The sequence below is a fragment of the Spermophilus citellus genome (genome assembly GCF_964194105.1).
Source record: "Spermophilus citellus genome assembly, chromosome: 5".
In the NCBI taxonomy this organism is placed as follows: Eukaryota; Metazoa; Chordata; class Mammalia; order Rodentia; family Sciuridae; genus Spermophilus; species Spermophilus citellus.
This window is the reverse complement of record NC_138186.1, coordinates 68,099,624-68,243,802: the sequence shown is the minus strand read 5'-3', so window position 1 is coordinate 68,243,802 and position 144,179 is coordinate 68,099,624. Positions and strand designations below refer to the sequence as shown.

At 40.2% G+C, this 144,179-nt stretch overlaps 5 protein-coding genes across 7 annotated transcripts; 4 read left to right on the top strand and 1 right to left on the bottom strand.

Moving 5' to 3' along the window:
* Nucleotides 1–2,992: 2,992 nt before the first annotated feature.
* On the bottom strand, nucleotides 2,993–16,646 carry LOC308648863 (glutathione S-transferase alpha-3-like). 2 transcript variants are annotated; one of them, XM_081293945.1, is made up of 7 exons: nucleotides 16,583–16,646; nucleotides 16,105–16,212; nucleotides 12,849–12,900; nucleotides 11,951–12,083; nucleotides 9,951–10,092; nucleotides 6,939–7,070; nucleotides 2,993–3,805 (listed from the first exon to the last, which is right to left on the bottom strand). In XM_081293945.1, the coding sequence occupies exons 2-7, from the start codon at nucleotides 16,189–16,191 to the stop codon at nucleotides 3,686–3,688; spliced, it is 666 nt and encodes a 221-aa protein (XP_081150071.1). In that variant the 5' UTR covers nucleotides 16,192–16,212; nucleotides 16,583–16,646; the 3' UTR covers nucleotides 2,993–3,685. The 2 variants fall into 2 exon arrangements, with proteins under 2 accessions (XP_081150071.1, XP_081150072.1); XM_081293946.1 differs by having other exon boundaries at nucleotides 9,951–10,020.
* Nucleotides 16,647–30,636: 13,990 nt separating this feature from the next.
* Nucleotides 30,637–39,107, top strand: LOC308648864 (glutathione S-transferase A3-like; the record flags this gene model as incomplete). Its single annotated transcript, XM_081293947.1, has 6 exons — nucleotides 30,637–30,762; nucleotides 33,567–33,618; nucleotides 34,176–34,308; nucleotides 36,191–36,332; nucleotides 37,852–37,983; nucleotides 38,988–39,107. The coding sequence occupies exons 1-6, from the start codon at nucleotides 30,676–30,678 to the stop codon at nucleotides 39,105–39,107; spliced, it is 666 nt and encodes a 221-aa protein (XP_081150073.1). The 5' UTR covers nucleotides 30,637–30,675.
* Nucleotides 39,108–53,930: 14,823 nt separating this feature from the next.
* On the top strand, nucleotides 53,931–75,170 carry LOC308648866 (glutathione S-transferase alpha-3-like). Its single transcript, XM_081293950.1, has 7 exons — nucleotides 53,931–54,063; nucleotides 65,278–65,385; nucleotides 68,187–68,238; nucleotides 68,803–68,935; nucleotides 71,452–71,593; nucleotides 73,685–73,816; nucleotides 74,682–75,170. Exons 2-7 carry the CDS (start codon nucleotides 65,299–65,301, stop codon nucleotides 74,799–74,801), a joined length of 666 nt encoding a protein of 221 aa, XP_081150076.1. The 5' UTR covers nucleotides 53,931–54,063; nucleotides 65,278–65,298; the 3' UTR covers nucleotides 74,802–75,170.
* On the top strand, nucleotides 53,933–107,599 carry LOC308648861 (glutathione S-transferase alpha-3-like). The gene is made up of 7 exons (XM_081293940.1): nucleotides 53,933–54,063; nucleotides 94,099–94,205; nucleotides 100,246–100,297; nucleotides 100,865–100,997; nucleotides 104,084–104,225; nucleotides 106,337–106,468; nucleotides 107,343–107,599. The coding sequence occupies exons 2-7, from the start codon at nucleotides 94,119–94,121 to the stop codon at nucleotides 107,463–107,465; spliced, it is 669 nt and encodes a 222-aa protein (XP_081150066.1). The 5' UTR covers nucleotides 53,933–54,063; nucleotides 94,099–94,118; the 3' UTR covers nucleotides 107,466–107,599.
* On the top strand, nucleotides 53,953–143,253 carry LOC308648865 (glutathione S-transferase alpha-3-like). 2 transcript variants are annotated; one of them, XM_081293948.1, is made up of 7 exons: nucleotides 53,953–54,063; nucleotides 131,153–131,258; nucleotides 136,043–136,094; nucleotides 137,039–137,171; nucleotides 138,997–139,138; nucleotides 141,653–141,784; nucleotides 142,745–143,253. In XM_081293948.1, exons 2-7 carry the CDS (start codon nucleotides 131,175–131,177, stop codon nucleotides 142,862–142,864), a joined length of 663 nt encoding a protein of 220 aa, XP_081150074.1. In that variant the 5' UTR covers nucleotides 53,953–54,063; nucleotides 131,153–131,174; the 3' UTR covers nucleotides 142,865–143,253. The 2 variants fall into 2 exon arrangements, with proteins under 2 accessions (XP_081150074.1, XP_081150075.1); XM_081293949.1 differs by lacking the exon at nucleotides 136,043–136,094 and having other exon boundaries at nucleotides 53,959–54,063; nucleotides 142,745–143,252.
* The last annotated feature ends 926 nt before the right edge of the window (nucleotides 143,254–144,179 follow it).

Genomic DNA, 144,179 nt, shown 5'->3' with positions numbered 1-144,179 from the left:
AAAAACTAAAAAGTTAGCCTACATATTTCCTCACATCTTGAACTAATCCTCCTAGTTCAGTCAGATAAGTTGACATCCACTTTTACCTCAAATATACATACATATAGCCTCTCGTTGAAAATGGTGGATGATATAAAGATTAAAAACCAAATGTTGATTTCTTTATATTTTTATATCACAGACTACCAGGAGATACATTAAAAATATTTAACATCTGTTGTGATAAATATGATATATAAGTCTTCATATGTGCCATAAATTAAAAATATATTTCTTCTTATTTTCTAACTAATATAAATGATATGTCAGATAAAGATGGATAAAGTTGTGGAGCCAATCAGTCATAAATCATTGTCAAATATCCAGTCACTTTGTGATTTTTATAAAATGTCTCTGTTCAGTTTTTTCTTTGTGGCTTATTATGCATTCCTCAATCTTGTATTCCCAGCACAAAGAGCAATGAAGTAAATCTTAGGAAATTCACTCCAGGATAAAAATAAATTCTTAATGTATGTAATAAACTAAGGAGTGCTGAATCTGATGAGTTAAAAAAAAATCTTTGTTCTAGAGTGTGTTAGTCAGCTTCCCTTTCTGTAACAAAGGACCTGAGATAATCAACTTAAAAGAGGAAAGATTTATTTTGGCTCACAGTTTCAGGCGTTTCAGTCAGTGTTCATTAGGCCTTTTTGTTTTTGTTCCTGTGGTGGGCCAGTATATTATGGCTGGCAAGGAAACGTGTCAGAGGAAAACTGCTCACCTCAGGGTTTTCCAAGAAGGAAAGAGAGAGAGAAGGTGGGGTGAGGGGAGGGAAGTGATGAGCTTCCTACAATCCTTTTGAAAGCCACACCTCCAGGGAGGTAAAAGTCCCCCTTCTAAAGATTTCCACCAGAGATATGAAAAATTGTGGTATGTATGTGTAATAAGAATTGTAATGCAAAAAAAAATATGTGTATAAAGACATGAATTGGCGTGAACATACTTTATACAAAGATATGAAAAATTGTGCTCTATATGTATATGAATTGTAATACATTCCGCTGTCATGTATTTAAAATAAATAAATAAATAAAAAAGATCTCTACCAACTTTAGAAGTGCCAAGCTGAGGAATAGGCCTTAAAAACAATCTTTTGAGAGATGTTCCAGATTTAAAATGTAAAATTTTGTCTCAGACCCCCAAAGACTCATGTACATCACCATGCAAAATACCTTTGTTCTGTCCCCAAGGCAGATTGAGAATATACTATTGAAAAGACATTTAACAGAGGCTTTCCTTTAATTCCCTGAAAAGTTTCTAGGTGAGAGCAAGCAGGCAAATGTGCAAAGGGAACTGGGAACACTTTAGGAAGCTGTCTAGGAAGGAGCATCTGGTTTGTTCTCAGTTGACCCAATATTGAATAAATATTTTAAAGTATGAGCCAGAAAGTCCTAGGTCACCCTCTGCCCTACCACAGCCATCTGTGGGGAAGCTTACACTAAAAAAATGATTAGGTGTAACGAAGCCCCAGATTCAATTCCCTAGATCCCATGGGCTTGCCATAGGACAAATAACTATGTATCTCAACCTATATTTTGAGATTGAAGACTTGAAGGAGACCTCCTCTTCCTTCCCTTCACGTGGAGCATGGGAATGCTCCTGCTCAGGTGGAAAAGTGGTGGACAATGTTTTGACCAAGCCTCAGATCAGGAAGTCTCTGAGACGACTGGGCAGTATGTGGAGACAGAAGCAGAGGACCATTCAGATTTTCAGGTATTAGTCTCTGAGCTACTTGATTCCTGGAATGGAGTAAACCCCCAGGCTACTGGATTTAATGTGGTATTTAGAATGGTTAATTGGGAGGCCACTAGGATGAGACAGCTCCAGGTCCCTGACTCTCATGTATGTAAACCGAAACCCAACTCGTCAGGAAGGTGTACTAAACCTCATCTGATCAGAAACTGACTGCTGACATCTAATCAGCGATTTTACACTTTAACCAAACAAATGTTTTCCTTTTCTTGTTTCCATAATTACCTTATAAAGATTTCCTCTCACATCTACCTGGGTAGTGGCCTAATCATTCTGGTTTGTTAATGCCATATACATGAATTTATGTCTACTGAAATAAACCTGTTAAAATTCGAATGTGCCTAAACTTATCTTTCAACATGGGTAAGAGACTCTCAGTGGGGGAAAATGTCATTGTTCTGAGTTACTTTAAAGAACAGTTTTTTAAATGTGATTTTATGTCACGTTGGCAAGATAAGGTGTGTGGGTTTATTCTATGACTTTCTATTTTCCTCACCACACAATCTAACTTTTTTTTTATGGTCTTCAAAGTCTTTACTCCATACTCTGAGACCTGTTCCTGATGTCCCCTCAGGGTCACTCTTCCCTGTCTTAAGCTTTAATGCTCCCCTGAAAGAAGCTGTGTTCTCTTTCCTCAAACACTTGATGCTTGGCCTCTTCTTGGCCACCGATTGTGCTGATCTCTGCCTGGGTACTACCCCCGCTGCCCAGTGCTGGTGCTACCCATGTATACTGATTGTCCCTTCTGCTCATCTCACCTCAGAGTGATATACTCCTCTCCTTGAGAAACTTGTCTGGCCTGCAGATCCCAGCAGATGTCTACTGATGGTGAACTCCCAGCATTAGCTTATCTGAGCATGGTGTTTTGGGAGAAGTTATGTCCTCACAAAAGGCTGTTTAAGTCCTAACCCTTTATATGGAAAAAGGGTTTCTGCAGAAATAATTCAGTTGAGGTCATAATGATAAGGGCAGCTCCTAATCCAACTGCTGGTATCCCCATAAGAAGAGGATAATTTAGACACACAACACATACAGGGAGAATGTCCTGTGACCATGAAGGCAGGGATTAGACTATTGCGACATTTTTTAATTTTTTTCAAAAACTCTTAAGAATTGCCAGGACCTATCAGATACTAGGAAGAAGCTAAAAAGGATCTTTCCCTAAAGCCTTCAGAGACACCATAGAACAGTTGTAGCTTGACTTCAGACTTAGCTCCAGAACTCTGAGGAAATGAATTTTCATTATTTAAAATCTCCAAGTTTGTAGGAATTTCTTGTAGTCGTAGGAAGGTGATACACATAGTATGTATGATTTTAGATTAGGTTTATCTATTTTTTTTTGTTTCTTTCTCTCACTATAACCATTACCATGACATAGAGAATGTATCAGTTTTTTTCATCATCGATATCTGGCTCCAAGAACACAGGCTATTTCACGCTGGACATAAATATAGATTGCATAAACAGAGAAAAAGTAGAAACAAATGGTTCTTTATAGGTTTGTTTTTGTGTTTTGGTGGGAAAGGTAGCAAAACATAAAAAAGATATTTTTTTGCAAAAGCTAGAGTGTCAGAGGAAAATTTCTACCACCATGCCTAACCGTACTTTACTTTTTGAGACAGTACATGGCAGATAATATAAGACATTGTTAAAATTAAATCAGAGCCTAAGAAAGTTTCTCTGCTCTATTTAAATTTAAAGAGATATCCCAGGAGATGATCATGATTATCAACTTGACCAACACCAAATAGATTATATTGCAAAGAAGACTACATAGTTCATTTCTAACTAAATTAGCAGATAAACTTTGGAAAACTTTGTTAGCCTCCTAGTAATCAAGATCATCTTTTGGAAAAAGCCCAGTATTGTATGTGCTATGTCTCCATGTCTGCCTCATTTAACTGAAAATCTTCTTTATTGCTTCTACAGATTCTTCATTCTCCAAAGGCTTCCTCTGGCTGCCAGGCTGCAGAAACTTCTTCACTGTGGGCAGGTTGCTGACTCTGGTTCTTAGGGCCTGCAATGCAGAAGAACAAGCCTCAGAGTGGAGCCCAAACCAACACCCATTAACACAACCAGGAAGTCTGAATCCCTCCACCAGCACAGCATGCTGTCTGGGAAACACATCGAATGAGAAAAATAAATAAATAAATAAATAAGAGCTAGAAAATAAAGCTCAATAACAATTTCCCCAACTTCTCTTTAAAACTATATTCCGTTCCAGCATTCTTCTCATCTTGATCCAACTTGATCTTAAACACCTACCAAAACCAGTTAAGCCAAAACACAGTCATTCCTGGGAGTAATGAAGGACAAGAACAGCTAGAAAAGAGGAGACAGCAATTAGGCCAACAGGCTCCATGGGGAATGTTCAGTCAAGTATGGCCTTGGCTTCTCCCCCTCGCAGGACCCCTATTAGTCCTCTTTATGTTTCTCCTAATAGGACCATGTCTATTAAGTTGCCTAAAGAAGTTCCTGCAAGATCAGATACATAAATTCACCAACCAGTCAGTCAATCAACTACCAGTCCCTGATGCCCAAGATAGAGACCTGGGACTCATGACCAACTCCTCTACCTCCAGAGACTCTGCCCCCACATAAAACCCTCTTGAGCCCCTTTTCCAGATTTTACAATCCCTCTTTCACTTCCTAGGAATGAGAACTACTCTCCAGCAGGTCCACTCTGCTTGTTCTGTCTGCTCTACAGCATCCCCACAAAGAAGCATCAAACCTAAACTCCCCACACATCAGATGAGGAGCCACTAGCCAGGCAAAGACTAGCAGATCAACTTTACTCACATGCCTAGGCACAAAAGGCTTCCCTACCTATTTACTTTGGTTGATACTCTTCAGGTTGGATAGAAGCCTTCCCCACATCCAGGGAAACTGCTGACACCATTGCCTCCATCCTCATTGAGGGGATCATTCCCAGGTTTGAACTTCCCACCTCCATGCAGTCAGACAACGGTCCAGCCTTCACTTCTCAGGCTGTTCAACTAGTCTCCAAAGGCCTCAACATCACTTGGAGGCTCCATATCCCCCACCAACCCCAATCCTTGGGTAAGGTTGAGAGGCCTAACGGCATTCTCAAAGATCATCTCACTAAACTTGCTCTTGAACTTAGGCTCTCCTAACCCAATCTCCTGCCCTTGGCCCTCACCTGATTTCAGGCAGCCCCTTGAGCTCCCTCAGGCCTTAGCACCTTTAAGCAACTCTATGGGTGCCCTTTCTTAACCACCCAAAGCTTTACAGTCACTCCTCCTCCCCTATGCCCTACCTGCCCTATCTCACACTTCTAACAAACTCCTAAGGGAACATGCAGACCAATGCTTTCCTGCTCCATTCACTGCCAGCACAACCTCAAACTAAACTGTACTCTCTTCAACTCGGTGACTCAGTCTTACTTCAGGAACTGCATTCTCAATCATTGGAACCTCTCTGGACGGGACCCCATATGGTCATACTTACCACCCCAATGGTGACCAAGCTTTTAGACACTCTCCCTGGTACTATGTCTCCTGACTTAAAAAAGCACCTCTTCAAAATGTCCAGTCCTGGACTTCCACCACGACCACCAAACTCAAAATTTCTCGCCAGCTCTCTTCTTCTTTTACTAATCATTATTCTCTCTCAAGTTTTTATCTCAAACCACAGATGCCGCTTCTACAACCAAGCCACCAGGATGACACCACCCACTCTCAGTTTATGGGTCCACTGGCTGCAATTGGGCTGTCACCCTTAACATTACTGGATTCAACCAAGCCACCTCCAATACTTCCTAGAGTCCCTACAACAAGACCAATGACTGATACCAAAGATCTCCTCCGCTCAGAAATGGTTTGATGCCGTTGACAATCTATGGCTTCAAGGAACTTTTATGGACTTTACCCCTACCAAAGTAGTTATCTATAGCCACTGAGTGTTATTTTTGGCTGCCTTGGTGTTCTCAGACCTGTCCCCCGAACATTCCTCCACTTCCCCTTCTAGGCCCAACGCTGCCCACCATTAAGCAGGAAGTAGCCAGAGGACTTTAAGCCGTCCCCCATGTCACATAGAAAAACAAAAAGGGAAGAATGTTAGGTGCAGAACAGGCTGAGTAAGCTGTCTGCAGGGCATGCCAAACAAAGTTAGCTGCAGGATGACCTGGTCACTCAAACCCTCTGTCTGGTTCTTTATCAACTATTTGCTTCAAGTCCAAATGCCCAAGCCCCCTGCTCAAGGCCGAACATGTAACCCACCTTGTGCCAACAAGGCAGCTTGCAGACCCAGAGACCTCATTAGATTTGGGCTATAAAAACTCCCTCCTGCCGGGCCCCTCTCCTCTTGCTTTCTCTATCTCTCTTGCTATTTCTCTTGCTTTCTCTGTCTCTCTCTTGCGCGCGCTCTCTCTCTCTCTCTCTCTCTCTCTCTCTCTCTCTCTCTCTCTCTTCTCTTTCTCTCTTTTCTCCTCCGTTGCACTGTTGCAATAAAGATCTCTTGGTTGCTCTGAGTGTTGTGGTCACTTTCCTTTCACCTTACACTTTAATCCTGTAGATTCATTGCTACTATATAAGACAAAATATGTGACATGTTCCTGTCACATGTGGATAAAAGAATCACTCAAACAGAGTGAAAAGAAGATATGGGAAAACTGAGTTAGAAACGATGATAGAAATAGACCAGCAAATCCAGGTGGCAGTCACTACAAATTATCACACTGAGAGATAAAGATGGGATTGTTGGGGGATGGGGGTTTGCAGAGTGAAATATAATGTCTGAGGCTGGGAACCTGAGGGGGAGGAAGGAAAACAGATGGAAGGGGACTTGCTCAGCCTGGAAAGACAAGGGCATACATGGGACAAAGTGATTCCCAAGGAAGTCATGGTTAGAACCCAAATGGAATAGGGGCTGGGAGGAGAAAGCTGGGCCCTTGGTTTCACTTATGATACAAAGCCAAATATACTTAGAGTAGCATCCACCTCAAAAATTCCTTGTATAGCAAGATTCTTTTCTTTCCTCAGAACCAGAGCCTAGAAGACCTTTCTGGAGTCCAGGGAAGGGAGGGTGAAGCCTAGAGATGGATAGAAGTCAGAACACCACCAGCCCCAGTGTTTAGATGTTAGATCACTGATGGGAGGTGTGGGCCTCTGTGAGGACTTGAGAGAGAGCACCTTCAGTAGAGGGAAGTTGGCCAGAACAGTGGAGTCCACCTCTTCCACATTGTAGAGAAGTTCAGTGAGGAGAACGTCAGCCTTGCTCAGCCTGTTGCCAACCAGGTAGTCTTGCCCATGGCTCTTTAACACCTGCAGAATGGGAGGAGTCAGGTCATGAACACACATATCCAGACTGAGCCCCAGCTTGTCCCTGAGGCTGTCAACCCAACTCTCCCCAACTGCTGCCTCCTGGGAAGGTGTGGAGCTACCCAGAAGATCTTTATTGAGGCCCTGACTCATGAAGGAGAATCAGAAGTGGGTCACTGCTCCCTCCTCTGTGAAATCTTGCGTGATCCTTTTATTCTCATCCCCACATCCCTGTGCTGTTCACACTGCTCACCATGCCCTCCATCTTGCACACGTGCCAAGGGCGTGGCATCTGCTGGGTCATGTTTCCGTCTGCCCTACACTCTAAATTGAGCAACAGGTAATTTTAAGATGTTCCACTCTCCTTTCTCTCCAGTCTCTGTACACAGTGTCTCCACTTTTATAAGCATGTTTTCCCTATGTGTACATCATTTCAGTATCTCTGTTTTTCCTCTTGTCTGATTTCTTAATGTCCTGGTTATGTGTCTAGGATCTAAAGTGACTTTGAATCATCATATCTTTTGTGACATTGGCTTTCAGCTTGATGGTCTGAAATATATGCTGCAATATCCAGGAGTGAACTGCACTGACATCTGCATCTTAGTCTGAAATGCATGGGAAAGGTGATATGTGGTGAGACAGGAGTGGAGAGATGGACACATGATAGAGTTGACATGATATGATGTAAATTCTGCTATCTCAGAGATGCGTACTTATGGGTTCTTTAAACTCTCTGTCAATTTCTGAATGTAATACAATTTTCACAAAAGAATTTTTGGGTGATATGTGATATTTGTTTAAATATCTCAGCAATATTGAAATGAGGAAGAATAAAGAAAAGACCCCTGGCACTATCAATTAAAGAAAATATTTTGTCAACCACCCTATCAAATTAAGTATACATAGAGAAGTATGAACAATTGCTTGGTTCAAGAACAAAACACAACATCATATTTATGCTACAATTTAGAGCACTCTTTTAGCTTTACCTCCAGTGTGCTCGGAACTTCCCACCGCCCAAGGGCTAATTCTGTACTATGAATTCTGTACATAGAGAATTCTAGTTCGATTCCCAGTAATTAAAACTTTGAACTTGGTATCACTAGTGCAAATCTTCCTCCCAGTCTATCTTCACACAATGCCTGAGTGCCAGAGTACTAAATCAGTATGCAAGAAGGCCCTCTGGAAGTGAAGGTCAATGTCCAAGGAATCCCAGGCACTGTTTTTCTCCTGCTTCTATTATGGAAAGAATATCTGAGTCCCCCAAACTCATAAGTTGTGATCCCAATGCTCTTAGATGGGGCCTTTGGGACATAATTAGGTCCTGTGGGAAGAGTTCCCAGGAATAGCACTACTGCACATATAATGAGACCTTGGACCCATCTGCCATAGGAGAACACAGCCCGAAGTCATCCGTTCACGAACCAAGAAGCAAAGCTTTCAAGATACCAATCCACCATGTCCTTGATCTATCACTTCTCAGTCTCCAGAACTATGAGAAATATATATTTTTTTGCATAGACCTCCCTCTATGGCATTAGTCATATGGCAATCCTAAGTGCTAAGATAACCTGTTGTGACTAAGATGCCCTCTAAACTCCGTCGCTGTGCTGTATTCATGAACTGCATCTTGTTCTATATGACTCTTCCCTCATTTCCACTGGACTGTCCCATCAATAGCAAGCCTCACCCAGATAAAGAGAAAACCAGTGTTTGTGCTCAGGCCCAGCCTGATGCTGGTCATGATCCCCCTGCCCTGGTCCTTCTCACTCAAGTTATAACCTAAATCCTTCCCTGTTGATAATAAGAATAGAAAATAATACCATACAGGGATACGGCCACATCAATGTTTATAGCAGCACAATTCACAATAGCTATATTGTGGAACCAACCTAGATGCCCTTCAATAGATGAATAGATTAAAAAATGTGGCATTTATACACAATGGAATATTACTCAGCACTAAAATAACAAAATCATGGCATTTGCAGGGAAATGGATGGGATTAGAACAGATTATGCTAAGTGAAGTTAGCCAATCCCTAAAACACAAATGCCGAATGTCTTCTCTGATATAAGGAGGGTGACTCAAAATGGGATAGGGAGGAAGAGCATGAGAAGAAAATTATCTCTAGATAGGGAAGAGAGGTGGGAGGGAAAGGGAGGGAGAAGGGGAATTGCACGGAAGATGGAAGGAGACCTTCATCGTTATACAGAATACATGTATGATGTTGTGAGAAAAAAAAAAGAAGTGTGTCACATTAGATTGGGTAGAGAAAAGTGATGGGAGGGGAGGGGAGGGGAAGGGGGGATAGTAAGGGCACCAGAATAAAATAGACTTTATTATTGTTGTATGTATATAGGTGACTGTATGACCAATGTGATTCTGCAACGTGTACAATCAGAAAAATGAGAAATTATACCCCATTTGATTCAAATGTAAAAAAAAATGACCTTGTATAATACTGTATAATACTTCAGCTTAAACTCAAAGATGTCCTACACCTCTTTTTTGGTGTTCAATTGCCAATAAATAGCACATCATTTTATAAATAAATGATCAAATGAAAGTCTATTAAAAATCTGAATAAAACATTATATGTTAAAAAAATGAATTTGTTGTGGGGAGGGGCTGGGATTGTGGCTCAGCCATAGAGCACTTGCCTCACACGGGGAAGACCCTGGGTTTGATCCTCAGCACCACATAAAAATAAATGAATAAACAAAGAAAGAAAATAATACCGTACAGTGTTCTTTCCTTATGTCCTTCCCATAGAGGTTGTATTTGGTGGCATATAGTTGAGAAGGACACTAGGCTGACCCAGCTTCAGCCTATCAATCTTCAATTTAGAGGGTCCCTATAGGTGAAACCAATTCCACTTACCTTCTCAAAGGCAGGAAAATAACGGTTTCTCGATTTCTCTTTGATTTGAGTAAGTCTTCCACCTTTGTCACTAGATGGAAGGTATGGGTAAAGAAGGACCATTTCATTCAAATCTACCATGCCTTCTGAATACATATCAATTCTGGAAAAAACAAAACAAAACACAAACACTCTGTCAAAAGCCTTCTGTCCTACATTTTTTTCCCGCACCACATTTTGTAGTTTTGAAACACAAGAGAATAAAGCATCAGATAGGAGCAAATTAATTTGCCTCTAGTAGGGACCCTTCAAAATCCAGTTTCAATCTTCTGGGTTTTATTAATAGATTAACATTTATTTCTTGGAGCAACCTACAGGGAATACATGTCTAAATGTTTGTTATATACATGACCATATATGGTTCCAAAGAGCATACTAGGCCATCACAAGTTAAGGTCTTTAGAGAACTTGGTAATACATATAGGCTATGCTCCCTGTGCTGTGCCTTGTTCTGGATATAAAGATACTGTGATTTCAGTGGCTAAGCACTTGCCTCATAGGTACACTCAAGACAGAGTCCCTGGCCCAGCTTCTCAGACAAGTCCATCTCCTTCATTCTTTCTATTATATAGCTCAGGATCATTCCATGTTCAATATTAGAAATAAAGTGCTCCCAATTATCTCCCATAATTCATGTTCCCTAATCCGTTCCATATACTGTTGCCCAATGCTGATCATGATTGCATTTCTTGTGATCCCCACCTAAGAAAGTCCTCTACTTGCTGCAATTCTTTATATAGTTACAGTAAGTTCATGATATAGGAAAGCTTCATTTCTTTTGCTTCAAGTGAGTTTTTCAAAATTCTTTTTAAAAAGCAATTTTATTGACAAACGTTCACACCACAGTTGTCACACAATTAAAGTCTACTATTCAGTGATTGTTTAGTACATTCACAGAATTCTGCAAATATTAATATTCTCCAGTTCCAGAACATTTTAACCATGCTGGGTAGATTAAAAAACATGTATACCACCTCTCCCAACAGCTCCAGAAAATACTAATCCACTTTCCATCCAATTCATGCTAGAGAAACATACAAAATGTGATTGGGGTTTGATTTCTTTAATATGATATAATGTTGTCAAGGTCCATCCATGTTGCTACATGCATCGGTACTTCATCTCTTTGGACAGCAAATACTATTCCATTATGACCAAAGAAATTTTCTTCATCCATTCATCCATTGGATGTTTAGTTTATTTCCACTATTTGGGTATTATGACAATGCAGCTGTGAATATTCATGGACAAATACCACTCAGGATGTATTTTTATTCCTCTTGGGTATATCCCTAGTTCTGGAATTGCTGGGGTATTGCTAACTCTAAAATTTTTGAGGAACTTTCCACAGATCCATTCAAGATGTTATTTTCAATAAAGCAGTTCCAGCCCAGGAGGGAGGAGACCTAAACCCCCATGCTGAATCAGTGGACTTCTTCAAGTTTAAATGAAATGCTTTGTGTCACCCTCATGTCTTGACACCAGACTCCACCAACCCTCATCCAGTTGACCCATCTGTAGAAGAAGAGGATAGCATAGGTTCCTGCCTGTCTGTCTTCTACTTTCTGGAAATGGAAAATCAGGTGCTTCAGATATTTCCTTCCCAGGCCTTCAAGTCTAGACACTCAAATCCTTCCCCTGTCCCAAGCTATTACATAGATTGTTTAACCTCTAAAGCTAAGCAATGGAATCAGGATTCCACCGTCTTCCTAAATTCATAGTTCCTCAGGATTTGCAAGCCTCTATGAACCATGTCCTCTCTACATGACACTGCCCTGAATCCACTCCATGCTTACTCTTCCTGCATCTCCATAGCACTCTCCCACACTGATCTCAGTGTTTATGCCCAGGGTCAGCCTGGTGCTATTCAAGATCTCCCTGCCTTGGTTTTTCTCACTCAAGGAAGGACATAAATTCTTCCCGTGTTATCTGTTGATGTAGGAATAGAAAATACACCGTACAGAGCTCTCTCCTTTATGTCCTTCCCATAGAGGTTGTGTTTGGCAGCAATGTAGTTGAGAATGGCTCTGGTCTGCACCAGCTTCATTCCATCAATCTCCACCATGGGCACCTGCTGGAACATCAAACTCCCATCTTGTGGAAGGAGAAAACAAACAGAATGAAATGTGGTAACCCATGTCCACAATGTAAAACAGTAGTGGAAATGACTGATGATACAAGAGGAAAAATTATCACTTGGTAAATTTTCAAGTAAGACACCAATTTATTTTTAGTTTTTGTTTCTTCTTTTACTTGTCCAGCTGCTTTACTTTTAACCTCTTGTCTCACAGCTATTTAAATTTCCCATCCATCCATACACATTGTGTGTCCCTGAATATTTGTGTGTCTAGCTCGTCTCCAGCGACATTTTACAAGAAGTTGGGGAGCCTGTGACTAGTCAGGAGCCAATTGCATTCAGCGTATGAAGAAGGCAAGGAGAGGGCATGCAAGGGGCCCTGAGTTTGTTCCTTAGCAAGGACTCACAATGGTCTCACTCTTGAGACCCCAGAGAGTTGCCAGGTCTCACTTTTTTTTTTTTCAAGAGAGAGTGAGAAAGGGGACAGAGAGAGAGAGAGAGAGAGAGAGAGAGAGAGAGAATTTTTAATATTTATTTTTTAGTTCTCGGCGGACACAACATCTTTGTTGGTATGTGGTGCTGAGGATCGAACCCGGGCCGCACGCACGCCAGGCGAGCGCGCTACCGCTTGAGCCACATCCCCAGCCCCTGGTCTCACATTTTAACCTCTCTCTACCTCTCCTCTGTCAGCACTGCCATCCTCACAGATACAAGAGTGTTGTCTGGTGTTTCAATCTTCTACTAGGAACCCTCTTAAGACGTATTACGATATTTGTTCTTACCTTTTCTTAACTTTTCCAAGTCATCTCGAGTTTTCATGAATTTCTCTTCAAACTGGAGAGCAGAAAAGGTAAATGAGTCCTGATTAGTTCACTCAATCGCCTTGCATGCTTGTCAACTTGAATCATTTCTGTCTACGTGTGATACGAAGGGGGTAAGATTTTTGAGATTGGACATATTTATGAAGAGTCTGGTCAAGGCTATCTGGAAATTTATAGTACATCTGTCAGGAAAAATGCATGGGTCACAACCCTGAAAAATGCTTGATCCCATCCATCACAGATGTGTGGGCAGCTCAACGGCAGGGACCTCATTTGTCTAGATCACTGTGTATCTCCAGGACCTACTATAAAACCTGGTTCTTTATAGGTGCCCACACAATTTTGCTGAATGAATAGGTTCCAATGATTAATAGGCAGTTTGTTACTGTCTCCTCCTTCCTGCCCACCTCACAATTGTGGTGTGTATTTTTAGTATAATTTTTCAGTATAATTGCATTCATTTTCTTATATGGTAGAGTTTAGATCTTTTTTTAATGGGAATTTCTGACATGCATAAAAATAAACAACTGAGTATATTGTTGCTCCTTTATCCCTCACCAATTTCAACAATTATCAACTGGTAGTAACAGGCTTTCATCTAGGTGCCCACTCACTCTTCTTTTCTGGTAATAGTTTAACGGAAGTCCCGTCCTGGATTTCATGCACAGTCATGCCCCATAACAAAGTTTCAGTCAATCACTGACTTGATACACAAAGATGGTGCCATAAGACTATAAAAGAACTGAAAATTTCCCATTGACTAGTGAATACATCGGTGAACAAAATTCAGTGAAGAATTTAGTAGAAGCCTTTGAAGACCTCCATAAGATCCTTCAAAATATTGAAAACACAAGGGCTGCAGGTGTAGCTCAGTGGTAGAGCACTTGCCTATCATACACACTTTCCTGGGATCAATCCCTAGCACTGTAAAAAAATTAAAAATTGTGGGGATGGGGTTGTGGCTCATTGGTAGAGAACTCTCCTAGCATGCATGAGAAACTGGGTTCCATCCTCAGCACCAATAAAAATAAAATAAAGATATTGTGTCCACCTAAAAACTAAAAAAATAAATATTAAAAAAACTGTGCATTTCAGCTAATGTGTTTAAATAATATAGAATTATGATCACTGAGAATTGCCTGTATTAAAAACAAATTTTTTAAAGTTGAAAACATACTCCAAACGACAAATTTCTCATTAATAGAAATTTTCATGGTACATTATCTGCTTCCAAGTAAATTATATATTTATAAATAAGTTATGTATTTGTTAATGAACAAAAAGCAAAACAAGCAATCCACCATGCATATAATTCTGAACAGCGATGCCTCCTCATTGCAAGCATCAGAATGATCCTTAGTAGCTAGATCAGGAGAAGGCACTGTGATCATAGCAGGTGACAGATCCATGCATGTTTCTGCCCCCAAAATCTTCCAGTGGGACATGATGGGGAGGAAGAAGACAGTGATATTGTTGATTCTGAACTTGTGTTTGCTTCTTAACTTTTAATGGAAGAGTTTTTTAAAAAAAAAATAAAATTAAATAAAAATAAAAAATGTAAAAAGCTTAGAGAATAAGGAATAAAAATATTTTACACAGCTATACAATGTATCTGCATTTTAAGTATTACACAAGAGTCAAAAAGTTAAAAGAATAAAAGTTTGTAAAGTAAAAAATTTACAGTAAACTGAGGTTAATTTATTATTGAGAAAGGAAAACATTTTAATAAATTGATTATAGCCTTTGTGTGCAGATTCATAAAGTGTGCATTGTGCTAAATCGGCTTTTCATTATTTTAAGGAATACCTAACATAATCAACTTTAAAGAGGGAGAGGTTAATTTTGGTTATCACTGTTTCAGAGGTTTTGGTCCCTTGTCATTTGGCCCTGTTGCTTGGTGACAAGGCAGAACATCATGGCAGGCAGCACGTGGGGGAGCAAACCACTCACCTCTTGGCTCTCAGGAAACCAAGAGAGACACAGGGGCTGCATTCCCACACCCCCCTCAAAAGCAAGCCCTCAGCCACAGAACTCCTCCCACTAGGCCCCACCTCTAAACAGTTCCACTACACCCAGTGCTGCCTCAGGGTAGGGACACACCCTTCCGGAACTTTTCACATCCAAATTATATCATTGGGTAGTGACCTGGGCCTTCACTTTCACTCACCACTCACTCACTCACTTGGAGCAATTGTCAGGCCTGAGAACTCTACACTGATTCAGTGCTGCATATAGGTGTCTCATATTTCCTCTTTGTACCATGTTTTTCTGTGCTTCTTTTATGTTTAGATACACAAATGCTTATAATTGTGTTACCATCACCTACAACATTCAGTACAGTATCATGTCACACAGGTGTGTGGCTTACCATCAACAGGCCACAGAATGTAGCCAAGGAATATTGGAGGCTACCCCCACCCCGGGTTTTGTGTTGGTACACTCTATAGTGTTTGTACAATGAAATTTTCTAATGACATGTTTCTCAGACTGTGTCCTCATTGTTAATGACACATGAATCTCTTTCATTCTTAAATAGTTCAATTCGTTTCTCTAAAATAAAGAAACTGTTTAAAAATAACTATATTATCTCACCAAAAACACTAATAATAACTATTAGCAATATTCAATCAATAATCATGTTTCTAACTTTTATAAATTACATTCTAAATAATTTATAAAGATATATAAATAATTTATAAAGTTTTAAGTGTTTAAACTTAAATCCACATAAAGTCCACCAATTGTGGTATATTTCTTACATTAATGTTTATCTTCTTTGATGAGAATACTGACAATTTATTTAGTTAAGCCTGTATCTTAATTATTGGCAGTGTTGTTTAGGACACAATTCTTGACATGGTATCTAGGAAACATCACTTAGCTTATGTGAGAAAAGTATCTTGTTAGGGTCTGTAAACAAGTCAGGATGGCGCCTGGCATTTTGCCAGAGGGATTGGTTTGTGAAGTAAAGCCAGGGAGCCATTAAGTGTGGAGATTCCTTATTGGTTGACTGCTGTATCTAGTGTATGTTAATTAAGATAAGCTGTGTGTAATGTATATATACCCCTCCTATCCTACAATAAACGGCTCCCACTCCTGCTGTATCAATGTACACAAGTTGCTCGTCACCCCCCTGGTTAGTTTGCTGCAGCCAGACTGTGGCAGTATCTAATAACTTAAAATGATCCAACTTGAAATGATCTAACTCACAACTTACCTCTACACCAGCTGCAGCCAAGAGCCATCGAATGTTCTCCATTCTGCCCCGTCCATCAAAGTAGTGAAGAATGGGTTTCCCTGCCATGATAGCAGTATCTGGGTTTTCCTAAATATGAGTGAGTGAAAGAAACTGTTACTATGGCAAAACCTAAAGAAAACCTTACTTCACTTGTTCTTAGTTGGCTTTAAAAATAAATCACTAATTTTGGAATTCACATAGTCAGCCAACACTTGACTACTCTCATGTTAGCTTTGCTAGTGGAAGACAACTCTGTCTGAGGCCACCTAAGAAATCTAAAAACTGTTCTCCAGAGAATGTTATCACCCTGTGTCCTCCAGGGGAAAGATGCATTTCTCCATCTCCCCTGTTCTCTGGGGGGTGAGGGGGGTTGCCTCCTACATATGACAAAACCAGTCAGGACCACTCCAGGTGTACTGAGCTGGCACGAAATGATCACACACAGATAGGGAAATACCTTTTTCTTTGGGTTCCGCTGACGACTCCTTTGACCCTTCTCTCACAAAGGAGGCAAGGCAGGCAATAAAGAGAGCACGCTTCAAACCGAGGTTTTATTGGGGGAGGCTGGTCCATTGAATATTTTATCCCCAAAAGGGCAAAGGGGTAGAATTACAAAGGAATAGTTGAGTGTAACTCAACCCCAGTGGGTGTCGCTGACTCCTGGAGCCACGCCTTGTTATCCCAGCTGGGAGCTGGGGTAATGCCCAAGTTACTGAGACTTGGCACTGCCTTGCAAGACTGAATGCAATAATTGTTCAGACCCCGGTGCATCAGGACTTAAAGGCCTCTGTATCAGAGCTTTTCCTGAGAAAAGTAACTAAAAATATAAGAACATAAGACTTTCTAATTGGCAAATTTTCTGTAGATCTATAGAACTCAGAACATTTTGTGACTTATGCTAACAGCAACCTGTGCGTCAAAAAAGCAGCCACCCCAAACTTTTAAGCACACTGGAATGTGGAAATATACTGGCACATGTTTCTGTGATGAATTTCCCACAACTCCTAATATGAGTCTTGCACTTGTAAGTGTATTCTTGCACTTAGATGGGGCAGGATGAATCAGCACAACTTTAATCTTTGTAGACTTTGATACATTGGGTCTTTGAAGTTTCTCACACAACCTTTGTTCAACTTTCCTCTGAACTCTTTAACTCTGTCCTGGGAACCTTCAGTACAGTTGCAATATTGTAAGTCAACAAGCCAACAAAAGGTAACTACTAGAAAAATATTCAGAATTAACTGCAGAAATTGGTAGAATCTTCTCAAGGATTATGTTTCTACTAAATGATACCTACCTCATATCATTCATTATTTTACTTAATATTTACAGATCACCCATTGTGTTCCCCGAATTGCTTTAGGCATAGAGGCTATCATAAAAAAAACAAATTCTGAAAAGAGAAGAAGCTAACATGTGAAGATCCAGGCTAAGACAACCCCAGCCAGAAGGAAGATGAAGGCAGGGAACTTGGTCAGGAACAAGTTTGGTGTTTTTCAAACCAGGAAGAAGGAAGGTCGGTGCTGTAGGATCAAGAGAGGAAGCACTGAAAGATGAGGTCAGAGAGGTGGGCATGAGTGTGCTGGCCATCTATTGCTGCAGAGATTGCCACCAGTTAACTGGTTTAAAGCAACAAGCATTTATTATGCTCACAATCTGTGAATGAAAGTCAGGAATCTGGGAGCAACTTAGTGGGAGATTCAGCATCAGGATATCTCAGGAGGCTGCAGTCACTTAACCTTCAGGTACTGTCGGCATCTGAAGGATTAATTGTTGGTGGTCCACTTCAGACATGACCCCCTCACTCAGGTGTTGGCTGAGTCCTAAGTTCCTCCCTGAAAGGTGGCACCAGATCTCAGTTCCTTCATATGTCTGTTCTTCTTTAGGGCTCTTGACTGTCCTTGTGACATGGTAAAATCTGGGGACATGTGTGTGTATCTGAAACTCCTGGACCACCAGCTACAAGGCAAAGCTAAACAAATAGGGCTTATTCTCCCTGGCTGGGTTCTGCCTGCTGGCCATTATGTAAGGGGTCAGAGCCCACAGGCGTTCACAGCTGCCTGTCTTCTGTCCTAGGTTCTACACCCAGTGTATAAATCAAAGGACCCAGACCAGATGGGCCCTGTTTCATAGCTGCCCTGAGAGCCATATAGGTGCTTGGGACACCACCTAACTAGGGAGAAGGAGGGATTGGGAAGGATAATGTTGTCTGATGTCTCAGAGGCCTTGGTTAAGACAAGGTTAGCTAAAGCCAGGCATGGTGGTGCATGCCTATAATCACCTGGGGAGACTGAGGCAGGAGGATTCAAGGCCAGTGTCAGCAACTTAGGGGGCCCTAAGCAACTGAGTGAGACCCTGTCTCAAAATAAAAAGGGCTGTGGTTATGGTTCAGTGGTTAAGTACCCTTGGGTTCACTTCCCTGTACAAAAAAAAAAAAAATTAAGAAACAAGGCTGGAGCTAGGGTTGTGGCTCAGTGGTAGAGAGCTTGTTTAACACTGGGTTCTATTCTCAGCACCACATACAAAAAAATTAAATTAAATTTAAAAAGGGCCATTGACAAGTAAACAATATTTAAAAAAAAAATAAAGACAAGGCTGGCTGAGTCAAGGTTAGCTTAGTTTTTGCTTTAAAAAAATAAATAAAATAGCAACTAAGAACTGAAACAATAACTAGTCTTGTTCTTTACAAATGATTCAGACATAATTATTAAAATTAAGTAAATTAAATATGGTATCAAAGTAATGGAATAAAAATATAAAAACCAACTATTTCACAATAATAATTATATAATATATATCTACTAAAAATAATTTCAAAAATCTTTTATTAACTTAGTCTTAAAGTTATACTATTTGAAAGATATTTATAAAATGACTAAGTCATTTCAAGAAAGTTAAAATACAAAAACACTAATTACTAATTATAAAACTTGGTTCATATATTTTGACATCTTGTTTCTATATGGTATAGGAATGTTAAATATATAAGTCTATTAATAATCATAAGAAATTGAGAAAATATATCTTTCTAGAAGTTATAAAATGGTAAATGCTGATACAGGACAACTCTCGGTGCTTCTTAGTTTTCACTAAAAATTAAGGTTGCTAAAAATTTTAAAGTCTAAAAAACATACGCAATTCTCTATGCAAAGAATACAAAAAATAAGTTGTTTGATAAACAATTATGAAAAGACAAAATATTTGCTTTTATTGAAAAGACGAAGTTTCTCTAAATTCAGAGATTTTAAGTAAATTTAGTAAAAGATATAAAAACCAGACAGAAAGAAACTAGTAAGTAGTGGGGAAAGATGCAAAGAATGGTGTAAATATGAGGATATATTTTTGGTATAGAAACTTAAAAAGAGAAAAAGGATTTTGTGTTGTATGAGAAATAATTTTGTGATGGAGTAAAATTTTTATCTGACAGTTGAATGACTAGATTGCTCCAGAATTTAAAAAATATGTATAATATAAAACTAAAGATTTAAGCAAGTCATGAATGGTTTGTAAAGGACAAATCTTATTAAAGTTGTATGGGATCAAGTTGGATTAAAGGAAACATTTTTGGGGGACAGATGAGTACGGGGGATTGAACTCAGGGGCACTCAACCACTGAGCCACATCCCCAGTGTAAGGTCCTTGCTTAGCATCTGAATGGCCATCATAAGTTACAGCTCCCATCTTAAGAAAAAGTTTCGCTTTCCCACCCAAGTGTGTCTCTGAGAAAGGCTCACCACTTCCTTATACCAACCCCACTCTTAACTATCATCATTAGGACCTGTCAAGCTCTAATCCCTGAGCCTACCCCCATAAAAGTCACGGAACCCAAGCCTGTATTGTCTTTCTCCATCTATGGAGAAATGACCTTTATTTGTCAGCTCTGACAAATAAACTGTCGTGTGTATGTCTGCCTGGTCTCTGTCTTTCATTTCTTGCTCTCCTGTCTCCTGGTTCCTCGATTTCCTTTCACCCAGCCCTATTTTGTATTTTATTTAGAGACAGGTTTTCACTGAGTTGCTTAGCGCCTGCCATTGCTGAGGCTGGCTTTGAACTCGTGATCCTCTTTGCCACAGCCTCCTGAACCACTGGAATTACAAGTGCCACCAAGCCTGGCCTAAAAGAAAACTTTTAATATTTTGGTCTAAAACTTAGGCATCCATACACTATCTTGAAAACAAAATTTAGTTCGATATGTTTAAAGCAATAGGGTTTTCTTGACATAGTGATCTATTCTTAGTAAAAACTTGCTAGAGGTTTAATGTTTAATTGTAAAATCTGCTTTTTAAAAAATTTTAACCATCTCTCGAACTTTGGCTTTTCCTGTTTTACAATGTGCATTTAAGCATGACTCACTCAACTTTTTAGTTGGCTCCTGGAAGCGTATTATTTTTCCCCAGTTCTGACTTCTGCTGTTAGGGTCTGAAATTAAAAATGTTTAATTCTGACAGCCTAAAATAACTTTATTCTTTGCTTTTATTTTTTTTTTCTTGGTGCATCCAGATTGTTCTATGTGACCAGACCATTTTGTGTGCTTTTCACTGTTTCTAAGAGTCACAAGTTTCTCTGCTCCAGAGACTAATTTGACTCCCAAGTGATCTAAATTGCTTCCCCGCAGGAGAATCAATCACAATACAAACTTTTCTTTACCTTTTGATAATTAACCTAAAAGCACAGATTTTGTGTTTGTCAATATTTTTTGTGATTTTTTTGATGTGTTTATTAAGTCTTGATTACTTAAAAAAAAAACTGAGCCTTCAAAGAATTAAGATTTTTTTATCTATTTATTTGAAAGTCTTGATCACTTTATAGATGGTTAAATCTGGTTTACAAATCATAGTTACTAAATAAATAGCTATTATTTCACAGTGACCTGTGTTTTCATTTTGATCAAGTGTTTTAAACCTTTAGTATATGACAAACTTCCCCAAATCAAATTCTAAAATTAAGTCTTTTGGGTCTCAAAAGAACTTTAAACATTCCAGAAGAACCCTTGGAAGGCTGAGAAAACATAAACAATCTTTTTTGATTTGCTACATTACATGGAAAAATGGATGTTAAAAATGGTGTTTAATTTTCTTTTGTTTGGGGCTAGGTTATATGGGCAATGACCAAACAGACTCCATTTTGCCCTAAAACTCCACGTCATGTAAGAAATGCTTCTCCCAGGGAAAGTCCCACCTCTGTACCCATCACAGTTGCTTAGCATAGCATGTTTGGCAACACAAAATGGCAGTTCTTATACAATGTAAAAGTGTTCTCTCTTTGGTCCCATTTTTCTTGGACAATGTACCCTGTCAGAGATTGATTGTCTAGATGTTAGAAACCATTCTTTAATTTGTACACAAATAGGGAGATTTTGGCCCACTCTCTTTTATATGTATGATTTCATATCTCATGACATTTGTTTATGTTTTGAATCATAGCAACAGCCACTTATGTTTTAATGTGGTTTTGGACTATAAAAGGTGAACTCACACCCCAGGAGTGGGTGGAAGGGTGTAGACTTGCAGCCTACCCCTTGGCCCAGCAGCTGGTGGATCCAGACAGCCAACTGGTGAATAAAATTTCTGTCTCCTGCTTTAAGATTGACTCCGTGATTTATTGCAATCACGCCTTAATACTTTAAGACATATTTGTATAACAACATTATTAATATGTTTATTAATATTGATTTGTAGGTTTTCTTATTGGATAAAAGCCTTTCCTTATAGATGAGCTACTGCTATGGAAAGTGCATTTAAAATGATAATCATTCCAAATTGGGAGATTACGCAGTCATAAAAGTCCTTATTTTTGATGGAAAAATCAAACAAATATCTGTAGAATCTGACAAATTCTAGAGCATTTATGTTATAGAAACCCAATTGGTAAAATGTATACAATCTTACGCTACCATAGCCCAGAGCTCTTCCCATAATTGTGTCCAATTTAAGGCCTATCTCCATAGGAGAAACCATCTTTCACCATTTAAAATCATGAAAAAAAACCCTATGCACTTTGTCCTGTAGCCCTGCACTCTTAAATCACACAAGGGGGAATTCATGCATATTGTCAAGAGCTCATCAAGGTTGTAATAAAAATCCATTTGGGCTAGCAATCGAGCTCAGAGGTAAAGCATGTGCTTAGCATGCTCATGTCCCTGGGTTCAATCCTCAGTGCCAATCACTCAATCATTACTCTTCAGTAAAACAATCTTTGCACAGTGTGCTCCAGGAAGACAAAGATCCCCTTCCCCAAAGTTTATAGCTCACTGCAACCAAATGAAAAGGGACCATATCAAGATGGTTTAAACCACAAGACATGCCTCTGGGGAGCTGACTCTCCTCCTGAGCAAGAAAAATGTCTTTGTTGCTCTGACACAGCACTACTTTTCCTAAAGGACATTTTCCCTCTGATCACATTCTGAAATCACCAAATCTTTTCTCTCTTGTGAGCCAAGATTCCTGGGAATGAGCCTTCCCAGCTCAGTGGGATTTCCTCTGCACAGCAAGAAACACTAACTACAGAGATAACCTGTATGGTCTTTGGTGAAGATTTTTTTTTTTTTTTTTTTGTGACAAAGGGAAAATGATAACACAGAAATCTAAATGTCTTCAGAACAGTCAAAAAGAGAGGAAAAATCCTTTTCTAAGCCTCAGCGATTTTACTTGTATGGTACAATACTTCACAAAGTTTGAGAAATACTAAATGTGTCATTTTGTAGTGGCAAACCCTCTTTCACAGAAAATCTTAATTAAGCTTCTCCACAGACCCTCACCATAATTGTTATTAGACTCTCAGCAAATCTTCTGCGAAAGAATTTTCAGCGGGGTTGGTATGTTTGCAAAAGCAGAGTACAAGAAGAAAGACTAACACAAGGTCACAGAGGTGTTTGCATTTCAAAGGAGAGTAGTAGTTAAATCCTGGAAGCCACCTGGCAGGAAAAAGGGGAGGAAAGACTCTCCCTTTCCCAGGCACTGATTTTCCCAGAGAGTGTCCTTGGTATTATTTGGTAATTTGGCCTGAGTTGGGAGCCCAGAAGTATAGGAGGAAAAAAACAACAAAAAAACCCCCTACTGTTATGTAGACCTCTGCAGATTGTGAGCCTCTGAGCCCCTCCACCTACACACTGGATATAGAGTTCTAAAACTCTGAACTCTGGGTTTCGGGGGATTCATTGATCATGGTGAAAATGTTTTTCCCTTCTGGACCTGGGTGCAGCCATAAACCTGCTTCCTGCTAATTCCTCTGTGTCTAGCCTTGTCATTTCTACAACAATTTTGCTCTTGATATGGATACCCCAGTGGATTTACAAAATACATGACCACAGAATTTGTGCCAATCTCACCAATCTTCCCTGGATGATGCAAAGCTGGGGCACTGACATCCTTTTTATTATGACAATCTCAGTCCTGCTTAACCTTAGTGGAATATTTAAGTGGTATCTAAACTGCCACTATGTTCCCTTGTGCAAATCTATTCTGCACCAGAAAAAAAATGGTGTTTGCAATTTACAGTGGAGGTTTCAAATCTGTCTAAATCCTTGCATTCTGTTCATGAAAACTGTGCAGTCAGATTCCTCAAAAACCTAGTCCTCGAAAACCCAATCCTCTGGCTGGGGTTGTGGCTCAGCGGTAGAGGGCTTACTTTGCACATGTGAGGCACTAGGTTCGTTCCTCAGCACCAAAGAAATAAATAAAGATATTGTGTCCATATACAACTAAAAAAAAATTTAAAAAAAATCTTAGTGACAGGCAGAGAGAGTAAAACCTGTCCGAAGTGTTTTGGTTAAATTTTCTTTGCCAACCCTGAAAAGCAACATATTAACCAACAGTTTTCTGATAAGAAGATGACTCGGCACTTTCCTTCTAGTCCAGTAGAGAAACTTGTGGCCCCTAAACACTATGCAGGTGACTTTTCCTTAATTATAGACTTCACTCTTCACTGGGAAGGAGTTATTCCAATGAATAAGTAGTTCCTAAACACACTAGGGACTCTTTTCTGTTGTGGTGTTGTGGAGCTAAGAGGGAGCCAACCTTAATAGGTAAGTATTGATCTAATCAATTGTCCTACATTTCTTCACATGCTCATATTTAGATACCAAGAAAAATACATTAAAATATCTGTAGCCACAAGCAAAAGTCTGTTTTGTGTTCACATTAAGTCTTCTTTTTGTGCTTAGGTGACAGTTCAAGAATTATTGATTCAGTTTCTGTTGGATACAACTTTACAGAAATGTTGACAAGAAGAATTTAGAAAACTAAGGCAGGAGAGTTTCATGGTATGAGAAAAAAAAAATGTCAGGAGAAAAGAGAGACGACTACAGTGTAGACCAACTGAGACTGTGACCAGTGACGAGGGATGTAGGAGCTTATGCTAGAGTTGTTTTTTCTATAAAAGTCATCAACACACAACTGTGAATTGTGTTACTGTAATGCAACTTAGCCTGTGAAGATCAAAATTAAGGTTTATTATGATACAGAAAATGTAATCTGAATAACAGAGGAACTAGACTCTATTTCAGTCTTTGCTACTAATTAACCAGATGGCAAGTCAGCTCTCTGGGGTTCACCATCTCATGGAAAAACAGGAGAATGACTAAAGTAAGTTTTCTCAACCTTAACAAGACTACTCATTTGACCTTTGTGTGGGGGGCTGTCCAGCTCATTGTAGGATATTCAGAGGCGTCCTGGCCTTGCCCCACCTGATGCTGTAGCATTTCCAATGTTTCCAGTCGGTAGGCTTTGATGTAAAGAAACCTCTCCAAACATTGCCCACCATCCTCAGCGCTGGCGAAGCAGTGCCACTCTGGTTGAGGATCACTGAGAGACATGATTTGCCAGGCAATAACTCAGAAGTCAATGTGCAAAGACTCGTCAATCACTGGAGCGTGTAACTAGTTCTTAAAAGCACAGGAACACTTAACTGGAATGCACGAGTTATTAGAATTGGAATTTAAAAGCCAGCAATGCACTGCACGAATGTTAACATTGGGAAGAAGGAAAGTTTCTATAAAGGAGAGGCTGAGTTTCAGGGAGAGTGTCTGAAAATCCAGGTGTCAGAGAAGCCAGGGTCTACCAGAATCACAGGACATAGTGCAGCACCTCTGGGGGAAGATACTGAAATGACAATGAAGAAAAGCGTTCTGCAAGAGGCTGCAGAGCGGGTTTGGAGAAGGATGAGCTGTGATCCTGGTTTACAGAGTAGGAAGCAGACACCTGGGGGGCAAAATCAATTCAGTCTGGAGATAGAGAGGCTACCCTAGTAACCAAAAGCTCATTTTGGTAAAAGGGCACTGTCCTCAGTTCTCTGAGGCTGGCAGGATTCTCCCCTTGTGCTGACTTACCTGGTGAGCAGAATCATGGTTTTGATACTGGAATTGGAAATCAGAATCAGGTCCTTGTTCCTCTCTCTATATATCTCTGTGTGTGTGTGTGTGTGTGTGTGTGTGTGTGTGTGTGTGAGAGAGAGAGAGAGAGAGAGAGAGAGAGAGAGAGAAATTCCTCTGGAGAGGAGCTGGGGACCCAGAGCTGGTGCCCCTGGGAATGGGGTGTCTTGCATTTTTATAGATGTCATGTTTTCTTTCCTTCTCCACCTCCTCTTCCTATCATGCTCATGCCACCAAAAGGCAGGAACAAAGCTGCCCAGAGGGGCAATTCCTTGTGTTGGAGAGTGTGATTCTTCCCTCCCCTGGAGATGTTAGCAACTGGTTGATGGAAGTGCTCTCTACCCATTTCCTTTTCTTTGATAATCTGGCTACCTGTCCTTTGCCCTGGTCTCAGATCTTGGGTTGGAATTCCCAGAGACCCATAAAGTGAATTCACTTCCAGAGTCTTTCTTATCTGCCAGGTGTCTCTAATGCTGTGTTCTTGACTAGATTTAAACCCCTTCAGGGAAGAGGGCAATTCAAACTGATACCTTGCTCCCTGTAGCCATCATTCTTGCTTGGTACATGGAAACTGCTACAGAGTTCTACTGACAAAACAGATACAGATAGATGGATAGTACATGATGGGTGGATGGTCAGTTAGTAGGATGGTTGGAAAGAGAAAGGATTCATGGGCTACCCAATGTGTTCAGGTGCACACTCATCTCCCAGGAGCTGGAGAAACAGCGAGCATCCATGTACTGAGTGCCTATTATGAGTGTATGCACATTCTTTCAATGCAATTTCTGAAAAGTTCTCAAACTTAGCTGGAACTCTATGTATTTTCAGAAAAGAAAATTTGGAGTCAGAAATTAAACAACGGGGTTGGGGATGTGGCTCAAGCCGTATCGCGCTCGCTGGGCATGCGTGTGGCCTGGGTTCAATCCTCAGCACCACATACAAACAAAGATGTTGTGTCTGCCGAAAACTAAAAAATAAATATTAAAAAATTCTCTCTCTCTCTCTCTCTCTCTCTAAAAAAAACAAAAAAGAAAAGAAAGAAGAAATTAAACAACGTACTGAGTTCACCTACCCCAAGAGGAAAGTAGTGATTTCTCTGTAAGTCAGCCTTCTATATGGTAGGGGGTGGAAACCAGCTCAGAGACATACCTCTTTTAACCTACTACTGGAATTGTTGTAGATTATAGTCCTTTCAAAACAAGCCCATATTCTTTTTTAATATATATGTTTTTAGTTATACATAGGCACAATATCTTTATTTTGTTTATTTACTTTCATGTGGTGCTGAGGATCGAACCCAGGGTCTCACACGTGGGAGGTGGGTGCTCTACTGCGGAGCCACAACACCAGCCCCCAAGCCCAGCCCCCAAGCCCATATTCTTAATGAAGCAAATATCCTTATTCTAGTTTTCAATTCACTCATTTTGGGGGTTGTCAAGGAAAAAGCAAGAGACAATTTTATCATTTTGTTGTTGTTGTTTTTGTTTCTCATGAAGCCCCTGAAAAGCTGCTCATGAATTCTATGTCTCCTAGCTCCCTCTGCTTCTCATCTTCAGGTGGCTATAGGACTCTGGTTGGGAAAATATGGAAATTTCCTCAGAGAGAAGCATAGAAGGAGGGGAGGGTTCCAAGCTGGAGTGGAGAAGGCCTGACCTGGAACCAGAGGAGTTCAAATAACCCACACTGAATGGTGTGAGCAGGAGGTGGCCATCCCTCCTCACCTTTAGTGTGTCCTCTGCAGTAGGACACCAGGAGCTGTCCCTAGGTGGTTGTGGTAATAGGGGATAGAAGATGCCCAGATCCTACCAGAGAGAATGCACTGTGTTCTCAGCTCTTGTGTTTTTCACATCAGAGGGTTTCAAGCAAGACCTAAGACTTAGTGAAAGTATAGCTAAGTTTATTAGAAGAGAAACAAGGGGAAAGAAGCACCCTCAAGGGAGAGAGAGGAGAAAGCAAAAGCATACTTGTTTGTGTCCCAGCTTCTATTGGAGTGGGAGAGAGGTTTTAGAAGATACCACAGAGGTATTGCCTCTGGCCTCTGGATTGACACGCTACATTAGCTAACAACCTAACAGCAACTCTTGGTTATCTTGGCCTCACTGACAGGTCTTAATTAGGTCTAGCTTTACAAGATTTAAGGTCAGGGGGCTCCAGTCTTAATCATCCTGCTTTTCTCGGCCTGGAAATCTCTGGTGTGTGTTGTTTGTGTAGGGTCTTGTTGAAGATGTCTTAGCAGTTGAGCCCTCTGAGCAAACATATGCTTGCTTTTTTGTGTTTTTTGGCCCTTGAATTCATCTATCTTCTTCCATTTTAGGAGGAATAGGTTATAGAGCTGAGACCAGGCAAGGGTCCTGAAATAGCCATCCTGTCAGACATTGCCGCTCCAATGAGGCAGAACTGTGATGAACCATTTCATACTGTATTGAGTGTTTCCTAAACTCCTGACCCACTGCTCATATCCATCTCTTGCCTAACAGTCATGGAGGGGACACTCACAACTAGATATTGACTATGAGCGAGAAACTTGGGTGGGACCCCAGCAAAGCATCCAGTGGTTCCATTTTCTGTGCACCCAGCAAAGCTTCATGGGGACCTCTGTCCCAGTCTAGGCCTGGCCTTTGGAAGCCTCACATTCAGAAGCTGGAGAAAGTCACTTAGAAGAAAGAGCATCATGATAGAGCCTTATGTAAGGTAAAACTCATCACCCTGTGTAACAGGATCCAGACAACAGCTGAGGGAGCACAGTGTGAGGATGAGGATCATGTGGCCCTGAGAACTCAGCTCCTGAGCAGCTCAACACGCCTGGCACAAGTGTGAGCCTCACTCTCCCTTTCCTTGTGCTGAACACGCCTCCTCCACTTCCTTCATACACACAATGGACTTCCTAACAGACTGAGAGTTAATTAAGTGTTTCTAAAGGATTTTATACTTCATAAAGTTTAGATATTTGTGTGCCATAATTTAAAATGTGAATATTTAAAACACTTTGATACTTAAAATTCAATCACACACAATTTTTCAGAAGTACTTCTAATGGTGAAGACAAGTATATTTTTGTGTTAAATTCAATGACACAATTTTGCAATAAGACAGAATGTTTTTTAATAGAATATCAGGTTAAATGTAACCATCTTCCCTTGAAGTATTCTCATTAGGACTCTCGATTTCAGTGGGTCTACTGTGATTGTATTTACACTCATGACAGTAAAGTCACCTCAGTTTCAAGAGCCACTTATTTTCATTCTCTGATTCTTTGCTGTGCTCCACCTCCTGAGCAGCCTGAGACACACCCAGGGCCATCAAAGGTCCTTCACTGGACGCCATCAGTGTGACTAGTACCACCTACAATGGCCATCTGAGCACACACATGCACACACTCCTATGCACACTCCATATAAGTGAAACCATCTCCAAACATTAATTACCCTTTCTGCACCCTGATATTTGCTGTTCCTTTCTACTTCATTTACAAAATTAATGGATCTCACAATCCACAGAAGGATTGATTTGCATATTTTGAAAATCAATAACAGAAATTCAAGTCTAGACTTTGATTTTGAACAGAGGCGAGTTGAACTCTGGTCCATCACTGCATATGGGCAAGTTCTTCTAGAAATCACATAATCCCCAACTGTAAAATGATCACATTCTATGAAGTCCCTGAGGATTAGTTTCTTCTAGGTTAAACTTGTGATAAATTTGTGGCATTCTGAGAGTGTGGCTGGCATTGAACAAATGTTACCCTCAAGTGAATGTAGCACCATCCCTTTGCTAGATCACACAAAAAGCTGTAGAGTGTGGCATTCCAAAAAAGAAAGGAATCAGCAACCTCTGCCTCTGGGAGGAACTTGGACCTTGTGAGCTACAAGTGAACAAATCCTGAGCCCTCATTTCTACTTCTGATGCAATGCAGCCTAACAGCCAAAGGACTGAACAGTGACTTTGCTTCTCTTGGTCCTTGCTGTTGGTGGCCTCCTGATTTCAGAGCCTTCACAAATTCTCAAGGCCTTCACCTGTGTGGTTCTAGACCCTCCTTGTTCTTGTTTCATGTTGTGATTTTTCATGTCCCCTGGTGACTTTGGTGTGACTGGACATTACATTTCACTTCCATGAGGCTCAGTTTCATTAACTGAAGAGTGCAGACTAAATACAACTGGTGCCCAAAGCTGTGTGAATATCAAAAACATGATGTGTCAAATGAGGTTTATATTGGGGTGGGCTCTGGCAGTTTTCAATAAATTCTGGTTCTCTAGTTCTTTCTCTTCCCACTAACATCCTCTACCATCCATGGTGACCAATGAGCCTGCCAAGAATAGTCACATTTAACCAATGGGGACATGAGACTGGTTTGGTGCAATCTGAGAGTGGCTACTGATGGGTAACCCATTGGACCTAGGAGTATATTTCAAGAACTTCTCCTACCTGTCACAAAGAAGACAGGTCCTTCTTTTGTATAGCTGGTGGTGTTCTATCATACAACTGAAAGTATGCTTTTTGATATGATGGTCTGGAAACCTTCAATCCCTGTTCACTGCTTCTTCTGGAAAAGTCCAGTGGCTCAAGGAAAATTGCTGTGGAAAAGAAAAAAGATTTATTGAAAAATGTAGCAAATCAAAGGCTACTTCCAACAAAGACCATGTTGCATAGGGTTCTAAGTGCAGGACTTGTTCTGGGAGTTGTAGGTAGTACATCACAGAAGCAGGTGCCAGTGTACTTACTAATTTGGGTGACCTGCTTCTCTCAAGCACAGGTTGCTATTAGCATAGGTCACAGGATAATCAGGGTTCTGTTAATCTAAAGAAAATTTGCTGATTAAAAAGTCTTATCTTTTTAGTTACTTTTCTCAAGAATAACTCATTCTGCAGTTATTAAGATACACAAGGCTACTTATCCTCCAAGAACAAGGGAGATGGAGAAAAGCATCTTTCCCCTGGAGAATAGGGGTGATAACATTCTCTGGGGAACAGTTTTTAAATCCCTTAGATGGCCTCAGTTAAAGGTGTCATCTACTAGGAAAGCTAACATGAGACTACTATTGTATTGCCCAACTTTGTGAATCAAAAATCAGTGATTTTTTTTAAAGTCAACTAAGAGCAAGTGAAGCTAGAGGGTTTGTTTAGATTTTGCCATAGTGACAGTTTCATTTGCTCACACACATTTAGGAAAAGCCCGACACTGCCATCATGGCAGGGAAACCCATTCTTCACTACTTTGATGGACGGGCCAGAATGGAGTCCATCCGATGGCTCTTGGCTGCAGCTGGTGTCGAGGTAAGTTCTGAGTTAGATCATTTTAAATTGGATCTAATATTCACTGTTATTAGATACTTTTCTTACATAAGCTAGGTGATGTTTCTTACTGGATACAAAGTCAAGAATTGTACCCTAAACAACACTCTCAATTATTAAGAGATTCACAGACTTTACTAAATAAATTGTCAGTATTCTCATCAAAGAAGATAAACATTAATGTAAAAAATATACCATGATTTGTGGACCTTATTTGGATTTGATTAAACACTATAGAAATAATTCATAAAATTTATAAAAATTAGAAACATGATTATTGATTGAATATTGGTGATAATAAATTTTTATTAATGTTTTTGGTGGGATAATATATTATAGTTATTTTTAAATATAGTTCCTGTATTTTAGAGAAACTAATTGAACTATTTAAGAATAAAACACTGTCATGTGTCATATACCTGAGTGGCATGATACTGTACTGAATATTATAGGTGATTGTAACACAATTATAAGCATTTGGTATCTAAACATAAAACAGGCACAGAAAAAAACATGGTTCAAAAGAGGAAATATGAGACACCTAAATGCAGCACTCTATCAGTCCTAGAGTTTTCAGGTCTAGCAATTGCTCCAAGTGAGTCAGTGAGTGAGTGGTGAGTGAAAGTGAAGGCCCAGGTCACTACCAATGCTATAATTTGGATGTGAAAAGTTCTCAAAGGCCCATGTTTTAAAGGTGTGTCCCTAGTTGTGTCCCTACCCTGAGGCAGCACTGGGTGTAGTGGAACTGTTTAGAGGTGGGGCCTAGTGGGAGGAGTTCTGTGGCTGAGGGCTTGCTTTTGAGGGGGGTGTGGGAATGCAGCCCCTGTGTCTCTCTTGGTTTCCTGAGAGCCAAGAGGTGAGTGGTTTGCTCCCCCACGTGCTGCCTGCCATGATATTCTGCCTTGTCACCAAGCAACAGGGCCAAATGACCAGGGATGAAAACATCTGAAACAGTGATGACCAAAATAACCTGTTCCTCTTTAAAGTTGATTATTTTAGGTGTTTCTTAAGATAATGAAAAGCTGATTTAGCACAATGCACACTTTATAATATAATCTGTACACACAGGCTATACTCAATTTATTAAAATGGTTTCCTTTCTCAATAATAAATTAACCTCTGTTTACTGTGAATTTTTTACTTTACAAACTTTTAACTTTTTAACTTTTTGACTCTTGTGTAATACTTAAAATGCAAACATATTGTATAGCTGTGTAGAATATTTTTATTCCTTGTTCTCCATTTTTTATTTTTATTTAATTTTATTTTTTTCAAATTCTTCCATTAAAAGTTAAGAAGCAAACACAAATTCAGAATCAACAATATCACTGTCTTTTCTTCCCCATCGTGTACCACTGGAAGATTTTTGGGGCAGAAACATGCATAGATCTGTCACCTGCTATGATCACAGTGCCTTCTCCTGATCTAGCTACTAAGGATCATTCTGATGCTTGCAATGAGGAGGCATCGCTGTTCAGAATTATATGCATGGTGGATTGCTTGTTTTGCTTTTTGTTCATTAACAAATACATAACTTTTCTTATTTATAAATATATAAATATATCATTTACTTGGAAGCAGATAATGTACCATGAAAAATTCTCACTATTAATGAGAAAATTGTCATTTGAAATTTATGTTTTCAACTTTTAAAAAATTTATTTTTAATACAGGCAATTCTCAGTGATTGTAATTCTATATTTCTGAACCACATTAGCTGAAATGCATATAATTTTTTTAATATTTATTTTTTAGTTTTAGGTGGACACAATACCTTTATTTTATTTTTATATGGTGCTGAGGATGGAACCCAGTTTCTCATGCGTGCTAGGCGAGTGCTCTACCAATGAGCCACAACCCCATCCCAACAATTTTTAATTTTTTTACGGTGCTAGGGATTGATCCCAGGGAAGTGTGTATGATAGGCAAGTGCTCTACCACTGAGATACACTTGCAGCCCTTGTGTTTTCAATATTTTGAAGGATCTTATGGAGGTCTTCAAAGGCTTCTACTAAATGCTTCACTGAATTTTGTTCACTGATGTATTCACTAATCAATGGGAAATTTTCCGTTCTTTTATAGTCTTATGGCACCATCTTTGTATACAAAGTCAGTGATTGACTGAAACATTGTTATAGGGCATGACTGTGCATGAAATCCAGGATGGGACTTCCTTTAAACTATTACCAGAGAAGAAGAGTGGGTGGGCACCTATATGAAAGCCTGTTACTACCAGTTGATAATTGTTCAAATTGGTGAGGGATAAAGGAGCAACAATATACTCAATTGTTTATTTTTATGAATGTCAGAAATTCCCATTAAAAAAGATCTAAATTCTACCACATAAGAAAATGAATGCAATTATACTGAAAATACACACCACAAATGTGAGGTGGGCAGGAGGAAGGAGACAGTAACAAACTGCCTATTAACCATTGGAACCTATTCATTCAGCATAATTGTGTGGGCACCTATAAAGAACCAGGTTTTATAGTAGGTCCTGGGGATACACAGTGAACTAGACAGATAAGGTCCCTGCCCGCATGCTGCCTACACATCTGTGATGGATGGGATCAAGCATTTTTCAGGGTTGTGACCCATGCATTTTTCCTGATAGATGTACTATAAATTTCCAGATAGCCTTGACTAGACTCTTCATAAATATGTCCAATCTCAAAAGTCTTACCCCCTTCATATCATACATAGACAGGAATGATTCAAGCTGACAAGCATGCAAGGCGATTGAGTGAACTAATCAGGACTCATTTACCTTTTCTGCTCTCCAGTTTGAAGAGAAATTCATGAAAACTCGAGATGACTTGGAAAAGTTAAGAAAAGGTAAGAACAAATATCTTAATACCTCTCAAGAAGGTTCCTAGTGGAAGACTGAAAAACCAGACAATACTCATGTATTCGTGAGGATGGCAGTGCTGACAGAGGAGAGGTAGAGAGTGGTTAAAATGTAAGACCTGGCAACTCTCTGGGGTCTCAAGAGTGAGACCATTGTGAGTCCTTGCTAAGGAACAAACTCAGGGCCCCTTGCATGCCCTCTCCTTGCCTTCTTCATTCGCTGAATGCAATTGGCTCCTGACTAGTCACAGACTCCCCAACTTCTTGTAAAATGTCCCTGGAGACGAGCTAGACACACAAATATTCAGGGACACACAATGTGTATGGATGGATGGGAAATTTAAATAGCTGTGAGACAAGAGGTTAAAAGTAAAGCAGCTGGACAAGTAAAAGAAGAAACAAAAACTAAAAATAAATTGGTGTCTTACTTGAAAATTTACCAAGTGATAATTTTTCCTCTTGTATCATCAGTCATTTCCACAACTGTTTTACATTGTGGACATGAGTGACCACATTTCATTCTGTTTGTTTTCTCCTTCCACAAGATGGGAGTTTGATGTTCCAGCAGGTGCCCATGGTGGAGATTGACGGGATGAAGCTGGTGCAGACCAGAGCCATTCTCAACTACATTGCTGCCAAATACAACCTCTATGGGAAGGACATAAAGGAGAGAGCCCTGTACGGTGTATTTTCTATTCCTACATCAACAGATAACATGGGAAGAATTTATGTCCTTCCTTGAGTGAGAAAAACCAAGGCAGGGAGATCTTGAATAGCACCAGGCTGACCCTGGGCATAAACACTGAGGTCAGTGTGGGAGAGTGCTGTGGAGATGCAGGAAGAGTAAGCATGGAGTGGATTCAGGGCAGTGTCATGTAGAGAGGATGTGGTTCATAGAGGCTTGCAAATCCTGAGGACTATGAATTTAGGAAGACGGTGGAATCCTGATTCCATTGCTTAGCTTTAGAGGTTAAACAATCTATGTAATAGCTTGGGACAGAGGAAGGATTTGAGCGTCTAGACTTGAAGGTCCGGGAAGGAAGTATCTGAAGCACCTGATTTTCCCTTTCTGGAAAGTATAAGACTGACAGCCAGGAACCTAAGCTACCCTTTTCTTCTATAGATGGGTCAACATGATGAGGGTTGGTGGAGTTTGGTGTCAAGACATGAGGGTGACACAAAGCATTTCATTTAAACTTGAAGAAGTCCACTGATTCAGCATGGGGGTTTAGGTCTCCTCCCTCCTGGGCTGGAACTGCTTTATTGAAAATAACATCTTGAAAGGATCTGTGGAAAGTTCCTCAAAATTTTAGAGTTAGCAATACCCCAGCAATTCCAGAACTAGGGATATACCCAAGAGGAATGAAAATACATCCTGAGTGGTATTTGTCCACAAATATTCACAGCTGCATTGTCATAATACACAAGTAGTGGAAATAAACTAAACATCCAATGGATGAATGGATGAAGAAAATTTCTTTGGTCATACAATGGAATAGTATTTGCTATCCAAAGAGATGAAGTACCGATGCATGTAGCAACATGATGGACCTTGACAACATTATATCATATTAAAGAAATCAAACCCCAATCACATTTTGTATGGTTTCTCTAGCATGAAGGTGAAGAACACTCGTATCTACAGGGATGGAAAGGAGATTAGTATTTTCTAGAGCTGGTGGGAGAGGTGGTATACATGTTTGTTAATCTACCCAGCATGGTTAAAATGTTCTGGAACTGGAGAATATAAATATTTGCAGAATTCTGTGAATGTACTAAAAAAAATCACTGAATAGTAGACTTTAATTGGGTGACAACTATGGTGTGAAAATTTGTCAATAAAATTGCTGTTTAAAAAGAATTTTGAAAAACCCACTTGAAGCAAAAGATATGAAGCTTTCCTATGTCATGAACTTACTGTAACTATATAAAGAATTGTAGCAAGTAGAGGACTTTTCTTAGGTGGGGATCACAAGAAATGCAATCATGATCAGCATTGGGCAACAGTATATGGAACGGATTAGGGAACATGAATTATGGGAAATAATTAGGAGCACTTTATTTCTAACATTGAACATGGAATGATCCTGAGCTATATAATAGAAAGAAGGAAGGAGAGGGACTTGTCTGAGAGGCTGGGCCAGGGACTCTGTCTTGAGTGTACCTAGGAGGCAAGTGCTTAGCCACTGAAATCACAGTATCTTTACATCCAGAACAAGGCACAGCACAGAGAGCATAGCCTATATGTACTACCAAGTTCTCTAAAGACCTTAACTTGTGATGGCCTAGTATGCTCTTTGGAACCGTATGTGGTCATGTATTTAACAAAAATTTAGACATGTATTCCCTGTAGGTTGCTCCAAGAAATAAATGTTAATCTATAAATAAAACCCAGAAGATTGTAACTGGATTTTGAAGGGTCCCTACTAGAGGCGAATTAATTTGCTCCTATCTGATGCTTTATTCTCTTGTGTTTCAAAACTATAAAATGTGGGGCAGAAAAAAATGCGGGGCAGAAGGCTTTTGACAGAGTGTTTGTATTTTGTTTTGTTTTTTCCAGAATTGATATGTATTCAGAAGGGATGACAGATTTGAATGAAATGGTCCTTCTTTACCCATACCTTCCATCTAGGGACAAAGATGGAAGACTTACTCAGATCAAAGAGACATCAAGAAACCGTTACTTTCCTGCCTTTGAGAAGGTAAGTGGAATTGGTTTCACCTATAGGGCACCCTCTAAATTGAAGATTGACAGGATAAAACTGGGTCAGCCCAGTGTTCTTCTCAACTATATTGCCACCAAATACAACCTCTATGGGAAGGACATAAGGAAAGAACACTGTACGGTATTATTTTCTATTCTTATATCAACAGTGGAAGGATTTAGGTTATAACTTAAGTGAGAAGGACCAGGGCAGGGAGATCATGACCAGCATCAGGCTGGGCCTGAGCACAAACACTGGCTTTCTCTTTATCTGGGTGAGGCTTGCCTGTTGATGGAACAGTCCAGTGGAAAGGAGGGAAGAGTTCATATTCATGAACAGGATGCAGTTCATGAATACAGCACAGAGACAGAGTTTAGAGGGCATCTTAGTCCCAACAGGTATCTTAGCACTTAGGACTACCATATGAATAATGCCATAGACGGAGGTTTATACAAAAACATATATATTTCTCATAGTTCTGGAGACTGAGAAGCGACAGATCAAGGACATGGTGGATTGGTATCTGGAAAGCTTTGCTTCTTGGATCATGAATGGCTGACTTTGGACTGTGTCCTTCTACGGAAGATGGGTCCAAGGTCTCATTATAAGAGCATTCCTTAAAATGTGCCATTCCTGAGAACTCTTCCAACAGGACCTAATTATGTCCCAAAGGCCCAACCTAACAGCATTGGGATCACAACATATGAGTTTGGAGGGACTCAGACATTCTCCCCATAACAGAAGCAGGAGAAAAACAGTGCCTGGGATTCCTTGAACACTGACGTTTACTTCCAGAGGGCCTTCTTTCATACTGATCTAGTACTCTGGCTCTCGAGGCACTGTATAAAAATAGACTATGAGGAAGGCTTGCACTAGTGATACCAAGTTGAAAGTTTCAATTACTGGGAATCAACTAGAATTCTCTATGTACAGAATTCATAGTACAGAATTAGCCCTTGGGTGGTGGGAAGTTCTGAGCACACTGGAGGTAAAGCCAAAATAGTGCTTTTAAATTGTAGCATAAATATGATGTTGTGTTTTGTTCTTGAACCAAGCAATTGTTCATACTTCTCTATGTATACTTAATTTGATAGGGTGGCTGACACAATATTTTGTTTAATTGGTAGTGCCATGGGGTTTTTTCCCTTTATTCTTCCTCATTATTACTGAGATATTTAAAAAAAATATCACATATTACCCAAAACATATTTTGTGAAAATTATAATACATTCAAAAATTGACAGAAAGTTTAAAGAATCCATAGGTGCTATCTCTGAGATAGCAGAATTTACATTGTATGATGTACACTTTATCATGTGTCCATCTCTCCATGCTGGTCTCACCACATATTACTTTTCCCATGCATTTCAGACTAAGATGCAGATGTCAGTGCAGTTCACACCTAGATAATTTAACATGTATTTTGTACCATCATGGTGAGCCAAGGTCATAAAAATATGATGATTCAAGTCATGTGTGTGATGTGTGTTCGTGACCTGACTCCTCCTATCTTCAGGTGTTAACCAGCCATGGGCAAGACTACCTGGTTGGCAACAGGCTGAGCAAGGCTGACGTTCACCTCACTGAACTTCTCTACCACACAGAAGAGCTGGACTCCACTGTTCTGGCCAACTTCCCTCTACTGAAGGTGCTCTCTCTCAATTCCTCATAGAGGTCTACACCTCCCATCATGAATCTAACATCTAAACACTGGGGCTGGTGGTGTTCTGACTTCTAGCTATCTCCAGTCTTCACCCTCCCTTCTCTGGCCTCCAAAAAGATCTTCTAGGCCCTGGTTCTGAGGAATGAAAAGAATCTTGCTATGCAAGGACATTTAAAGTGGATGCTACTCTAAGACGTATATTTGGCTTTGTATAATAAGTTAAACCAAGGGCCCAGCTTTCTCTTCAAAGCCCCTATTCCATTTGGATTCTGACCATGACTTCCTTGGGAATTCCTCCATCCCCCGTATGCCCTTGTCTTTCCATGTTGAGCAAGTCTCCTTCCATCAGTTCTCCTTCCTCCTCCTCAGGTTTGCAGCCTCAAACGTTATATTTCTCTCTCAAACCTTCCTTCCTTACTAACACCCTCAGCAACTGCCATCTTTATCTCTCAGTGTGATAATTTGTAGTGACTGGCACCTGCATTTTCTGGTCTATTTCTATCATCAGTTCTAACTCAGTATTACCATATCTTCTTTTCACCTGTCTGGGTGCTTCTCTGTTTCCACGTATGACAGGCAAATGTCACATTTTTTTCTTTATATCATACAAGTAGTAGCAATGAATCTATAGGATTAAAGTGTAAGGCAGAAGACAGGATGGCTAGAACTGAATACAGTTTTAAAAAGAAGTTGGGGAGGGGCTGGGGTTGTGACTCAGAGGTAGAGCATGCAAGACCCTGGGTTCAATCCTCAGGACCACATAAAAATAAATAAACAAATAAAATAAAGGTATGTGTCCAACTAAAAAATAATATTAAAAAAAAGAAGTTGGGGGAAATTGTCATTGAACTTTATTTTTTAGCTCTTATCTTTTTTTCTCATGGGTTGTGTTTCCCAGACAGCATGCTGGGAATGTCCAACACTTCCTGATTGTGTTAATGGGTGTTGGTTTGGGCTGCACTCTCAGGCTGTGTTCTTCTGCATTGCAGGCCCTGAGAACCAGAGTCAGCAACCTGCCCACAGTGAAAAAGTTTCTGCAGCCTGGCAGCCAGAGGAAGCCCTTTGATGATAGAAAATGTGTGGAAATAGCAAGGAAGCTTTTCAGTTAAATGGAGGCAGACATGGAGACATACAATACTGGGCTTTATCCAAATGTTGATCCTGATTACTATGAGGTTGACATAGTTTCCCAAAATTTCTGTGCTAATTTAGTTAGAAAGGAGCTGTGCAGATTTCTTTGCAATGCAGTCTATTTGGTTTTGGTGAAGTTTTATAACCATGATCACCACCTGGGATCTTTTTAAATTTGATAGAATGGAGAAAGTTTCTTAGTCACTGGTCTATTTAAAAATTGTCTTATAACATCTGTCATGTACTATCTCAAAGAAAATTAGGTAGAAATTTTCATCTGATACTCTGCTTAGGCAAAAATATCTTTTTGTTTTGTGTTTTGCTACCTTTCTCACCAAAACACATTAAAAACAAACCTATAAAGAACCATTTTCTTTCAACTTTTTTCCTGTTATTTGTTCGACCTATATTTATGTCTAGCATGAAATATTCTGTGTTCTTGGAGCCAGATAATCAATGATGAAAAAAAAACCTGATACATTCTCTACACTCATGGCAATGGATCTAGTGAGAGAAAAAACAAAAAACAGATAAACTAAACTAAAATCATACACAGCATGTGTATCACCTTCCTAAGGCTGCCACAAGAAATTCCTACAAACCTGCTATGGTTTAAAATAATGGAAATTCATTCCCCCACAGTTCTGGAGCTAAGTGGGAAGTCCAGGTATGAGCCATGCCGTGGTCTCTCTGAAGGCTTTATGGAAGGCTCCTTCTTAGCCTCTCCCTAGTGCCTGACAGGTGCTGGCCATTCTGGGAGTTTTTCAGTTTTTTGTCACAACACTCTAATCTCCTCTTTCATGGTCACAGGACAATCTCCCTGTATGTGTTGTCTGTCCAAACTGCCCTCTTCTTATGAGGATACCACCAGCTGGATGAAGAGCCACCCTATACCAGGGTGACCTCACCTGTATTATTCCTGCAGAAGTCTTTTTTCAGATGAGGTCACACTGACAGGTAGTCAAGGGTAGGACTTAAACATAGCCCTCTCAGAGGACAGATTTTCTCCTACAGCACCATGCTCAGAGGAGTTAATGTTGGGAGGGCACCATCAGTAGACATCTGCTGGGATCTGTGGGTGAGACAGGTTTCTCAAGGAGGGGACTCATATCTGAGGTGAGATGAGCAGGAGGGACAATCAGTGAGGGGGGTGGCACCAGCACTGGGCAGCAGGAGTAGAATCCAGACAGAGGTCAGCACAATCAGTGGCCAAGAAGAGACAGTAGCCTGGGGGTTATTCCATTCAAGGAATCAAGTAGTTCAGAAACAATACCTGAAAATCTGAATGGTCCTCTGCTGCCATCTGCACACACTGTCCCTGTTGTCTCACAGACTCCCTGATCTGAGGTTTGGTCAAAACGCTGGCCACCATTTTTCCCCCTGAGCAGCAGCATTCACATTCCCTACAGGAAGGGAAGGAAGAAGAGGTCTCCTTCAGGTTTGCAATCTCAAAATATAGATCAATATATATATATATATATATATATATATATATATATATATATATATATATATCCCATGGAATGTAGGCAATTGAATCTGGGGCTTAGTTTCAGTTAATCATTTTTGTAGAGTGAGCTTCCCCACAGATGGCTGTAGTAGGGCGGAGGGTGACCTGGGACCCATGGCTCATACTTTTAAAATGTCTGTTCAATATTAGCTCAACTTAGACCAACCAAGATGTTCCTTCCTAGACAGCTTCCTAAAGAGTTCCAAGTTCCCTTTGCATATTCACCTGCTTGATCTCACCTGTAGACTCCTCAGGGAATTAAAGGGAAGCCTCTGTTAAGTGTCTTTTGAACAGTACACTCTTAATTGGCCTTGGGGACAGAACCAACATATTTTGTATTGTGATGTACACGGTGGGGGTCTGAGGCAAAATTCTACATTTAAAATTTTATATGTCCCTCAAAAGACCGTGTCTTAGGACTCATTCCTCAGCTTGGCACTACTGAAAGGTGGTAGAAATCTTTAAAATGGAGATTTTGACCTCCCTGGATGTGTGACTTTGAAAAAGATTGTGGGAAGCCGGTCCCTTCTCTCCCCTCACCCAGCCTACATTCTCTCCTTTCTTCCGGGAAAACGTGATTTGAGCAGTTTTCCTCGGACACATGTTCTTGCCAGCCATGATATACTGGCCCTCCACAGGAACAAAAAAAAAAAAAAAAAAAAGGTCAAATGAACATTTGAAACATGAGTGAAAAGCCTGAAACTGTGAGCCAAAATGAACCTTTCCTATTTTAAGTTGATTTTCTCAGGTCCATTGTTATGGAAAGGGAAGCTGACTAACACACTCTAGAACAAAGATTTTTTTAACTCATCAGATTCAGCACTCCTTAGCTTATTACATATATTTAGAATTTCTTTTTATCCTGGAGTGAATTTCCTAAGATTTACCTCATTGCTCTTGGTGCTAGGAATACAAGATTGAGGAATGCATAATAAACAATGTTGAAAAAACTTTGCATAAAAGGAATTACAAATCAATATGTCACATTGGGCCAAGGAGGGTCCCTGCAAGAAGCCAAAGAACCAGTCCAAAAGAGTGGCTGAAGCCAGACATGGTGGTACACACGTGTAATACTAGCACTTAGGAGGCTGGGGAGGGAGGAGCACAAGTTCGAGTTCAGATTGGGCAACTTAATGAGAGCATATCTCAAAATAAAAAGTTAAAAATGAGTTGGGGTATAGCTTTGTGACAGAGCAACCCTGGGTTCAATTCTCAGTACAAAAAAAAAAAAAAAAAGAGCAGAGAGGCAGGCACTGAAGAAAGTTGAATGAAATACCTATTTATAAATATAAGTATAGGATTAAGATCCCTCAAGTGGGGATTGGAGAACTCTGAAGCTGGCATCAGTAAGAAGACTCTACCACCACATCCCTCAATGAGAAGTGCAGAAATGACAAGGTCCTAGTATAGGGACCAAGGAACACACTGAGAATCATACCTCCAAGATGGGCCACCTCCCAGAGCCTGATGGCCTTCAGAGAGGAAGGTACCACTGTCAAATTAAACAGCCCACATGCAGGGACAGTTTATGAAATCACAATATGACTCAAAATTGGACAATGACTAATTACCGATTTGTTCCACAGCTTTATCCATCTTTATCTGACACACCAAATGCCGCAGTCTGGCTGGGCACAATTCAGGAGCCACTTGTCAAAAGAAACGAACTTTATTTTTAGAACCACACACGACAAACAAAACAGCTCCTCAGGAAAAACCCTCAGAGCCCAACTGCCACCACCAGCTTCCCCCAAGCCTCTCCTTCAACCACAAGCCACTCCACCTCCCACAATCCTCCTGCTCTTGAGGCCAATTGGCTGGGTCGTGTGGGCGGAGCCAAAAAAGTCCCCCAATGAGCAGCTCCGTGGTCTGAAAGGGCAGGGAAACAGCCCAATGAGCATCACCGCAGAGGAGCCAATCAGCTAGATGTTGCTGGGGCCACTGTGAGCCAATCATCAGCTGGCAGTGTGAAAGGGCGGGGAAACAGCTCAATGAGCATCTCCAATGAGCATCACCACAGAGGAGCCAATGAGCTAGATGTTGCTGGGGCTGCTGTGAGCCAATCATCAGCCGGCAGCTGGAAGTTTGCTGGCAGCTGGAAGTTTGCTGGGGCCCCTTCCGCTGTGGCTCTCAACACACCATTAATATTAGAAAATAAGAAGAAACATACTTTTAATGTAAGATACACATGTAGATTTATATATTGTCTGTATCATAACAGATGTTAAATATTTTTAATGTTTCTCCTGGTAGAAAATATAAAGAAATGAACATTTGATTTTTAATCTTTATGTCATCCACCATTTTCAAAGAGAGGCTGTTTGTGTGTATATTTGAGGTAAATGTGGATGTCAACTTATCTGACTGAACTAGGAGGATTAGTTCAAGATGTGAGGAATTATTAACGTTCAGTTATCAGTTTTCCAAAATATTATTGAAGAACACGTGTGTATTAGCAATGTTCTGACAACTAGAGCTACTTAGATGGGGTAGAATGAATCAGCACAATCTTAATCTTTGTAGACTTTGAAACATTAGGCCTTTAAACTATCTCACACAATCTTTGTTTGCCTTTCCTCTAAACTCCATAGCTATGTTTGACTCTATCTGTCCTTGGAAACCCTTAGTACAGTTGCAACATTCTAAGTCAACAAGCTAACTAATAGAAAAATGTTCAGACTTTAATCACAGAAATAGGTAGACTTTCTCAAGGATTATGTTTCTACTAAATGATATCTACCTGGTTTCATTAATTATTTTACTTCATATTTACTGATCACCCATTGTGTTACCCAAATTGCTTTAGGCATACGGGCTCTCATAAAAAAAAAAAAAAAAAGGAATCCTGAATGAGAAAAAGAAGTTAACATGTGAAGATCCAGGCTAAGACAACCCCAGCCAGCCAGAAGGAAGATGAAGGCAGGGAACTTGGTCAGGAACAAGTCTGGTGTGTTTCAAACCAGGAAGAAGGAAGGTCAGTGCTGTAGGATCAGGAGAGGAAGCACTGAAAAATGAGGTCAGAGAGGTGAAAGCATGAGTGAGCTAGCCATCTATTTCTGCAGAGATTGCCACCAAGTTTGGTGCCTTAAAGCAACAAGCATTTATTATGCTCAACAATTTGTGAATGGAAATCAGGAATCTGAGAGCAACTTACTAGGGGATTCAGCATCAGGAGGTTGCAGTCAAGTTATCGACAGGTGCCGTTGACATCTGAAGGATTAATTATTGGTGGGATTCACTTCAGACATGGCCCCCTCACTCAGCTGTTGGTTGAGTCCTCAGTTCCTCCCTGAAAGGTGGCAACAGATCTCAGTTCCTTGATATGTCTGCTCTTCTTCATGGAGTGATAGTTACAAGGCTTTGCAGTGGCCTGGGCAATGAGTTTTCTGTAAGACAGAGATCACTTTCTGACCAAACTTAAATTTGTGTTGGAATAAACTGCCAAAAAGCAACTAAAAATTGCAATTTTTAAAGGCTGAGGTGGAAAGTCCTCCTCACCTGCCCTTAACACCTTCTGGTGTCTTCCACCTCCTCTTCTCATTCCTCCTTCTCTTCCCCTTTCTCCCTTGGCTCCTCTTTGCTTCCTTTTCCACTGTCCATTTCCTTCAGTCTGTACTGATGATGCTCCAAGCCCAGGAACACCAAGGACAGCTGTGAGAACCTGGGAGAGAGGCGTGGAGCGGCTTCTCCCTCAGAGTCTGCAGAGGGGGACAAAATTGCTGTCATCTTTATTTCAGATATCTGACCTCTAGAATATATGAGAAATTTTTTTGTACAGTTTAGGCCATGCAGCTTGTGAGAATTTGTTACAATGTCTACAGGAAACTGTTAAAAGAAAACCTGAGGCCATTTACATTGAACAGTTATTTCCAGGAACAGAAGGGATCTAGACCCTGGCAGCAGCACATAACAAGATGAGCAGAATGCCCTCCCCCAGATACAGGTTTTATTTATAAACAGAGAAAATGAAGTGACCTACAGAAACAACCCGATTGGCTGCAGTTGGCCTTTGCCTTATGAGGTACCATATGTGATTGGCTGAAGCCCAACTGCTGTGAGTGACTGAGACTCAGATCCTTGGTTGAATCTGACAAAAATAGAGGATCTGCTAGCAATACTTAAAATTTATTTAAAATTCTAGAAAATTGAAACTAATGTATTGTGACAAAAAGCATATCAGTGGTATAGGGTGGTGCAGGAAGAATTGATTACAAAAGGGCATGAGGACTTGGATGTTCACCATCTTGATTGTGGGATGAGTTTATGGTGTAATCCCATATACTCTTAAGTATGTGCACTTCATTGTAAGTCAATTATATTGCCAGATGTATACAGTTATTCTACAGTGCATCCCTCTGCTCTCCATCCTTCTTGGCTACCTCTGTCTTCTCTGACATGTTTCCTCTTACTTATGGACAGGGTTAGTTTTGTAAGATTCTAACCCTCTTGGCCACATTCATCCCCATTCCTCAGAATAAACTCACTAACACCGCAAAACAAATCAGAAAAAAATAATCTCCATCTCTGGTTGGTTTTTCCTTTGGCTATTTTCTTCTCTAATTTTAATTCTAAAATTAAATAGTGTATATTCCAGCTCTACTTTTGCTGTGTGATCTTGAACTTTTATTTCTTAACCAATGAACTATGGGTTAGTCAGCTCTTCCTTGCTATGACCAAGACACCTGACAAAAACAACTTAGAGAAGAAAGGATTTATTTTGGCTCATGGTGTCAGAGGATTGAGTCCATGGTCAGAGGCTTTGTTGCTCTGGGCCTGAGGTGAGGCAGAACATCACAGTGGAAGGGGTCGGTGGAGGAGAGCTTCTCATCCCACAGCAGTTGAGGAGCAGAGAGAGTGAAAGGAACTGAGAGAAGATGAACTCTTCCAGGCACACCACTGGTGACCTGCTTCCTCTGCCTAGGTCCCATTTCCCAGTCAGTAGTCCATGCAGCCATGGATGGAATAATCCCCAGAGCTTTCATGGTTCAATAATTTCCCCCAAAGTCCACCTCTGAACACAGGAGACTTTGGGGATATTCTAGATCTAAATCACAAGAAATCATTGCCAGGCTAGTTCTGTTAGATCAAAGTGACCTCTTCACTGTAAACCCAAGCCCGTCTCCCTTCCCATTAGCAACTATCTTCCAGAGCCTGCCATCCTCTGTCATTTCAGGGCTCATGTCTCCCTGTGGCCATCTTCTTAGTTAGTGATTCATCTACCGTCTTTGTCAACATGATGGCACACTAATCCACCTAATCCTGCCTCATTTCACAAGGTCAGAACTTTCACAAAGTAAATAACAAGTTCCCAACCACAGCCCTCCCTCCCCAGAGCACAGCCTTGTGATGAAAGCTGTGAGGAGTTTCCTGAGTCTGACACCAGGCAGCACAGGCACCACTGGGCAGGGTAGCTTGGGTCACCCTCCAGGATGGCACCCCTAGAGTTCCCCTCTCGTGATGCTCCTTTCCTTCTTAGATTCTCTCCCAGCACATCTCTGCCAGTCTGTGTCAGTGTCTCTTCCCTCCTGACACCTTCACTGGTCAACTCTACCCACCTTGGACCTCCCAGCAAGGGGCCCTTCCAGACATGGTGCTCCTCCCCATTCTGTTTTCCTGTCTTCCAGAGATCCTTTTGTCAGGTTACCACTGGGAAGCTGTTGTGCAGGGAGGGGAATTTCATGGAGAAACATCCCCCACACTGCAGGAGGGAGGCTATTGTGCACCTTAGGGGCAGCCTGGCCCCAGGCTCCTGGGATGTGCATGCACTGTTCTCTGCTATTCTGCTGCTCTTCCTCAAGTCCCATCCAGACTTCCTTCTGAGGATCCCCTTGTGTTGGTTGTTCCAGTGTTATTGTAAGGAAACCAAAATTGAAGAAGACAGCATCAAAATTTGGGGGCCATCTTCACCTCAATATGTCCAGTGACCTTACTTCACAGATGAATGCAGTGGGGTCCAGTGAGGCTAATATTTATCCTGGGGTCACATATGTGATCAAAAGTGGAGTCAGCCTAGAGCCAGTTCCTCTGAATTAGACACAGAGACCTTTTCTATTTATTGATTGATGCAGGTAATTGTTTTTGAGTTTTAATCTACTTTTTGGTTGTATTGGTATCTGGTACAATGGTCAAGGAGATGGACAATGTGCCTTCCTTTAACCTCACAAAAGACATTTTAGTGAGAAGAGACAGAAAAGGAACGACAGAAAGAAGGAAGAAACAAGAGGAAGGGTGATTAAATATCCCGTAACTACAGCCTGTGATCAGAATGTGAAAGAATTTAAACAGGGACTATAATAGAGTGTTGAGGGCAAAGGGCAAGTGAGAACTCTACGTGGATGATGACGAAACCCCTCTAAGGAAGCAACCTTAAGATGAGACTCAGAAAATGAGAAGAAAACACACTAAACTACTTGAATGCCTTCATCTTACTTAATCCTCATAGCAACCCTATAACATAGATAACATAACTGCAAACATATCAAAAAAGTTAAATCAGAAACCAGAGTTTTGGCTTTAAAAGGCTACAAATAATTCTTCTCCATCGTATTAGAATTCTACCATGTATGAGCTTTTTGAGGGGAGGGGTGGATTCTGAAATGCTAGATTAAAGCAGTGCAAAAAGTAGACTTTATTTCAACCTTGTAAGGCTCCTAGGCAATGAGGGTGATGTCTTTTATAGCAGAAGCCCCTTTGTGGTGGATGCTTCTGATGGTAATTGGCCCCAGTGTCCCCCAGGTAATAAGGCACATGACATTATATCTGATGACAAAAGAAGAAAGTGAAGAAACAGACCTTTCCTGGGATACCGAAACACCATAACTACAACTTTTATTCCCTGATCTCCAGTGACATCCCCTCCTGAGTCATGACTGGACCATGGACACAGCTGGGCATACAAGTCGCTTAGTTTGGTTTCTGAAAGTGAAGCAAACTGCAGGATGAGCAGCTATATGATATGGTTCATTCCATTTTTCTTGTTGAATTTAATGTAACTTTACAAATGGCTATAATCAAACTCTTCTGTGTATGTGACAAACTGAAAAATCGTACTTTTCTATATCATCTACAGACAGGAGTCACTCAAGTTGAAAAGCCTATAATACTCTGGAACAAACAAGAAATAATTTTCAGTTTCTACTCCCAGTTTTAAGGCAAATTATTATAGAAACTCCAGAAAAAAAAATGAGTAAGTTAAAAAAAAAAAGCAGAGAGCTAAATGCCTCTGATGAGGGTATCTTGTAGACGGCATAAGTGGATATTTGAATACCAGGTAATGCCAACTTGTTGATAGGGTGGTAGACGGGGACTGTGGAGAGACAGAAAGTGTACCGAGGAAGGGCTGGGAGTCCTTCAGCTGATCTGGCAACACTTTCAATGATGAAAGGGCTAGACTTCTCTGAGTATTCACTAAGAAACCATCCCCAGGGCCCAGAGAATGTCCTCTCCTTGCTTTCTCACACTGGCTGCACCAGAATGAGCTGCCATCAACTCAGGATCCCGCACTGTCCTCCCTTCCAGGTGCACATAGGGACATGCATCACAGAAAGAGCCATGGAATTACCTTCAGATGTTTCTTTTATGGCTTAGGACAAGGTGAGGTCCTCACAATACTGCAAGCTTGAGAGAGCACAGAAAGAAACCACTAGATAGAACCTACGTTCAGAGTCCTAAACATCTTGAGATTTACTTTGGGAACTTCCTACCTGAAATGGCCTTTGGTTGGTGGCCATATTGCAGTTACTACCTACTTTGTCCCAAAACATTCATGAAAATTATCAACACAGGAATTAGACCTGGAGGGAGAATAAATATATTGATGAAATAACACCAACAAAAATAAATAAAAGGAAGATTAATAATAAAAAGAAGGAGTACTGGAAAGTGAAAACAAAGTGTGATTGGACTTGAAAGGTTACAAAGCTCACAGTTCTTTCTCCTTTTACCTCTTCGGTCCTTTGACCAAATGTCATTTCAACCTTAAGGAGTAAGACCCATAGACAGTTCACTCTCCTTTTTCTTCTTCCAAAGGTTGGGAGTTTCAAGTCCCAGCAGGAGCCCTCAGGAGAGACTGAGGGGAGGGAGCTGGTACAGCAGAGCCACTCTGGACTACACTGTCACCAGATCCAACCTCTGAGGAAAAGACATGAGGGAAAGCGCCCTGCATGGTACATTTTCTGGTTCTACATTAACAGATAACACAGGAAGATTTAGGTCATTCCTAAGGCCCACGGCTGGGGGATCATGGCCAGCAGCAGACTTGGGCATATACACTGAACTAAAGTACATTAGAGCCCCCTGAGAATGAGAACAGAGATTTGGAGTGAAATTTAAAAAAAAATGGATTAAAAAAAATTTGTGGATAAAGAAAATGTGTGTGTGTGTGTGTGTGTGTGTGTGTGTGTGTGTGTAGATGAGAAGGCCTGGGAAACCAAAGTTCTAAAGAAATTGATTCTCAAGTTCTAAAAAATTTAAAAATGCTGCAAAGAAACAGAAGTTCCCAGGTCATTATAAGGACTGACCCATTTAACAAGGATGAGCAAATATCCATGATATAGGGGTTACCTGAAGTATTTGACAAGTACTATAACACCCAGACTGATTCAACCCTACCAAACTGGCATCTGTCCTTCCTATTATGACAAATCTGCATGACTGATAATAAAATCTTCTATGAAACTGTGGATACATCCTCAGTTAAATACAGAGTTATCAATGAATGAACCAACAACTCCACTGCTAGTATAATAAAAAGATATTGTTAGTAACTCTTGTACAGAAATGTTAGAAGGGTTAGCCACCATTTTTAAAAAGTGGAAAGAGTCTAAATGCCCAACAATGGATAAATGGATGAACAAAATATGCCCTAGCCATACAGTGGAATATTATCTGGCCTTGAAAAATGAGTGAAGTTCCGATTCATGCTATTATTGGTTGAACCTTGAAATATTATCTTACATGAAAAGCCACAAATTATCTGATTATATCAGTATAAAATGTTCTGAACATTCATATCCATAAAGACAGAAATTAGGTTAGTGGTACCAGGGACTAGAAGGAGATGGGGATTGGTAACTGCAAGAAAGCCTATACATTTCTTCTCAGTGTGGTAGAAATACTCCTGAAGTAGAGAATGGTGGTGTTTTCAGATTTTTGTGCATTTTTAAAATTCACAAATGTGTATATGTTGAAGGAGGGACGTTATGGTATGTGCATTATATTTCAATAAAGATGTTATTTGGTAAAACTATCATAGGAGATTATGTTTGTAACAAAGGAAGAAAAAGTCCCCATAATATGTATTAGACCTTTATAATACATAACATATACTTTTTTGGACCTTTATAAAGAATCTTACCAGCTGGGCACACATGGTGGCACACTGTAATCCCAGAGTGTTGGGAGGCTGAGGCAGGAGGATTGCAAGTTCAAAGCCCTACTCAGCGACTTAGTGAGGCCCTGTCTCAAAATTTAAAATAAAAAGGGATGAGGATTTAGCTCAGTGGTTATGAATCCCTGGGTTCAATCCCTGGGAAATGAGGGAAGGAAGGAAAGAAGGAAGAAAAAAATGATGGAAGGAGGGAAAGAGGGAAGAAAGGAAGGAAGGATTGATTATACCATATTGCAGATTCCTCAGAAATGCAAACATGGCCTGTATTGGGTAAAACTATGTAAAATTGGTTGTGGAATCCTCCATGCTAAGTGGAGAATAATTGGGAGAACTGGTAATGTTGGTTCTAATAATGAGCCTAAGAGGTATAATAGGATGAGGGAGCGAGACATGACTAAGATGAGATGTGGTGCCAAGGCCTCTGTCTTGAGATTGCTTAGAAGGCATATCTTTAGCCATGTGAATCACACTAAGTCTTTGTACAAAAAAAAAAAAAAACAAGTCAGAGAGCAAACCCTAGGGATCATATCAGTGTTTGCTAGTAGTGATTCAAACAATGCCTATCACAGCTGTAGGCTGTAGTGTTGAGGATCACACATACTCTCTACATCTGGATTTGGCTATGCATATAATAAAAATTTTTGAAATGTATCATCTCAATGGATTTCTAAGGATTAAATGCATAAATATAAGAAAAATCGGGCACAGATTAGCATGCAATAAAAGTGACCCCCCTTTCAAATTGTGAAACCCAAGACAGGAGGCTTTTAAGCATTCAGGGTTTTGTTTTTGTTCCTGTCTTTCAAGATTGTCATACCAGAAAGTGTGGCTGATTTGAGTGGAATGATTATTCATCTTCGAATAGGGTCATCTGATCAAAAAGATGCCAAGTTCTCATTTTGATTAGAGAGAAAACCACAATTTCTTATTTCCTTTCTCTTGAAAAAGTAAATAAAGCTGTTAACCATTTTAGACCTGTCAGTAAGAGGACAGGAGAAAAATAATGCCTGCTCATTCTTGGGACACTGACCTCTTCTGACCAGCCTTCTTGAATACAGAATCTTGACTCTCAAGGAAAATTATAAAAAATAACCTGTGAAGAAAAAGCTGGGCTACAATATATTTTTTCATCAGTTTTCTAGACTCCAATCTAGAATTTTGCATTTGACTGAATTTCATGATCATAATAAGAACATGAAATATGGAGTGTGTGAGAGCTACACTAGACATTAAAGCAGACCTTTCAAAACACCATTTTGATTCTAGTGGGAAAGAATGAGAGCCATACTGTTCTAAACCATGTGAGTAGAGACATGAGAGCAGCAGACCATCAGGGATTGCAGAGTTTTAGGGATGGAGGAGAAGTATCTAAATAGGAATGGTACCAGTAAGAGACAGAGGAAGAGATAGATGAAGAGATGCTAAGAAAAAATAATCTACAAGAATTGGGGACATGGCTCTCAGACTTTGGAGAAAAGCCATGAAAAATAAGGAGCTAAAATCCTTTAAATACACACATAGGACCTATTTTCAGATAGATTTCCATTGTGGTAAAGAGAACATTTCAAGATCAAAGTTTCCTGAACTTATGCTAAATAAAATCATGAACCAAAAATTATTATAAGATATATAGGAAACTAACAAATAAATTAGGACTAACACCTCCACATCCATTTTTACGAAGCATTAGATTATTCCTTCATTTAGCAAATGTGAATTCACTGCTTACTCTGCCCTTTGAAAGGAATGAAGAATGTAAAGGTAACTAGATCCTCACTCGCCAGACCCTTGTGCTGAGTGTTTAGGGCACATCACATGATGACAAGCTCTCTAGACAGTCAGAGCCTCATGATAACATAAATGAACAATGCAAATTCAATGTAGCATTTGCCATGGTATTTTATTTTTGTGCCAAATAGCTCTTCATGGTTTCCTAGGTACAGTCTGCAAGGGTGTTGACCAAAAGGTTTTAACAGTGGTTTATCCTTAGGAGATGATGCCATGTGGGGTTTCCCTTTTACTCTTTATGATTTCCAGAATACACTCAAATATAAATAGTTTTAATACATGTTACATATTTTCCCAAAATTTCATTGTGCAAATTTCACACATCCAGAAAATTTGAAAGAAATGCTTGACCTATAGATACCCACCACAGAGATGGAAAAATTGATAATTAATTATGTTGGTTTTACCTTATGTGCCCATCTTTCCACCACTCTCTCCCTCAATTGAATGTATTTTTTTCACACTTTTCAAAGTAAGTTGTAGAAACAGTGCATGCCCTCCCTGGATACTGCAGCATGGAGATTAAACCATAGTGTAGGTTGGGGGCCAAAGCCAATGTTGCCAATTGGATGATGAGTTCAAGTTCACTCAGATTTACTCCAGACCCCACAGAGATAACCTAGAACATGGGTGAGAAAAAAGGAAGAGAAACAGACACTGAAATGTCTCCTCATGGGAGAAGTGTGCAGCCATGAAGGTGGTCACTGCCCAAGGAGACTGGAGAGAGAGAGGAAGAAGATGAAAAAGGAGAAGGAGGAGGAAGAGGAGGGAAAAGGGGGGTGGGGAGGGGAGAGTGGAGGGGGAGGGGACAGGAAGGGGGAAGGGAAGAAGAAGAAGAAGAACATCCTGACATTTCCTGAGTGCTCCCTTTTAAAGTGTGGGGCAGATGGAGACATGGTGTTGCCCATAGCAAGTTAGTGAGACCCTGCCTCAAAATAAAAATTAAAAAAGGGCTGGGGGTGAGGCTCAGTGGTATATTGCCCTGGGTTAAATCCCCAGTACCCCTAAAAAGTCAAATACTAGAGAAGAAGGTAGATGATGTGGCCTGTTTGATCTTGCCCAGGAACTCTCCTATATTATCTGTGACATAGTCTGTCACAGAATCAAGTGTGACAGTCTCAGGTATGCACAGGAAAAAAAGTTCTTTGTGTTTTTTGATACTTTTCTGAGTAAAGGGATGATAAAATTTTCTTTTCATTTGGAACCACCTTACTCATGATAATAAATATGCTTTTTCTTTCCCCTTACATGCATCTGAAGAGCTCTAGGTCTACTATGGATTCTTCAGTGTTGTTTTTAATAGGTGGAGAAATAACAAAGAACAGAACAGAGCCATCCTCTGTTCCAGGTCAACTTTTGTCCCTTCCAGTGCCTCTACACCTGGCACCTTCTCACCCTGGACTTTGAGAACTCCTCACACATCCCCACACCTTCTGCCTGACTCTCTGTGTTCATTTAGTCACATCTGCAGATACATTTATTCTTGTTACTCAAATGCCTTATGTGGACCTTGCTTGTGTCTTAGTGCGAATAATCCAACTTTAAAGAAATCCTATGGAACAACTGGAGAAATCTGAATGCTAAATAGTTGCTGAATTTAAGGAATCAAATGTTGGCATGGTAGAAGAGAAGTGTGATTACGTTTGGTAAAGACTCCTGACCTGTTAGACATAAATGCCAGGATATGCAAAGTGATATGGTATCTGTCATTGGTTTCAAAATAATCCCATGTTAGTGGGAGAGAAGTGGGAAAAGAATGTACCAGTTTCTTGTGGCTCCTATCACAGATTACTACAAACTACATGTTGAAACAACTTGGGAAACTTTTGACACCCCCAAATTAATCTATGTGTGCTTTTAATTGGAAAGGCAAAGTAAAGCCAAATAAAATACACTGGTATTTTTTTAAAAAGCAAGTAAAGCGAATCAACTATGGGTTCTCTTAGAGAAAGTAGTTCTCAGGTTACCTAGCAAACAACTGAATTTAAAAAAATAAAAAATCCTATGACAGCTCTGTTGCCACACTGGAGTGTACTCTCTCACTCCCTTTTGCTTGCTCTCTTCCTCTCTCTCCCTGGCCCTGTCCCTCCTCCTCCCCTCCCCTTCCCTCCACCCTCCACCCCCTCACCAGGCCCTCCTCTGGGCAGCCTGCTGCCTTTCTTGTCCTTCAAATATAAACACCAGAAAATTACCTAGATATTCTTTAAATCCCTCTTCTCAGAAGATTCCTTTGGCTCAAAAAAGAGAGGTAAGAAACTTGTTTTGGTGGTGGTTGTTGTTTTTTCCTGCTTTCTCAACTGAGCTAAATTGTACTATGTGCTCAAAAACAAAATGAAAGAAAAACTAAAATACATTTCTAAAAGTTCCCTTCACATTCCTTTCACAATTTAAAATTTGAGCCAATAAAGTTTTAAAAGACTTTTCTTAATCTTATTTCATTTGCCAAGCCCAATTTATATATTTTAATTTGTAGGACCTAGATATGACTATGAGTTTCACAGACAAAAACTATAAAATCTATTTCTATTTATGCATTTGTGTCTATATATGTTTATTTTATAAATGTGTGATTTTTTTCTACCACTGATACATAAATGCTGTATTTTAATTAATTTAAGCAAAAAAGTGTGAATTTTTCTACCACTGATATATAAATGCTGTATTTTAATTAATTTAAGCAAATTAACTCAGCACATATAATAAATAAAACTTATCCTCTTAAAATTCATATAGAGTAATTAATCCAAATCACTTTTGTTCATATGAGTTAATAAATCTTTGGTAAATAAAGCCAGTTTTGAAATAGTTAGTAAAATAAAATAAAAAGTTCAAATTTGTCAGTATTTAAATATAATGGACATTTTTGCTTGGGTCTGCCAGTCAAACAGGTTATATTGTCTCTGCTAAATGTTGTAAGGCCATAAAACAGTTGCTACTTTGATATTTCTGATGCTTGCTTGTCTTGTCAGTGAGTTAAAGCTGTAAGGGCAGGCTGTTGGGCCTCCTAAATCCCTGTACATATCTTATTTCGAACTATGTCTTCAGTTTGAAGCCTCTGGATTCTAAGGTCTAGGCAGGTGGCCATGGTAAAATCTGGGGACATGTGTGTGTGTCTGAAACTCTTTAACCTCCAGCTACAAGGCAAAGCTAAACAAATAGGGCTTATTCTCCCTGGCTGGGTTCTGCCTGCTGGCCATTATGTAAGGGATCAGAGCCCACAGGCATTCACAGCTGCCTTTTTTCTGTCCTAGGTTCTGCACCCAGTGTATAAATCAAAGGACCCAGACCAGATGGGCCCTGTTTCATAGCTGCCCTGAGAGCCATATAGGTGCTTGGGACACCACCTAACTAGGGAGAAGGAGGGATTGGAAAGAATAGTGTCTGATGTCTCAGAGGCCTTGGTTAAAACAAGGCTGGCTAAAGCCAGGCATAGTGGTTCATGCCTATAATCACCTGGGGAGACTGAGACAGGAGGATTCAAGGCCAGTGTCAGCAACTTAGTGTGGCCCTAAGTAACTGAGTGAGACCCTGTCTCAAAATAGGGCTGAGGTTGTGGCTCAGTGTTTAAGTACCCTTGGGTTCACTTCCCTGTAAAAAAAATTTTTTTTTAAAGATGAGGCTGGTGCTGGAGTTGTGGCTCAGTGGTAGAGTGCTTGTTTAGCAATGGGGTCTATTCTCAGGACCACATACAAAAAAAGAAAAAAAAAATTTAAAAAAGGTCCATTGACTGAGTCAAAGTTAGCTTAGTTTTGCTTTAAAAATATAAGTAAATAAAATTGCAACTAAGAACTGAGACAATAACTAGTCTTATTCTTTACAAATGGTTTAGACATAATTATTAAAATTAAGTAAATTAAATATGACATCAAAGTAATGGAATAAAAATATAAAAACCAACTATGTCACAATAATAATTATATAACATATATCTACTAAAAATAATTCCAAAAATCTTTTATTAACTTAGTCTTAAAGTTATACTATTTGACAGATATTTATAAAATGATGAAGTCATTTCTAAGAAACCTAAAATATAAAAACATTAATTACTAATTATAAAACTTGGTTCATATATTTTGACATCTTGTTTCTACATGGTATAGGAATGTTAAATATATAACTCTATTAATAATCATAAGAAATTGAGAAAACATCTTTCTAGAAGTTATAAAATGGTAAACGCTGATATAGGGCAACTCTCAATGCTTCCTAGTTTTCACTAAAAATTAAGGTTGCTAAAACTTTAAAAGTCTAATAAACATATGCAATTCTCTATGCAAAGATGCAAAAACTAAGTTGTTTGAAAAAAAATTATAAAGACATAAATTCTTTTACTGGAAAGATGAAGTTTCTCTAAGCTCAGAGATTTTAAGTAAATTTAGTAAAAGATATAAAAACCAGATGGATAGAAACTAGTAAGTAGTGGGGAAAGATGCAAAGAATGGTGTAAATATGAGGATATATTTTTGGTATAGAAACTTAAAAAGAGAAAAAGAATTTTTTGTTGTTGTGTGAGAAAGAAATTTGTGATAGAGTAAAATTTTTATCTGACAGTTGAATGACTAGATTGCTCCACAATGAAAAAATATATGTGCAATATAGAACTAAAGATTTAAGCAATCATGAATGGTTTGTAAATGACAAATCTTATTAATGAAAAGTTGTATGTGATCAAGTTGGCTATAATTAAAAAAAAAAAAAAACCTTTTTATAGATTTGTCTAAAAGTTAGGCATCCACAAAGTTGAAGACAAAATTTAGTTCTTTGTGTTTAAAGCAATAGTGTTTTCTTAAAATAGTGATCTGTTCTTAATAAAAACTAGCAAGATGTTTGGTTTTTAATTCCAAAATCTGCTTTTTAAAAAAATTTCAACCATTTTCTGAATTTTGCTTTTCCTTTTTACAGTATACATTTTTTTAAAAAATTAAAAAATTTTCAATTAGTTACACATGACAGTAGAATGCTTTTGTGGACTTTGATATGTCATACATAAATGTGGTGTGCAATAACTTTTCTGATTGTACATGTTGTAGAATCACATTGGTCATGCAGTCATATATGTACATACAGGAATAATGTCTGTTTCATTCAACTATCCTTTCTATTCCATATTCCCTCACCTCCCTTCACTCTCCTCTACTTAACCTAAAGTAGCTCTATTCTTCCTTAGCACTCCCCCAACATTGTGAATTAGCATCCTCATGTCAGAGAAAACATTCGGCCTTTGGTTTTTTGAAATGGGCTTGTTTCACTTAGCATGATGTTCTCTAACTCCATCCATTTACTGGGAAATGCCATAATTTCATTCGTCTTCAAAGCTGAGTAATATTCTATCAAATGGAACCACTGTTTAGCAGAGCTATTCCACTCTTTGGTCTATACCCAAAAGACTTAAAATCAGCATACTACAGTGATGCAGCCATGTGAAAGTTTATAGCAGTTTAATTCACAACAGCTGAATTATGGAACCAACCTAGGTGCCCTTGAATAGATGAATGGGTACAATATGCAATTAGGCGTGACTCCCTCAATTCTTTGGTTGGCTTCTATAAACGTATTATTTTTTCCCAGTTCTGACTCTGCTGTTAGGGCCCAAATTAAAAATGTTTATCTAACAGTCATGTATTTCCCTGCTCCAAGGACTAGTTTGACACCCAAGGAACCTAAACTGCTTCCTTGCAGGAGAAACAATCACAATACAGGATTTTCTTTACCTTTTGGTAACTAAACTAAAAAGCACAGAGTTTGTGTTTTGTCAAGATTTTGTTTTGTTTTGTTTTGTTTTTCTTTTGCTATCTTAATTAAATTTTGATTACTTAAAAAAGAAAACCTGGGCCTTTGAAGAATAAAGATTTTTAAAATTTATTTGTTTGAAAGTCATGATCACTTTATAGGCGGTTAAATCTGGTTTATAAATCACAGTGACTAAATAAATAGCTATTATTTCACAGTAACCTATAATCTTATTTTGATCAAGTGTTTGAAACCCTTAGTATATGACATACTTCCACAAATCAGAATCTAAAATTAAGTCTTTTGGGATTCAAGAGAACTTTAAACATTTCATAAGACCCTGGGAGGCTGAGAAAACATAAACTAGCTTGTTTGATTTGTACATTACATGGAAAAATGGATGTTAAAAATGGTGTTTAACCTTCTTTAAGTCATATTTGCATAACTGTGCTATTAACATGTTTATTAGTATTAGTTTGTAGGTTTTCTCATTGGATGAAAGCCTTTCCTTATAGATAAGCTACTGCTATAGAACTATGGAACAAATCATCTAAAGTGCATCTAAAATGATCATGAGTCCAAATTGGGAGATTACGAAGTGATAAAAGTCCTTATTTTGCTGGAAAATCAGACAAATATCTGCAGAATCTGACCAATTCTAGAGCATTTATGTTATACACACTCAATTGGTAAAATGTATAGACTCTTACATTGCCATAGCCCAGAGCTCTTCCCATAATTGTGTCCAATTTAAGGCCTATCTCCCTTAGAGAAAGCATCTTTCTCCATTTAAAATCATGAAAAAAACCCTATGCACTTTGTCCTGTAGCCCTGCACTCTTAAATCACACAAGGAGGAATTCTTGCATATTGTCAAGAGCTCACCAAGGTTGTCAATAAAAATCCATTGGGCTAGTGATGGAGCTCAGAGGTAAATCATTTGCTTAGCATGCTCATGTCCCTGGGTTCAATCCTCAGTGCCAATCACTCAATCATTACTCTTCAGTAAAACAATCTTTGCACAGTGTGCTCCAGGAAGACAAAGATCCCCTTCCCCATAGTTTATAGCTCACTGCAACCAAATGAAAAGGACCATATGAAGATGGTCTAAACCACAACACATGTCTCTAGGGAGCTGACTCTCCTGCAAGAAAAATCTCTGTGTTGTTCTGACCCAGCCCTACCTTTCCTAAAGGACTCCCCCCCCGCCCCCCCCCCGGCCTTTGCTCATGTTCTGAAATCACCAAATAATTTCTCCCCTGTGAGCCATGATTCCTGGGATTGAGCCTTCCCAGCTCAGTGGGATTTCCTCTGCACAGCAAGAAACACTAACTATATAGAGATAACCTCATCTGTGTGGTCTTTGGTGAAGATTTTTTGTGACAAAGGGAAAATGATAATACAGAAACCTAAATGTCTTCAGAATGGTCAAAAAGAGAAGAAAAATCCTTTTCTAAGCCTTAGAGATTTTACTGGTGTGGTAAAACAATACTTCACAAAGTTTGAGAAATACTAAATGTGTCATTTTGTCTTTTGACCTGGACACCCCAACGCATTTACAAAATACATGACCACCTGATTGACACAGAATTTGAGCCATCTTGCCAATTCTCCCTGGATGATGCAAAGCTGGGGTACTGACATTCTTTTTGTTATGACAATCTCAGTCCTGCTTAACCTTAGTGAAGTATTCAGTTGTTATCTATACTGCCACTGTGTTCCCATGTGCAAATCTATTCTGCACCAGAATAAAATGGTGCTTTCAATTATGATTTTTTTTTTTTTTTGGTTTACATGCCTAACGTCACAGTGGAAGTTTCAAATCTGTCTAAATCTTTGCATTCCATTCATGAAAACTGTGCAGATTCTTCAAAAACCCCAATCCTCACTGACAGGCAAAGAGAATAAAATCTGTCAGAGTGTTTTGGTTAAACTTTGTCAACCCTGAAAAGCAACATATTAGCCAACAGTTTTCTGATAAGAAGATGACTTGGCATTTTCCGTCTAGTCCAATAGAGAAACATGTGGTCCCTAAACACTATGCAGGTGACTTTTCCTTAATTAGACTCTACTCTGTACTGGGAGGAATTATTCCAATGAATAAGTAGTTCCTAAACACACTAGGGACTCTTTCCCGTTGTGGTGTTTTGGAGCTAAGAAGGAGCTGCCCTTAATAGGTAAGTATTGATCTAATCAATTGTCCTACATTTCTTCACATGCTCATATTTAGATACCAAGAAAAATACATTAAAATATCTGTAGCTACAACCAAAAGTCTGTCTTATGTTCACATTAAGCCTTCTTTTTGTGCTTAGGTGACAGTTCAAGAATTATTGATTTAGTTTCTGTTGGATACATCTTTACAGAAATGTTGACAAGAAGAATTTAGAAAACTAGGGCAGGAGGGTTTCATGGTATGAGGAAAAACAATGTCAGCAAGAAAAAGAGAAAAGAGAGATGACCACAGCATAGACCAACTGAGGCTGTGACTAGTGAAGAGGGATGTAGGAGCTTATGCTAGAGTTGTTCTTTTTCTATAAAAGTCATCAACATACAACTGTGAATTATGTTACTGTATTGCAACTTAGCCTGTGAAGATCAAAATTCATATTAATTATGATATAGAAAATATAGTCTGAATACCAGAAGAACTAGACTTTATTTCACTCTTTGCTACTAATTAATCAGATGGCAAGTCTTACCTCTCTGGGGTTCACCATCTCATGGAAAAACAGGAGAATGACTAAGTAAGTTTTCTTAACCTTGACAAGACTACCCATTTGGCCTGAGTGTGGGGGGCTGTCCTGCTTATGGAAGGATATTCAGAGGCATCCTGGCCTCACCCCACCTGATGCTGTAGCACTTCCTATGCCTCCACTGTGTAGACCTTGATGCCAAGAAACCTCTCCAGACATTTCCCACCATCCTCAGCATTGGCAAAGCAGTGCCACTGAACTGAGGATCACTGGGAGACATGATTTCCCAGGTGATAACACTCAGAAGTCTACATGCAAAACCCGACAATCACTGGAGTGTGTAACTAGTTCTTAAAATCACAGGAACACTTACCTGAATGCATGAGTCTTTAGAATTGGAATTTAAAAGCCAGCAATGAACTGCACGAATGTTAATATTGGGAAGAAGGAAAGTTTCTATAAAGGAGAGACTGAGTTTCAGGGAGAGTGTCTGAAAATCCAGGTGTCAGAGAAACCAGGGTCTACCAGAATCACAGGACATAGTGCAGCACCTCTGGGGGAAGATACTGAAATGACAATGAAGAAAAGCATGTCACAAGAGGCAGCAGAGAGAGGATTTGGAGAAGGATGAGCTGTGATCCTGGTTTACAGTGTAGGAAGCAGACACCTGGGGAGGCAAAGTCCATTCAGTCTGGAGATAGAGAGGCTAAACTGGTACCCAACAGTTCATTGGTTAACAGCTGGGTCCTCAGTTCTCTGAGGCTGGCAGGATTCTTCCCTTGTGCTGACTACCTGGTGAGCAGAATCATGGTTCTGATACCGGAATTAGAAATCAGGATCAGGTCCTTGGTCCTCCAGTGTTGATGATTCAACACCTGTGTAACACTGAGGCAGAGTAGAAAGCAAATTTTATTTAAGAGACAAGAGAGAGAGAGAGAGAGAGAGAGAGAGAGAGAGAGAGAGAGAGAGAGAGAGCGCCACTCCTCTGGAGAGGAGCTGAGAACCCAGAGATGGTGCCCTGGGAGTGGGGTGTCTTGCATTTTTATAGATGTCAGGTTTTTTATCCTTTCCTCTTCCTTCTCTTCCTATCATGCCTACATGACCAAAAGACAGGAACAAAGCTGCCCAGGGGGGCAATTCCTTGTGTTGGAGAGTGTGACTCTTCCCTCCCCTGGAGATGCTTGATGGGGAAGTGCTCTCTACCCATTTCCTGTACTTTGATAATCTGGCTACCTGTCCTTTGCCCTGGTCTCAGATCTTGGATTGGATTTCCCAGAGACCCATAAAGTGAATTCACTTCCAGAGTCATTCTGATCTGTCAGGTGTCTATAATGCTGTGTCCCTGACTAGATTTAAACCCCTTCAGGGAAGATACCAAGTCAGACTGGTACCTTGCTCCCTGTAGCCTCGTCCTTGCTTGGTACATGGAAACTGCTCCAGAGTTCTATGGACAAAACAGAGATACAGATAGATGGATAATAGTACATGATAAGTGGATGGTCAGTTAGTGGATGGATGGAAAGAGAAAGATTCATGGGCTACCCAACGTGTTCAGGGGCACACAGATGAGTGCCCAGGAACTGGAGAAACAGTGAGCATCCATGTACTGAGTGCCTACTACAAGTGTATGCACATTATTTCAAGGCAATTTCTGAAAAGTCCTGATAGCTGTAATTCAATGCATTTTCAGAAAAGAAAATTGAGAGTCAGAAAATTAAACAATTTCAGCTCTTGAGTTTTCACATCAGAGGGTTTCAAGCAAGACACAAAACTTAATGAAAGTAAAAAGAAAGAGGAAAACTTTCACTTTCCATGGGGCTCAGTTAAAGAGAAAGGGGGTGAGGAAAGCACCTTCAGGGGAGAGAGAGGGGAAAGAAACAAGGAACTTCTTTGTGTCCCAGATTTTATGGGGTTGAGGAAGATTGTTAGAAGGTCCCACCCAGGTATTGCCTCTGGGCTCTGGATTGACAGATTATAGTACCTGACAATCAAAGGGCAACTCTTGGTCATCTTGGCCTGACTGACAGGTCTTCATTAAATCTAGCTTTATAGAATTTAAAGTCAGGGGGCTGCAGTCTAAATCATCCTGCTTTTCTCAGCCTGAAAAATCTCTGGTATGTGTTATTTGTGTAGGTTTTATTGAAGATGTCTTAGCAGGTAAGCCCTCTGAGCGAACATATTCTTGCCCTTTGCCTTTTGGCCCTCAAATTCATCTATCTTCCTCCATTTGTAGGAGGAATAGAGCTGAGACCAGGCAAAGGTCCTGATTTAGCCATCTTGTTATCAATTGCAGCCCCAATGAGGCAGGGCTGTTGATGAACCATGTTGTTCTGTATTGAGTATTTTCCTAAACTCTGACCCACTGTTCATGCCTAACTCTTGTTTAACAGTCATAGAGGGGACATTCACAAGTAGGCACTAACTATGTATGAGGAAGCTGCCACTTTCTGTGCACCCAGCAAAGCTTCATGGGGACCTCTGTCCCAGCCTGGCCTTTGGAAACCTCACATTCAGAAGCTGGAGAAAGTCACTTAGAAGAAAGAGCATCATAATAGAGCCTTATGTAAGGTAAAACTCACTTCCCTGTGTAACAGGATCCTTAGTCAACAGCTGGAGAAAGCCCAGTGTAAAGATTTGAATCATTTGAATCATGTGACTCTGTGAACTTTTGTTCTGAGCAACTGAAGGCACCTAGCAGCTGGGTGAGTTTCACTCTCCTTCCCTTGTGCTGACCACACCTCCTGCACTTCCCTCCTGATAAAGAACAATGGACTTCCTAACAGACTAAGAGTTGATTCAGTGTTTCTAAAGGAGTTAAAGTTTAGATTTTTGTGTGACACATTTTAAAATATGGATATTTAAAACACTTTGATACCTAAAATTCAATCACACACAATTTTTCAGAAGTACTTCTAATGGTAAAAACAAGTATATTTTTGTGTTAAACTCAATGACAAAACTTTGCAAGAAGACAGAATATTTTTTAATAGAACTTCAGATTAAATGTAACCGTCTTCCCTTGAAGTCCTCTCATTAGGACTCCTGCTTTCAGTGGGTCTCCTGTGATTGTATTCACACTCATGACAGTAAAGTCACCTCAGTTCCAGAAGCCACTTATTTTCATTCTCTGATTCTTTGCTGTGCTCCACCCCCTGAGCAGCCTGAGACACAGCCAGGGCCATTGAAGCTCCTTCACTGGACACCATCAGTGTGTCTCGTACCACTTACAATGGCCATCTGAGCACACACATGCACACACTCCTATGCAGACTCCATACACAAAACTGAAGTGAAACCCTCTCCAAACATTGCTTACCCTTTCTGCACCCTGATATTTGCTGTTCCTTCCTGATTCATTTACAAAATTAATATTGCTTTGCATATTTTGAAAATCAATGACAGAAATTCAAGCCTAGACTTTGGTTTTGAACAAAGGTGAGTTTGAACTCTGGTTCATCACTTCATATGGGCAAGTTCTTTTAGAAATCACATCATCCCCAACTGTAAAATGATCACATTCTATGAAGTCCCCTGAGGATTAGTTTCTTTTAGGTTAAACTTGTGATAAATTTGTGGCATGCTGAGGGCGTGGCTAGCATTGAACCATCAAGTGAATGTAGCACCATCCCTTTGCTAGATCACACAAAAAGCTATAGAGTGTGGTGTTCCAAAAAAGAAAGGAATCAGCAACCTCTGCCTCTGGGAGGAACTGGGACCTTGTGAGCTACAAGTGAACAAATCCTGAGCCCTCATTTCTACTTCTGATGCAATGCAGCCTAACAGCCAAAGGACTGAACAGTGACTTTGCTCCTCTTGGTCCTTGCTGTTGGTGGCCTCCTGATTTCAGAGCCTTCACAAATTCTCAAGGCCTTCACCTGTGTGGTTCCTTGTTCTTGTTTCATGTTGTGATTTTTCATGTCCCCTGGTGACTTTGGTGTGACTGGACATTGCATTTCACTTCCATGAGGCTCAGTTTCATTAACTGAAGAGTGCAGATTAAGCACAACTGGTGCCCAAAGCTGTGTGAATATTAAAAACATGATGTGTCAAATGAGGTTTGTATTGTGGTAGGTCCTAGCAGTTTTCAATACATTTGGTTCTCTAGTTCTTTCTGTTCCCACTAAAATCTTCCACCATCCACAGTGACCATGAGCCTGCCAAGAACAGTCACATTTTAACCAATAGGGACATGAGACTGGTTTGTTGCATTATGAGGGTGACTACTGATGGGTGACCCATTGGACCTAGGAGTACATTTGAAGAACTTCTCTGACCCTGCCACAAAGAAGGCAGGTCCTTCTTCAGTGCAGCCTGTTCTACCATACATCTTAAAGTACCTATTGATATGATGGTCTTGAAACCTTCAATCCCTGTTCACTGCTTCTCCTGGAAAAGGCCAGTGACTCAAGGAAAATTGTTGGAGAAAAAAAAAAAAGATTTATTGAAAATATAGCAAATCAAATGCTACTTCCAACAAAGACCATGTTGCATAGGGTTCCAAGTGCAAGGCTTCTACTGGGAGTTGTGAGAATTTCATCACAGAAGCAGGTGCCAGATTAGTTACACATTCCAGTGTACTTAAAAATTTGGGGTGCCCTGCTTTTTTTGATGCATGAATTGCTGTTGGCATAGGTCACAGGATGTTCTGGGTTCTGTAAATTGAAAGAAAATTTTCTGATTAGAAAGTCATATGTTCTTCTCTTTTTAGTTACTTTTCCCAGGAATAGCTCCTTTTGCATTTTTAGGATACACAAATTTATTTCCCCCACAGACCAGGTGAGATGGAAAAAGCATCTTTCTCCTGAAGGTCAAGGGGGTGATAACATTCTCTGAAGAACAATTTTTAAATCCCTTAGGTGGCCTCGGTCAGAGTTGTCTTCTACTTGCAAATTTAAGCTAAGACTAACAATGTGTTGCCCAACGTTTGTGAATCAAAAATTAGTCATTTTTTAAAGGCAACTAAGATCAAGTAAAGCTAAAGGGTTTGTTTAGATTTTGCCATAGTGACAGTTTCATTTGCTCACACACATTTAGGAAAACCCAGACACTGCTATCATGGCAGGGAAACCCATTCTTCACTACTTTGATGGACGGGGCAGAATGGAGTCCATCCGATGGCTCTTGGCTGCAGCTGGTGAAGAGGTAAGTTCTGTAAGTTCAAGTCATTTTAAGTTGGATCTAATATTCACTTTTATTAGATACTTTCCTCACATAAGCTAGGTGATATTTCTTACTGGTTACCATGTCATGAGTTGTGCCTTAAACAAAACTGCCAATTTTAAGAGATTCACAGACATAACCAAATAAATAGTCAGTATTCTCATCAAAGAGGATAAACATTAATGTAAAAAAATATATCACAATTTGTGGAAGTTATCTGGATTTGTGTTTAAACAAACTGTAGAACATAATTTATAAAACTTATAAAAATTAGAAACATGATCATTGAATATTGATGATAGTAAATTATTATTAATGTTTTTGTTATTAGGAAGTATGTTTAAAAATAACTTGGTATAGTTCTATATTTTAGAGAAACTAATTAAACTATCTAAGAATGAAACACAGTCTTGTGTTCTGAACAATGAAGACACAGCCTGAGAAACCTGGCATTGGACAATTTTGTTGTGCAAACATTATAGAGTGTACCAACACAAAACCAGAGGGTATAGCCTACTATATTGTGGGCTATATTGTGTGGCCTGTTGTTGGTAAGTCACACACCTGTATGTCATGATACTGTACCGAATACTGTAGGCAATTGTAACACAATGATAAGCATCTGTATATCGAAATGAAAAACATGCACAGTAAAAGTATGGTATAAAATATGAAAAACAGGACACCTAATTTCAGTACTCTACCAGGCCTAGAGTTTATAAGGTCTGGCAATTCCTCCAAGTGAGACCGTGAGCAGGTATTGAGTCAAAGTGAAGGCCCAGGTCACTACCTAATGCTGTAATTTAGACTTGAAAAGTTCATAAAGGCCCATGTTTTAAAGGAGTGTTCCTAGCCTGAGGCACCATTGGAAGGCAGTGGAATTATTTGGAGGTGGGGCCTAGTGGGAGGAGTTATATCCTGAGGGCTTGCTTTTGAGGGGATAATGGGAATGTAGCCCCTGTGTCTCTCTTGGTTTCCTGATAGCCAAGATGTGAGCAGTTTGTTCCACCACATGCTGCCTGCCATGCTGTTCTGCCTTGTCACCAAGCAACAGGGCCAAATGACCAGGGACCAAAACCTCTGAAACAGTGATAACCAAAATAACCTGTCCCTCTTAAAAGTTGATTATGTTAGGTATTCCTTAAAATAATGAAAAGCTGATTTAGCACAATGCACATTTTATGAATCTGCACACACAGGTTACACTCAGTTTATTAAAATGTTTTCCTTCCTCAATAATAAATGAACCTCAGTTTACTGTAAAATTTTTATTTGACAAACTTTTAAATTTTTTAACTTTTTGACTCTTTCATAATAACACTTAAAACTCAGACATATTGTGCAGATGTATAAAATATTTTTATTCCTTATTCTTTTAGCTTTTTCCATTTTTAATTTTTATTTAATTTTATTTTAAAAGATTCTTCTGTTACAAGTTAAGAAGCAAACACAGATTCAGAATTAACAATATTACTGTCTTCTACCTCCCCATGGTGTTCCACTGGAAGGTTTTGGGGGCAGTAACAGGCATGGTCCTGTCCCCTAGCATGATCACAGTACCTTCTTATGGTCTAGCTACATAGGACATTTCTGATGGTTCTCCTGTGGAGGCATCACTGTGCAGAAATATGTGCATGGTGGATTGCTTGATTTGCTTTTTTTCATTATATATATTTGCTTGGAAGCAGGTAATGTACCATGAAAAGTCCTCTCTATTAAGGAAACTTAGTCATTCATTTGGAGGTTATGTTTTCAATTTGTTTAAAAAAATTGTTTTTTATATAAGCTATTGTCAGTGATCACAACTTTTTTTGTTGTTTTGTTTTCACAGTTCTGGGGATTGAACTCAGGGCAGTGTGTAAGATAGCAAAGTGCTCTACCCCTAAGGGCTATACTGCAGCCCTCATGTTTTCAATATTTTGGTAGAACTTATGGAGGTCTACAAAGACTTCTACAAAATGCTTCACTGAGTTTTCTTAGGGATTCTTCCTCTTCTTCTCCTTTAGCTTTCTATTCCCTAGCCTCTTCTTCCACTATGTATTCACTAATCAATGGGAAATTTTCAGTTCCTTTATAGTCTAATGGCACCATCTTTGTGTACCTAGTCAGTGATTGACTGAAACTTTGTTATGAGGCACATGACTGTACATGAAATCTGGGGTGAGATTTCCTTTAAATTATTACCAGAGAAGAAGAGTGGGTGGGCACCTATATGAAAGTCTGTTGATACCAGTTGATAATTGTTGAAATTGGTGAGGGATAAAGGAGAAACAATATACTCAATTGTTTATTTTTATGCATGTCAGAAATTCCCATTTAAAAAGATCTAAATTCTACCATATAAGAAAATGAATGCAATTATACTGAAAATACACACCACAATTGTGAGGTGGGCAGGAGGAAGGAGACAGTAACAAACTGCCTATTAACCATTGGAACCTATTCATTCAACATAATTGTGTGGACACCTATAAAGAACCAAGTTTTGTAGTAGGTCCTGGGGATACACAGTGAACTAGACAGATGAGGTCCCTGCCCTCAAGCAGCCCACACATCTGTGATGGACAGGATCAAGCATTTTTCAGGGTTGTGACCCATGCATTTTTCCTGATAGATGTACTATAAATTTCCAACAGCCTTGACCAGACTCTTCCATAAATATGTCCAATCTCAAAAATCTTACCCCCTTCATATCATACGTACACAGCAGTAATTCAAGCTGAAAAGTATGTAAGGCGATTGAGTGAACTAGTCAGGACTCATTTTCCTTTTCTGCTTTTCAGTTTGAAGAGAAATTCATGAAAACTCGAGAAGACTTGGAAAAGTTAAGAAATGGTAAGAACAAATATCCTAATACCTGTTAAGAGGGTTCATAGTGGAAGACTGAAAACCAGACAATACTCTTGTTTTCGTGAGGATGGCAGTGCTGACGAAGGAGAGGTAAGAGAGTGGTTAAAATGTAAGACCTGGCAACTCTCTGGGGACTAAAAAAAGTGAGGCCTTTGTGAATCCTTGCTAAGGAACAATCTCATGGCCCCTTGCAATGCCCTCTTCTTGCTTTCTTCATATGCTGAATGGAATTAGCTCCTGACCAGTCTCAGGCTCCCCACATTCTTCTAAAATAGCCCTGAAGTTGGGCTAAACACACAAACATTCAGGGACACACAATGTATACGGATGGATGGGAAATTAAAACAGCTATGAGATATGAGGCTAAAGGTAAAGCAGCTGGATAAGTAAAAGAAGAAACAAAAACTAAAAATAAAGTGGTGTGTTACTAAAAAACTTACCAAGCAATATTTTCCCCTTTCCATCTTCAGTCATTTTCACAACTGTTCTACTTTGTGAACATGTCTGACACACAGACATTTTATTCTGTTTGTTTTCTCCTTCCACAAGATGGGAGTTTGATGTTCCAGCAGGTGCCCATGGTGGAGATCGATGGGATGAAGCTGGTGCAGACCAAAGCCATTCTCAACTACATTGCTGCCAAACACAACCTCTATGGGAAGGACATAAAGGAGAGAGCCCTGTACAGTATATTTTTTATTTTAAATCGACAGATAACATGGGAAGGATTTAGGTCGTTCCTTAAGTGGGATAAACCATGGCTGGGGGATCATGAACAGCACCAGGCTGACTCTGGGCATATTGCATAGTTTCTTTAGTATGAATGTGTAGAACACTCATATGAACAGTGACAGAATGTAGATTAGTAGTTTCTGAGATCAATTTGGGAGAGTGCTATGGAGATGCAGAAGAGTAAGCATGGAGTGGATTCAGGGCAGTGTCATGTAGAGAGGATGTGGTTCATGGAGTTTTGCAAATCCTGAGGAACTATGAATTCAGGAGGATGGTGGAATCCTGATTCCATTTGCTTAGCTTTAGAGGTTAAACTCTATGCAATAGCTTGAAACAGGGGAAGGATTGAGTGTCTAGACTTGAAAGCCTGTGAAGGAAATATCTGAAGCACCTGATTTTCCATTTCCAAAAAGTACAAGACTCACAGGCAGGAACCTAAACTACCCTCTTCTTCTACAGATGGGTCAACTTGATGAGGGCTGGTATGAGTCTGTGTCAAGACATGAGGGTGATGCAAAGCATTTCAAGTAGACTTGAAGAAGCCCACTGACTCAGCACTGGAGTTTAGGTCTCCTCCCACCTTGACTGGAACTGCTTTATTGAAAATAACATCTTGTATGGAACTGTGGAAAGTTCCTCAAAAAGTTAGAGTTACCAATAACCCAGCAATTTCAGTACTAGGGATATACACAAGAGGAATAAAATACATTCTGAGTAGTATTTGTACACAAATGTTCATAGCTCATTATTCATAATACCCAAGAAGTGGAAGTAAACTAAACATGCAATGCATGATTGAATGAAGGAAGGTTCTCTAGCCATACAATGGAATAGTATTTGTTGTGCAAGGAGATGAAGTACTGATGCATGTGGCAACATGGATGGACCTTGACAACATTATGTCACATAAAAGAAATCAGACCTAGGAGGTCACATATTGTATGGTTTATGTAGCATGAATGTGCAGAACACTCATATGCACAGGGACGGAAAGTAGATTAGTGGTTTTGGAGCTGGTAGGAGAGGTGGTATACATGTTTTTGTAATCCATCCAGCATGGTAAAAATGTTGTGGAACTGGAAAATGTTAATATTCACAGAATTCTGTGAGTGTACTAAATAATTCCCTGAATAGTAGACTTTAACTGAGTGACAATTATGATGTGCACATTTGTCAATAAAACGGCTTTTAAAAAGAATTTTGGAAACCCTGTTTGAAGCAAAAGAAATGAGGCTCTCCTATACTATACACATACTATAACTATATAAAGAATTGGACCAAATCTTGGGCAGGGCCTCAAGAGATGCAATCATGATCAGCATTGGGCAATCATACATGGAAAATGTTAGGGAACATGATTTATGAGAAATAATTGGGAGTACGTGATTTCTAACATCGAACATGAAAATGATCCTGTACTACATGAGAAGAAGAGCTAGGGAGAGGGACTTGTCTGAGAGGCTGGGCCAGGGACTCTGTCTTCAGTTTACCTATGCACAGAGAGCATAGCCTATATGTACTACCAGTGTTTATAGACACCAAGTTCTCTACAGACCTTAACTTGTGATGTCCCAGTATACTCTTTGGAATCATATGTGGTCAGGTGTATTACAAAAATTTAGACATGTCCTCCCTATAGGTTGCTCTAAGAAATAAATGTTAATCTATAAATAAAACCCAGAAGATTGTAACTTGATTTTGAAGGGTCTCTACTGGAGGTGAATTATTTTGCTATTGTATGATGTGCTCTATTTTCTTGGATTTCTTTTTTTAAATCGATTTTTTAAAAAATAAATGACAGTGGATTGCATTACAATTCTTATTACACGTATACAGCACAACTTTTCATATTTCTGGTTAAATATAAATTATGTTGACACCAATTCGTGTCTTCATACATGTACTTTGGATATTGATGTCCATCACATTCCACCATCATTGCTAATCCCCTGCCCCCTCCCTTTCTCTCCCTCCCCTCTTCCCTATCTAGAATTCATCTATTCCTCCCATGTTCCCTCCCCCTCCCTTCTCCACTATGAATCAGCTTCCTTATATCAGAGAAAATATTGAGCATTTGTATTTTTGGGGAGATTGGCTAATATCACTTAGCATTATCTTCTCCAAGGCCATCCATTTAACCTGCAAATGCCATGATTTTAATCTCTTTTATTGTTGAGTAAAATTTCATTGTGTATATATGATACATTTTTTTATTTATCCATTCATCCACTGACGGGCTTCTAGGTTGGTTCCACAGTTTAGCTATTGTGAATTGTGCTACTATAAACATACATGTGGCTGTGTCCCTGTAGTATGCTGTTTTTAAGTCTTTGGGGTATGAACCGAGGGGAGGGATAGCTGGGTCAAATGGTGGTTCCATTCCCAGTTTTCTGTTTTCTTGGATTTCAAAACTATAAAATCTGAGACAGAAGGCATTTGACAGAGTACTTGTTGTTTTGCTTTCAGAATTGATATGTATTCAGAAGGTGTGGCAGATTTGAATGAAATGATTCTTTATTACCCATTCCTTCCACCTGGGGACAAAGATGGACGCCTTGCCCAGATCAAAGAGAAAGCAAGAAACCGTTATTTTCCTGCCTTTGAGAAGGTAAGTGGAAGCTGTTTCACCTTCAGGGCACCTTCTAAACTGAAGGCAGATGGGATGAAGCTGGGGCAGCCCAGAGCCCTTCTCAACTATGCTGTCACCAAATACAACCTCTATGGGAAGGACATATAGAAAAGAACACTGTTTCATGTATTCTTACATCAACATGGGAAGGATTTAGGCTATAGCTTAAGTGAGAAGGACCAGGGTAGGGGGGATCATGACCAGAATCAGGCTAGCACAAACACTAGCTTTCTCTTTATCTGAGAAAGGCTCGCCTATTGATGGGAGAATCCAGTGGAAACAAGGGAAGAGTCACATAAATCAGGATGTAGCACAGTGATAGAGTTTAGAGAGTGTCTCAGAGTCTAGAGAGCATTTTAGTCCTAACAGGTTATCTTAGCACTTAGGAATGCTATGTGAATAATGCCATAGACTGGAAGGTTAAACATCAGACATATTTCTCATAGTTCTGGAGGCTCAGAAGTTACAGATCAAGGACTGGTGGATTGGTGTCAAGCAAGCCTTGCTTCTTGGTCCATGAATGGCTGACTTTGGGCTATGTTATCCTATGATAGATGGGTCTAAGGTCTCATTATATGTGCAGTAGTGCCATTCCTGAGAACTCTTCCCACAGGATCTAATTATGTCCCAAAGGCCCCACCTAACAGCATTGGGATCACAACTTATGAGTTTGGGGGACTCAGATATTCTTTCCATAAGAGAAGCAGGAGAAAAACAGTGCCTGGGATTCCTTGGACATTGACCTTCACTTCCAGAGGGCCTTCTTGCATACTGATTTAGTACTCTGGCACTGGAAGCATTGTATGAAGATAGACTGGGAGAAAGGCTTCCACTAGTGATACCAAGTTGAAAGTTTTAATTACTGGGAATCAAACTAGAATTCTCTATGTACAGAATTCATAGTACAGAATTAGGCCTTAGGCGTTGGGAAGTTCTGAGAACACTGGAGGTAAAGCTAAAAGAGTGCTCTAAATTGTAGCACAAATATGATGTTGTGGTTTGTTCTCATACCAAGCAATTGTTCACACTTCTCTATGTATACTTAATCTGATAGGTTGGTTGACAAAATATTTTAAGTGGGAGTGCCATGGGGTTTTTCTTTATGCTTCATCATTTCAATATTGCTGAGATATTTAAACAAATTTCAAATATTACCCCAAGATTTCTTTTGTGAAAATATTAATACATTCATAGATATTAAAAGAAAGTTTAAAAACCCATAAGTACACATCCCAAAATAGCAGAATTTACATCTTATGATGTCAACTTTATCACGTGCCCCTCTCTCTCCTCCTGTTTTGCCAATCAAACATATTGCTTTTCCCATGCATTTCATACTAAGATGCAGATGTCAGTGCAGTTCACACCTAGATAATGAAGCATGCAGATTACAACGTAGTGCTCAAAGCCAATGTCACAAAAGATATGATGATTGAAGTTTGTTTTAGATCCTACACACATAAGCAGCAAATTGAGAAATCAGACGAGGAAAATCAGAGATACTGAAATTATATACTCATAGGGGAAAGTGCTTATTAAAGTGGAGACACTGGGGCTGTGGGTTGTAACTCAGTGGAAGTCCGCTTGACTAGCATGTATGAGGCACTGGGATGGATTCTCAGCACCACATATGAATATATACAAAATGAAGTTCCATCAACAACTAAAAAAATATTTATTTTTAAAAGTGGAGACTGGAGAGAAAGAGAGAGCAGAGGAGAGAGAAATATCCTGAAATTACCTGCTGTGCCATTTAGAGTGTGGGGCTCAGGGAAAGGCAACACAGCAATGTCATGCCTTTGGCATATGTGGAAAACAGGTCATGGTAAAGGGTGTGAACAATGCAAGAATGTAAGAATAAGAATGTAAGAATGTAAGAATAAGAGAGAGGAGGGAGCAAAGCCCCACTTCTCACTCTCCCTCCTGAGTCAGGGACCTGGAGAAAGATCTGCAGCTCTATACCTTCCCAGGAGGCAGCAGCTAGGGAGAGTTGGGTTGACAGGCTCAGGGACAAGCTGGGGCCCCAGTCTGGCTATGTGTGTTCATGACCTGACTCCTCCCATTCTGCAGGTGTTAAAGAGCCATGGGCAAGACTACCTGGTTGGCAACAGGCTGAGCAAGGCTGACATTCACCTCACTGAACTTCTCTATCACACAGAAGAGCTGGACTCCACTGTTCTGGCCAACTTCCCTCTACTGAAGGTGCTCTCTCTCAAGTCCTCATAGAGGCCCACACCTCCCATCATGAATCTAACATCTAAACACTGGGGCTGGTGGTGTTCTGACTTCTAGCCATCTCTAGGCTTCACCCTCCCTTCCCTGGACTCCAGAAAGGTCTTCTAGGCTCTGATTCTGTGGAATGAAAGAACCGTGCTATGCAAGGACATTTAAAGTGGATGCTACTCTAAGAAGTATATTTAGTTTGGATAATAAGTGAAACCAAGGGCCCGGCTTTCTCCTCCCAGCCCCTATTCCATTTGGGTTCTAACCATGACTTCCTTGGGAATCCCTTCATCCCATGTATGCCCTTGTCTTTCCATGTTGAGCAGGTCTCCTTCCATCTGTTTTCCTTCCTCCCCCTCAGGTTCCCAGCCTCAGACATTATATTTCACTCTGCAAACCCCCACCCCCCAACAATCCCATCTTTATCTCTCAGTGTGATAATTTTTAGGGACTGCCACCTGGATTTGCTGGTCTATATCTATTATCGTTTCTAACTCAGTTTTCCCATATCTTCATTTCACTCTGTTTGAGTGATTCTTTTATCCATATGTGACGGGCACATGTCACATATTTTTTCTTATATCATTCAGTAGCAATGAATCTGCAGGATTAAAGTGTAAGGCAGATGAGAAGAATGCTGGAACGGAATACAGTTTTAAAGAGAAGTTGGGGGAATTGTTATTGAGCTTTATTTTCTAGCTCTTATCTTTTTTCTCATTGGTGATGTTTCCCAGACAGCATGCTGTGCTGGTGGAGTGATTCAGACTTCCTGGTTGTATTAATGAGTATTGGTTTGGGCTCCACTCTGAGGCTGTGGTCTGAGGCTTGTTCTTCTGCATTGCAGGCCCTGAGAACCAGAGTCAGCAACCTGCCCACAATGAAGAAGTTTCTGCAGCCTGGCAGCCAGAGGAAACCCTTTGATGATGAAAAGTGTGTGGAAGCAGTAAAGAAGATTTTCAGTTAAATGAGGCTGACATGGAGACATAGCACATACAATACTGGGCTGTATTCAAAAGATGATCTTGATTACTAACAGGCTAACAAAGTTTCCCCAAATTTAAATTAGAAATGAGCTATGCAGACTTCTTTGCAATGCAGTCTATTTGGTTTTAACCATGATTATTTCTTGGCTATCTCTTTAATTTGGATAGACTGAAAAAGTTTCTTAGGCTCCATCTATTAACAAATATTGTCTTATATCATCTGTCATGAATTATCTCAAAGAATTAAGTAGAAATTTTCATCTGACACTCTGCTTAGGTAAAAATATTTTTTTGTGTGTGTGTTTTGCTTCCTTTCTCACCAAAACACATTAAAAACAACCCATAAAGAATCATTTTCTTTCAATTTTTTTCCTCTTAGTTATTCAATGTATATTTACCACATGAAATATTCTGTGTTCTTGGAGCCAGATAATCAATGATGAAAAAAAAAAACCTGATACATTCTCTACACTCATGGCAATGGATCTAATGAGAGAAACAAACAAAAAACAGATAAACTAATCTAAAATCATACACAGCATGTGTATCACCTTCCTAAGGCTGCCACAAGAAATTCCTACAAACCTGCTATGGTTTAAAATAATGGAAATTCATTCCCCTACAGTTCTGGAGCTAAGTGGGAAGTCCAGGTATGAGCCATGCCGTGGTCTCTCTGAAGGCTTTATGGAAGGCTCCTATTAGCCTCTCCCTAGTGTCTGACAGGTGCTGGCCATTCGGGGAGTTTTTCAGTTTTTTTGTCACAACACTCTAATCTCCTCTTTCATGGTCACAGGACAATCTCCCTGTATGTGTTGTCTGTCCAAACTGCCCTCTTCTTATGAGGATACCACCAGCTGGATGAAGAGCCACCCTATTCCAGGGTGACCTCACCTGTATTATTTCTGCAGAAACCCTTTTTTCAGATGAGGTCACACTGACAGGTAGTCAAGGGTAGGACTTAAACATAACCCTCTCAGAGGACAGATTTTCTCCTACAGCACCATGCTCAGAGGAGTTAATGTTGGGAGGGCACCATCAGTACACATCTGCTGGGATCTGTGGGTGAGACAGGTTTCTCAAGGAGGGGACTCATATCTGAGGTGAGATGAGCAGGAGGGACAATCAGTGAGGGGGGTGGCACCAGCACTGAGCAGCAGGAGTAGAATCCAGGCAGAGGTCAGCACAATCAGTGGCCAAGAAGAGGCCAAGCACCATGTATCTGAGGAAAGAGAACACAGCTGCTCTCAGAGGAGCATTAAAGCATAAGACAGGAACGAGTGACCCTGAGGGGACATCAGGGAACAGGGCTCAGAGTTTGGAGTAAAGACTTTGAAGACCTTAGAAACAAGTTAGATTTTGTGGTGAGGAAAATAAAAAGTCATAAAGTAAACCCACACACCTTATCTTGCCCAAATGACATAAAATCACATTTAAAAACTGTTCTTTAAAGTAACTCAGAAAAAATGACATTTTCCCCCACTGAGAGTCTCTTATTCATGTTGAAAGATTAGTTTAGGCACATTAAATTTTTCACAGATTTATTTCAGGAGACAGAATTTCATGTATCTGGCATTAACAAACCAGAAGGATTAGGCCACCACCCAGATGGATGTGAGAAGAAAATTATAAGGTAATAAAGGAAACAAATGAGGAAAATATTTGTTTGGTTAAAATGGAAAGTCACTGGTTAGATGTCAGCCAGCAGTTTCTGATGAGATGAGCTTTAGTTAATATTTCCTGAGCACATGACCTTCCTGAAGACTCGGGTTTCAGTTTATATATATATAAGACTTAGGGACCTGAGATCTCTCATCCTAGTGACCTCCAATTAAGTATTCTAAACACCACATTATATTGGGTAGCCTGGGGGCTTACTCCATTCAAGGAATCCAGTAGCTCAGAAACAATATCTGAAAATCTGAATGGTCCTCTGCTGCCATCTGCACACACTGCCCCTGCTGTCCCCACCATTTTTCTACCCAAGCAGCAGCATTCACATGCCCTACAGGAAGGGAAGGAAGAGGAGGTCTCCTTTAAATCTGGAATCTCAAAATACAGATTGAGATAATTAGTCATTTGTCCTCTGTCAAGCCTATGGGATCTAGGGAGTTGAATTTTCTGGCCTAGTTCCAGCTAGTCATTTTCATAGTGTTAGCTTCCCCACAGATGGTTCTGGTAGGGCAGTGGGTGACCTGGGACTCATTTTTTTTTAATGTTTATTCAATGTTAGGTAAACTGAGCCCAACCAAGATGTTCCTTCCTAGACAGCTTCCTAAAGGGTTTCCAGTTCCCTTTTGCACATTTACCTGCTTCCTATCACCTGGAGACTCCTTAGAAAATTAAGCGGGGGTGGGGGTGGGGAGGTTCTGTTAAAAGCCCTTTCAATACTATACCCTCAATCTGCCTTGAGAACAGAAAAACGTATTTTGCATTGTGATATACATGAGACTTTGGGGATCTGAGGCAATTTTTTTTCACCTTAAATCTGGAATGTCCATCAAAAGACTACATTTGAAGGACTGTTCTTCAGTTTGGCACTATTAAAAGGTATTGAAAGTCTTTAAGAGGGGCATTTTTACCTGCCTGAATGTGTGACTCTGAAGAGGATTGTGGGAAGCTGGTCTCTTCCTCTCCCTCCACCCTGCCTTAGCTCTTTTTTTATTCCTGGCCAACATGATTTGAGCAGTTTTCCTCTGAAACATGTTCTTGCCATCCATGATATACTGGCCCACCACAGGAACAAAAAAAAAAAAGTAAGGCCAAATGAACCCTGAGTGAAACGCCTGAACTATGAGCCAAAATAAAACTTTCCTCTTTAAAGATGATTATCTCAGGTTCTTTGTTATGGAAAGGGAAGCTGACTAACATGCTCTAGAACAAAGATTTTTTTAACTCATCAGATTCAGCACTCCTTAGCTTATGACATATATTTAGAATTTCTTTTTATCCTGGAGTGAATTTCCTAAGATTTACCTCATTGCTCTTGGTGCTAGGAATACAAGATTGAGGAATGCATAATAAACAATGTTGAAAAAACTTTGCATAAAAGGAATTACAAATCAATATGTCACATTGGGCCAAGGAGGGTCCCTGCAAGAAGCCAAAGAACCAGTCCAAAAGAGTGGCTGAAGCCAGACATGGTGGTACACACCAGTAATCCCAGCACTTAGGAGGCTAAAGCAGGAGGGTCACAAGTTCAAGTTCACAATGAGCAACTTCATGAGACCATGTCTCAAAATAAAAAGTTAAAAATTAGTTGGGGTATAGCTTTGTGATAGAGCAACCCTGGGTTCAGTTCTCAGTAAAAAAAGAAAAATAGAAGAGCAGAGAGGCACTGAAGAAAGTTGAATGAAATACCTATTTATAAATATAAGTATAGGATTAAGATCCCTCAAGTGGGGATTGGAGAACTCTGAAGCTGGCATCAGTAAGAAGACTCTACCACCACATCCCTCAATGAGAAGTGCAGAAATGACAAGGTCCTAGTATAAGGACCTAGGAACACACTGAGAATCACACCTCCAAAATGGGCCACCTCCCACAGCCTGATGGCCTTCGGAGAGGAAGGTACCACTGTCAAACTAAACAGCCCAGAATGCAGGGACAGTTTATGAAATCGCAATATGACTCAAAATTGGACTATGACTAATAACTGATTTGTTCTTTGTAAAGAAATCAACATTTGTTTTTTTTTTAATATTTACTTTTTAGTTGGACACAATATCAACTTTATTTTATTTATTTATTTTTATGTGGTGCTGAGTTTGGAATACAGGGCTTCATACATGCTAGGTGAGCGCTCTACCGCTGAGCCACAACCCCAGCCCAACATTTGGTTTTTAATCCACCATTTTCAAAGAGAGGCTGCATGTGTGCATATTTGAGGTAAAGGTGGATGTCAACTTATCTGACTGAACTAGGGGGATTAGCTCAAGATGGGAGGAATTGTGTATGTTCAGTTTTCCAAAATATTCTTGAAGAACACATGTGTATTAGAGCTACTTAGATGGGGCAGGATGAATCAGCACAATTTTAATCTTTGTAGACTTTGATACATAGGCCTTTAAAGTATCTCACACAATCTTTTTTCACCTTCCCTCTAAACTCCATAGTTGTTTGACTTTATCTGTCCTTGGGAACCTTCAGTACAGTTGCAATGGTCTAAGTCAACAAGCCTACAAAGGAGAACTAATAGAAAAATGTTCAGACTTTAATCACAGAAATTGGTAGACTCTTCTCAAGGATTATGTTTCTTCTAAATGATATCTACCTGATTTCATTCCTTATTTTACCTAATATTTACTGATCACCCATTGTGTTCCCCAAGTTGATTTAGGCATGAGGGCTATCATAAAGCAAATCCTGAATGAGAGAAAGAAGCTAACATGTGATGATCCAGGTCAAGACAACCCCAGCCAGAAGGAAGATGAAGGCAGGGAACTTGGTCAGGTAAAAATTTGGTGTGTTTCAGGCCAGAAGGAAGGAAGGACAGTGTTATAGGGTCCTGGGGAGGAAGCACTGAAGGATGAGGTCAGAGAGGTTCTATGAGTGTGCTAGCCATGTATTGCTGTAGAGATTGCCACCAATATTAGTGGATTAATACAACAAGCATTTATTATGCTAACAATTTTTAAAAATATTTTTAAATTGTAGATGGACAGAACACCTTTATTATTTATTTATTTATTTATTTATTTATTTATTTATTTATTTATTTTTATGTGGTACTAAGGATCAAACCCAGATCCTCACACATGCTAGGCGAACGCTCTGCCACTGAGCCACAACCTCAGCCCTATGCTCACAATTTGTGAATGGAAGTCAGGAATCTGGGAGCAACTTAGTGGGGGAATTCAGCATCAGGATGTCTCAGGAGGTTGCAGTCAGTTTACCTTCAGGTACTGTCGTCACCTGAAGGATTAATTGTTGGTGGTCTACTTCAGACGTGGCCCCCTCACTCAGTTCCTCCCTGAAAGGTGGCAACAGATCTCAGTTCCTTGATATGTCTGCTCTTCTTTAGGGCTCTTGACTGTCCTTGTGACACTCATGTCCCAAGAGAGAGCAAGACAGAAACTAAAAGGTCTCTGGAACCTAAAATTGGAGGCCAAACTCTGGAGGATGGTGACAGACTGAGGAGATGGCCTGTGGGGAGGGCAGTAGGGGAGGAGAAGGGAAGCTGAGTGGGGCCAGCCAAGGAGGCTGAGGAGGCTGCGACAGTGGAGTCCGGGGTACTCAGGACAGACAGCATGGCCTCAAGAATCCAAGAGATGAGTTGAGCACTGAAGAGGGAAGACTGAGTTGGGAACTTGGAGGCCACTGATGACCTAGACAGGTCAGCTGCAGTGGAGTCGCAGGGACAGAGGCGGCCTGAATAGAGTGGGTGGAGGAGAAGTGAGAAGTGAGGAAATGGAGACAGTGGCTACAGAAAACCTTTCCCAGAAGTTCTGCTCCCAAAGAGGGCAGAGGTACGGGACAGTGGGCTCTGTCTGTGATGTGGACAGGGGGAGGTTAAAAGGTTGGGCTCAGTTTCTTCTGTGGAAAGTCTCCTGAGAACTGTGGAGGCTGTGTACCTAGACTGCAGTCCTTCCAGCCCCAGGGAGGTCACTCTGTGCTGGACAGTGTGCTCTCTGGTGCTCAGTCATGGAGTGACAGTTACAAGGCTTTGCAGTGGCCTGGGCAATGAGTTTTCTGCAAGACAGAGATCACTTTCTGACCAAATTTAAATTTGTGTTGGAATAAACTGCCAAAAAGCAACTAAAAATTGCAATTTTTAAAGGCTGAGGTGGAAAGTCCTCCTCACCTGCCCTTAACACTTTCTGGTGTCTTCCACCTCCTCTTCTCATTCCTCCTTCTCTTCCCCTTTCTCCCTTGGCTCCTCTTTGCTTCCTTTTCCACTGTCCATTTCCTTCAGTCTGTACTGATGATGCTCCAAGCCCAGGAACACCAAGGACAGCTGTGAGAACCTGGGAGAGAGGCGTGGAGCGGCTTCTCCCTCAGAGTCTGCAGAGGGGCACAAAATTGCTGTCACCTTTATTTCAGACATCTGACCTCTAGAATATGTGAGAAATTTTTTTGTACAGTTTAGGCCATGCAGCTTGTGAGAGTTTGTTACAATGTCCACAGGAAACTGTTAAAAGAAAACCTGAGACCATTTACATTGAACAGTTATTCCCAGAAACAGAAGGGATCCAGACCCTGGCAGCAACCCATAACAAGATGAGCAGAATGCCCTCCCCCATGTACAGGTTTTATGAAGTGACCTACAGAAACAACCCGATTGGCTGCAGTTGGCCTTTGCCTTATGAGGTACCATGCAATGGTGAATTTGCCTCATAGGGACATGGTCTGATTGGTTGGAAGCCTGTGATTGTCTGAAGCCTAACTGCTGTGATTGACTGAGACTCAGATCCTTGGTTGAATCTGACAAAAATTAGAGGACTTGCTGGAAATACTTAATTATTTAAAATTCTAGAAAATTGAAACTAATATATTGTGACAAAAAATATATCAGTAGTATAGCACGGTGCAGGATGAATTGATTTTAAAATAGCATGAGGAGGGCTGGGGATTTGACTCAGTGGTAAAGCAATTGCCTAGAGTGTGTGGGAAACTGGGTTCTATTCTCAGCACCACATATAAAAATAAATAAATGAGTCAAGGTCCATTAACAAGTACAAAAAAATTTTTTTAAAAGGCATGTGGACTTGAATATGTTCATGTCTTGATTGTGGTATTGAATTCATGGGTGTAATTCAATTGTACTCTTAAATTATGTGCACTTTATTGTAAGTCAATTATATCCCCAAATTTAACAATAAAACTAACAAAGGCAAATGAAAACCTGCAGATTTAAAGTGTATACAGTTATTCTACAGTGCATTCCTCTGCTCTCCATCCTTCTTGGCTACCTCTGTCTTCTCTGACATGTTTTCTTTTACTTACAGACAGGGTTATCTCTGTACTGTCCTAACCCTCTTGGCCACATTCATCCCCACTCCTCAGAATAAACTCACAAATATTCCTAACAAGTCAGAAAAAAAAAAATCTCTATCTCTGGTCCGGTTTTTCCTTTGGCTATTTTCTTCTCTAATTTTAGTTCCAAAATTCAATTAGTCTATACTCCTTTCTCTGTCTGAATGTTGAACTTTTATTTTTTAACCACTAACTATGGGTTAGTCAGCTCTTTGTTGCTATGACTAAGATATCTGACAAAGACAACTTAGAGAAGAAAGGATTTATTTTGGCTCACGGTGTCAGAGGATTCAGTCCATGGTCAGAGGCTTTGTTGCTCTGGGCCTGAGGTGAGGCAGAACATCACAGTGGAAGGGGTCGGTGGAGGAGAGCTGCTCATCCCACAGCAGCTGAGAGCAGAGAGAGTGAAAGGAACTGAGAGAAGATGAACTCTTCCAGGCACACCACTGGTGACCTGCTTCCTCTGCCTGGGTCCCATTTCCCAGTCAGTAGTCCATGCAGCGATGGATGGAATAATCCCCAGAGCTTTCATGGTTCAATGATTTCCCCAAAGTCCACCTCTGAACACAGGAGATTTAGGGATATTCCAGGTCCAATACACAAGAAAATCATTGCCAGGCTAGTTCTGCTAGTTCTCTTCTCTGTAAACCCAAGCCCGTTTCTCTTCCCATTATCAACTTTCTCCCAGAGCCTCCAACTTTCCTCGGTTCAGGGCTCATGTCTCCCTGTGGCCCTCGTCTTAGTGATTCTACCGTCTTTGTCAACATGATGGCACAATAATCCAACTAATCCTACCTCATTTCCCAAGGGCAGAACTTGCACAAAGTAAATAACAAGTTCCCAACCACAGCCCTCCCTCCCCAGAGCACAGCCTTGTGATGAAAGCTGTGAGGAGTTTCCTGAGTCTGACACCAGGCAGCACAGGCACCACTGGGCAGGGCAGCTTGGGTCTCCCTCCATGATGGCACCCCTAGTGTTCCCCTCTCGTGATGCTCCTTTCCTTCTTAGATTCTCTCCCAGCACATCTCTGCCAGTCTGTGTCAGTGTCTCTTCCCTCCTGACACCTTCACTGGTCAACTCTACCCACCTTGGACCTCCCAGCAAGGGGCCCTTCCAGACATGGTGCTCCTCCCCATTCTGTTTTCCTGTCTTCCAGAGATCCTTTTGTCAGGTTACCACTGGGAAGCTGTTGTGCAGGGAGGGGAATTTCATGGAGAAACATCCCCCACACTGCAGGAGGGAGGCTATTGTGCACCTTAGGGGCAGCCTGGCCCCAGGCTCCTGGGATGTGCATGCACTGTTCTCTGCTATTCTGCTGCTCTTCCTCAAGTCCCATCCAGGCTCCCCTCTGAGGATCCCCTTATGGTGGTTGTTCCAGTGTTATTGTGAGGAAACCAAAATTGAAGGAGACAGCATCAAAATTGTGGGGCCATCTTCACCTCAATATATCCAGTGACCTTACTTTACAGATGAATGCACTGGGGTCCAGAGAGGCTAAGATTTATCCTTGGGTCACCTATGTGATCAAGAGTGGAGTCAGCCTAGAGCCAGTCCCTCTGAATTGGAGGCCAAGGCCTTTTCTATTTATTTATTGATGCAGGAAATAGTTTGAATCTTAATCTATGTGTTGTTGCATTGGTGCAGGCTGGTACAATGGTCAAGTAGATGGACAATGTGTATTCCTTTAACCTCATGGAATACACATTTTATTGAGAAGAGACAGGAAAAAGAAGGAAGGAAGGAAGGAAAGAAGAAGGAAGGAAGGAAGGAAGGAAGGAATGAGGAAAGGAAGGTGATTACATATCACGATAATTAGAGCCTTTGATCAGAATGTGAAGAATTTTAAATAGGGACAATGATAGAGTACTTGAGGATCAAGGGCGAGTGAGAGCTCTACATAGATAGTGAGGCAACCCCTCTGAGGAAGCAAACTTGAGACATAAAAAAGGAGAAGACAACCAAGAGATTCAAATGCGTTCATCTTCTTTAACACTCACCACAACCCTTTATCATAGATAATACAACTGCAAACATACAAAGAAGTGAAGTCAGAAACCAGAGTTTTGGCTTAAAACGGTATAGACTAATTCCTCCCCATTGTATCAGAATTCTACTATTTATGAACTTTCTTGAGGGGAAGAGATTCTCAGTTACAAGACAAAAGCAATGCAAAAAGTAGAATTTATGTCCATCTTGTAAGGAACCTAGGCAATAGGGTGATGTCAATTATAGCAGAAGAATCTTTCTAGTGGATGCTTTTGAGGATAATTGGCCCTAGTGTCCCCCAGGTAATAAGACACACAAGATTATACTCTGATGACAAAAGGAGAAAGTGAAGAAATAGACATTTTATCAGACTGAATCAGCATAACTAAAACTTTTATTCCCTCATCTCCAGTGACATCCACTCCTGAATCATGACCAGGCCATGGACATAGGTGGGCATACAAATGGCTGAATTTGGTTTCCGAATGTGAAGAAAACTACAAAATGAGCAGATTATTATGTGTCTCATGCCCTTTTCTTGCTGGATTTAATGTACATTTACAGATGGTTATAATCAAACTCTTCTGTATGTGACAAACTCAGAAATCTTACCTTATTCATACCAGGTAGAGAGTTGCTCATGTTTAAAAGCCTATAATGCTCTGGAATGAACAAGAAATAATTTTCTGTTCCTACTCCCAGTTGTAAGACAAATTTATAGAAACTCCAGGAAAAAAAATGAGAAAGTTAAAAGATGGAGAGCTAAATGCCTCTGATGAGGGTATCTTGTCGACAGTGTAAGTGGATATTTGAATACCAGGTAATGCCAAATCAACACGCATAAATCAAAGACATTCCTGTATATCAGTGACAAATCCTCTGAAATGGAAATGAGGACAACCACCCCATTCACAATATCCTCAAAAAAAAAAAATAAAATACTTGGGAATCAACCTAACAAAAGAGGTGAAAGACCTATTCAATGAAAACTACAGAACCCTAAAGAGAAAAATAGAAGAAGACCTTAGAAGATGGAAAGATATACCTTGTTCATGGATAGGAAGAACTAACATCATTAAAATGGTGATATTACCAAAAGTACTCTATAGGTTTAATGCAATGCCAATCAAAATCCCAACGGCATTTCTTGCAAAAATAGAAAAAGCAATCATGAAATTCATCTGGAAAAATAAAAGACCCAGAATAGCAAAAGCAGTTCTAAGCAGGAAGAGTGAAAGAGGCAGTATAGCAATACCAGACTTTATACTACAGAGCAATAGTAACAAAAACAGCATGGTACTGGTACCGAAACAGGCGGGTAGACCAATGGTCCAGAATAGAGAACACAGAGAGCAATCCACAAAATTACAACTACCTTATATTAGACAAAGGTGCTAAAACCATGCAATGGAGAAAGGATAGCATCTTCAACAAATGGCGCTGGAAAAACTAGAAATCCATATGCAACAAAATGAAATTGAATCCCTTTCTCTCATCATGCACAAAAGTTAACTCAAAATGGATCAAGGAGCTTGATATCAAATCAGAGACTCTGCATCTGATAGAAGAAAAAGCTGGCTCTAATCTCCATCTCGTGGGGTCAGCTCCAAATTCCTTAATAGGACACCTATAGCACAAGAGTTAAAATCAAGAATCAACATATGGGACATACTCAAACTAAAAAGTTTTTTCTCAGCAAGAGAAACAATAAATAGGGAGCCTACATCCTGGGAACAAATTTTTACTGCTCACACTTCAGATACAGCCCTAATCTCTAGAGTATACAAAGAACTCAAAAAATTAAACAATAAGAAAACAACCCAATCAACAAATGGGCCAAGGATCTGAACAGACACTTCTCAGAGAAGGATATACAATCAATCAACAAATACACGAAAAAATGCTCACCATCTCTAGCAGTCAGAGAAATGCAAATTAAAGCCACCCTAAGATACCATGTCACTCCAGTAAGATTGGCAGCCATTATGAAGTCAAACAACAACAAGTGCTGGCGAGGATGTAGGGAAAAGGATACACTTGTACATTGCTGGTGGGACTGCAAATTGGTGCGGCCAATCTGGAAAGCAGTATGGAGATTCCTTGGAAAGCTGGGAATGGAACCACCATTTGACCCAGCTATTCCCCTTCTCAGACTATACCAAAAGACCTAAAAAGAGCATACTACAGGGACACAGCTACATCAATGTTCATAGCAGCACAATTCACAATAGCTAGACTGTGGAACCAACCTAGATGCCCTTCAATAGATGAATGGATAAAAAAAATGTGACATTTATACACAATGGAATATTACTCAGCACTAAAAAATAACAAAATCATGGCATTTGCAGGGAAATGATGGCATTAGAGCAGATTATGCTAAGTGAAGTTAGCCAATCCCTAAAAAACAAATGCCGAATGTCTTCTTTGATATAAGGGGGGCAACTCAAAACAGAGCAGGAAGGAAGAGCATGAGAAGAAGATTACCATTAAACAGGGATGAGAGGAGGGAGGGAAAGGGAGAGAGAAGGGGAATTGCATGGAAGATGGAAGGAGACCCTCATTGTTATACAAAATTACATATAAGATGGTGTGAAGGGGAAGAGAAAAAAGAGAGAGAGAAATGAGTTACAGTAGATGGGGTAGAGAGAGAGAGATGGGAGGGGAGGGGAGGGGAGCGGGGATAGAAAGGGGATAGGAAGGGCAGCAGAATACAACAGACACTAGTATGGCAGTATGTATAAACGTGGATGTATAACCAATGTGATCCTGCAAATCTATACACGTGGGAAAAATAAGAATTCATACCCCATTTGAATCAAATGTATGATATATGATATGTCAAGATCAATGTAATGTTTTGAGCAACTAATAAAAAAAGAAAGAAAACCAGAGAAACTCTGTGACTTCCCACAAAGAATCCAGAGCTAATACGATAATGATAGGCCACAACTTTAATCATTACAAATAAATTTTTTCCTGATTAAAAAAAAATGCATTTAGGCTAACAATGGAGCTCAGAGGCAGAGCATGTGCTTAGCATGCTCATGTCCCTGGTTCAATCCTCAGTGCCAATCACTCAATACTTAGTCTTCAGTAAAACAATCTTTGCACAGTGTGCTCCAGGAAGACAAAGATCCCCTTCCCCATAGTTTATAGCTCACTGCAACCAAATGAAAAGGGACCATATCAAGATGGTCTAAACCACAAGACATGCCTCTGGGGAGCTGACTCTCCTCCTGAGGGGGAAAAAAATCTCTGTGTTGTTCTGACCCAGCCCTACCTTTCTTAAAGGACTTTTTCCCTCCTGTTCACGTTCTGAAATCACCAAATCTTCTCTCCCCTGTGAGCCATGATTCCTGGGAATGAGCCTTCCCAGTTCAGTGGGATTTCCTGTGCACAGCAAGAAACACTGACTATAGAGATAACCTCATCTGTGTGGTCTTGGGTGAAGATTTTTTGTGACAAAGAGAAAATGATAATTCAGAAAACTAAATGGCTTCAGAATGGTCAAAAAGAGAGGAAAAATCCTTTTCTAAGCTTTAGAGATTTTACTGGTGTGGTAAAACAATACTTCACAAAGTTTGAGAAATACTAAATGTGTCATTTTTGTCTCTCGACCTGGACACCACAATGGATTTACAAAATACATGACCACCTGAATTGGCACAGAATTTGTGCCATCTTGCCAATTCTCCCTGGATGATGCAAAGCTGGGGCACTGACATTCTTTTTGTTACTACAACCTCAGTCCTGCTTAACCTTAGGAATATTCAGTTGGTATCTAAACTGCCACTGTGTTCCCATGTGCAAATTTATTCTGCACCAGAATAAAATTGTGTTTGTGATTATAATTTCTTGGCTTACATGCCTAACCTCACAGTGTAAATTTCAAATCTGTCTAAATCCTTGCATTCCATTCATGAAAACTGTGCAGATTCCTCAAAAACCCAATCCTCACTGACAGGCAGAGAGAGTAAAATCTGTCCGAAGTGTTTTGGTTAAACTTTCTTTGCCAACCTTGAAAAGCAATATATTAACCAACAGTTTTCTGATAAGAAGATGACTTGGCATTTTCCTTCTGGTCCAATAGAGAAACTTGTGGTCACTGAACACTTTGCAGGTGACTTTTCCTTAATTAGACTCTACTCTCTACTGGGAAGGAGTTATTCCAATGAATAAGTAGTTCCTAAACACACTAAGGACTCTTTCCCGTTGTGGTGTTGTGGAGCTAAGAGGGAGCCAACCTTAATAGGTAAGTATTGATCTAATCAATTGTCCTACATTTCTTCACCTGCTCATTTTTAGATACCAAGAAAAATACATTAAAATATCTGTAACTACAAACAGAAGTCTGTCTTATGTTCACATTAAGTCTTCTTTTTGTGCTTAGGTGACAGTTCAAGAACTATTGATTCAGTTCCTGTTGGATACATGTTTACAGAAATGTTGACAAGAAGAATTTAGAAAACTAGGGCAGGAGGGTTTCATGGAGCTAGGGACAGAGAGAAAAGAGAGATGATCACAGTGCAGACCAACTGAGTCTGTGAACAGTGAAGAGGGATGTAGGAGCTTATGCTAAAGGTTATATATATATATATATATATATATATATATATATATATATATATATATATATATATAAAGTCATCAACACACAACTGTGAATTGTGTTACTGTAATACAATTTATCCTGTGAACATCAAAATTAAGATTTATTATGATAGAGAAAAAGTATCTGAATACAAGAGGAACTAGACTTTATTTCAATCTTTACTACTAATTAACCAGATGGCAAGTCTTACCTCTCTGGGGTTCACCATCTCATGGCAAGACAGGAGAATGATTAAGGTTAGTTGTCTCAAACTTGGCAAGACTACTCATTAGGCTGAGTGTGGAGGGCTGTCCTGCTGATAGAAGGATATTCAGAGGCGTCCTGGCCTTGTCCCACCTGATGCTATAGCACTTCCTAGGTCCCCACAGTGTAGACCTTAAAACCAAAAAAACCCTCTCCAGATATTCCCACCATCCTCAGTGCAGGTGAAGCAGCGCCACCTAACTGAGGATCACTGGAAGACAAGACATCCAGGTGCTAACACTCAGAAGTCTACATGCAAAACAGACAATCACTGGAGTGTGTAACTAGTTTTTTAAAGCAAATGAACACTTAGGTGGAATGCATGAGTCTCTAGAATTGGAATTTAAAAGCCAGCATTATCTGCACAAATGTTAATATTGGGAAGAAGGAAAGTTTCTATAAAGGAGAGGCTGAGTTTCAGGGAGAGTGTCTGAAAATCCAGGTGTCAGAGAAACCAGGTTCTACCAGAATCACAGGACATAGTGCAGCACCTCTGGGGGAAGATACTGAAATGACAATGAAGAAAGCGTGTTGAAAGAGGCTGCAGAGCGGGTTTGGAGAAGGATGAGCTTACTCCTCTTCCTAACATGCCTACATGACCAAAAGGCAGGAACAAAGCTGCCCAGGGGGGCAATTCCTTGTGTTGGAGAGTGTGACTCTTCCCTCCCCTGGAGATGCTTGATGGGGAAGTGCTCTCTACCCATTTCCTGTACTTTGATAATCTGGCTACCTGTCTTTTGCCCTGGTCTCAGATCTTGGATTGGATTTCCCAGAGACCCATAAAGTGAATTCACTTCCAGAGTCATTCTGATCTGTCAGGTGTCTATAATGCTGTGTCCCTGACTAGATTTAAACCCCTTCAGGGAAGATACCAAGTCAGACTGGTACCTTGCTCCCTGTAGTCATCATCCTTGCTTGGTACATGGAAACTGCTCCAGAGTTCTATGGACAAAACAGAGATACAGATAGATGGATAATAGTACATGATAAGTGGATGGTCAGTTAGTGGATGGATGGAAAGAGAAAGACTCATGGGCTACCCAACGTGTTCAGGGGCACACAGATGAGTGCCCAGGAACTGGAGAAACAGTGAGCATCCATGTACTGAGTGCCTACTACAAGTGTATGCACATTATTTCAAGGCAATTTCTGAAAAGTCCTGATAGTTAGCTGTAATTCAATGTATTTTCAGAAAAGAAAATTGAGAGTCAGAAAATTAAACAATCTCAGCTCTTGGGTTTTCACATCAGAGGTTCCAAGTAAGACACAAAACTTAGTGAAAGTAAAAAAGAAGAAAGAGAAAGCCTTTCACTTTCCATGAGGCTCAGTTAAAGAGAAAGGGGGTGGGGAAAGCACCTTCAGGAGAGAGAGAGGGGAAAGAAACAACACACTTTTTTGTGTCCCAGGTTTTACTTGGGTGGGAGAAAGATTGTTAGAAGATCCCACCCAGATATTGCCTCTGGATTGACAGATTATAGTACCTGACAACCAAAGGGCAACTCTTGGTCATCTTGGCCTGACTGACAGGTCTTCATTAAATCTAGCTTTATAGAATTTAAGGTCAGGGGGCTGCAGTCTAAATCATCCTGCTTTTCTCAGCCTGAAAATCTCTGGTGTGTGTTGTTTATGTAGGGTTTTGTTGAAGATGTCTTAGCCGGTAAGCCCTCTGAGCAAACATATCCTTGTCCTTTGTCTTTTGGCCCTCGAATTCATCTATCTTCCTCCATTTGTAGGAGGAATAGAGCTGAGACCAGGCAAAGGTCCTGATTTAGCCATCTTGTTATCAATTGCAGCCCCAATGAGGCAGGGCTGTTGATGAACCTTGTTGTTCTGTATTGAGTATTTTCCTAAACTCTGACCCACTGTTCATGCCTATCTCTTGTTTAATAATCATAGAGGGGACATTCACAACTAGGCACTAACCATGCATGAGGAAGCTGTGTGGGACCCCAGCAAGGCATCCACTCTCTTTCTCCCACTTTCTGTGCACCCAGCAAAGCTTCATGGGGACCTCTGTCCCAGCCTGGCCTCTGGAAACCTCACATTCAGAAGCTAGAGAAAGTCACTTAGAAGAAAGAGCATCATAATAGAGCCTTATGTAAGGTAAAACTCACTTCCCTGTGTAACAGGATCCTTAGTCAACAGCTGGAGAAAGCCCAGTGTAAGGATTTGAATCATTTGAATCATGTGACTCTGTGAACCTTTGTTCTGAGCAACTGAAGGCACCTGGCAGCTGGGTGAGTTTCACTCTCCTTCCCTTGTGCTGACCACACCTCCTGCACTTCCCTCCTGATAAAGAACAATGGACTTCCTAACAGACTGAGAGTTGATTCAGTGTTTCCAAAGGAGTTTATACTTCATAAAGGTTAGATTTTTGTGTGTCACCTTTTAAAATGTGGATATTTAAAATACTTTGATACCTAACATTCAATCACACACAATTTTTCAGAAGTACTTCTAAAGGTAAAGACAAGTATATTTTTGTGTTAAACTCAATGACAAAACTTTGCAAGAAGACAGAATGTTTTAAAATAGAACTTTAGATGAAATGTAACCATTTTCCCTTGAAGTCCTCTCACTGGGACTCCTGCTTTCAGTGGGTCTCCTGTGATTGTATTCACACTCATGACAGTAAAGTCACCTCAGTTCCAGGAGCCACTTATTTTCATTCTCTGATTCTTTGCTGTGCTCCACCTCTTGACACAGCCAGGGCCATCAAAGGTCCTTCACTGGACGCCATCAGTGTGTCTAGTACCACTTACAATGGCCATCTGAGCACACACATGAGCGCACTCCTATGCACACTCCATACACTTAACTGAAGTGAAACCCTCTCCAAACATTAATTACCCTTTCCGCACCCTGATATTTGCTGTTCCTTTCTACTTCATTTATAAAATTAATGGATCTCACAATCCACAGAAGGATTGCTTTGCATATTTTGAAAATCGATAACAGAAATTCAAGCCTAGACTTTGGTTTTGAACAAAGGTGAGTTTGAACTCTGGTCCATCACTTCATATGGGAAAATTCTTCTAGAAATCACATCATCCCCAACTGTAAAATGATCACATTCTATGAAGTCCCCTGAGGATTAGTTTCTTTCTTTTTTTTAAGAGAGAGAGAGAGAGAGAAATTTTTTTAATATTTATTTTTTAGTTTTCTGCAGACACAACATCTTTGTATGTGGTGCTGATGATGGAACCCAGGCGGCACGCGTGCCAGGCTAGTGTGCTACCGCTTGAGCCACATCCCCAGCCCCAGGATTAGTTTCTTTTAGGTTAAACTTGTGATAAATTTGTGGCATGCTGAGGGTGTGGCTGGCATTGAACAAATGTTACCCTCAAGTGAATGTAGCACCATCCCTTTGCTAGATCACACAAAAAGCTGTAGAGTGTGGCTGTTCCAAAAAAGAAAGGAATCAAAACCTCTGCCTGTGGGAAGACCTGGGACCTTGTGAGCTACAAGTGAACAAATCCTGAGCCCTCATTTCTACTTCTGATGCAATGCAGCCTAACAGCCAAAGGACTGAACAGTAACTTTGCTCCTCTTGGTCCTTGCTGTTGGTGGCCTCCTGATTTCAGAGCCTTCACAAATTCTCAAGGCCTTCACCTGTGTGGTTCCTTGTTCTTGTTTCATGTTGTGATTTTTCATGTCCCCTGGTGACTTTGGTGTGACTGGACATTGCATTTCACTTCCATGAGGCTCAGTTTCATTAACTGAAGAGTGCAGATTAAGCACAACTGGTGCCCAAAGCTGTGTGAATATTAAAAACATGATGTGTCAAATGAGGTTTGTATTGTGGTAGGTCCTAGCAGTTTTCAATACATTTGGTTCTCTAGTTCTTTCTCCTCCCACTAACATCCTCTACCATCCACAGTGACCATGAGCCTGCAAGAACAGTCACATTTTAACCAATGGGGACATGAGACTGGTTTGTTGCATTATGAGGGTGACAACTGATGGGTGACCCATTGGACCTAGGAGTACATCTGAAGAACTTCTCTGACCCTGCCACAAAGAAGGCAGGTCCTTCTTCAGTGCAGCCTGTTCTACCATACATCTTAAAGTACCTATTGATATGATGGTCTTGAAACCTTCAATCCCTGTTCACTGCTTCTCCTGGAAAAGGACAGTGACTCAAGGAAAATTGCTGGGGAAAAGAAAAAAGACTAGGAAAGGTAGCAGAATACAACAATTACTAATAGGGCATTATGTAAAATTGTGGATGTGTAACTGACATGATTCTGCAATCTGCATTTGGGGTAAAATTGGAAGTTCATAACCCACTTCAATCTAATGTATGAAATATGATATGTCAAGAGCTTTGTAATGTTGTGAACAACCAATAAAAAAAAAGAAAAAAAAAAGAAAAAAAGAAAATGTAGCAAATCAAATGCTACTTCCAACAAAGACCATGTTGCATAGGGTTCCAAGTGCAAGGCTTCTACTGGGAGTTGTGAGAATTTCATCACAGAAGCAGGTGCCAGATTAGTTAGACATTCCAGTGTACTTAAAAATTTGGGGTGGCCTGCTTTTTTGATGCACGAATTGCTGTTGGCATAGGTCACAGGATGTTCTGGGTTCTGTAAATTGAAAGAAAATTTTCTGATTAGAAAGACATATGTTCTTCTCTTTTTAGTTACTTTTTCCAGGAATAGCTCATTCTGTATTTTTAGGATACACAGTTTTATTTCCCCCACAGACCAGGTGAGATGGAAAGCATCTTTCCCCTGGAGGACACAGGGTGATAACATTCTCTGAAGAACAATTTTTAAATCCCTTAGGTGGCCTCGGTCAGAGTTGTCTTCTACTTGCAAATTTAACCTAAGACTAACAATGTGTTGCCCAACTGCCGGGTTTCTGTTCTCGAGACTAAAAGGCTCAGGGGTCACTCCAGTTAAACTGGGCTAACTGGGCTGCACGAAATAACCACACAAGAGACACAAATACCTTTTTCTTTGGGGTTGCTGTGACGGCTCCTCTGACCTTAAGGGTCCCCAGAAAGAGAGAGAGAGGGAGAGCAAGTGCTGACCCCTTTTATTGAGGAGAAGCTATTCAAATGAGGCAAGGGGTCAGGTTTCATGGGGCTGAGTCTATCTTCATGATGCCCACTGTCAGCAGGTTGACTGACACCTGGGTAGGCCACAGTAAGAGGAGGGACACACACAAGGCACTTCCATGGAAGATTCCATCCTAAACAGGGCAAGGGGCTATATTACAAAGGAACAGGTGAGCATAGCTTCACCATGGGGCTGTAGCAAGACACACCCATTTCTGTGACTAAGTGCCTCAGCACCCAGCTGGGGAGTGTAACTCAGTCACCAGTAAGGTTGGCCTCCCACACCCAACTTCGTGAATCAAAAATTAGTCATTTTTAAAGCCAATTAATATCAAGTGAAGCTAAAGGGTTTGTTTAGATTTTGCCATAGTGACAGTTTCATTTGCTCACACACATTTAGGAAAACCCCACACTGCTATCATGGCAGGGAAACCCATTCTTCACTACTTTGATGGACGGGGCAGAATGGAGTCCATCCGATGGCTCTTGGCTGCAGCTGGTGAAGAGGTAAGTTCTGGGTCAAGTCATTTTAATTTGGATCTAATATTCACTGTTATTAGATACTTTTCTCACATAAGCTAGGTAATGTTTCTTACTGGTTACCATGTCATGAGTTGTGCTTTAAACAAAACTGCCAATTTTAAGAGATTCACAGACATAACCAAATATATTGTCAATATTCTCATCAAAGAGGATAAACATGAATGTAAAAAAAAATTTCTCAATTTGTGGAAGTTATCTGGATTTGTGTTTAAACAAACTGTAGAACATAATTTAGAAAACTTATAAAAATTAGAAATATGATCATTGATTGCTAGGAGCCACAAGCAGATAAATGATGCATGGCACCTTTGCTTGTAAAGTGACGCCAGCTAGCCACTGAGATGATATGATTATGTTAAGATTTACATTCATATGCAAATTGGGCTCCTGCTGTTCACCTTGGCCTGCTACCGGACTCAAGTTACGGGACTCCTGGAGAGTTCCCATTGGTTGGGGAAGGATAGTAGGAGGAAATTCCGGGGGAGGTCCGGCCCCCCTCCCCCCCCCCCCCGGTTCCGGGGGAACGTGCGGTTCCGGCAGACGCCCGCGTGGGAGGACCGGGTTTGGCTTGTCGGTGCCTACAGAGTATTGGCGGCTTTTTCAAAATAAAGTTTTGTTCCTGCTTGAGTGGCTCGTGATTCTGTGCCCAGCCAAGACTGCGGCATTTGGTGGCCCGTACGGGGATTTGTTGCTACTCCTAGGCCTCGAAGCGTTTGAGTGGCTTGTTGTAATGGCCAATGTTTTGGCCATTCTTGACGAGAGATGACGCTAAGGTCTGCACCTGTGTCCAGCAGCCCATTAAAGTCATGTCCTTGAATATTTAATTTTAGCATTGGGTGAGAATCTAAATTCAAAGACAGCATAGCCCAATCTACACCTGTGGAGCCTAATCCCTTGGAACCTCTTTCTACATTACAACTGGAAAATTTATCATGCAGGCTGGGTATTATTAATAACTGTGCTATTCTATCTCCTGGTGAAATTACTGATATACCTCTTGGAGAACTAGCTATAATTTTTATTTCACCCTCATAATCGGGATCAATTACTCCAGGACTTATCATAAGTCCTTTTAGTGTAGAAGAACTGTGTCCCAATAATAAGCCTACTGTTCCCTGGGGAAGAGGTCCTTTTACTCCTGTGGGAATGATTTGAACTCCCATCTCTGGAGTTAGTACTGCTCTGGCAGAGGCGCAGATGTCCAGCCCTGCGCTCCCTCTAGTTTGTCTGATGAGGGATTTAATGGATAATGCGTCCTGGGCACTACCTTGATGGTGGTGCTGGGTTCCTCCATTGCCCCATATATTTGTGGTTTTGGGCCCCGGGGCATTGGGCCCTCTAGTCCGTTTTTTGGCAATGGAGCCTGATACCTTTCTCCACGATATTGTGGGTAAACACTTGGTCCTTGTCCGTTTTTTGATAATGGAATACCCTCTATGGTGGTTTGAGAACGGCATTCATTAGCCCAATGTTTCCCTCTATGGCATCGTGGGCAAATACCCGGTATTCTATTCCTTTGATACCCAGCTTTGTTAAACCCTCCTCTTATGGGGCAACTCCTTTTAAAATGTCCTGTTTGATTACAATTATAGCATGTTTTTGGCCTGGCATCTAAAGCCTGTTGTACTGCGGCTAAGACTTGCCCTTGTTCATTAATGTCTCTACATAATTTAATATATGTGTTTAAATCTTCATGTCTCCATGGTCTAATGACCTCTCTGCAGCAACGATTTGCTTGGTCATAAGCCAGTTGTTTTATAAATGGCATTACCTGTTCTGTATTTCCAAATATCCTAGAGGCTGACTGAATAAGTCTATCTACAAATTCAGCGTAAGGTTCATTAGTTCCTTGTATTACCTTAGATAATTGACCTTGTAAGTCTCCATGCCACTGTAAAGTTTTCCATGCCCTAACTGCATCTACAGCAATTTGTGCGTATACGCCAGGGTCATATTCAATTTGCTGTCTTTGACCCTCATAAGGTCCCTTTCCCAATAGCATATCTATATTTCTTTGAGGGTAACTAGCTTCTGCATTACACCTAGCTGTCTCCATGCAAAATTCCTCATTGGCAACCTTCCATAACAAATATTGTCCTCCGTTTAGCACAGATCGACACATGTTAGCCCAATCTGCTGGTGTCATGTCCAAGTTGGTAACAGATTCGACCATGCTTATTGTGAAGGGAGCTTGCGGCCCATAGGTTGTTACAGCCTCCTTTAATTGCTTTATTGTTTTGAAATCTAAAGCACGGTGAATTCGTTGCCCTCCTGCCTGCTCAAGTACAGGGCATGCTAATCTTTGGGGTTCTGCCTCAGAATTCCGTCCATCAACTACGGGAGTTGAGGGCCGCTCAGCGGTAGATGGAGCTGTTGGTTGAGTTACGCCCTCTGGTGATAGAACGGAGTTAGTAGCAACCTCCTGTTGTAATTCTCCACCTGATGGCTGTTTTTCCTCTAAGCTTGCTTTCTTTAAATTTTCCTCTGTCTGACTAGCTTGAGAGACCTTCTCTTTTGCTTGACCTAGCGTTTTTTCTACCATAGTCTGGACCTCTAACAATTTACTTAACAGTCTTTCAGTTTGTTTTTTACTAGATTCTAATCTACTATAAAGGTAACGTAACCCAATAAGATAGGATAAAACAAAGCCGAAACAGAATGAAACAAAAAGGAGCAGAGAATGGTTGTATTAATTTTCTCTTTCTCAGGGCCGAATCACTTCAAACCTTGAGCCAACCATTTTTCCCAGTTCGCCTGAGAAAATTCTAGGGCTAGGGAGCTTGAAATAAAAACAAAATAAATCAAAACAAGAACACATTGTTTTTTTAAATGGTCACCCATTCTGTCGCCTTCCCTCAGGGGCGAGCAATTTTACTCACCTCTAAGTTTCAGGCGTTCCCCGCACGGGCCGCCAAATGCCGCAGTCTTGGCTGGGCACAGAATCACGAGCCACTCAAGCAGGAACAAAACTTTATTTTGAAAAAGCCGCCAATACTCTGTAGGCGCCGGCAAGCCAAATCCGGTCCTCCCACGCGGGCGTCTGCCGGAACCGCACGTTCCCCCGGAACTGGGGGGGGGACCCGGACCTCCCCCGGAATTTCCTCCTACTATCCTTCCCCAACCAATGGGAACTCTCCAGGAGTCCCGTAATTTGAGTCCGGTAGCAGGCCAAGGTGAACAGCAGGAGCCCAATTTGCATATGAATGTAAATCTTAACATAATCATATCATCTCAGTGGCTAGCTGGCGTCACTTTACAAGCAAAGGTGCCATGCATCATTTATCTGCTTGTGGCTCCTAGCAATTGATTGAATATTGATGATAGAAAATTATTATTAATGTTTTTGGTGGGATAACATGTGATAGTTATTTTTAAACATAGTTTCTATATTTTAAAGAAACTAATTGAACTATTTAAGAATGAAACACAGTCTTGTGTCCTGAACAATGGGGACAGAGCCTGAAAAACCTGGCATTGGGCAATGTTTTTGTGCAAACATTATAGTGTGTACCAACAGAAAAACCAGAGGGTGTAGCCTACCATATTGTGGGCTATATTGTGTGGCCTGTTGTTGGTAAGTCACACACCTGTATGTCATGATACTGCACCGAATACTGTAGGCAATTGTAACACAATGATAAGCATCTGTATATCGAAATGAAAAACATGCACAGTAAAAGTATGGTATAAAATATGAAAAACGGGACACCTAATTTCAGTACTCTACCAGGCCTAGAGTTTACAAGGTCTGGCAATTCCTCCAAGTGAGTCTGTGAGTAGGTATTGAGTCAAAGTGAAGGCCCAGGTCACTACCTAATGCTGTAATTTGGACTTGAAAAGTTCATAAAGGCCCATGTTTTAAAGGTAAGGTGTGTTCCTAGCCTGAGGCACCATTGGAAGGCAGTGGAATTATTTGGAGGTGGGGCCTAGTGGGAGGAGTTATGTCTGAGGGCTTGCTTTTGAGGGGATAATGGGAATGCAGCCCCTGTGTCTCTCTTGATTTCCTGACATCCAAGAGATGAGTGGTTTGCTCCCTCATGAGTTGCCTGCCATGCTGTTCTGCCTTGTCACCAAGCAACAGGGCCAAATGACCAGGGACCAAAACCTCTGAAACAGTGATAAGCAAAATAACCTGTCCCTCTTAAAAGTCGATTATGTTAGGTATTCCTTAAAATAATGAAAAGCTGATTTAGCACAATGCACATTTTATGAATCTACACACACAGGCTGTACTCAGTTTATTAAAATGTTTTTCTTCCTCAATAATAAATGAACCTCAGTTTACTGTAAAATTTTTATTTGACAAATTTTTAAATTTTTTAACCTTTTGACTCTTTAATAATAACACTTAAAACTCAGACATATTGTGCAGGTGTATAAAGTATTTTTATTCCTTATTCTCTTAGCTTTTTCCATTTTTATTTTTTATTTAATTTTATTTTAAAAGATTCTTCTGTTACAAGTTAAGAAGCAAACACAGATTCAAAATTAACAGTATCACTGTCTTCTACCTCCCCATGGTGTTCCACTGGAAGGTTCTGGGGGCAGTAACAGGCATGGTCCTGTACCCTAGCATGATCACAGTACCTTCTTCTGGTCTAGCTACTAAGGACATTTCTGATGCTTCTCCTGTGGAGGCATCAATGTGCAGAAATATGTGCATGGTGGATTGCTTGATTTGCTTTTTTTCATTATATATATTTGCTTGGAAGCAGATAATGTACCATGAAAAGTCCTCTCTATTAAGGAAACTTAGTCATTCATTTGGAGGTTATGTTTTCAATTTTTTTTAAAAAATTGTTTTTAATATAGGTTATTCTCAGTGATCACAACTTTTTTTGTTGTTTTGTTTTCACAGTGCTGGGGATTGAACTCAGGGCAGTGTGTAAGATAGGCAAGTGCTCTACCACTGAGCGCTATGCTGCAGTCCTCATGTTTTCAATATTTTGATGGAACTTATGGAGGTCTACAAAAGCTTCTACAAAATTCTTCACTGAGTTTTCTTAGGGATTCTTCCTTTTCTTCTCCTTTAGCTTTCTATTCCCTAGCCTCTTCTTCAACTATGTATTCATTAATCAATGGGAAATTTTCAGTTCCTTTATAGTCTAATGGCACCATCTTTGTGTACCTAGTCAGTGATTGACTGAAACTTTGTTATGAGGCACATGACTGTACATGAAATCTGGGGTGAGATTTCCTTTAAATTATTACCAGAGAAGAAGAGTGGGTGGGCACCTAGATGAAAGCCTGTTGATACCAGTTGATAATTGTTGAAATTGGTGAGGGATAAAGGAGCAACAATATACTCAGTTGTTTATTTTTATGCATGTCAAGGGGGGATAGTAGGGGATAGGAAAGGTAGCAGAATACAACAGTCACTAATATGCCATTATGTAAAAATGGGAATGTGTAACCCATGTGATTCTGCAATTTGTATTTGGGGTAAAAATGGGAGTTCATAACCCATTTGAGTCAAATGTATGAAAGATGATATGTCATGAGCTTTGTAATGTTATGAACAACCAATAAAAAAATTCCCATAAAAAAGATCTAAATTCTACCATATAAGAAAATGAATGCAATTATACTGAAATACACACTACAATTGTGAGGAGAGCAGGAGGTAGGAGAAAGTAACAAGCTGCCTATTAACCATGGGACTCGTCATTCAACGTAATTGTGTGGGCACCTATAAAGAACCAAGTTTTGTAGTAGGTCCTGGGGATACACAGTGAACTAGACAGATGAGGTCCCTGCCCTGGAGCAGCCCACACATCTGTGATGGATGGGATCAAGCATTTTTCAGGTTGTGACCCATGCATTTTTCCTGATAGATGCTGTATAAATTTCCAGATAGCCTTGACTAGATTCTTCCATGTATATGTTCAGTCTCAAAAATCTTACCCCCTTCATATCACACGTAGACAGGAGTGATTCAAGCTGACAAGCATGCAAGCTAATTGAGTGAACTAATCAGGACTCAATTACCTTTTCTGCTTTTCAGTTTGAAGAGAAATTCATGAAAACTCGAGAAGACTTGGAAAAGTTAAGAAAAGGTAAGAACAAATATCTTAATGTCTCTTAAGAGGGTTCCTAGTGGAAGACTGAAAATCAGACAATACTCATGTATTCGTGAGGATGGCAGTGCTGACAGAGGAGAGGTAGAGAGTGGTTAAAATGTAAGACCTGGCAACTCTCTGGGGACTAAAAATTAGTGAGGCCTTTGTGAATCCTTGCTAAGGAATAATCTCAGGGCCGCTTGCATGCCCTCTTCTTGCCTTTTTTTATATGCTGAATGCAATTGGCTCCTGACCAGTCGCAGGCTCCCCACATTCTTCTAAAGTAGCCCTGAATGTGGACTCAATGCACAAATATTCAAGGACACACAATGTATACGGATGGATGGGAAATTAAAACAGCTGTGAGATAGGAGGCTAAAAGTAAAACAGTTGAATAAGTAAAAGAAGAAACAAAAACTAAAAATAAAGTGGTGGATTACTTGAAAATTTACCAAGTAATATTTTTTTCCCCTTTGCATCTTCAGTCATTTTCACAGATGTTCTACATTGTGAACAGGTCTGACCCACAGACATTTCATTCTGTTTGTTTTCTCCTTCCACAAGATGGGAGTTTGATGTTCCAGCAGGTGCCCATGGTGGAGATCGATGGGATGCAGCTGGTGCAGACCAGAGCCATTCTCAACTATATTGCTGCCAAACACAACCTCTATGGGAAGGACATAAAGGAGAGAGCCCTGTACAGTATATTTTTTATTTTAAATCAACAGATAACATGGGAAGGATTTAGGTCGTTCCTTAAGTGGGATAAACCATGGCTGGGGGATCATGAACAGCACCAGGCTGACTCTGGGCATATTGCATAGTTTCTTTAGTATGAATGTGTAGAACACTCATATCCACAGTGATAGAATGTAGATTAGTAGTTTCTGAGATCAGTTTGGGAGAGTGCTGTGGAGATGCAGGAAGAGTAAGCATGGAGTGGATTCAGGGCAGTGTCATGTAGAGAGGATGTGGTTCATGGAGTTTTGCAAATCCTGAGGAACTATGAATTCAGGAGGATGGTGGAATCCTGATTCCATTTGCTTAGCTTTAGAGGTTAAACTCTATGCAATAGCTTGAAACAGGGGAAGGATTGAGTGTCTAGACTTGAATACCTGGGAAGGAAATATCTAAAGCACCTGATTTTCTGTTTCCAGAAAGTACAAAACTGACAGGCAGGGACCTAAGCTACCCTCTTCTTCTATAGATGGGTCAAGTTGGGAGGGTTGGTGGAGTCTGGTGTCAAGACATGAAGGTGACACAGAGCATTTCATGTAGACTTGAAGAAGCCCACTGACTCAGCACTGGGGTTTAGGTCTCCTCCCTCCTTGGCTGGAACTGCTTTATTGAAAATAAAATCTTGTTTGGAACTGTGGAAAGTTCCTCAAAAAGTTAAAGAGTTACCAATAACCCAGCAATTTCACTACTGGGAATATACCCAAGAGGAACAAAATACATCCTGAGTGGTATTTGTACACAAATGTTCATAGCTCATTATTCAAAATCCCATGAAGTGGAAATAAACTAAACATGCAGTGGACGAATGGATGAAGGAAGGTTCTCTAGTCATACTGGAATAGTATTTGTTGTGCAAAGAGATGAAGTACTGATGCATGTGGCAACATGGATGGACCTTGACAACATTATGTCACATGGAAGAAATCAGACTTAGGAGGCCACATATTGTATGGTTTATGTAGCATGAATGTGCAGAACACTCATATGCACAGGGACGGAAAGTAGATTAATGGTTTTGGTGCTGGTAGGAGAGGTGGTATACATGTTTTTGTAATCCATCCAGCATGGTAAAAATGTTGTGGAACTGGAAAGTGTTAATATTTGCAGATTTCTGTGAGTGTACAAAAAAATTCACTCAATAGTAGACTTTAATTGAGTGACAATTATGGTGTGTATATTTGTCAATAAAACTGCTTTTTGAAAAGAATTTTGGAAACCCTGTTTGAAGCAAAAGAAATGAGGCTCTCCTATACTATACACATACTATAACTATATAAAGAATTGCACCATATCTTGGGTGGTGGCCTCAAGAAATGAAATCATGATCAGCATTGGCAACAGTACATGGAAAAGTTTAGGGAACATGATTTATGAGAAATAATTGGGAGCACGTGATTTCTAACATTGAACATGGAAATGATCCTGTGCTATATGATAGGAAGAGCGAGGGAGAGGGACTTGTCTGAGAGGCTGGGCCAGGGGCTCTGTCTTGAGTTTACCTATGCACAGAGAGCATAGCCTATATGTACTACCAGTGTTTATAGATACCAAGTTCTCTAAAGACCTTAACTTGTGATGTCCCAGTATACTCTTTGGAATCGTATGTGGTCAGGTGTATAACAAAAATTTAGACATGTCTTCCCTGTAGGTTGCTCTAAGAAATAAATGTTAATATATAAATAAAATGTCTGCTTTGATATAAAGAGAACAACTAAGAACAGAACAGGAAGGAAGAGCATGTGGAAAAGACTACAGTAAACAAAGACGAATGGGGGGAGAGAAACGGAGAGAGAAGGGAAAGCATATGGAAATGGTAGGAGACCTTCAAGGATACATAAAATTATAAGAGGCTATGAGGGGCAAGGGGGAGGGAAAAAAAAGGGAGAGAATTGAACAACAGCAGGGGAGGTAGAGAGGGAAGATGGGAGGGGAGGGGAGGGGAGGGGGGATAGTAGGGGATAGGAAAGGTAGCAGAATACAACAGACACTAATATGGCATTATGTAAAAATGTGAATATGTAACAGATGTGATTCTGCAATCTATATTTGGGGTGAAAATGGGAGTTCAAAACACAATTTGAGTCTAATGTATGAAAGATGATATATCATGAGCTATGTAATGCTTTAAATAATCAATAAAAAAATAAAAAAATAAATAAAACAAAACAAAATAAAAAAACTCTATCATAGTTTTCTTTTGCAGAATGCTTTTTAAAAAAAAATAAAACTGGAGCTTATTGTTTATACAAATATATATATATATATATATATATATATATATATATATATATATACTGGAAGTTAATTATTTTGCTATTGTGTGATGCTCTCTATTTTCTTGGATTTCTTTTTTTAAATTGATTTTTTTTTTTAAAAAAATGACGGTGGAATGCATTACAATTCTTATTTCTTATATACAGCACAATTTTTCATATCTCTGGTTGTATATAAAATATGTTGACACCAATTTGTGTCTTCATACATGTACTTTGGATAATGATGTCCATCACATTCCACCATCCTTGCTAATCCCCTGCCCCCTTCCTTTCCCTCCCTCCCCTCTTCCCTATCTAGAATTCATCTATTCCTCCCATGCTCCCCCTCCCTTCTCCACTATGAGTCAGCCTCCTTATATCAGAGAAAACATTCAACATTTGCTTTTTGGAGATTGGATAACTTCACTTAGCATTATCTTCTCCAACGCCATCCATTTACCTGCAAATGCCATGATATTAATCTCTTTTAATGCTGAATAAAATTCCATTGTGTATATATGCCACTTTTTTTAATCCATTCATCCACTGAAGGGCATCTAAGTTGGTTGCACAGTTTAGCTATTGTGAATTGTGCTGCTATAAACATACATGTGGCTGTGTCCCTGTAGTATGCTGTTTCTAAGTCTTTGGGGTATGAACCGAGGGGGGGGGGGAATAGCTGGGTCAAATGGTGGTTCCATTCCCAGTTTTCTGTTTTCTTGGATTTCAAAACTATAAAATCTGAGACAGAAGGCATCTGACAGAGTACTTTTTTTGTTTTTGCTTTCAGAATTGATATGTATTCAGAAGGTATGGCAGATTTGAATGAAATGATTATTTATTACCCATCCTTTGCACCTGGAGACAAAGATGGAAGACTTACCGAAATCAAAGAGAAAGCGAGAAACCGTTATTTTCCTGCCTTTGAGAAGGTAAGTGGAAGCTGTTTCACCTTCAGGGCACTTTCTAAACTGAAGGCTGATGGGATGAAGCTGGGGCAGCCCAGAGCCCTTCTCAACTATGCTGTCACCAAATACAACCTCTATGGGAAGGACATAAAGAAAAGAACACTGTTTCATGTATTCTTACATCAACATGGGAAAGATTTAGGCTATAGCTTGAGTGAGAAGGACCAGGGTAGGGGTCAGAATCAGGCTGGCACAAACACTAGCTTTCTCTTTATCTGAGAAAGGCTTGCCTATTGATGGGAGAATCCAGTGGAAATAAGGGAAGAGTCACATAGAACAGGATGCAGCACAGTGATAGAGTTTAGAGAGTGTCTCAGAGTCTAGACAGCATTTTAGTCCTAACAGGTTATCTTAGCACTTAGGACTGCTATGTGAACAATGCCATAGACTGGAAGGTTAAACATTATACATATATTTCTCATAGTTCTGGAGGCTCAGAAATTACAGATCAAGGACCTGATGGATTGGTGTCAAGCAAGCCTTGCTTCTTGGTCCATGAATGGCTGACTTTGTGCTATGTTCTCCTATGGCAGATGGGTCTAAGGTCTCATTATTTGTGCAGTAGTGCCATTCCTGAGAACTCTTCCCACAGGACCTAATTGTGTCCCAAAGGCCCCACCTAACAGCATTGGGATCACAACTTATGAGTTTGAGGGACTCAGATATTCTTTCCATAACAGAAGCAGGAGAAAAACAGTATCTGGGATTCCTTGAACATTGACCTTCACTTCCAGAGGGCCTTCTTGCATACCGATTTAGTACTCTGGCACTCAGGCATTCTGTGAAGATAGACTGGGAGAAAGGCTTCCACTAGTGATACCAAGTTGAAAGTTTTAATTACTGGGAATCAAACTAGAATGCTCTATGTACAGAATTCATAGTACAGAATTAGCCCTTGGGCGGTGGGGAGGTTTTAATACACTGGAGGTAAAACTAAAAGAGTGCTCTAAATTATAGCATAAATTTGATGTTCTTTTCTTGTACCAAGAAATTGTTTGTTCTTGTACCAAGCAATTGTTCACACTTCTCTATGTATACTTAATCTGATAGGGTGGTTGGCAAAATATTCTGTTTAATTAGTTGTGCCATGTGGTTTTTCTCTATGCTTTCTCATTTCAATATTGCTGAGATGTTTAAACAAATTTCACATATTACTCCAAAATTTCTTTTGTGAAAATGTTAATACATTCATAGAAATTAAAAGAAAGTTTAAAGAACCCATAAATACACACCTCTGAGATAGCAGAATTTACATCTTACGATGTCCACTTTATTATGTGCCCATCTCTCCACTCCTATCTTGCTGGCCAAACATATTGCTTTTGACATGCATTTCATACTAAGATGCAGATGTCAGTGCAGTTCACGCCTAGATAATGCAGCATGCAGATTGCAACATAGTGCTCAAAGCCAATGTCACAAAAGATATAGTGATTGAAGTTTGTTTTAGATCCTACAAACATAAGCAGCAAATTAAGAAATCAGACAAGAGGAAAAACAGAGATACTGAATTGATATACTCATAGGTGCTTATTAAAGTGGAGAGACTGGGGCTGGGGGTTGTAACTCAGTGGAAGTCCGTTTGACTAGCATGTATGAGGCACTGGGATGGATTCTCAGAACCACATATGAATATATACAAAATGAAGGTCCATCAACAACTAAAAAAATATATATTTTTTTAAAAAGTGGAGACTGGAGAGAAAAAGAGAGCAGAAGAGAAAGGAACATCCTGAAATTACCTGCTGTGCCATTTAGAGTGTGGGGCTCATGGAAAGGCAGCACAGCAGATGTCACGCCCTTGGCATGTGTGGAGGACATAGGTCATGGTAAAGCGGTTTGAACAATGCAAGAATGTAGGAAGGAGAATGAAAGGATCATGCTGGATTTCACAGAGGAGGGAGCAGAGCCCCACTTCTCACTCTCCCTTGTGAGTCAGGGGCCTGGAGAAAGATCTGCAGCTCCACATTGCCCAGGAGGCAGCAGTTGGGGAGAGTTGAGCTCAGAGGCTCTGGGACAAGCTGGGGCTCAGTCTGGCTATGTGTGTTCATGACCTGACTCCTCCCATTCTGCAGGTGTTAAAGAGCCATGGGCAAGACTACCTGGTTGGCAACAGGCTGAGCAAGGCTGACGTTCTCCTCACTGAACTTCTCTACCACACAGAAGAGCTGGACTCCACTGTTCTGGCCAACTTCCCTCTACTGAAGGTGCTCTCTCTCAATTCCTCACAGAGGCCCACACCTCCCATCATGAATCTAACATCTAAACACTGGGGCTGGTGGTGTTCTGACTTCTAGTCATCTCTAGGCTTCACCCTCCCTTCCCTGGACTCCAGAAAGGTCTTCTAGGCTCTGATTCTGTGGAATGAAAGAACCGTGCTATGCAAGGACATTTAAAGTGGATGCTACTCTAAGAAGTATATTTAGTTTGGATAATAAGTGAAACCAAGGGCCCGGCTTTCTCCTCCCAGCCCCTATTCCATTTGGGTTCTAACCATGACTTCCTTGGGAATCCCTTCATCCCATGTATGCCCTTGTCTTTCCATGTTGAGCAGGTCTCCTTCCATCTGTTTTCCTTCCTCCCCCTCAGGTTCCCAGCCTCAGACATTATATTTCACTCTGCAAACCCCCACCCCCCAACAATCCCATCTTTATCTCTCAGTGTGATAATTTGTAGTGACTGCCACCTGGATTTGCTGGTCTATATCTATTATCGTTTCTAACTCAGTTTTCCCATATCTTCTTTTCACTCTGTTTGAGTGATTCTTTTATCCACATGTGACAGGCACATGTCACATATTTTTTCTTATATCATACAGTAGCAACGAATCTACAGGATTAAAGTGTAAGGCAGATGAGAAGAATGCTGGAATGGAAAACAGTTTTAAGGAGAAGTTGGGGGAATTGTTATTGAGCTTTATTTTCTAGCTCTTATTTTATTTTATTTTTTTCTCATTCGATGTGTTTCCCAGACAGCATGCTGTGTTGGTGGAGGGATTCAGACTTCCTGGTTGTGTTAATGGGTGTTGGTTTGGGCTCCACTCTGAGGCTGTGGTCTGAGGCTTGTTCTTCTGCATTGCAGGCCCTAAGAACCAGAGTCAGCAACCTGCCCACAGTGAAGAAGTTTCTGCAGCCTGGCAGCCAGAGGAAGCCCTTTGATGATGAAAATCGTGTGGAAGCAGTAAAGAAGATTTTCATTAAATGAGGCTGACATGGAGACATAGCACATACAATAGTGGGCTTTATCCAAAAGATGATCTTGATTACTAACAGGCTAACAAAGTTTTCCAAAATTTAAGTTAGAAATAAGCTATGCAGACTTCTTTGCAATGCAGTCTGTTTGGTGTCAGTGAGGTTTATAACCATGATCACTTCCTGGATATCTCTTTAAAATTGAATAGAATGAGAAAGTTTCTTAGGCTTGATCTATTAAAAAAAATTGTCTTATATCATCTCTCATGAACTATCTCAAAGAAAATTAAGTAGAAATTTTCATCTGACACTCTGCTTAGGCAAAAATATTTTTTTTTTGTTTTGTGTTTTGCTACCTTTCTCACCAAAACACATAAAAACAAATGTATAAAGATCCATTTTCTTTCAACTTTTTTCCTGTTATTTGTTCAACCTATCTTTATGTCTAGCAGGAAATATTCTGTGTTCTTGGAGCCAGATAATCAATGATGAAAAAAAAACCTGATACATTCTCAACACTCATGGCAATGGATCTAGTGAGAGAAAAAGCAAAAAACAGATAAACTAAACTAAAATCATACACAGCATGTGTATCACCTTCCTAAGGCTGCCACAAGAAATTCCTACAAACCTGCTATGGTTTAAAATAATGGAAATTCATTCCCCTACAGTTCTAGAGCTAAGTGGGAAGTCCAGGTATGAGCCATGCCGTGGTCTCTCTGAAGGCTTTATGGAAGGCTCCTTCTTAGCCTCTCCCTAGTGTCTGACAGGTGCTGGCCATTCTGGGAGTTTTTCAGTTTTTTGTCACAACACTCTAATCTCCTCTTTCATGGTCACAGGACAATCTCCCTGTATGTGTTGTCTGTCCAAACTGCCCTCTTCTTATGAGGATACCACCAGCTGGATGAAGAGCCACCCTATTCCAGGGTGACCTCACCTGTATTATTCCTGCAGAAGTCTTTTTTCAGATGAGGTCACACTGACAAGTAGTCAAGGGTAGGACTTAAACATAGCCCTCTCAGAGGACAGATTTTCTCCTACAGCACCATGCTCAGAGGAGTTAATGTTGGGAGGGCACCATCAGTACACATCTGCTGGGATCTGTGGGTGAGACAGGTTTCTCAAGGAGGGGACTCATATCTGAGGTGAGATGAGCAGGAGGGACAATCAGTGAGGGGGGTGGCACCAGCACTGGGCAGCAGGAGTAGAATCCAGGCAGACGTCAGCACAATCAGTGGCCAAGAAGAGGCCAAGCACCAAGTATCTGAGGAAAGAGAACACAGCTGCTCTCAGAGGAGCATTAAATAATAAGACAGGAACGAGTGACCCTGAGGGGACATCAGGGAACAGGGCTCAGAGTTTGGAGTAAAGACTTTGAAGACCTTAGAAACAAGTTAGATTTTGTGGTGAGGAAAATAAAAAGTCATAAAGTAAACCCACACACCTTATCTTGCCCAAATGACATAAAATCACATTTAAAAACTGTTCTTTAAAGTAACTCAGAAAAAATGACATTTTCCCCCACTGAGAGTCTCTTATTCATGTTGAAAGATAAGTTTAGGCACATTAAATTTTTCACAGATTTATTTCAGGAGACAGAATTTCATGTATCTGGCATTAACAAACCAGAAGGATTAGGCCACCACCCAGATGGATGTGAGAAGAAAATTATAAGGTAAACAAATGAGGAAAATATTTGTTTGGTTAAAATGGAAAGTCACTGGTTAGATGTCAGCCAGCAGTTTCTGATGAGATGAGCTTTAGTTAATATTTCCTGAGCACATGACCTTCCTGAAGAGTCAGGTTTCAGTTTATATATATATAAGACTTAGGGACCTGAGATCTCTCATCCTAGTGACCTCCAATTAAGTATTCTAAACACCACATTATATTGGGTAGCCTGGGGGCTTACTCCATTCAAGGAATCCAGTAGCTCAGAAACAATATCTGAAAATCTGAATGGTCCTCTGCTGCCATCTGCACACACTGCCCCTGCTGTCCCCACCATTTTTCTACCCAAGCAGCAGCATTCACATGCCCTACAGGAAGGGAAGGAAGAGGAGGTCTCCTTTAAATCTGGGATCTCAAAATACAGATTGAGATAATTAGTCATTTGTCCTCTGTCAAGCCTATGGGATCTAGGGAGTTGAATTTTCTGGCCTAGTTCCAGCTAGTCATTTTCATAGTGTTAGCTTCCCCACAGATGGTTCTGGTAGGGCAGTGGGTGACCTGGGACTCATTTTTTTTTTAATATCTATTCAATGTTAGGTAAACTGAGCCCAACCAAGATGTTCCCTCCTAGACAGCTTCCTAAAGGGTTTCCAGTTCCCTTTGCACATTTACCTGCTTCCTATCACCTGGAGACTCCTTAGAAAATTAAGCAGGGGTGGGGGTGGGGAGGTTCTGTTAAAAGCCCTTTCAATACTATACCCTCAATCTGCCTTGAGAACAGAAAAACGTATTTTGCATTGTGATATACATGAGACTTTGGGGATCTGAGGCAATTTTTTTTCACCTTAAATCTGGAATGTCCATCAAAAGACTACATTTGAAGGACTGTTCTTCAGTTTGGCACTATTAAAAGGTATTGAAAGTCTTTAAGAGGGGCATTTTTACCTGCCTGAATGTGTGACTCTGAAGAGGATTGTGGGAAGCTGGTCTCTTCCTCTCCCTCCACCCTGCCTTAGCTCTTTTTTTATTCCTGGCCAACATGATTTGAGCAGTTTTCCTCTGAAACATGTTCTTGCCATCCATGATATACTGGCCCACCACAGGAACAAAAATAATAATAATAATAATAATAAGGCCAAATGAACCCTGAGTGAAACGCCTGAACTATGAGCCAAAATAAAACTTTCCTCTTTAAAGATGATTATCTGGGGTCCTTTGTTATGGAAAGGGAAGCTGACTAACATGCTCTAGAACAAAGAATTTTTTAACTCATCAGATTCAGCACTCCTTAGCTTATGACATATATTTAGAATTTCTTTTTATCCTGGAGTGAATTTCCTAAGATTTACCTCATTGCTCTTGGTGCTAGGAATGCAAGATTGAGGAATGCATAATAAACAATGTTGAAAAAACTTTGCATAAAAGGAATTACAAATCAATATGTCACACTGGGCCAAGGAGGGTCCCTCCAAGAAGCCAAAGAACCAGTCCAAAAGAGTGGCTGAAGCCAGACATGGTGGTACACACCAGTAATCCCAGCACTTAGGAGGCTAAAGCAGGAGGGTCACAAGTTCGAGTTCACAATGAGCAACTTCATGAGACCATGTCTCAAAATAAAAAGTTAAAAATTAGTTGGGGTATAGCTTTGTGATAGAGCAACCCTGGGTTCAGTTCTCAGTAAAAAAAGAAAAATAGAAGAGCAGAGAGGCAGGCACTGAAGAAAGTTGAATGAAATACCTATTTATAAATATAAGTATAGGATTAAGATCCCTCAAGTGGGGATTGGAGAACTCTGAAGCTGGCATCAGTAAGAAGACTCTACCACCACATCCCTCAATGAGAAGTGCAGAAATGACAAGGTCCTAGTATAAGGACCTTAGGAACTCACTGAGAATCATACCTCCAAGATGGGCCACCTCCCACAGCCTGATGGCCTTCGGAGAGGAAGGTACCACTGTCAAACTAAACAGCCCAGGATGCAGGGACAGTTTATGAAATCGCAATATGACTCAAAATTGGACAATGACTAATAACTGATTTGTTCTTTGTAAAGAAATCAACATTTGTTTTTTTTTTAATATTTACTTTTTAGTTGGACACAATATCATCTTTATTTTATTTATTTATTTTTATGTGGTACTAAGTTTTGAACACAGTGCTTCACACATGCTAGGTGAGCGCTCTACCGCTGAGCCACAACCCCAGCCCAACATTTGGTTTTTAATCCACCATTTTCAAAGAGAGGCTGCATGTGTGCATATTTGAGGTAAAGGTGGATGTCAACTTATCTGACTGAACTAGGGGGATTAGTTCAAGATGGGAGGAATTGTGTATATTCAGTTTTCCAAAATATTCTTGAAGAACACATGTGTATTAGAGCTACTTAGATGGGGCAGGATGAATCAGCACAATTTTAATCTTTGTAGACTTTGATACATAGGCCTTTAAAGTATCTCACACAATCTTTTTTCACCTTCCCTCTAAACTCCATAGTTGTTTGACTTTATCTGTCCTTGGGAACCTTCAGTACAGTTGCAATGGTCTAAGTCAACAAGCCTACAAAGGAGAACTAATAGAAAAATGTTCAGACTTTAATCACAGAAATTGGTAGACTCTTCTCAAGGATTATGTTTCTTCTAAATGATATCTACCTGATTTCATTCCTTATTTTACCTAATATTTACTGATCACCCATTGTGTTCCCCAAGTTGCTTTAGGCATGAGGGCTATCATAAAGCAAATCCTGAATGAGAGAAAGAAGCTAACATGTGATGATCCAGGCCAAGACAACCCCAGCCAGAAGGAAGATGAAGGCAGGGAACTTGGTCAGGAACAAGTTTGGTGTGTTTCAGGTCTGAAGGAAGGAAAGACAGTGTTATAGGGTCCTGGGGAGGAAGCACTGAAGGATGAGGTCAGAGAGGTTCTATGAGTGTGCTAGCCATGTATTGCTGCAGAGATTGCCACCAATATTAGTGGATTAATACAACAAGCATTTATTATGCTCACAATTTTTAAAATATTTTTTCAAAATTGTAGATGGACAGAACACCTTTATTGTTTATTTATTTATTTTTATGTGGTGCTAAGGATCGAACCCAGATCCTCACACATGCTAGGCGAACGCTCTGCTGCTGAGCCACAACCTCAGCCCTATGCTCACAATTTGTGAATGGAAGTCAGGAATCTGGGAGCAACTTAGTGGGGGAATTCAGCATCAGGATGTCTCAGGAGGTTGCAGTCACTTAACCTTCAGGCACTGTCATCACCTGAAGGATTAATTGTTGGTGGTCCACTTCAGACATGGCTCCCTCACTCAGGTGTTGGCTGAGTCCTCAGTTCCTCCCTGGAAGGTGGCACCAGATCTCAGTTCCTTGATATGTCTGCTCTTCTTTAGGGCTCTTGACTGTCCTTGTGACACTCATGTCCCAAGAGAGAGCAAGACAGAAACTAAAAGGTCTCTGGAACCTAACATTGGAGGCCAAACTCCGGGAGATGGCGGCAGACTGAGGAGATGGCCTGTGGGGAGGGCAGTAGGGGAGGAGAAAGGAAGCTGAGTGGGGCCAGCCAAGGAGGCTGAGGAGGCTGCGACAGTGGAGTCCGGGGTACTCAGGACAGACAGCATGGCCTCAAGAATCCAAGAGATGAGTTGAGCACTGAAGAGGGAAGACTGAGTTGGGAACTTGGAGGCCACTGATGACCTAGACAGGTCAGCTGCAGGGGAGTCGCAGGGACAGAGGTGGCCTGACTACAGTGGGTGGAGGAGAAGTGAGAAGTGAGGAAATGGAGACAGTGGCTACAGAAAACCTTTCCCAGAAGCTCTGCTCCCAAAGAGGGCAGAGGTACGGGACAGTGGGCTCTGTCTGTGATGTGGACAGGGGGAGGTTAAAAGGCTGGGCTCAGTTTCTTCTGTGGAAAGTCTCCTGAGAACTGTGGAGGCTGTGTACCTAGACTGCAGTCCTTCCAGCCCCAGGGAGGTCACTCTGTGCTGGACAGTGTGCTCTCTGCTGCTCAGTCATGGAGTGACAGTTACAAGGCTTTGCAGTGGCCTGGGCAATGAGTTTTCTGCAAGACAGAGATCACTTTCTGACCAAATTTAAATTTGTGTTGGAATAAACTGCCAAAAAGCAACTAAAAATTGCAATTTTTAAAGGCTGAGGTGGAAAGTCCTCCTCACCTGCCCTTAACACTTTCTGGTGTCTTCCACCTCCTCTTCTCATTCCTCCTTCTCTTCCCCTTTCTCCCTTGGCTCCTCTTTGCTTCCTTTTCCACTGTCCATTTCCTTCAGTCTGTACTGATGATGCTCCAAGCCCAGGAACTCCGAGGACTGCTGTGAGAACCTGGGAGAGGGGCGTGGAGCGGCTTCTCCCTCAGAGTCTGCAGATGGGCACAAAATTGCTGTCACCTTTATTTCAGACATCTGACCTCTAGAATATGTGTGAAAATTTTTTGTACAATTTAGGCCATGCAGCTTGTGAGAGTTTGTTACAATGTCCACAGGAAACTGTTAAAAGAAAACCTGAGACCATTTACATTGAACAGTTATTTCCAGAAACAGAAGGGATCCAGACCCTGGCAGCAGCCCATAACAAGATGAGCAGAATGCCCTCCCCCATGTACAGGTTTTATTTATAAACAGAGAAAATGAAGTGACCTACAGAAACAACCCGATTGGCTGCAGTTGGCCTTTGCCTTATGAGGTACCATGCAATGGTGAATTTGCCTCATAGGGACATGATCTGATTGGTTGGAAGCCTGTGATTGTCTGAAGCCTAACTGCTGTGATTGACTGAGACTCAGATCCTTGGTTGAATCTGACAAAAATTAGAGGACTTGCTAGCAATACTTAATTATTTAAAATTCTAGAAAATTGAAACTAATGTATTGTGACAAAAAATATATCAGTAGTATAGCACAGTGGAGGATGAATTGATTTCAAAATGGCATGAGGAGGGCTGGGGATTTGGCTCAGTGGTAAAGCAATTGCCTAGCATGTGTGGGACACTGGGTTCTATTCTCAGCACCACATATAAAAACAAATAAATGAGTCAAGGTCCATTAACAACTACAAAAAATATTTTTTAAAAGGCATGTGGACTTGAATATGTTCACGTCTTGATTGTAGTAATGAGTTCATGGGTGTAATTCAATTGTACTCTTAAATTATGTGCACTTTAATGTAAGCCAATTATATCCCCAAATCTGACAATAAAACTAACAATGGCAAATGGAAAACTGCAGATTTAAAGTGTATACAGTTATTCTACAGTGCATTCCTCTGCTCTCTATCCTTCTTGGCTACCTCTGTCTTCTCTGACATGTTTCCTCTTACTTACAGACAGGGTTATCTCTGTACTGTCCTAACCCTCTTGGCCACATTCATCCCCACTCCTCAGAATAAACTCACAAACACTGCAAAACAAATCAGAAAAAAATAATATCCATCTCTGGTCGGGTTTTTCCTTTGGCTATTTTCTTCTCTAATTTTAGTTCCAAAATTCAATTAGTCTATACTCCTTTCCCTGTCTGAATATTGAGCTTTTATTTTTTAACCACTGAACTATGGGTTAGTCAGCTCTTCCTTGCTATGACCAAGGTACCTAACAAAACAACTTAGAGAAGAAAGGATTTATTTTGGCTCATGGTGTCAGAGGATTCAGTCCATGTCCAGCAGCTTTGTTGCTCTGGGCCTGAGGTGAGGCAGAACATCACAGTGGAAGGGGTCGGTGGAGGAGAGCTTCTCATCCCACAGCAGCTGAGAGCAGAGAGAGTGAAAGGAACTGAGAGAAGATGAACCCTTCCAGGCACACCACTGGTGACCTGCTTCCTCTGCCTGGGTCCCATTTCCCAGTCAGTAGTCCATGCAGCCATGGATGGAATAATCCCCAGAGCTTTCATGGTTCAATGATTTCCCCAACGTCCACCTCCTAACACAGGAGACTTTGGGGATATTCCAGGTCCAGTACACAAGAAAATCATTGCCAGGCTAGTTCTGTTAGTTCAAAGTGACCTCTTCACTGTAAACCCAAGCCCGTCTCCCTTCCCATTAGCAACTATCTTCCAGAGCCTGCCATCCTCTGTCATTTCAGGGCTCATGTCTCCCTGTGGCCATCTTCTTAGTTAGTTATTCATCTACCTTCTTTGTCAACATGATGGCACACTAATCCACCTAATCCTGCCTCATTTCACAAGGTCAGAACTTTCACAAAATAAATAACAAGTTCCCAACCACAGCCCTCCCTCCCCAGAGCACAGCCTTGTGATGAAAGCTGTGAGGAGTTTCCTGAGTCTGACACCAGGCAGCACAGGCACCACTGGGCAGGGCAGCTTGGGTCACCCTCCAGGATGGCACCCCCAGTGTTCCCCTCTCGTGATGCTCCTTTCCTTCTTAGATTCTCTCCCAGCACATCTCTGCCAGTCTGTGTCAGTGTCTCTTCCCTCCTGACACCTTCACTGGTCAACTCTACCCACCCTGGACCTCCCAGCAAGGGGCCCTTCCAGACATGGTGCTCCTCCCCATTCTGTTTTCCTGTCTTCCAGAGATCCTTTTGTCAGGTTACCACTGGGAAGCTGTTGTGCAGGGAGGGGAATTTCATGGAGAAACATCCCCCACACTGCAGGAGGGAGGCTATTGTGCACCTTAGGGGCAGCCTGGCCCCAGGCTCCTGGGATGTGCATGCACTGTTCTCTGCTATTCTGCTGCTCTTCCTCAAGTCCCATCCAGACTTCCTTCTGAGGATCCCCTTGTGTTGGTTGTTCCAGTGTTATTGTAAGGAAACCAAAATTGAAGAAGACAGCATCAAAATTTGGGGGCCATCTTCACCTCAATATGTCCAGTGACCTTACTTCACAGATGAATGCAGTGGGGTCCAGAGAGGCTAAGATTTATCCTTGGGTCCCCTATGTGATCAAGAGTGGAGTCAGCCTAGAGCCAATTCCTCTGAATTGGAGGAATTTATTCATGATGCAGGAAATTGTTTTTGAGTCTTAATCTATGTGTCGTTGCATTGATGCAGGGTACAATGGTCAAAGAGACAGACAATGTGTATTCCTTTTAACCTCATGGAATACACATTTCAGTGAGAAGAGACAGAAAAGGAAGGAAGGAAGGAAGGAAAGAAGAAGGAAGGAAGGAAGGAAGGTGGGTAGCAAGGAAGGAAGGAGGAAAGGAAGGTGATTAAATATCACAATAATTAGAGCCTTTGATCAGAATGTGAAGAATTTTAAATAGGGACAATGATAAAGTACTTGAGGATCAAGGGCAAGTGAGAGCTCTACATAGATAGTGAGGCAACCCCTCTGAGGAAGCAAACTTGAGACATAAAAAAGGAGAAGAAAACTAAGTGATTCAAATGCCTTCATCTTCTTTAATCCTCACCACAACCCTTTATCATAGATAATACAACCATAAACATACAAAGAAGTGAAACCAGAATTTTGGATAAAAATGGGTATAGACTAATTCCTCCCCATTATATCAGAATTCTACTATTTATGCACTTTTTTTTTTTTGAGGGGAAGGAATTCTCAGTTACAAGACAAGGGCAGTGGAGACAGTAGAATTTATGTCCATCTTCACGGATCCTAGGCAATAGGGTGATGTCAATTATAGCAGAAGCATCTTTCTAGTGGATGCTTCTGATGGTAAATGGCCCTAGTGTCCCCCAGGTAATAAGACACACAAGATTATACTCTGATGACAAAAGGAGAAAGTGAAGAATTAGACATCTTTTCAGACTGAAGCATCATAACTAAAACTTTTATCTCCTCATCTCCAGTGACATCCACTCCTGAATCATGACCAGGCCATGGACATAGATGGGCACACAAATGTCTCAGTTGGTTTCTGAAGGTGAAGAAAACTACAAAATGAGCAGATTATTCTGGATTTAATGTACATTTACAGATGGCTATAATCAAACTCCTGTATGGGACAAACTCAGAAATCTTACCTTATCTATACCAGGTAGCGAGTTGCTCAAGTTTAAAAGCCTGTAATGCTCTGGAATGAACAAGAAATAATTTTCTGTTCCTACTCCCAGTTGTAAGACAAATTTATAGAAACTCCAGAAAAAAAATGAGAAAGTTAAAAGATGGAGAGAGCTAAATGCCTCTGAGGAGGGTATCTTGTAGACGGCATAAGTGGATATTTGAATACCAGGTAATGCCAATGTGTTGATAGGGTGGTAGACGGGGACTGTGGAGAGACAGAAAGTGTACCGAGGAAGGGCTGGGAGTCCTTCAGCAGATCTGGCAACACTTTCAATGATGAAAGGGCTAGACTTCTCTGAGTATTCACTAAGAAACCATCCCCAGGGCCCAGAGAATGTCCTCTCCTTGCTTTCTCACACTGGCTGCACCAGAATGAGCTGCCATCAACTCAGGATCCCGCACTGTCCTCCCTTCCAGGTGCACATAGGGACATGCATCACAGAAAGAGCCATGGAATTACCTTCAGATGTTTCTTTTATGGCTTAGGACAAGGTGAGGTCCTCACAATACTGCAAGCTTGAGAGAGCACAGAAAGAAACCACTAGATAGAACCTACCTTCAGAGTCCTAAACATCTTGAGATTTACTTTGGGAACTTCCTACCTGAAATGGCCTTTGGTTGGTGGCCATATTGCAGTTACTACCTACTTTGTCCCAAAACATTCATGAAAATTATCAACACAGGAATTAGACCTGGAGGGAGAATAAATATATTGATGAAATAACACCAACAAAAATAAATAAAAGGAAGATTAATAAGAAAAAGAAGGAGTACTGGAAAGTGAAAACAAAGTGTGATTGGACTTGAAAGGTTACAAAGCTCACAGTTCTTTCTCCTTTTACCTCTTCGGTCCTTTGACCAAATGTCATTTCAACCTTAAGGAGTAAGACCCATAGACAGTTCACTCTCCTTTTTCTTCTTCCAAAGGTTGGGAGTTTCAAGTCCCAGCAGGAGCCCTCAGGAGAGACTGAGGGGATGGAGCTGGTACAGCAGAGCCACTCTGGACTACACTGTCACCAGATCCAACCTCTGAGGAAAAGACATGAGGGAAAGCGCCCTGCATGGTACATTTTCTGGTTCTACATTAACAGATAACACAGGAAGATTTAGGTCATTCCTAAGGCCCACGGCTGGGGGATCATGGCCAGCAGCAGACTTGGGCATATACACTGAACTAAAGTACATTAGAGCCCCCTGAGAATGAGAACAGAGATTTGGAGTGACATTAGAAAACAACTGTGGATATAAAGAAAATGTGTGTGTGTGTGTGTGTCTAAACAAGAAGGCCTGGGAAACAAAAGATCTAAAGGAATTGATTCTCAAGTTCTAAAAATTTTTTAAATGCTGCAAAGAAACAGAAGTTACCAGGTCATTATAAGGACTGACCCATTTAACAAGGATGAGCAAATATCCATGATATAGGGGTTACCTGAAGTATTTGACAAGGACTATAACACCCAGACTGAGAGAGAGAGAGAGAGAGAGAGAGAGAGAGAGAGAGAGAGAGAGAAGAGGGAGGGAGAGAAGAGGGAGGGAGAGAGGGGGAGAGGGAAAAACACAACAAGCAATGGAGCGCCCCAGTGTGGCAAGAGAGGTGTCACAGCATTTTTTTTTTTATTGAGATGGTTGCTAGGTAATCTGAGAATCACTTTCCCTGAAGGAAGCCATAGTTGATTTTCTATTTAATTTATTTTTCTTTTTTTAAACTACCAGTTTACTTTATTTGGCTTTACTTTGCTTTTCCAATTGAAAGCACGCATAGATCAATTTGGAGGTGTTAAAAGATCCCCAAATTGTTTCAAATCATGCAGTTTATAGTAATCTGTGATGGAAGCCACAAGAAACTGATACAATCTTTCCCACATTCTGCCCTACTAGCCTGGGATTATTTTGAAACAAATGACAGATACTATATCACTTTGCATATGCTGGCATTTATGTCTAATACTTCAAGACTGTTTACTAAACATAATCACATTTTTTTAACTATGCCAAAAATTTATAATTCCTTAAATTCAGCAACTATTTAGCATTCAGATTTCTCCAGTTGTTCCGTAGAATTTCTTTAAAGTTGGATTATTCGCATTAAGACCCAAGCAAGGTCCACATAAGGCAGTTGAGTGACAAGAATAAATGTATCTGCAGATGTGACTAAATGAACACAGAGAGTCAGGCAGAAGGTGTGGGGATGTGTGAGGAGTTCTCAAAGTCCAGAGTGAGGAGGTGCCAGGTATAGAGGCACTGGAAGGGACAAAAGGTGACCTGGAACAGAGAATGGCTCTGTTCTGTTCTTTGTTATTTCCCCATCTCTTAAAAACAACACTAAAGAATCTATAGTAGACCTAGAACTCTTCAGATGCATGTAAGGAAAAAAAAAAGCATGTTTATTATCATGAATAAAATGGTTCCAAATGAAAAGAAAATTTCATCATCCCTTTACTCAGAAAAGTATCAAAAAACACAAAGAACTTTTTTTCCTGTGCATACCTGAGACTGTCACACTTGATTCTGTGACAGACTATGTCACAGATAATATAGGAGAGTTCCTGGGCTAGATCAAACAGGCCACATCATCTACCTTCTTCTCTAGTATTTGACTTTTTAGGGGTACTGGGGATTTAACCCAGGGCAATATACCACTTAGCCTCACCCCCAGCCCTTTTTTAATTTTTATTTTGAGGCAGGGTCTCACTAACTTGCTATGGGCAACACCATGTCTCCATCTGTCCCACACTTTAAAAGGGAGCACTCAGGAAATGTCAGGATGTTCTTCTTTCTTCTTCTTCCCTTCCCCCTTCCTGTCCCCTCCCCCTCCTCTCTCCCCTCCTCACCCCCCTTTTCCCTCCTCTTCCTCCTCCTTCTCCTTTTTCATCTTCTTCCTCTCTCTCTCCAGTCTCCTTGGGCAGTGACCACCTTCATGGCTGCACACTTCTCCCATGAGGAGACATTTCAGTGTCTGTTTCTCTTCCTTTTTTCTCACCCATGTTCTAGGTTATCTCTGTGGGGTCTGGAGTAAATCTGAGTGAACTTGAACTCATCATCCAATTGGCAACATTGGCTTTGGCCCCCAACCTACACTATGGTTTAATCTCCATGCTGCAGTATCCAGGGAGGGCATGCACTGTTTCTACAACTTACTTTGAAAAGTAAGTGTGAAAAAATACATTCGATTGAGGGAGAGAGTGGTGGAAAGATGGGCACATAAGGTAAAACCAACATAATTAATTATCAATTTTTCCATCTCTGTGGTGGGTATCTATAGGTCAAGCATTTCTTTCAAATTTTCTGGATGTGTGAAATTTGCACAATGAAATTTTGGGAAAATATGTAATATTTATTAAAAATTTTATAGTTTAAAGTGTTATGGAAATCATAAATAATAAAAGGGAAAACCCACATGGCATCATTTCCTAAGGATAAACCACTATTAAAATCTTTTGGCCAACATCCTTGCAAACTATACCTAGGAAATCATGACGAGCTATTTGGCACAAAAATAGAGTACCTTGGCAAATTTGCATTGTTCATTTATGTTATCATGAGGCTCTGACTGTCTAGAGAGCTTGTCATCATGTGATGTGCCCTAAATACTCAGCACAAGGGTCTGGAGAGTGAATCTAAGGATCCAGTTACCTTTACATATTTCATTCCTTTCAAAGGGCAGAGTAAGCAGTAAATTAGCATTTGCTGAATGAATGAAGGAATAATCTTATGCTTCGTAAAAATGGATGTAGAGGTTATTAGTCCTAATTTATTTGTTAGTTTCCTATATATCTTTTTAAATTTTTTTTAGTTGTTGATAGACTTTCATTTTATTTATTTATATGGAGTGCTTATAATTGAACCCAGTGCCTCACAAATGCCAGGCAAGTGTGCTACTGCTAAACCACAACCCCACCCACCTCCTATATATCTTATAATAATTTTTGGCTCATGACTTTTATTTAGCTTAAGTTCAGGAAGCTTTCATCTTAAAATGTTCTCCTTTACCACAGAGGAAATCTATCTTAAAATAGGTCCTATGTATGTAATTAAAGGACTTTAGTTCCTTACTTTTTGTGGCTATTCTCAAAGTCTGAGAGCCATGTCCCCACTTTTTGTAAATTATTTTTTCTTAGCATCTCTTCATCTATCTCATCCCCTCCCTCTCTCCTACCGGGACCATCCCTATTTAGATACTTCTCACCCATCCCTGAAACTCTACAATCCCTGATAGTCCGCTGCTTTCACATCTCTACACACATGCTTTAGAACAGTATTGCTTGCCACAGTCCGGCTTCAGCAAAATAACTCGGGGGTGACGAGCAACTTGTGTACATTGATACAGCAGGAGTGGGAGCCGTTTATTGTAGGACTGGAGGGGTATTTATACATTCCATTCATCTTATCTTAATTAACATAAAATAGATACAGCAGTCAACCAATAAGGAATCTCCACACTTAATGGCTCGAAGGCATTACTTCGCAAACCACTCCCTCTGGCAAAATGCCAGGCGCCATCCAGACTTGTTTACAGACTCTAACAATTGCTTTCATTCTTTCCCACTAGAATCAAAATGGTGTTTTGATAGATCTGCTTTAATGTCTAGTGTAGCTCTCACACACTCCATATTTCATGTTCTTATTATGACCAAGAAATTCAGTCAAATGCAGAACTCTAGATTGGGGTCTAGAAAACTGATGAAAAATTATATTGTAGCCCAGCTTTTTCTTCACAGGTTATTTTTATAATTTTCCTTGAGAGTCAAGATTCTGTATTCAAGAAGGCTGGTCAGAAGAGGTCAGTGTCCAAGAATGAGCAGGCATTATTTTTCTACTGTCCTCTTACTGACAGGTCTAAAATGGTTAACAGCTTTATTTACTTTTTCAAGAGAAAGGAAATAAGAAATTGTAGTTTTCTCTCTAATCAAAGCGAGAACTTGGCATCTTTTTGATCTATTAGGAGATGAATAATCATTCCACTCAAATCAGCCACACTTTCTGCATCTATGCCCCAATCTTGAAAGACAGAAACAAAAACAAAACCCTGAATGCTTAAAAGCTTCCTGTCTTGGGTTTCACAATTTAAAAAGGGGTTCACCTTTATTGCATGCTAATTTTTCTTTATTTATGCATTTAATCCTTAGAAATCCATTGAGATGATACATCACAAAATTTTTATTATATGCATAGCCAAATCCAGATGTAGAGAGCATGTGTGATCCTCAGCACTACAGCCTACAGCTGTGATAGACATTGTTTGAATCACTACTAGCAAACACTAATGTGATCCCTAGGGTTTGCTCTCTGTTGTGGTGTTCTGTGCACAGATTAAGTGTGATTCACATGGCTAAAGATCTGGCCCCTAAATAATCCCAAGTCCTTGGCACCACCATTTCATCTCTGTTGTGTCTCCATCCCTTTCTCATCCTGTTATATCTCCTATGCCCATTGGTAGACCCAGTATTACCAGTTCTCCCAATTATCCCCCACTTAGCCTGGAGGATCCACAACCAGTTCTACAGTGTTACCCAACACAGGCCATGTTAGCATTCCAAAGATTCTCCCTATGCTCATTCATTCTTTCTTTTTTCTTCCTCCTCCCTCCCTCCTTCCTTCCTTCCTTCCTTCCTTCCTTCCTTCCTTCTTTCCTTCCTCTCCTCCTCCTCCTCCTCCTCCTCCTCCTCCTCCTCTTTCTTCTTCTTCTTCTTCTTCTTCTTCTTCTTCTTCTTCTTCTTCTTCTTCTTCTTCTTCTTCTTCTTCTCTCTCTCTCTCTCTCTCTCTCTCTCTCTCTCTCTCTCTCTCTCTCTCAACCTGCCTCCTTTCTTTATCAGGGATTAAAACCAGGGACACATAACTACTAAGCCATATCCTCATTCCTTTTTATTTTTTATTTTGAGACAGGGTTTTGCCAAGTAGATTAGGGTCTTGCTAAGGACCTCACTAAGTTGCTGAGAGTGACTTTGGACTTTCGATCCTCTTGCCTCAGCCTCCCGAGCTGCTGGGAATTACAGTGAATAATACTTTATAAAGGTCCAAACAATATATATTATGGGTGACTTTTTCTTCCTTTGTTACAAACTGAATTTCCTATGATAGTTTTATTAAATAACATATTTACTGAGATATAATGAACAGACCATAATGTCACTTCTAAATATATACAAATTTGTGAATTTTAGTCTTTTGGGTCTCAAAAGAACTTCAAACATCCCACAAGACCTTTGGAAGGCTGAGAAAAATAAACTACCTTGTTTGTTGTTACATCACATAGAAAAATGGTTTTTAAAAATGGTATTTAACCATTTTTAAAATGACTCATTCTTTGAGTCATATTTGTATAACTGCACTATTAACATGTTTATTAGTATTGATTCATAGGTTCTCTCATTGGATAAAAGCCTTTCTTTATAGATGAGCTACAGCTATGGAAGTGCTTCTAAAATGATAATGAGTCCAAATTAGGAGATTACACAGTGATAAAAGTCCCAATTTCACTGGAAAAAAAAATCATACCAATGTCTATAGAATCTGACCAATTCTAGAGCATTTATGATATAAATGTTCAATTGGTAAAATGTATTGACTCTTACACTGCCATATCTCAAGAGCTCTTCCCACAATTGTGTCCAGTTTAAAGCCTATCTCCATGGGAGAAACCATCTTTCTCCATTTAAAACCATGAAAAAAACCCTATACATTTTGTCCTGTAACTCTGGACTCTTAATAAAAGGGGAATTCTCATATATTGTCAAGAGCTCATCAACATTGTCGATAAAAAGTGCATTTGGGCTAGCGATGTAACTCAGAGGTAGAGCATGTGCTTAGCATGCTCATGGCCTTGGGTTCAATCCTCAGTACGAATCCAGTAATAACTGCTCTTTAGTAAGAAAATTTTTTCATAGCATGTTCCAGGAAAACAAAGAATACCTTCCCCATAGTTTACAGTTTACTGAAACACCTCATCAAGGACTGACTGACTGCAACCAAATGAAAAAGGACCACATCAAGATGGCCTAAACCACAAGACATGCCTCTGGGGAGTTGACTATCCTCTGTTGCTCTGACCCAGGCCTACCTTTCCTGCTCACATTCTGAAATCCAAATCTTTTCTCCCCTGTTGGCCATGATTTCTGGGAATGAGCATTCCTAGTTCAGTGGGATTTCCTCTGCACAGCAAGAAACACTAACTATGGAGATAATTTCATCTGTATGGATTTTGCTGAAAATTTTTGGTAACAAAGAGAAAAAGATAACACAGAAACCTAGATGGCTTCAGAATGGTCAAAAAGAGAGAAGAAATCCTTCTCTAAGCCTTAGAGATTTTACTGTTGTATTAATGTTGTAGGGGACAGCAGATAAGGCAAGGCACCAAAGATAGCAGAAAACAGTTTTACTTGGCCACAGCCAGGTTCAGAGGGTACAGCTTTTGCTGTAATCAATTAATCCCCTGAACCCAAGTATAGGTAGTTTCAGAATTTTATATCCAGCATGTAAGGTGAGGGGCTCAGAAGTTCACAGCCTGCAGAAGTTCACATAAAAGCAGCTTTTTCTTTCATTACTCTAGGCCGATAACCCTTCAAGGGAAACTTCTTCTCCCCTTTCTTTCCCCCTCTGTCAGCTGTTACCATGAGACCAATTGGTAACTTCTCTTATCCAAGAAATGTAGGCATCTCTGTGAAGCTCCAGCTCAAGGTCAGAGGCCTTGTTAAAAAATCTTTTTTAAATCACATTTTGCAACGGATGGCACTAGAGCAGATTATGCTTAGTGAAGCTAGCCAATCCCTAAAAAACAAATACCAAATGTCTTCTTTGATATAATGAGAGCAACTATGAACAGAGCAGGGAGGAAGAGTAGGAAGAAAAGAGTAACATTAAACAGAGACATGAGATGGGAGGGAAAGGGAGAGAAAAGGGAAATTGCATGGAAATGAAGGGAGACCCTCATTGCTATACAAAATTACATATAAGAGATTGTGAGGGGAATGGGAAAATAAACAAGGAGAGAAATGAATTACAGTAGACGGGGTAGAGAGAGAAGATGGGAGGGGAAGGGAGGGGGGATAGTAGGGGATAGGAAAGGTAGCAGAATACAACAATTACTAATAGGGCATTATGTAAATAGTGGATGTGTAACTGACGTGATTCTGCAATCTGCATTTGGGGTAAAATTGGGGGTTCATAACCCACTTCAATCTAATGTATGAAATATGATATGTCAAGAGCTTTGTAATGTTGTGAACAACCAATAAAAAAAAAGAAAGGAGAAAGAAAAAAAATAAATCACATTTTGCACACACACACTTCTACAAACTACTATACTGGATAAATAAATGTTTGTAAGAAATTAGTAAAGGGCCATTTACTAATCTAACTTTATGCTAAAGTTGTTTTTTCTATAAAAGTCATCAACACACAACTGTGAATTATATTACTGTAATGCAACTTAGCCTGTGAAGATCAAAATTCATATTTATGATGATATAGAAAGGTAGTCTGAATACCAGAGGAACTAGACTTTATTTCACTCTTTGCTACTAATTAATCAGATGGCAAGTCTTATCTCTCTGGGGTTCACCATCTCATGGCAAAACAGGAGAATGACTAAAGTAAGTTTTCTTAACCTTGACAAGACTACCCATTTGGCCTGAGTGTGGGGGGCTGTCCTGCTTATGGAAGGATATTCAGAGGCATCCTGGCCTCACCCCACCTGATGCTGTAGCATTTCCTATGCCTCCACTGTGTAGACCTTGATGCCTAGAAACCTCTCCAGACATTGCCCACCATCCTCAGTGCAGGTGAAGCAGTATCACCCCAGCTGAGGGTCACTGGGAGACATGATTTGCCAGGCGATAACACTCAGAAGTCTACGTGCAAAGACCCCCCAATCACTGGAGCATGTAACTAGTTCTTAAAATCACAGGAACACTTAACTGGAATGCACGAGTCTTTAGAATTAGAATTTAAAAGCCAGCAATGATCTGCATGAATGTTAATATTGAGAAGAAGGAACATTTCTATAAAGGAGAGACTGAGTTTCAGGGAGAGTGTTTGAAAATCCAGGTGTCAGAGAAACCAGGGTCTACCAGAATCACAGGACATAGTGCAGCACCTCTGGGGGAAGATACTGAAATGATAAGGAAGAAAAGTGTGTTGCAAGGTGCTGCAGAGAGAGGGTTTGGAGAAGGATGAGCTGTGACCCTGGTTTACAGTGTAGGAAACAGACACCTGGGGTGTAAAATCCATTCAGTCTGGAGAAAGAGAGGCTACCCTGGTACTCTGCAGCTTGTTTGGGTAAAAGGGCAGGGTCCTCAGTTCTCTGAGGCTGGCAGGATTCTCCTCTTGTGCTGACTTACCTGGTGAGCAGAATCATGGTTCTGATACCAGAACTGGAAATCAGGATCCGGTCTTCATTCCCCCAGTGTTGATGATTAAACACCCTAGAAATGCTAAGGCAAGAGTAGAATGTAATTTTTGTTTAAGACACAGAAGAGAGAAGGGAGGCAAGGGGAGAGAGATTCCCTCCAGAGAGAAACTGGGGACCCAAAGCTGGTACCCTGGGAATAGAATGTCTTGCATTTTTATAAATGTCTGGTTTTTTTTAATCCTTTCCTCATTCTCCTCTTCCTATCATGCCTACATGACCAAAAGGCAGGAACAAAGCTGCCCAGGGGGGCAATTCCTTGTGTTAGAGAGTGTGATTCTTCCCCTACCTGGAGATGTTAGCAACTGCTTGATGGGGAAGTACTCTCTACCCATTTCCTTTTCTTTGCTAATCTGGCTACCTGGTCTCAGATCCTGGTTTGGAATTCCCAGAGACCCATAAAGTAAAGTCACTTCCAGAGTCATTCTGATCTGTCAGGTGTCTATAATGCTGTGTCCCTGACTAGATTTAAACCCTTTCCTGGCAGAGACCAAGTCAGACCTTGCTCCCTGTAGCCATCATCCTTGCTTGGTACACAGAAACTGCTCCAGAATTCTCTGGACAAAACAGAGATAGAGATAGATGGATAGTACATGATGGGTGGATGGTCAGTTGGTAAGAAGGATGGATGGAAAGAGAAAGGATTTATGGGCTACCCAGTGAGTCCAGGTGCACACAGATGAGTGCCCAGGAACTGAAGAAACAGCGAGCATCCATGTACTGAGTGCCTAATTACAAGTGTATGCACATTATTTCAATGCAATTTCTGAAAAGTCCTCCAAGCTAGCTGTAACTCTATGTATTTTCAGAAAAGAAAATTAACAGTTAGAAATTAAACAATCTACACTAAGTTACCTATGCTAAGAGGGAAGTAGTGATTTCTCTGTAAACCACCCATCTATATTTTAGGAAATGGACACCATCCCAGAGACATAACTCTTTAACCTACTACTACTAGAATTGTCATGGATTATATTTCTTTCAAAACAAGACCATTTATCTTAATGAGGCAAATATCCTTATTCTAGTCTTTAATTTACTCATTTTTACGGTTGTCAAGGGAAAGCAAGAGACTATTTTACCAATGTGGGTGGGGATTTCCACGGATTAAACTCAGAAGCACTCAACCACTGAGCCTCATCCTCAGCCCTATTTTGTATTTTATTTAGAGACAGGGTCTCACTGAGTTGCTTAGCACCTCACTGTTGCTGAGGCTGGCTTTGAACTGCCTCAGCCTCCCAAGCTACTGGAATTACTGGCATGAACTATTGCGCCTGGCACATTTTACCATTTTTTTCCTCTTCCCATGAAGTCCCTGAAAAGCTGTTCATGAATTCTATGTCTCCTTGCTCCCTCTGCTTCCTGTCTTCAGGTGGCTACGGGACTCTGGCTGGGAATATATGTAAAGGTCCTGAGATAAGCATAAAGGAAGGGGAGAGTTCCAAGCTGGAGTGGAGAAGCCCTGGTGGAACCAGAAGAGTTCAAACAGCCCATCACTCAAGTGTGTGAGCAAGAGAGTAGCCATCCCTCTTTACCTTCAATATGCTCCTCTGCATTAGGAATCCAGGAATTATCCTCAGGTGGTTGTGATAACAGAGGATAGAAGAGGCCTGAGATAAGATCCTATCAGAGAGAATATACTGTGTTCACAACTCTGTGTTTTCAGAGGGTTTCAAGCAAGACCCAAGACTTAGTGAAAGTATAGCTAAGTTTATTCAAAGAGAAAGAAAAGGGGAGAAGCAGCCTTAAGGGAGAGTGAGGGGACAGTAACAACATACTTCTTTGTGTCTCAGCTTTGGTGGGAGGCAGATTGTTAAAAGGCCCCACCCAGGTATTGTCTCTGTCCTCTGGATCGACAGACTACATTAGCTAACAACCTAAGGGCAACTCTTGGTTATCTTGGCCTGACTGAAAGGTCTTAATTAGGTCTAGTCTTACAAGATTTAAGGTCAGGGGGCTCCAGTCTTAACCATCCTGCTTTCCTCAGCCTGGAAATCTCTGCTGTATGTTGTTTGTGTTGGGTCTTGTTGAAAACATCTTAGCAGTTAAGCCCTTCTGAGCAAACATATCCTTGCCCTTTGTTTTTTGGCCCTTGAATTCATCTATCTTCCTCCATTTGTAGGATGAATAGTTTATAGAGCTGAGACCAGGCAAGGGTTCTAAAATAGCTGTCTTGTCAGACCTTGGAGCTCCACCAAGTCAGAGCTATGATGAACCATTTTGCTCTGCATTGGGTATTTTCCTAAAGTCCTGACCCACTGTTCATGTCTATCTCTTGCCTAACAGTCATGGAGCGGGCAGTCACAACTAGATATTGACTATGAGCGAGAAACTTGGGTGGGACCCCAGCAAAGCATCCAGTGGTTCCATTTTCTGTGCACCCAGCAAAGCTTCATGGGGACCTCTGTCCCAGTCTAGGCCTGGCCTTTGGAAGCCTCACATTCAGAAGCTGGAGAAAGTCACTTAGAAGAAAGAGCATCATGATAGAGCCTTATGTAAGGTAAAACTCATCACCCTGTGTAACAGGATCCAGACAACAGCTGAGGGAGCACAGTGTGAGGATGAGGATCATGTGGTCCTGTGAACTCAGCTCCTGAGCAGCTCAACACACATAATTGTACATGCGTATTACATAATTTGAACTTCGCTCTCCCTTTCCTTGTGCTGAACACGCCTTCTCCACTTTCCTCATACATACAATGGACTTCCTAACAGACTGAGAGTTAAATAGGTGTTTCTAAATGATTTTATACTTCATAAAGGTTAGTTTTTTGTCTGTGTGCCACATTTTAAAATGTGGAATTTAAAACATTTTGATGCCTAAAATCCAATCAACACATAATTTTCATAAGTACATCTAATGGTAAAGACAAGTATATTTTTTGCATTAAATTCAATGACAAAACTTTGCAAGAAGACAGAATTTTTTCCTTGAACTCCTTGAACTCCTCTCATTAGGACTCCTGTTTTCAGTGAGTATTGTGTGATTGTATTCACACTCATGATAGTAAAGTCACTTCAGTTCCTAGAACCACTGATTTTCATTCTCTGATTCTACGCTGTGCCCATGTTCTGTGTAGCCTGAGACATATCGAGGGCCATCGAAGGTCCTTCAATAATGCCATCAGTGTGTCTCGTACCACTTACAATGGCCATCTGAGCACACACATGCGCATACTCCTATGCACACTCCATACACATAACTGAAGTGAAACACTCTCCAAACATTAATTACCGTTTCCACACCCTGATATTTGCTGTTCTTTTCTACTTCATTTACAAAATTAATGAATTTCATGATGCACAGAAGGATTACAGTGCATCTTTTGAAAATCAGTAACAGAAAAATCAAGCCTAGACTTTGGTTTTGAACAGAGGTGAGTTTGAACTCCTGGTCCATCACTTCATTTGGACAAATTCCTCTAGAAACCACACTATCCCCAACTGTAAAATGATCATATTCCATGAAGTCCCCTGAGGATTTACTCCTTTTAGGTTAAACTGTAGATAAATTTATGGAATCCTAATGTATGGCTGGCACTAAATGGATGTTAACTCCACTCCATTTACAGTCAAGTGAATGCAGCACCATCCGTTTTGCTAGATCACACAACAAAATATAAGCCATAGAGTAGAGCACGGAGTTCCAAAAAAGCAAGGAATCAGCAACCTCTGCCTGTGGAAGGAACTGGGAGCTATGAGTGAATAAATCTTGAAGGCTAATTTCTACTTTTGATGCAATGCAGCCTAACAGCCAAAGGACTGAACAGTGACTTTGCTCCTCTTGGTCCTTGCTGTCCTCTGATTTCAGAGCCTTCAAAAGTTCTCAAGGCCTTCACCTGTGTGGTTCTAGACCCTCCTTGTTCTTGTTTCATGTTGTGATTTATCATGTCCCCTGGTGACTTTGGTGTGACTGGATATTACATTTCACTTCCATGATGTTCAGTTTCATTTACTGAAAAGTAAAGATAATACTAACTGATGCCTGAAGCTATTGTGAATATTAAAAATACAATATCCAAAGAGATTAGTATTGGGCTGATATAATTAGGAGGTTTTCAATAATTTTATTGGTACATTATAGTTATATCTAACAGTGGGATTAATTGTGCCATAATTGTACATGCATATTAACTAATTTGATCAATCTCATTCCCCAGTACCTTCCCTTTCTCTCTGCTACTCCTGACCTACTCTACTCTTCCATTATTGTTATTGTTATTTTAATTTGTATATTATAATTGAGTATTTATTTATATATGAAATTCATTATGGTATATTCATACCTAGACATAGCATAATTTGATAGATTTCATTTTTCATTCAGTCTTAGTTCTCCAGTTCTTCCTCCGCCCACTAACTTACATTCAGGCCTTATTGCTATCCACTGTGATCTTTGAGGCTGTCAAGAACAGTCACATTTTAACCAATGGGGAAATGAGACTGGTTTGGTGCCATCTGAGGTTGGCAGCTGGACCAGTAACCCATTGGACCTAGTAGTACATTCCAAGAACTTCTCCAACCCTGCCACAAAGAAGGCAGGTCCTTCTTCAGTATAGCTGGTGCTGTTCTGCTATAATGAAAAGTATATTAAAGTACATTTCTGATATTATGATTTCATTCATTCGTGTTTACAGAAACCAAGACACAGCAATTGTGATGGCCACGCCTGTGCTTTACTACTTCAATTCATGGGGCAGGATGGAGTCTATCCGGTGGCTTTTGGCTGCAGCTGGAGTAAAGGTAGGTTCTGAATTAGGCCATATTAAATTGTACCTAATTTTTTTTTTATCAGATGATTTTCTTGCCTAAGCTACGTATGTTTCTTACTGAATGAACTATCAAGAATAGTGCCTTAAATAAAAATTGCCAATTATTAAGAGATTCGCAGGCTTGATCTAATAAATAGTTAATATATCTTCTCATCAAAGAGCATAAACATTAAAAATAATTTAAGAAACATCACAATTTGTGGAACTTTTTTGACTTGTTTTTTTTAATGGTAAAACACAATTTATGGAATTTATTCAAAATTAGAACCATAAATATTCATTATTTGATGATGCTAAATTATTATTTATTATTAATTTTTAAAAATGGTATATATGACAGTGGAATGTATTACAATTCTTATTACACATACAGAGCACAATATTTCATGTCTCTGGTTGTATATAAAGCATATTCACACCAATTCTTGTCTTCATACATGTACTTTGGATAATGATGACCATAACATTCCACCATCATTTCTAACCCCATGCCCTCTCCCTTCCCCTCCCACCCCTCTGCCCTATCTAGAATTTGTCTATTCCTCCCATGCTCTCCCTCCCTATCCCCCTATGAATCAGCCTCCTTATATCAGAGAAAACATTTGGCATTTGTTTTTTGGGGATTGGCTAACTTCACTTAGCATTATTTTCTCTAATTCCATCCATTTACCTGCAAATACCATGATTTTATTCTCTTTTATTGCTGAGTAATATTCCATTATGTATATATCCATTCATCTATTGATAAACCATAAATTGGTTCCACAATTTAGCTATTGTGAATTGTGCTGCTATAAACATTAATGTAGCTGTGTCCCTGTAGTATGCTGTTTTTAAGTCCTTTGGGTATAGACCAAGGAGTGGGATAACTGGGTCAAGTGATGGTTTTATTCCCAATTTTCCAAGGAGTCTCCATACTACTTTCCATATTGGCTGAACCAATTTGCAGTCCCACCAGCAGTGTATGAGTGTACCTATTTCCCTGCATCCTCTCCAACACTTATTGTTTTTTGTATTCAGAATAACTGCCATTCCACCTGGAGTGAGATGAAATCTTAGAGTAGTTTTGATTTGCATTTCTCTACTTGCTACTGATGATGAACATTTTTTCCATATATGTATTGACCGATTGTATATCGTCTTCTGAGAAGTGTTCGTTCAGTTCCTTGGCCCATTTATTGATTGGGTTATTTGTGGTTTTGGGTGTTTAGCTTTTTGAGTTCTTTTAAACCCCAGAGATTAGTGCTCTATCTGATGTGTGAAGGGTAAAAATTTGCTCCCAGGATGTAGGCTCTCTATTCACCTCACAGATTGTTTATTTTCTGAGAAGAAATTTTTTAGTTTGATTCCATCCTATTTATTGATTCTTGAAAACACAAACATATTGTACAGCTATAAATATTTTCTTTGTATCTTTATAATTTTTTTTCTTTTAAACTTTAATATTTTTATGTTAACTTAAATTTTTGTGTTAAAAACTAAGACAGGTGCACACATTACAAAGGTTCAGGATCATCAATATCATGGTCTTCTACTTCCATATCTTGTCCTACTGAAGGTTTCAGGACAGTAACATGCATGGCTCTGTCACCTCCTATGATCAAAGTGACTAGCCACTAAGGACCTGTCTGATGTTCATCCTGAGGAGGTATCACTGTGCAGAAATATACCCATGGTGCTTTGCCTGGTTGACTTCTTTTTTCCATCATACAGATTTATTTGAAAGAGTACATCATGAAAATCATTCTCTATTAATGAAAACTTTCCCACATTGGGAGTTCTTTTCAAATTTCAAAGGAGTTTCTTGAGGCCTCAAAACTTCCCTGTGAATTTTTTTCTTCCATAGTTTCTATTATCTTGCCCTTCTTCAGCTGTGCATTCACTAAGTGACAGAAAATTTTCAGTTCTTTTATCATTGTATTGCACTACCTTTGTATAAGCAGTCCATGTTTGAACAAAACATTGTTATGTGGTACTTGACTGTACTTGGTAGTTTGGATTTTTTTCAAATTATTTCATAGAAGGAGAGCAGGTAGGTGAATAGATGAAAAGCTGTTGGCTTGAACTGATCATTGTTGAAGTATATAAGGAGCAATGTTACATTCTTTTTATTTTGTACATATCAGAAATTTTCATAATAATAGAATTTAAATGCACAATCTCAGAAAAAGGAATGCATTTAAAGTGAAAATACATATCACACATGAAGGATGGGGCAGGAGACAGTAACAAACTGCCAGTTAACCATAGGACACATTCATTCAGCAATAATTTTGTGGAGCACTTAAAGAACCAGGTCCTGTGTGAGGTCCTGGGGACATAAAATGAATGCAACAGACAAGGCCTGCCCTTGGGCAACCTATGTATCTACAAGGGACAAGATCAAGCATCTTGCAGGATTAAAAGACCATTTTTTGCTAGTATTTAAGCAAGATCCAGTAGGTTTCTCTGTGACTCAGCTGAGTGCTGTCCTCTAGAGGCAATACTGAGAAGATGGTATTTAGTCCAGAGTAGAGGAAGAGGTAATGAACAAGGGTTTTCCTGGGGAGGAAGTCCTGGACAAACTCAGGAAATCTTGTATTCAGGTGGCAGCAGAAAACAAGGGTTTCAGAGTGCAGTCATGTCCCTTCAGAGGAACTTCAACTTCACAGCAATGGGTTTACCAAAGTCTCGGGATGATATTTTCTCCATTCTTCTAAGAACACATGGACTTTAACCTTATCCTTTCTCAATTTCTTGGAGAAACAAGGACACAAGAAATAAAAACTGCTTATCATCCTAGTTGTTTCTTCCTGTAAAGGAGCCCTCTGGTTTCACCATCTTCCAGGTGCTACCTTTTAGTCTCAGAGATGCTTTCCAATCCTCTGGGGAGGAGGAGCTCAGGATAGGAGAGGAGAAAGGGGTGATGCCAACAGCTTCCTCTTCTCTATCCCAGCTGACTGAAGAGGGTAGTAGTGGGCAAGGGCTGGCTGGAGACCCTTACTCAGGACTCTTGGGCTATCTGTGCCCAGAAGTTGATCATTACCGCCCCATCCATCCCTCTCAGCCTCATAGTCAACATCATACTTGCCCACCCCACTCACCTTGGCCATCTGCCATGACTACCCATCACCTCTATGTTTTCTATGAACTGGATGCTTGGTAAACTGCTATCCCACACCTCCTCATTGTCTCTGTGATATGATCCTATATGATCATAGAGATCCACAAGAGAATATTCCAAAAAGCATTCTAGAAAACCCCAATATTTGGACTTTTCACTATCAAGAATTCCATTAAATTACATTAGCCACTGCAAACACCAGTGCTCTTTATTATTTGGTTTATGTGGATCAGACTTGTATCATGTGTTTTGAAAACACTGAAATATTCTGTTTAAGACAATGATCAAACATAATTTTACAGATGAGCCACATGAGACTTAGAAATGTGAAGCGATTATCCCTAGGTCACACAGCTAATATGAGACAGAGACACAGCTGGAACTAAGTCATGTTAACATCAAAATACAGTCTTCCATGGACTTTAGGTTGAAAGATTCTGCCTAGTAAGCTAATTTCACTGTATTTAAAAAACTGATTGTCATATTTGTATTACACACAGGCCACCACTTGGAGCTTCTGATCAACTAGAAACATCCCTTCTTAATGGCTGCCAATCTAATCTGAGTGACTTAACATAAGGCTTAAAGTACATGGTCATCTGTATTAGTATAACTAAAAGTTTTTTTAAAGGAGGATATGGTGAAATAGCCAGCTGTCTTTCAAAATGCAAATGATGACTTATATTTATTAAGAACTTAGTAGATACCTGGTACATTTTTTAGTCATTTGCAAGCCTTAGTGATTTACTCCATAAATCAACCAAAACATAGGCATCATAAATAAACCCAGTTTATTGAAAATAAATAAATAAAACCATTTTACGGATTAGAGTACTGAAGCATAAGGAAATTCAGTAAATTGTCCAAGGTCAAGATGAGAGGACATTAAAGAAGTGACACTCAACCCACACAATCATATCAAAAACTAAAATTTTTAGAGAAAAAAAATATGAGTTTGGGGACTCCAATTGTTTCCTAAAATTGGGAACTCTAACATGCCCCACATTTTCCAGAAGAGGCAATTCTAGCTTTAAGAGTAAAAGTTGTATAAAAACTAGAACCCATGGGGCTAGGGATATAGCTTAATTGGTAGTGTGCTTGCCTCATATGTACAAGGTCCTAGGTTGAATCCCCATCATCATAAATAAATAAAAACTAGAACTCGTTTCACCAATGGCAGGAATCCTGAGACTGTGGTGATATTAGTTACAGTGGAGACTTGATTGTGGCAGAATGTTAAATGATTGTGGGTCTATGGCATATCTCAAGAGCTACAGATGCACCTAACCCCGTTCTGATCTTAGAGACAGGTTTCCTGAGATATTGCAACTCCACAACAAGAAAAGATTCTCAGTTGTCCTTCTTCCAATGAGATTCCTCCCAAATCATGACCTATGCGTGGACATAGAATGGAGGCGAATTGAGCTACAAGAACAACTATTTTTGTGACTGATTCCATTTCTCTTTTTCTTTTTTTCTTTTCTGTGCATTTTTGATGGATCTAATACAAATTACAAATGTCTTCATCAGCTACAAAGCTAAAAAATCTTTCCCCCTTCATATTATGTACAGAAAGAAGCCATCCAAGTTGAAAAGCATCCATTGCTATGGAATGCACTAATAAAGATTCATTTACTGGTTTTGCTTTCCAGTTTGAAGAGAACTTGGTGAAAACTCAGGAAGACATGAAAAAGTTAATAAAAAGTAAGAACAAATATCTAAATGCCTCTTAAGAGGGTTCCTAATAGAAGATTTAAACACTATGCAATCACTATGTGTTTCTAAGGACGGTAGTGTTGGTAGCGGAGAGGCAGAGAGTGGTAAAAATATAAGATCTGGCAAATCTCAGTGTTAAAAAGGGTGAGACCCATTATGTGAATACTTGCTAAGGAACCATTCCAAGGTCCTGTAAATCCCTCTCCTTTCTTTTTTTATGCTTTCTTCTCTATGACTGAGCTTCAAGCAGCTCAGGATCCCACACCTCCCTTCCCATCCAAGCATGCACAGGGGCATTCATTAGATGACAGGAGCAGAAATGGCTCCAGCAATCAACTTCAGATCTTTTCTTTAAGGGGTTTGACAAGGTGACTACCCAAGTGCACTGCAAAACTGATAATGTGACTGTGCAGAATATGGAAGTCCAGGTGAAGGAGTGAGGAGGCAAAGAGCTCTTCCCTTCTGCCAGCTGTGGGGTGAGGAACACAAGGTCCAGCCTGCACACACTGTCCAATGCTGTCTTTGGAAAAGCACACACAGGGGCCCACATAGAAATCTCTCTGAACTGTCCTTGATGTCATGAACACCATGAGACTGTGCAAAATTCCTATGTTGAATGGAAATGGCTCCTGCCCTATCACTGGTTCCCCATTTTCTTCCTAAAATATCCATGAAGATGAACTAAACACACAAATATTCAAATGTGTCTAGATGGATGGGAAATTAAAACATCAATGGAATAATACGCTAAAAGTAAGAAGATGGAAAAGAATAAAAAAGAAAAAAAAAGCTAAAAATAAAATAGTATCTTACTTGAAAATTTACCAAGCAATAATTTTTCCCTTTTGCATCTTCATTTTCATAACTGTTATACATTGTGAGCACGTCTGACCCATAGACATCTCATTCTGTTTGTTTTCTCCTTCCACAAGATGGAAGTTTGATGTTCCAGCAGGTGCCCATGGTGGAGATCGATGGGATGAAGCTGGTGCAGACCAGAGCCATTCTCAACTACATTGCTGCCAAACACAACCTCTATGGGAAGGACATAAAGGAGAGAGCCCTGTACGGTATATTTTCTATTTTTGCAGATAACAAGGGAAGAATTTAGGTCTTTCCTTGAGTGAGAAAAACCAAGGCAGGGAGATCTTGAATAGCACCAGGCTGACCCTGGGCATAAACACTGAGGTCAGTGTGGGAGAGTGCTATGGAGATGCAGGAAGAGTAAGCATGGAGTGGATTCAGGGCAGTGTCATATAGAGAGGATGTGGTTCATGGAAGCTTGCAAATCCTGAGAACTATGAATTCAGGAAATCCTGATTCCGTTTGCTTAGCTTAGAGGTTAAACTATGCAATAGCTTGGGACAGGGGAAGAGTTTGAGTATCTAGACTTGAAGGCCTGAGAAGGAAGAATCTGAAGCACCTGATTTTCCATTTCCAGAAAGTACAAGACTGACAGCCAGGAACCTAAGCTATCCTCTTCTTCTACAGATGGGTCAGCTTGATGAGGGTTGGTGGAGTCTGGTGTCAAGACATGAGGGTGACCTAAAGCTTTTCATGTAGATTTGAAGAAATCCACTGATACAGCACTGGGGTTTAGGTCTCCTCCATCCTGGGCTGGAACTGCTTTACTGAAAATAAAATCTTGTATAAATCTGTGGAAAGTTTCTCAAAAAGTAAGAGTTACCAATACCCCTGCAATTCCAGTACTAGGGATATACCCAAGAGTAATAAAAAAACTGAGTAGTATTTCTATACATATGTTCATAGGTACATTGTTCAAAATATCAAAAAAGTGGAAATAAACTAAAGGTGCAACAGATGAATAGATGAAGGAAGATTCTTCAGTTATACCATGTAATAGTATTTGCTGTGCAAAGAGATAAAGTATCATGCATATGGCAAAATGGATGAACACTGACAACATTATGTCACATAAAAGAAATCAGACCCAAGAGGCCACATATTATATGGTTTCTTTAGTATGAATGTGTAGAACACTCAAATCCACAGGGACAGAAAGTAGATTAGTAGTTTCTAGAGCTGGTGGAAGAGGTGGTATACATTTTTTTTGTAATCCATCCAACACGGTAAAAATGTTCTGGAACTGGAGAGTGTTGATATTTGCAGAATTCTGTGAATGTACTAAAAAAAATCACTGAATAGTAGACTTTAATTGGGTGACAATTATGACATGAATATTTATTAACAAAGCAGCTATTTAAAAAAGAATTTTTGGAAAGCCTATTTGAAGCAAAAGAAATAAAACTCTCTTATATTATGCACTTTTTGTAACCACATAAAGAATTACACCAAGTCAGGGAATGTCTTGGGTGGGATCCCAAGAAATGCAAACATGATTAGCATTGGGCAACAGTACATGGAAAGAGTTAGGGAACATGATTTACGGGAAATAATTGAAAGAACTCCTGACATTGCACATGAAAATGAGCCCGGGCTGTATAAGATGAGAGAAGGGGAGGGACTTGTCTGAAAGGCTGGGTCGGGGACTGTCTTGAGCTGACCTAGGAGACAGGGTTTTAGCTACTGGAATCACACTAAGTTTGCAGAACACACCACAACAGAGGAAGAATCCCTGTTTGTACCACCAGTAGTTAGAGACAGTAAGTTCTCTCAAGACTGTCCCTGAGAACTCAATGGTGCTATTTGATTATTTGATCATGTGTATAACAGATATTTTAGAAATACAACTGCCCTTAGGTTGCTCGAAGAAGCAAACATTAATCTATAAGTAACTGGCTTATGGAAGGTGTCCACTGGAGGTGAATTCCTTTGTTACCACATGATGCTGTATTCTCTAAGGCTTTTAAAGTATAAAATATGGGGCAAGAGGCATTTGACAGAGTGCTTTATTGTGTTTTGTTTTCAGAATTGATACTTATTCAGAAGGTGTGGCAGATTTGAATGAAATAATTCTTCATTACCCATTCCTTCCACCTGGGGACAAAGATGGAAGCCTTACTCAGATCAAAGAGAAATCTAGAAATTGTTATTTTCCTGCCTTTGAGAAGGTAAGTGGAAGCTGTTTTCTCTCTGAGGCCACTAAGAGTTTAGAGGGTGTCTTAATCCTAACAGGTGTCTTAGCACTTAGAACTGCTATGTGAACAGCACCATATAGATGGTGAGTATTGGTTTATGCAACAGACCTTTCCTGGGCATGAAGTTCCATCTCCTTGGGAGGCTGAAGCTGGAGCATCCTGAGTTAGAGTTCAATTTGACCAACATAATGAGAACTTATCTCAAAACAAACAAACAACAACAAAACCCCCCAAAAGGAAAAAGAAAAATGTTTAGTTCTCATAGTTCTAGAGGCTGAGAAGTACTAGATCAAAGCCCTGAAGGATTGGTATCTGGCAAGCTCTGCTTCTTTGTTCATGAATGGCTGACTTCTGGCTGTGTCCTCACATGACAGCTGGGTCAAGGGAGCTCTCAAGATCCCATTATAAAAAAACTAGCGCCATTCTTGAGAGCTCTTTCTATAGGATATAATTACATTCCAAAGTCACCAGCTGCTAAAAGTATCATATTGAGTTGGGATCACAACGTATGAATTTGGGGGACCACCGATATTCATTCCATAACAGATGCAGGAGAAAAACAGAGTCTGGGATTCCTTAGGCATTGGCCTTCACTTCCAGAAGGACTTCTTCCATGCTGATTTAGTACCCTTCCATTCAAGGAATTGTGCACACACAGACTATGAACAGCCATTGTACTAGTCTTAACAAAGTTAAATTTTTCAAAAAGTTTTGTTTTACTGCAATCCAATCTAGAAATTTTTATGTGACAGAATTTCATGGTCATAATCAGCACTTGGGCTATGGGAAGATCTGAGCACATTGGGAGTTGGACTAGATCATGCAAAGCAGCACAGTCTTCTGATTCAAGAGCAACATGATAAAAGCAACACATCAGGAAATCTCTGTTGCTGTGTGTAAGGAGACATGAGACCAGCTGCCCATCAGGAGGGGACTGTAGTGTTTCAGGGATGGATAAGAAGTATCCACACAGGGATGGTGACAGAGGAGTGGAGAGGAAGAGAAGATGAAGGGAAGATGTAAGAGAAAGTGTTCTATAGAATTGAGGGACATGGCATTCAGATTTTTGAGGAAAGTTGCACAAAAGGTAGGAAATCGGGTTCCCTCATTATATACCTATCTTACTAAGAATTCTTTTTGAACGTAAAGGGATACTATTTCAAAATAAAAATTACTTGAAATCATGTGACAAAAATTATAAAACAAAATTGACCATAACTGATACAGTAAACTTATAAACAAAACTAACTACTTAATTCCCACTTGCAGAGTATTATACCATTCTGTCATTCCTTCATTCAGCAAATGTTAAATCAATTATTGCATGTAGATCTCAGGCAAGGAGGTAAGAATTTAGGTATGTTTAAATCCTCAAATTCACCTTCCTGGCCCTGTAGAGCTGATGGTTTAGGGCACATCACCTGATGATAAGTTTTCCATTGATTATAGCTAAGTCATCCATACCATGAAACTTAAGACTCCCTTGAACATAAATTAATTGTGCAAATTACATTATGAATTTGATATTCTGTTTTATTGTTATACCAAGCAATGATTTGTACTTCTTTGTGTACACATAATCTGATAGCATGTTTGACAAAACATTATCTTTCATTAGTAGTGCCATGTGTTATTTTCTCTTCTCTTAATTTATCATGATCTCAATATTACTAGGATATTTTAACAAATATCATATATTACCCAGAAAATTTTTGTGAAACTTTTAGATATCCAGAAACGTTGAAAGAAAGTTCAAGAAGACAAAGATTCATTAAACTCCACAGAGACAGCAAAATTTACACTCTAGATATTACTTTTTCATATGTATTCATTTCTCTATATCTTTCTTCACAAATAAAACACTATTTTTCATGCATTTCAAAACAAGTTCTGGACATCAGTTCAGTTCTTCCTTACATAATTCCACATACAGATTATGCCATAGTGTAAGGGTTAGATCCAATGTCAAAAGACAGATGACAAACTGAAATGTAATTAGATTCCAGAGATATCACCAGGACATTAGGAAAGTAGACAAGAGGAGAAATGGAAACGCTGAGATGATGTGCTCATACATGAAAGGTGTTGTCATATAGATAGAACAGTTGCCCATGGAATATTACATATAGAACAAAGGGGAAAGGAACATCCTCAAATTTCAGGGCTGCACCCAGGTAGGGTGTGGGGCAGAGAGAAACATGGTGCAGCCCTTGGTGTGTGAGGAAGACGAAGGTCAGGGTGGGAGGTGTGAGCCATCCAGGGATGTGGGGATGAGAATGAAGGTCCCCTGGGCTTTAACAGAGGAGTGAGCAGAGTCCCACTTTTCACTCTCCCTCATGAGTCAGGGCCTCGAGAAAGATCTTCTGGGCAGCTCCACACCTTCCCAGGAGGCAGCATATGGAGAAAGTTGGACTGAGAGGCTCAGGGGCAAGCTGGAGCCGAAGTCTGCCTATGTGTGTTCATGACCTGACTCCTCCCATTCTGCAGGTGTTAAAGAGCCACGGAGAAGACAACCTGGTTGGCAACAGGCTGAGCAAGGCTGACGTTCTCCTCACTGAACTGCTCTACCGCACAGAAGAGCTGGACTCCACTGTTCTGGCCAACTTCCCTCTACTGAAGGTACTCTCTCTCAATTCCTCACAGAGGCCCACACCTCCCATCAGGAATCTAACATTTGGACACTAGGGCTGATGGTGTTCTGACTTCTAGTCATCCCAGGCTTCTTTCTTTCTATCTATCTATCTATCTATCTATCTATCTATCTATCTATCTATCTCTGTCTCTATCTCTATCTCTCTCTCCATCTCTCTCACCTGACCCCTAGAAAAGATTTTTTTTAAGCCCTGGTTCTGAATAATGGAAAGCATCTTGTTAGCAAGGAAATGTGAGGTGGATGCTAAATTTTGCCTTCTATAATGAGAAAAAACAAGGGTCTAGCTTTCTCTTTACAGCCCCCTATTCCACATGGGTTCTGATCATGATTTCTCTGGAATCCCTGTTATCCCACATATGCCCTTACCTTTGCACACTGAGTCTATCCAAGCAAGTCTCCTTCCATCTTTTCTTCCCTCAGTTCGAGTACTTACCCTCAGACGTCATATTTCTCTCTGCAAACCTACCTCTCCTATCCCCATCCTCAACAACTCCCATCTTTATCTCTCAGTGTGATAATTTGTAGTGGCTGCCACCTTGCTGATCTATTTCTATCATCATTTCTAACTCAGTTTTCCTATATTGTCATCTCACCCGTTTGAGTGCTTCTCTGTATCTACATGTGGCAAGCACAGTGTTTTTCCTTATATCATACAACAGGAATGAATTTATAGGATTAAAGTGTAAGGCAGAAAAGAAGATAGCTAGAACTATATACAGTTTTAAAGGGAAACAGGGAATTGTCATTGGAGCTTTATTTTCTAGCTCTTATCTTTTTTTCTCATTGGTTGTCTATTTCCCAGACAGCATGCTGTGCTGATGGGGGGATTCAGTTGGTCTTTATCAAGGAGGGGTGCAGACTTCCTGGTTGTGTTAATGGGTGTTTGTTTGGACTCCACTCTGAGATTTTGTACTTGTACATTGCAGGCCCTAAGAACCAGAGTCAGCAACCTGCCCACAGTGAAGAAGTTTCTGCAGCCTGGCAGCCAGAGGAAGCCCTTTGAAGATGAGAAATTTGTTGAAGAATTAAAGAAGAGTTTTGGTTAAATAAGGCTGGACATTCAAAATCAATATTCTATATTTTTGTAACAATGAAATGCTTTGCCTAAATGTTGATACTGATTATTGTGAATCTAAAAAGGTTTTCCAAAGTTAATGTACTAATTCAGTTAGAAATGAGCTATGCAGAATTCTTTGCAATCTAATCTGTTTGTTCTTGATGAAGTCTGAAATCCTGATCACCTCCTAGGATATCTCCTTGAATTTAAATAAAAAAGAGAATATAACCAAAAATTGTCATATAACATCTGTCATATACTATGTCAAAGAAAATTATGTAGAAACTTTCAAACCATATTTTGATCTTTGCAAAAATGTTCTTTCCCTTTTGTGTTTTGTTTCCTTTCTCACCCAAATAAACAAATTTTGTAAAGAATCATTTTCCTTCATGTTAGCAATCTTTTTGTTCAATTATACATCCTGCATATTTATATCTAATATGGAACATTCTGTACTCTGGGAGCTAGTAAATAATGATGAATAAGCCAAATACAGTTTCTGCCCTCATAGAGGTTACTCTAGTGAGAGAGACAAATAAAAAAAGAGAATTCTAATCTGAAATCATACATACCGTATGTATCACATTCCTAAGGCTGCTACAAGAAATCCCTACAAACTTGGTGATTTAAAATAATGGAAATTCATTCCCTGGCAGTTCTGGAGCTAAGTCTGAAGTCGATGTATGAGCCGTGCCATGGTCTCTCTGAAGGCTTTAGAGAAGGATCCTTCTTAGCCTCTTCCTAGTATCTGAAAACTCAGTTGAAAGGCATACCAATAGACTAGATCAAATGGATAAAACAATATCAGGGCTTGAAGGCAAGGAATTTTTACATCCAGACAGTAATAAGAAAGAAAAAGAAAAAAAGTGAACAAAATATATAAGATCTCTGTAATATCATTAAAATAGCAAATATATGCATAATCAGAAATAACAAGAGAGAGGCTATAGGTAGAAGGTATAGAAAACCAATTCAGCAAAATAATAGCAGAATATTTCCCAAATCTTGAGAAAGACATGGGTATGCAGGTACAGGAAACATTTAGAACATTTAGAACAACTAGACATGACCAGGAATGAACCTCTTCATGACATACTATAGTTAAACTGCCAAAAACACAGAACAAAGAAAGAACATTAAAGGCTGCAATAAAGAAGAGCCAAGTCACATTTAAAGGCAAATCCATTAGAATAACAGCAGATTTAAGATATTGGCACAGGCAATGATTCCCTGAATAGGACTCTAATAGCTCAGGAAATAAAAATGATAATTGATAAATGGGATTACTTCCAATTAAAAAGCTT

Coding starts and splice junctions, on each gene's coding strand:
- LOC308648861 (XM_081293940.1), top strand. CDS start 94,119: ATGGCAGGGAAACCCATTCTTCACTACTTTGATGGACGGGGCAGAATG. Junction 100,298..100,864: donor CTTGGAAAAGTTAAGAAAAG/GTAAGAACAAAT, acceptor TCCTTCCACAAG/ATGGGAGTTTGATGTTCCAG. Junction 100,998..104,083: donor GACATAAAGGAGAGAGCCCT/GTACAGTATATT, acceptor TTTTGCTTTCAG/AATTGATATGTATTCAGAAG.
- LOC308648865 (XM_081293948.1), top strand. CDS start 131,175: ATGGCCACGCCTGTGCTTTACTACTTCAATTCATGGGGCAGGATGGAG. Junction 131,259..136,042: donor TGGCTGCAGCTGGAGTAAAG/GTAGGTTCTGAA, acceptor TTTGCTTTCCAG/TTTGAAGAGAACTTGGTGAA. Junction 141,785..142,744: donor CCAACTTCCCTCTACTGAAG/GTACTCTCTCTC, acceptor TGTACATTGCAG/GCCCTAAGAACCAGAGTCAG.
- LOC308648866 (XM_081293950.1), top strand. CDS start 65,299: ATGGCAGGGAAACCCATTCTTCACTACTTTGATGGACGGGGCAGAATG. Junction 65,386..68,186: donor TGGCTGCAGCTGGTGAAGAG/GTAAGTTCTGTA, acceptor TCTGCTTTTCAG/TTTGAAGAGAAATTCATGAA. Junction 71,594..73,684: donor ATTTTCCTGCCTTTGAGAAG/GTAAGTGGAAGC, acceptor CCCATTCTGCAG/GTGTTAAAGAGCCATGGGCA.
- LOC308648863 (XM_081293945.1), bottom strand. CDS start 16,191: ATGGCAGGGAAACCCATTCTTCACTACTTTGATGGACGGGGCAGAATG. Junction 12,901..16,104: donor TGGCTGCAGCTGGTGTAGAG/GTAAGTTGTGAG, acceptor TCTGCTCTCCAG/TTTGAAGAGAAATTCATGAA. Junction 10,093..11,950: donor GACATAAAGGAGAGAGCTCT/GTACGGTGTATT, acceptor TGTTTTTTCCAG/AATTGATATGTATTCAGAAG.